Source organism: Rana temporaria, chromosome 6 (genome assembly GCF_905171775.1).
Source record: "Rana temporaria chromosome 6, aRanTem1.1, whole genome shotgun sequence".
Lineage (NCBI taxonomy): Eukaryota > Metazoa > Chordata > Amphibia > Anura > Ranidae > Rana > Rana temporaria.
In genome coordinates, this window is record NC_053494.1 from 79,577,226 (window position 1) to 79,721,404 (window position 144,179).

General features: G+C 45.3%; 2 protein-coding genes across 6 annotated transcripts in view; one reads left to right on the top strand and one right to left on the bottom strand.

The window, feature by feature from the left end:
* The first annotated feature begins 19,154 nt into the window (after positions 1–19,154).
* On the top strand, positions 19,155–96,231 carry RMI2 (RecQ mediated genome instability 2). Its single transcript, XM_040356947.1, has 2 exons — positions 19,155–19,531; positions 95,669–96,231. The coding sequence occupies exons 1-2, from the start codon at positions 19,237–19,239 to the stop codon at positions 95,821–95,823; spliced, it is 450 nt and encodes a 149-aa protein (XP_040212881.1). The 5' UTR covers positions 19,155–19,236; the 3' UTR covers positions 95,824–96,231.
* Positions 96,232–118,862: 22,631 nt separating this feature from the next.
* Positions 118,863–144,179, bottom strand: part of VPS35L (VPS35 endosomal protein sorting factor like) — a 1,107,598-nt gene continuing 1,082,281 nt past the window's right edge. For all 5 annotated transcript variants that reach the window (XM_040358550.1, XM_040358549.1, XM_040358548.1 and 2 more), the window contains one exon: positions 118,863–119,142. In XM_040358550.1, coding sequence (XP_040214484.1) covers positions 119,044–119,142 — 99 coding nt within the window. In that variant the 3' untranslated portion in view covers positions 118,863–119,043. The remainder of the gene's footprint in view (positions 119,143–144,179) is intronic.

Consider the following 144,179-nt stretch of genomic DNA (forward strand, 5'->3'; position numbering starts at 1 on the left):
GTCTGTCCCTGTGTGTCAGTGCAGGTGACGGCTTGGGAGGTAGAGCTGTCCATTCCTCACACTGCTCCGTCCAACTTCACCTCCAGCATGCCTGCAGCCTGTCCCAAACAGCTTCACACACATACCTTCTTTCGCCCCTCCCTCCTGCTCGTGTTTTCCATCTTTGAAGGAGGGGTGGGCGGGAACATTTTAAAAGAAGCAGCCAACAGCCACACTGATATACTGCTGAGTGAGCCAGAGACCCCCAGGGAGCATTCCAAGTGAGTGTGTGCACTTCCACTGACCCCCTCCTCTCTCTTCCTAACCCCAGTTCAGCATACAGAACATCTTCTAGAAATAATCTCTACTTCCTTCTCTTAGCATGTTTCCAACCTTTTCTTCCACTCTTCATCACGGAGGAGGAGTAAAATTCCCTGGTTGCATCCAAGATGATATATACAGGGAGTGCAGAATTATTAGGCAAGTTGTATTTTTGAGGATTAATTTTATTATTGAACAACAACCATGTTCTCAATGAACCCAAAAAACTCATTAATATCAAAGCTGAATATTTTTGGAAGTAGTTTTTAGTTTGTTTTTAGTTTTAGCTATTTTAGGGGGATATCTGTGTGTGCAGGTGACTATTACTGTGCATAATTATTAGGCAACTTAACAAAAAAAAAATATATACCCATTTCAATTATTTATTTTTACCAGTGAAACCAATATAACATCTCAACATTCACAAATATACATTTCTGACATTCAAAAACAAAACAAAAACAAATCAGTGACCAATATAGCCACCTTTCTTTGCAAGGACACTCAAAAGCCTGCCATCCATGGATTCTGTCAGTGTTTTGATCTGTTCACCATCAACATTGCGTGCAGCAGCAACCACAGCCTCCCAGACACTGTTCAGAGAGGTGTTATGTTTTCCCTCCTTGTAAATCTCACATTTGACGATGGACCACAGGTTCTCAATGGGGTTCAGATCAGGTGAACAAGGAGGCCATGTCATTAGTTTTTCTTCTTTTATACCCTTTCTTGCCAGCCACGCTGTGGAGTACTTGGACGCGTGTGATGGAACATTGTCCTGCATGAAAATCATGTTTTTCTTGAAGGATGCAGACTTCTTCCTGTACCACTGCTTGAAGAAGGTGTCTTCCAGAAACTGGCAGTAGGACTGGGAGTTGAGCTTGACTCCATCCTCAACCCGAAAAGGCCCCACAAGCTCATCTTTGATGATACCAGCCCAAACCAGTACTCCACCTCCACCTTGCTGGCGTCTGAGTCCGACTGGAGCTCTCTGCCCTTTACCAATCCAGCCACGGGCCCATCCATCTGGCCCATCAAGACTCACTCTCATTTCATCAGTCCATAAAACCTTAGAAAAATAATTTCTTGGCCCAGTCTTGACGTTTCAGCTTGTGTGTCTTGTTCAGTGGTCGTCGTCTTTCAGCCTTTCTTACCTTGGCCATGTCTCTGAGTATTGCACACCTTGTGCTTTTGGGCACTCCAGTGATGTTGCAGCTCTGAAATATGGCCAAACTGGTCGCAAGTGGCATCTTGGCAGCTGCACGCTTGACTTTTCTCAGTTCATGGGCAGTTATTTTGCGCCTTGGTTTTTCCACTCGCTTCTTGCGACCCTGTTGACTATTTTGAATGAAACGCTTGATTGTTCGATGATCACGCTTCAGAAGCATTGCAATTTTAAGAGTGCTGCATTCCTCTGCAAGAAATCTCACTATTTTTGACTTTTCTGAGCCTGTCAAGTCCTTCTTTTGACCCATTTTGCCAAAGGAAAGGAAGTTGACTAATAATTATGCACACCTGATATATGGTGTTGATGTCATTAGACCACACACCTTCTCATTACAGAGATGCACATCACCTAATATGCTTAATTGGTAGTAGGCTTTCGAGCCTATACAGCTTGGAGTAAGACAACATGCATAAAGAGGATGATGTGGTCAAAATACTCATTTGCCTAATAATTCTGCACTCCCTGTATATATCTCAGGTTAAATTCCCTGGTTGCAGGTTAAATTCCCTGGTTGCATCCAAGATGATATATATATATATCTCCTAGGTTCAGGCTTTATGCCAGTTTGTACCTCTAGGGCAGGGGTGGCAAACACAAGGTCCGCGGGCCGAATCCGGCCCGCCAGACCTTGCCATTTGGCCCACGCAACGGTCCATCCTTTGCCACTAGTGGTGCAATGGATCGTGACCGATCCGTAATCCGCGGAGCGCACCGCTGCCTTAGGAAAGGCCGCGGCTTCGGCCTAGCTCCGGAGCGGTCGGCCATCTTGGTACACCCAGCTCCTATGATGGACGTCCCGGAGATCCAATCCCGGGACCGCGGGACGTGTGACGTCCATCATAGGCGCCGCAGACTCCAGAAGGCGGCAATTACAAGCCTCCTCCACAGCATGCACATTGCACTGTAAAGATCCCGGCTCGGGCGGCTGGCTCTCCTCCCCTCCTTTCTGGCTGGCTGGCGTGACAAATGATGGGTGTATGTCAGGTAGGTCCATGTTACATGTATGTCAGGTAGGTGAAGTCATTGTGTATGTCAGGTAGGTCCATGTATGTCAGGTAGGTCCATGTATGTCAGGTAGGTGAGGTCAGTGTATGTCAGGTAGGTCCATGTATGTCAGGTAGGTCCATGTATGTCAGGTAGGTCCATGTATGTCAGGTAGGTGAAGTCAGTGTATGTCAGGTAGGTCCATGTATGTCAGGTAGGTCCATGTATGTCAGGTAGGTGAGGTCAGTGTATGTCAGGTAAGTGATGTCAGTGTATGTCAGGTAGGTGAAGTCATTGTGTATGTCAGGTAGGTCCATGTATGTCAGGTAGCCCATCCCATCCTATCCCACCCCACCATACCCCATCCCATCTCATTCCATCCCATCCTACCCCATCTCATCCTACCCTATCCCACTCCACCCCCACCCCATGCCATCCTATACCACCCCATCTCATCCCCATCCCATCCTACGCCCCCCCCCACCCCATCCCATCCACCCCCATCCTGACCCCATCCTACCCCACCCCACCCCACCCCATCCCATCTCATCCCATCCTACCCCATCCCATCCCAGAGTGGATGGGAGGATGGAAGGAGAGTGGAGGGTGCAGAGGTCAGATATTGCACACGGTCCATTGCATACTCCTGTATTCTGCATTTCGTACGCAGCAAACTCCTGAACCCTGCGCTCCATAAAACCAGTCTTACAGATACAACCGGCCCTTTGAGGTCAACCATACTGCTAATGCGGCCCCCGATGAATTTGAGTTTGCCACCCCTGGGTTAGTGTGTCACTTACCACATGATGCCATTGTGGGAAGGGATTTTCCAAAGTTCTGGGAACTATGGGATTATCCTGAGCCCCCCACTGGTGCCTCTACATACCAGGGATCTGATAACTAGAATTCCTCTGAGAGTGGTGAGGACTCTCCAGAATTCCCCTTGTCGGTATTGGCAGGGGAGACTCAAGAAACTGGGGAGAAGCCAACATCCTCAGACGAAAACATGCTGTCTGTAGAGTTTTCTGACCTCGAGGTTCACAGGGAAAACTTTGCCACCGAACAGTTAAAGGACCTCACACTAATAAAGGCACGGGAAAACGTAGTGAAAATAGATGGCGAGTTAGTGAACCCAGATACGATCTGCACTTACCCGTACTTCATCATGGAAAGGGACCTACTCTATCGGGTGGCTCAAAGGGCAGAAGAAACCATTGAGCAACTTGTGATGCCCAAACCTTACAGGAAGTTGGTGTTAGAGTTGGCTCATGGGCACATTCTTGGAGGTCATCTGGGGACAGAGAAAACCCAAGAGAGAGTGTTGCAGAGATTTTATTGGCCTGCGGTCAAGGAAACAGAAAATTATTGTTCCTCCTGCCCTGTGTGTCAGAAGTCGGCACCTATGCCACATTTCCGTAACCCGCTAGTACCCCTTCCCATCATTGAGGTTCCCTTTGCGAGGATCGCCATGGATTTGGTAGGTCCAATAGTAAAGTCTGCTAGGGGGCATCAGTACATTTTGGTTATATTGCACTATGCCACCCGTTATCCGGAGGCGATTCCTCTCCGAAATACCTCAGCCAAAACCATAGCCAAAGAGCTATCTCTCGTTTTTAGCGGCGTGGGTATTTGTAAGGAACTGCTTAAGGACCAAGGTACACCCTTTATGTCCCGGGTTATGAAAGAACTGTGCAAGTTGTTCAAAGTGACACAATTGCGTACATCTGTGTATCACCCCCAAACAGATGGGTTGGTTGAAAGATTCAACAAAACCCTTAAACAAATGTTAAAGAGGGTGGTGGATAAATATGGAAAGGATTGGGACTGTCTTATTCCCTATTTAATGTTTGCCATTAGGGAGGTACCCCAATCCTTTACGGGTTTCTCACCCTTCGAGTTGCTCTATGGGAGACACCCAAGAGGGCTGTTGGATATCGCCAGGGAAACTTGGGAAAGTGAGAGTTCTCCCCACAGGAGTGTGATTGAGCATGTCGCCCTGATGCAAGATAGAATTGCACAGGTAATGCCAATTGTAAGGGAACATTTGTCCCAAGCCCAGTTGGCACAACAGAGAGTGTATAACCGTGGGACCAAGACCCGTACCTTCTCCCCAGGGGATAGGGTATTGGTACTTATACCTACAGTTGAAAGCAAGTTCCTCGCCAAATGGGAGATATTGGAAAAACTAAGCAAAGTGAATTACAAGGTCAGACAACCAGGAAGGTGAAAGCCCGAACAGATCTATCACATCAATCTGTTGAAAGCCTGGAGGGATATGGAATCCCTAGCAGAAACTTTGTCACCAGCTCAGTCTGATTGCGTGATTCCTGAGGTTGGAATAGCAGTCACCTTGTCAAAGCCCCAACAACAGGAGGTTAAGGAGTTTGTGCTTCGCAACAAAGAGGTTTTCTCTGAGCTGCCGGGACAAACGTCTGGGATAGAACATGATATTATTACCCCAATAAGTTTTAGGGTGAAGCTAAAACCCTATCTCATCCCAGAGGCCCGACGGGAGGCAATACGGGAAGAAGTACAGAAAATGCTTAAGTTGAGGGTGATAGAGGAATCCCAAAGTGATTGATCCAGTCCTATAGTCTTTGGCCCGGATTCACAAAGCACTTACGCCGACGTATCTCGAGATACGCCGCGTAAGTGTAAATATGCTCCATCGTATCTATGCGCCGTGCCCACAAACTGAGATACGCCTAAAAATAGGCTTCATCCGACCGACGTAACTTGCCTACGCCAGCGTATCATGGGCGCATCATTACGCTGCACGCATCTGGCGCTCCCATTGATTTTGCCCATTTTTTAGAACCCGAAAAATACTCTGAAGCCCACACATGATCGTTTTTAATGACGTTAAAAAAAACGTCATTTTTTAGAACCCGAAAAACGGTCGTGTGTAAGTGGCTTCTGACTAGGTGGCTTACCTGAATCTGACGATCCAGAGACAATGGAGATTTGTTCCATTTGGACAGGATCTCCTCCTGCAATACTCGAGTGTGGAACTGGGCATACAGTACTGCCTCAGGAGGCTACCATCAGACCCAGGACTCGCATTCAAAAAACGGAGAGACGACCATTTGTGGGATGCCAACAGCTTCACCGCAGACTGAAGAGTCTGCAATTTTTCCAGGGGAAGAAAGACTCTCGCCTCCAAGGAGTCCAGAATCAACCCTAGGTACTCCAAATGCTGATTCGGTACCAGGACCCACTTCTGAATGTTTAACACTCACCCAAATTCTTTGAGGGTGTGGCTGGCTATAGACACATCCACTTCTAATTCTGAGCCAGAAGCTGCTCTCAGAAGAAGATAATCTAAGTAGCCCACGATGGCAATGTCTCGCCGATCCTAGCAAAGCTAGGATCGGTGCGAGCACCTTGGTAAAAACTCTTGGTGCTGACACTAGTCCAAAAGAAAGGGCCACAAACTGATAGTGGTCCTCCCCTATCGCAAAGCGCAGAAACCTCTGGTGACTTGCACAAATTGGGACATGCAAGTATGCGTCCTTGATGTCCAAGGACGCCAGAAAGTCCCCCGGATGGAGCGCAGCCACCACTGAGCGAATGGATTCCATGCGGAACTTCCTTACTCTCACAACGGCATTTAGGGCTTTGAGGTCCAAAATTGGACGGACCCCGTCCTTCTTCGGGACCACAAACAGATTCGAATAAAAACCCTGAAACCTCTCGTCCTGCGGAAAGGGTAAAATGACCCCACAACTTCCTCTCCTTCCTCGTTGGTCTGCCCTACTAGTGCAGGACTTGTCCTGCACTAGTAGGGCAGACCAACGAGGAAGGAGAGGAAGACTTGAGGGAAAGAATCTGTTCGGTGGATAGGAAAGAAACTCTATCTTGTACCCCAAAGAGCCCACCTTGCAGAGCCACTGGTTGGAGAGCAGGGATGTCCACCGAGCTGTGAACCTGCGAAGCTACCCCCCCACCCATAAGTCAGGCGGGGGCAAGACTTCATGCAGTGGCGGGTTTGGATGCCAGCTTGTTCGGCTTACGCACCCAGGGACGTTTCTGTCCCCCAGCTGAGCCTTTGTCGGCCTGGGAGGGTTTACCTGCAGGCCCTGACTGACAAAAATACCACTTCTGAGTGGACCCGGCTTACGGCGCGGCTCCTTCCCCTTGGTGGACTGAGGGAGGAGAGTGCTCTTACCCCCAGAGACATCCTTGATAATGTCGTCCACCGAGGTACCAAAAAGCATCCCACCCTTGAAGGGTAAATCTGCCAGGGCTTTTTTGGAAGCTTGGTCAGCAGACCAGCATTTCAGCCAAATCAGGCGGCGCAAAACCACCGCCGAAACAGAAGCTCTGGATATCAAGGGGGCTGCATACAGTGTAGCATCACAGACATATACAAGGCGCTGGACCAACTGGTCAGCCAGTCTAATAAATTTGGGAGTGAGTTGGTGCTCAGACTGTGGAGTTGGTGCTCCTCCACAGTCTGGTGCAAAACCTTTGGCCATTCAGTGAGTGTCTGAGACACAGGGCCGGCCTTACTGTAGGTGTTCAGGCGCCCTGTGCAAGCTAATCATGTGGTGCCCCCCCATCTTCACCCCTCGCCCTCTGGTCACCTAAACTGACTTACCTTTCGGTGGACGGTGCGGCTTTGCATTTAAAAATGGCGCCGCCCGGCGCTTAGACGCCCCTGCGCATGCACCGTCTGCCCGAGAATAGCCAAGCGTTTTCTGGCTTTCCCATGCAGCGGCGGCACATGCGCAGTGTGCCTGTCGGGGCCGGCAGCAGCCATTTTTTTCAGGTGCTGCAACCGATGCGTTGCTTTTCACCCAGTCCCAGGGCAGGGAGACCTGGCAGCGCCTGCTGCTGTGACTCATAGGAGTTAGACTCCTGTGATGATCATGTGAGTAACTGACTGCGACTCACATTCTGCAAGCTGTGATGGCTGTGATGGCTGCATGGCGCCCCTGTTGCCCATGGCGCCCTGTGCGGCCGCACAGCTCGCACACCCCAAAGGCCGGCCCTGCTGAGACACCAAGGTTGCAGCCACAATAGGCCGCAATGCAGACCCCAGCATGGTAAACATGGAGCGAGTCAGCGCCTCGGACCTCCTATCAGTCTGGTCCTTGAAGGCAGGGGTCCCTTCTATAGGAAGAGTGGTCACCTTATTTAACCAGGCAACCGGGGGGTCAATTACCGGAGGAGAAGCCCATTTTTTCAAAAATGCTGTCCTCAAAAGGGTACCGGACCGCCAGGCGCTGAGGAACTACAAAGGACTTCTGTGGCTTTTTCCATTCCTTATCAATGAACTTGTCAAAGAAGGACACATAAGGAAAAACCTTCACAGAGCGTTCTGACTTGTGGAACCCAAAAAACACTGAGCCCTCAGTGGATGCCTCAGCTACACTATCCAGCTTAAGGGAGTCCCTCACAGCACTGATAAGCACACTAACAAGTGCCCTGTCCTCTACTGACCCAAGTGAGGAGTCTTCCTCACAAGGAAGGTCCTGGTCCACATCCTCAGACATTATAGAACCGGGTCCTGTGCCGCAGCCAGGTCCAGGTCTGAGTCAGAGCAATCCCCAGGAGATGGCGGGGAAGGGGGTGCTTTATACCCCCCTTATGCTGCTTCCACCCTGGCAACAAATGATTGCAGGACTGCCGACAAAGTGTCCATGGGAACCGCAGGTGCAGGAGCACCAGCTGCCACCTCTAGCATGTTTGGGGAAGAAGAACCAGATACTGACTCCATAATACAGACAGCTCCCAGGGACCTCAAGACCTGAAAAAAAAGTCCACCCTCCTTACTGCGCTGACCGGTGGGTTACCCAGGGTAAAGCTGTGAGGTAAAAAAACTGTGAGGAGATATGTGCTGCGTGCCGTGTAGAAGCCAGCACTAGAGGCCAAAACCACTCACAAAATGGCTGCCGGACGCCTCAGAGATAACAGGGCCTGGCCACAGTAAAATGGCAGACCGTAATAGCAAGCTGCGCCATAGCGCAACTACAACAAAATGGGAATTTCCAATGTAAATAGACTACAAAAAAATGGCGCCGGCAAAATGCTGCGATTTGGATAAGAAGGCTTAGGCCATTAGTGGGTCCACCCCGGTAGCAGCAGTAGAGCAGCAGAGGGAAACATGAAAGAGAGCAGGGAAAGGGAGGATAGGAGGACCCCCTAACCCCAGGAATGCCCAGCCATACCGACCCGCCGAGGCAGGAAGGACTGTACTTACTCATCCATGCGAGGACCCACTGACGCATTTCTGACAGGCATACAACCGCGTTGGAGTAGAGTGGAGTGAGACAACACCACAGCCCCGTCATGTGTGGGCCAATTATGGTTCTTCGTTTTTTGCGTGCTGTGATTGGCCAAGCATGCAGGGTCATGATGCATGCTTGACCAATCATCAGCGCGCAATGCCGCAGTGAATTATGGGCCGTTGCGCGTCACTCGAATTTGACGCGAACGACCCATTTTGTTCGAAATTCGTCGAACGTACGAACAGACAATGTTCGAGTCGAACACACGTTCGAGTCGAACACCAAGCTCATCCCTAGAGCTGGGGCATGATGACGGATATCACAGGACTGGATTAAGGATAATATAGCCACAGACAGAGCTGTGATGCTGAATACAATTCCAGTCAAATTCTATCACCAGTTCACAGAGATATATTCCACATAGGGATGAAGTAGATTAAACTACAATTCAGTGGTGAACGACAGCAGGTAAATCATTTGAAGGCACTGCTAGTTTGGCAGTGAGATGTTTGATTAACATGTAATAGGATCTCTTTAAGCCAAGCAAAGATTGCTGTAGAGGCTGCAGTCAGCAGAGTGTACCATAGGTCAGTACAGCTAAAAAAAAGATCACAGTATCACAGAAACTGCTTTTTGCTCAGTTATTACCACCCATGGAGGATTTTCGGTTCTGTAGATTACAGAGCTCCCTCTGGTTACAAAGCCGGCGTGTCTGCAAATTCCTCCAGCAGGAGGTGCAGAAGTGAGCATTTAGCAGGAGGAATATGGAGAAATCAATTCCTCTAACTATTAGCAGCCGCCCACCGATCCTTCTAGCTAACTTCTTCTTCTGCACTCCCGTGCTCTCCAGCCCCTCCTTATGCACACTGGCTTTGCCCCTTGCTCTCCGGCCCTTCAGTGTGCATCCTGGTTCCGCCCCCTGCTCTCCGGCCTCTCCTTGTGCTATCCACCCCCCTGCTCCCCACTCCCATTCATTCTGACCCCCCTCCTTCTCTCAAGATCCCCCCAGTGCTTTCCACCTTTCCCAGTGCTATCTGCCCCACCCCCAGTGCTCTCCAGCTCCTCCCTGCTCTTTGCCCCCCCAAGTGCTCTCTGCCCCCACCCCCCAGTGCTCTCCAGCTCCTCCCTTCCCTTTGCCCCCCCAGTGCTCTCTGCCCCTCCCCAGTGCTCTCCAGCTCCTCCCTCCTCTTTGCCCCCAGTGCTCTCTGCCTGTACCCCCCAGTGCTCTCCTGCTCCTCCCTGGTCTTTGCCCCCCTGTGCTATCTTCCCCCACTCCCCAGCTCCTCCCTGCTCTCTGCCCCCACCCCCCAGTGCTTTCTGCCCCCACCCCCCAGTGCACTCTAGCTCCTCCCTGCTCTTTGCCCTCCAGTGCTCTCTGCCCCCACCCGTTCAGTACTCTCTGCCCCCACCCCCAGTGCTCTCCAGCTCCTCCCTGCTCTTTGCCCTTCCTGCCATTTGAGCTGTTAAATCTCCACCTGGACGCTGAGAGGCGCTATGTTGTTATTCATGCCAGATGTGCCAGATGTGAGATGGTTTTTGTGGGTATTTATATACCTCCTCCAGCTACTATGTCATTGCTACATAAACTTGCTCTGATAGTTGCACAATATCCGGCTGCACAGATCCTCTTGGCTGGTGATTTTAATATGGCCCCAGCTTTCTCCTGATCCATCTTTAGACTCTCCTTTGTCTAGATGGGCAGAGGCATGCGGGCTAACTGATGTTTGGAGATGGAGGCACCTGCAGGAGAGACAGTTTACGTGTCACTCAGCCACCTTTGCAACGTTCTCCCGTATTGACCTTATTTATTTGAGTGATCATCTGCTTCCTCGTACTCTGGCTGCTTCCATCCTGCCCTGTTTTTTTTTGACCATGCTCCAGTCTGCTTGCAGCTGGATATTGATCTGGCCTTTGTGGAGGCTGTCCAGTTTCTGGGTGTCTGATAAGCGGGTTTCCCCAGCTGTGGCAACTGAACTGGCTGATTTCTGGCCGCGAAATGTTGATACAGCTGCGCCAGCGGTTGTATGGGATGCTTTTAAAGCCCATATTCGTGGCCAGTATCAGCTACTCATTGGCAAAGCGCGTAGGAGTCGTCTCTGTCCCTTAAAGAGGCGGAGGATAGGGCACAAAGCTTGGAAACGTACTATGTACGCTCAGGAGATAGGGAGGTTTTATGGTCACATGCAAGTGCTCTACAAGGAGATAGCTGTCCTCCGTGCTACTTATTCTCAAAAGATACTTCTCTCTCAGTCACAGAGGATTTTTGAGCAAGGCAGGCGCACTGGTAGATTGCTGGCCTGGCTCTCTAAGGAACGCTCCCTGACAGCCCATATTGCTTGTGTTAGGGATATAGATGATGGCTCCTTGCACATGGATCCACAGGAGATTAACCACTTAAGCCCCAAGCCTGTTTTTCAGATTCTGCGTTTACAAGACTAAAAAAGTGTTCTTTGCTAGAAAATTACTTAAAACCCCCAAACATTATATATATATATATTTTTCTAATACCCTAGAGAATAAAATGACGGTCATTGCAATACTTTTTGTCACACCGTATTTGCGCAGCGGTCTTACAAGCGCACTTTTTTGGAAAAAAATCACTTTTTTGAATTTAAAAATAAGACAACAATAAATTTGGCCCAATTTTTTTATATATTGTGAAAGATAATGTTACAGAGAGTAAAATGATACCCAACATGTCACGCTTAAAAATTGTGCCCGCTCGTGGCATGGTGTCAAACTTTTACCCTTAAAAATCTCGATAGGCAACGTTTAAAAAATTCTATAGGTTGCATTTTTTGAGCAAAAGAGTAGGTCTAGGGCTAGAATTATTGCTCTCGCTCTAACGATCGCAGCGATACCTCACTTGTGTGGTTTGAACACCGTTTTCATATGCGGGCGCGGACGGGGCGCTTTAAAAAAAAATTTTTTGTTTTCTTATTTATTTTTATTGATTTTATAATTTTTTACACTGAAATAAAAAAATAAAAAATTTATCACTTTTATTCCTATTACAAGGAATGTAAACATCCCTTGTAATAGAAAAAAGCATGACAGGTCCTCTTAACTAGTTACTGACCGCCCACCGTCGTTCTACGTCGGCACTTTAAAGATGAATATCTCGGTAACGGCAGCAGCTGCTGCCACAACCGAGATATTCATCTCTTCAGTGGGCGGTCCTGTACACGATAACGGCAGTCTTCGCTGCGCATTCGCCGCGAGATCGCCGTTATTGGTGGCGGGAGAGGGGCCCCCCCCTCCCGCCGCTCTCCCGCGCCCTCCGCCGCTTACCGTAGCCGTTGGTAGCGGCGGAGGAGATCGTGACCGTTCGGTAGGTGTGTGGGGTTGCGAGTGAAGGAAAAATCTCCTTCACCCGTCCCCATAGCTCTGCTGGGCGGAAGTGACGTCAAAACGTCAGTCCCGCCTTAAAGGCACATTTTTTTTTTGTCATTTGAAAAAATTACAGTTTCAAATTTTTTTTTCTTTTTTTTTTTCATTTAAGCCTAAATATGAGATGTGAGGTCTTTTTGACCCCAGATCTCATATTTAAGAGGACCTGTCATGCTTTTTTCTATTACAAGGGATGTTTACATTCCTTGTAATAGGAATAAAAGTGATAATTTTTTTATTTTTTATTTCAGTGTTAAAAATTGTAAAATAAATAAAAATAAATACGAAAACCCCCAAAAAATTTTTTTAAAGCGCCCCGTCCCGACGAGCTCGCACACAGAAGCGAACGCATATGAAAACGGTGTTCAAACCACACAAGTGAGGTATCGCCGCGATCGTTAGAGCGAGATCAATAATTCTAGCCTTAGGCCTACTCTGTAACTCAAAAAATGCAACCTGTAGAATTTTTTAAACGTCGCCTATCGAGATTTTTAAGGGTAAAAGTTTGACGCCATGCCACGAGCGGGCGCAATTTTTAAGCGTGACATGTTGGGTATCATTTTACTCGGCGTAACATTATCTTTCACAATATGTAAAAGAATTGGGCCAAATTTATTGTTGTCTTATTTTTTAATTTAAAAAAGTGATTTTTTTCCAAAAAAAGTGCGCTTGTAAGACCGCTGCGCAAATACGGTGTGACAAAAAGTATTGCAATGACTGCCATTTTATTCTCTAGGGTGTTAGAAAAAAATATATAGTGTTTGGGGGTTTTAAGTAATTTTATAGCAAAAAAAATGTTTTAGTCTCGTAAACACCGAATCTGAAAAACAGGTTTGGGGCTTAAGTGGTTAAATATGAGATCTGGGGTCAAAAAGACCTCAGATCTCATATTTAGACTTAAATGCAAAAAAAAAAAACGGAAATGTTGTCATTTAAAAAAATGACAACAAAAAAAATGTCTCTTTAAGACGCTGGGCGGGACTGACGTTTTGACGTCACTTCCGCCCAGCAATGCTATGAGAACAGGTGGGGGCTATCTTGCCCTCACTCGCATCCTCACACAACAGGAAGCAGCACCCGATCGCCTCCGCCGCTACCGACGGCTCCGGTAAGCGGCGGAGGGCGCGGGAGTGGGGGGCCCCTCTCCCGCCACCGATAACGGCGATCTCGCGGCGAATCCGCCACGGAGACCTCTGTTATCGTTTACAGGACCGCCCACTGAAGAGATGGATATCTCGGTTGTGGCAGCAGCTGCTGCCGTTACCGAGATATCCATCTTTAAATACAGGACGTATATATACAGTGGGCGGGCGTTAACCGGTTAATGCCCAATTCCAGACCTTCTATGCTAGACTATACTCCTCTCGGGTAACGTATGATACGGATGACTTACTGTCCTTCTTGGAGACGATGGACTTTCCGCAGCTTGCCTCTGACGCCCGCAACAGACCCCCTTTACCCTGAAAGAGATACAAACTGCGGTGGCTTCTCTTCAGATGGCAAAGACGCTAGGTCCGGGTGGACTCCCGGCGGAATTGTAGAAGGAGCATGGTGAAGATTTGACATCCCGTTTTCACTTCCTTCTCCTCACTATGTTAGAGACTGGTCATCTCCCGCACTCAATGTCAGAGGTGATCATTGTTGTCGTGCCTAAGCTGGATAAAAACCCAGAGCTTTGTGGGTCTTATAGCCCAATTTCCCTGTTAAACGTGGATGCGAAGATCCTAACTAAGGTTCTCGCTAACCGACTGAACTCAGTTATTTTGTCCCTGGTTTATGAGGATCAATCTGGGTACGGTAAGGGCACGGTAAGGGCACAGACTCAATATCAGGCGCCTTTATACTAATATTGCGCATTCGGAGGACGACACCCCCCCCTGGGGTGGTGGCATCCCTCGATGCGGAAAAGGCCTTCGACTCAGTTGAATGGCCCTTCCTATGGCAAGTTTTGGTCAAGTTTGGCTTTGTTCCGAACTTCATTTCCTGGATACAAATGCTGTATGGGTCCCCTACGGCCAGGGTTAGAACGCATGGGATTCTCTCTTAGTTGGGGCACTAGGCAGGGATGCCCGCTGTCCCCGGGCCTTTTTTTCTTGGCCATGGAGCCTTTGGCTATTCTAGTTAGGACATCCCCTCTAATACCGGGTATCCGCGTAGGGCCTATCTGGGAGACAATCTCCTTGTATGCAGACAACACCCTGTTGTATCTGCCTGATGCCCTGGAGTCCCTCGACGCGGCTCTGACCCTAATAGTTACATAGTTAGTCAGGTTGAAAAAAGACACAAGTCCATCCAGTTCAACCATAAAAAAATAAACAAACAAAATAAAAAACACAATACAATCCCATACACCCAACTCCATACCCACAGTTGATCCAGAGGAAGGCAAAAAAAAACAGCAGAGCATGATCCAATTTGCTACAGCAGGGGAAAAAATTCCCTCCTGATCCCCCGAGAGGCAATCGGATTTACCCTGGATCAACTTTACCTACAAATCTTAGTACTCAGTTATTTTATGTACATTTAGGAAAGAATCCAGGCCTTTCTTAAAGCAATCTACTGAGCTGGCCAGAACCACCTCTGGAGGTAGTCTGTTCCACATTTTCACAGCTCTTACTGTGAAAAAACCTTTCCGTATTTGGAGATGAAATCTCTTTTCCTCTAGACGTAAAGAGTGCCCCCTTGTCCTCAGTGTTGACCGTAAAGTGAATAACTCAACACCAAGTACACTGTATGGACCTCTTATATATTTGTACATGTTGATCATATCCCCCCTAATTCTCCTCTTCTCAAGAGTGAATAGATTTAGTTCTTCTAATCTTTCCTCATAGCTGAGCTCCTCCATGCCTCTTATCAGTTTGGTTGCTCTTCTCTGCACTTTCTCCAGTTCTCCGATATCCTTTTTGAGAACTGGTGCCCAAAACTGAACTGCATATTCCAGATGAGGTCTTACTAATGATTTGTACAGGGGCAAAATTATATCTCTGTCTCTGGAGTCCATACCTCTCTTAATACAAGAAAGGACTTTGCTCACTTTGGAAACCGCAGCTTGGCATTGTATGCCATTATTGAGCTTATGATCAACTAAAACCCCCAGATCCTTCTCCACTACAGATCCCCCCAGTTGTACTCCCCCTAGTATGTATGATGCATGCATATTCTTAGTCCCTAAGTGCATAACTTTACATTTATCAACATTAAACCTCATCTGCCACTCAGTCGCCCAATTAGACAGAGCATTGAGGTTGGCTTGTAAATTGGCGACATCCTGCAAGGACGTTATTCCACTGCATAGCTTGGTGTCATCTGCAAAGACAGAAATGTTACTTTTGACCGCTTTTACTTTTACTAATAGACCGCTTTGGCATGGTCTTGGGCATCAAGATCAACTGGTCAAAGTCAGTCCTCTTTTCTCTATCCCAGACACCACGGCCCCCTCCTCGGACTGGTTGCCAACTGACATGGGTTTCAAAGTTTCGGTACCTGGGCATAGACTTACAGGCCAATCCCTCCCTCTATCTAGAGGATAATGTGTACCCGGTACTACAACACCTGATCCTAAAGTGCCAGCAGTGGAAAACATTTGCCCTCTCCCTGGTGGGCAGAATTAATCTTATAAAGATGACCTCTCTCCCCAAATTTCTCTATGTGTTTGGGAACACCCCAGTCCCTATCCCAAATGCCTTTTTTGTTAGATTGGCTAGAGTAGTTAGTAATTTTATTTGGGCTGGTGGTACACCCAGAATAGCTAAATCCAAACTACAGTGACCATTAATGAGGGAGGTCTCTCCCTTTCGCCAATACTACTGGGCTACGGTCCAGGTGACCGTCCACTGGTGGTTTGCACAGGCTGAGTCCAACCCAGTGGTCATCCTAGAAGTGGCTATTCTGGGATTGTATGCTGCATTGAGTAACCTAGTGTTCAGAGGGCCGAAGGCACATTCTAGTATGACCGTGTCCATGTAATCTATAGTTAGGGTTTGGGAACAGCTGTTGAAATCCATTTGCCCCTCTCAGACGAAATCCATTTCCCCACCTACAGAAGATCCCTGACCCCAGCGTATGGGCTAGGTTTGGAATTACTAAGGTGAAGCATGTGATGCCGGCTGGTACTCTCCTACACTATGATACCCTTAAGGCCAAATTTCGGTTGCCTTCTTGGATGTTTTTTAGATTCTTGCAGTTGCGCCATGCTATCCAGGCGCAATTTCTCCACACTTCAACGGTCGCCTGCCACAGTGTAGAATTATACTTGTCGCTCCAATATGCTGACCGTATCCTTTCCTCCCTGTATCTTAGGATCATGTCCCCGGCCATAAGCCCATCTGTGCATCTTTTCCAAAGCTGGCAGAGCGACATTCTGGGCCTGGACTTGGATGACTGGGATGAGGGGATCCAGCAGTACATTCCGCTGATGATCTCAGCCAGAGACAGATTTATGCAGCTTAAGCTCCTGCATAAGGCTTATGTAGCACTACCCCCGAAGGAGCTGTTGGTTTGTTTTGGGTGGCATGTTACCTCTGTATCTCCGCCGTCTAGGGTACTTGATGAGAGTTGTAGTAATGGAATGTCCACACAACAGGTGTCTTTTCTGTGCTTTTATTACCCAGCCGGGTAAAAACGATTAAACAGTAGAGAGGTGAAGGGACAGCAAATAGAAGACAGTAGATCCAGGCATAACTGAACACGGGGAACAGTCTTCCAACAACACTTTACTTCGCCACTCCAGCCGGAGAGGGTATAGCGCACCTGGACAGGCCTCTCTCACCACCCTGGCAGCCAGAGTGTAACTCGAACTTAGGCCGTTCTCTCTTCTCCCTCTCTCCACCTCTTTATCCCCTCTCTCTCTCCCCCTCTGTTTCTCAACTCCCTCCTCTGTGTCACCCCCAGGTCTCTATAACCACACTCCTCTCTCTCACCCCTTCCCACCACTCCCTCCCTTTCCTCTCCCTCTTTCCTTTCTCCCCTCTCCTATTCTCCTCTCTCTTTCTCCCCCCCTCTCTTTCTTTCCCCCTCTTTCTCTTCTCCCCTCTCTCTTTTTCTCTCCCTCTCTCTTCCCCTCCCCTCTCAATCTCTCTCCCCCTCCCCTCTCTCTTTCTCTCCCCCTCTTTCACCCCTATCTCTCCTCCACTCTCTCTCTCTTTCCCCTCTCCCTTTCTCTTCCCCTCTCTCCCCCTCCCCTCTCTCCCCCTCCCTCACCCCTCTCTCCCCCTCCCTCACCCCTCTCTTTCTCACCTCCCTCCTTTCTCCTACCCATTTTGTTTGAAATTCGTCAAACGTACGAACAGACAATGTTCGAGTCGAACACCAAGCTCATCCCTAGAGCTGGGGCATGATGAGGGATATCACAGGACTGGATTAAGGATAATATAGCCACAGACAGAGCTGTGATGCTGAATACAATTCCAGTCAAATTCTATCACCAGTTCACAGAGATATATTCCACATAGGGATGAAGTAGATTAAAGGCCAAAAGTAGATTAAACCCCTGCCCACCGCTCCCTCCCTTAACTCTACTCCCTCTCCCCATCTTTCTCACCTCTCTTTCTTTCTCCCCCCTCTTTCTCCACCTCTTTCTCCCCTCTGTCTCCACCCTCTCTCTTCTCCACCCCTCCCCCTCTCTCTCTTCTCCCTTGTGGGGGTTGCAGGCTGGCGCTGGTTGACCTTAGGCAGTCTCAGTGTGTTTGGTTCGGGTGGCCACCCATTGAGAGAGATTCCAGGTACGGGAAAATAAGACACACAGCAGTGATGTAGCTGAAATCATCTCTGGCTTTACTGATACTATGAGAATATATGCATTGCAAAAAGGGGAAGGGCCGTATTATGTAAACAATATGTGATTGGTAACTACAGATTTTCTATTCATTAAGTGAAGCTCCTGCATAGATTAATTGGGGAAAAAGGAGTAAAGTATGACATAGTGAAGTTATAGATAAGAGTGTACAACATAGTTAATTTTAGCAATTACTAAGGACACCTGTGAAAATAATAAGGAGGAAGATACATCTTTCCCAATTACTAAAGAATGCTGCATGTGTAATGTTTTGCTCAGAGATAAGAATTAACAAGCAATTATATGTGTGCATATAGTCATTTTAGAATTCTACTAAGAAGAAAGAAAAAATATTCACTCTGAAAACCTCTTAACCCCTTACAACATATGTAACAGTTAAGGAAGGACCCTAACTTCAGAACCTCAACTCCTTACATCCCTCTCTTTCTCTGTCTCCCTCTCTCTCTTCTCCCTCTCATTCTCTCTCCTCCTCTCTTCTTTCTCTCTCTGTCTCCTCCTCTCTTCTAGCTCTTTCTTTTTTCTCTCTCTCTCCTCCCTCTCCCCATATCCCCCTTCTCTCCCCCTCCCCTCTCTCCTCTCACTCTTCTCTCTCTCTCTGTGCTGTGCTGGGGTCCCCCCACTTTATTGGCTGCATATGTCTGATGGGTCAGGAGGGTGCCCTGGAAGTGGTGCTGATGAACTGCTTGCTAGATCCGTGCATCTTTCTGTAGCCATTTTTATTTCTTTATTTTTTTTTTACCATTATGGGCATGAGTGGGGGCTGATGTGTAAGTTTTGCCTAAGCCCTCACAAAGCCTAGACTCCGCCGCCCGGCCGCAGGGGTCTCAAACTGGTGGCCCTCCAGCTGTTGTGAAACTACAAGTCCCATGAGGCTTTGCAAGGCTGACAGTTACAAGCATGACTCCCTCAGGCAGAGGCAGGATGTGACTTGTAGTTTCGCAACACCTGGAGGGCCGCTAGTTTGAGACCCTAGAGCCACCTCTGTCCATGAATAGCGCCTATATGTTCCAACAATGAAACTTCTCTGCATCTGCCGATGACACTTTACAGAACAAGATCACTGCTCTGGGTTAACTGGGGGCAGAGAATTGAGGATTTCCACTCAACAGCCACAGAACACACACTTGCTTGTAAGAACCATCCATGGTGTTGTTAAAAAAAAAATCATTAAATTCAGCTTTATAATTTGCATAAAATGTGGTCTCCAATAAAATGGCCGCCGCAGTAGACAGGCCGAGTTGAGAGGCAGAGTGGGTAGTTTAATTTGTTGACTGTGTTTCATCAGAGCTGCCGCTGCTTTGAATTCCATCATGGACAATATAGACAGTCAGCTCTCCTGCAGTTGGACACAGTTTAGCTGTCCTCCGTTGAAGATGGTGGCAGCTCGGCTCAAGGAGTGTAAGAAACGGCTCGGTGCTTCTCCGTCTTTCTGGTTGGAAATGAGAGGCGGTGTAGAGGCGGAGGTCAGTCTAGTGTGGATGCAGGGTCGAGTGATTGAAGTACGGCAAGAGCGAGACGTCAGCTTGCGCTTAACTGATGACACTCACACCTTCACTGTTTTCGGGGCTGACAGAGCGCCTAAAGGCAAGCCATGCCTGGAGCAAGGTAATGCTATGTGGCGGAAACCGTTACTGGCTTTATCACGTTTAGTGTGCTGGGAGAAGTAATTCGTGTTGCCAGTTGTGGAAATTGTGTAAAGTCCGCTTTAGGCACTTCTTAAAAAAAAACTTCTAGATGTCTTCATGAGCCCATGAAGCAGATGTCGGTGTCCATACTGCCACACTTAGGCTTCATGCATACTCGTGTTTTTTTTAAGCTCCTAAAAGCTATTATGAGCATTTTTTTTTCTTCTCCTGGAAACTGATTGTGTTATCCTATAAGTCCATGCACACTGTTTTATGTTAGAAGCATTTTTCAAGCTTCAGCGCTTAGAAGCAGAATTTTTTTTCCCCTTATAATTGTTTTTACAGCAATGGTGAACCCATGGCACGTGTGTCACAGCTGGCACACAGAGCCCTTTCTGTGGGCACGCAAGCTTATGGAGCCAGTGCTGCCAGGATAGAGGGGGAATCCCCCAGTCATCAGTGGCATCGGTAGGGGGAGTGGGCAGCCAGTCATCTCGTCCCATGTACGACATGGGGGGTGTAAAGTTATTCCTCCACCATCCAGAGGGTCTGTTCTGCAGCTTATTGCCTCCCCATCGTCCCCTACACCTCCTGTGAGGCATTTGGGCATTCCTCTCTGCGACACCCTATTCCGGCTGCCCCAAAGCCCAGCCTGTCCCTCTGCGACCTGTAGAACAGCGGAGGGGGAGGTGCAGTTCTCATAGCAGATCATTCAAAAAAACAATAAAGTCATTAAGCGCTAAAACTGGCAGTCATTGAGCATAGGCATCCGCTCCATAGGGCAAGGGGGGTCGTTTGGGAGAGCCAGGAGCAGGGCTGAATTGGCCCTGGGGCCGCTTTAAGCGGCGATTGCAGCGCTCCCCTCCTTCTGTCCTCCGGCGCTCGTATCGTATGTCATGGAGCTGGGTCTGTGTGCAAGGTCCTGCCCCCCTAGTTCGGCTCGTCTGATAGTCTTCTAGTGTTCCGCCTATCACATAAGCCGAACAAGGGGGGCGGGACCTTGCACACAGACCCAGTTACGTGACATACGATACAAAGGACAGAGGGAGGGGAGCGCTGTTTTATATTGTTTACTAGGCCTGTGCTTTGTTTGTTCCAACATCTGTTGCCACAGGTAACACTAGACTATTTTCTAATATGTTTTTAGCAAGTCTGGAAACACAGAGAAAACCCAACACAGAGTTGTAGCCTACGGCATGGTTTCTAGTTGTCCCTTATTTAGAGTGCCTGTCCCTCTTCTGGAATCAAATCCATTTGTCCCTCATTCCAAAAGGTTCCTCTTTTAGATCTGAAATAAATATACTGTCAATATAGTGTAGTGTTTCAGTCAAGGGAAAGGGGTGCTGTGTAATGTAAAGGGGTCCAGTGATGCAGGGTGCTGTGTAATGTAAAGGGGGCCAGTGATGCAGGGTGCTGTGTAATGTAGAGGGGGCCAGTGATGCAGGGTGCTGTGTAATGTAAAGGGGTCCAGAGGTGCAGGGTGCTGTGTAATGTAAAGGGGTCTAGTGGTGCAGGGTGCTGTGTAATGTAAAGGGGGCCAGTGGTGCAGGGTGCTGTGTAATGTAAAGGGGGCCAGTGGTGCAGGATGCTGTGTAATGTAAAGGGGGCCAGTGGTGCATGATGCTGTGTAATGTAAAGGGGGCCAGTGGTGCATGATGCTGTGTAATGTAAAGGGGGCCAGTGGTGCATGATGCTGTGTAATGTAAAGGGGGCCAGTGGTGCAGGATGCTGTGTAATGTAAAGGGGTCTAGTGGTGCAGGATGCTGTGTAATGTAAAGGGGTCTAGTGGTGCAGGGTGCTGTGTAATGTAAAGGGGTCTAGTGGTGCAGGGTGCTGTGTAATGTAAAGGGGTCTAGTGGTGCAGGGTGCTGTGTAATGTAAAGGGGTCTAGTGGTGCAGGGTGCTGTGTAATGTAAAGGGGTCTAGTGGTGCAGGGTGCTGTGTAATGTAAAGGGGGCCAGTGGTGCAGGGTGCTGTGTAATGTAAAGGGGGCCAGTGGTGCAGGATGCTGTGTAATGTAAAGGGGGCCAGTGGTGCAGGATGCTGTGTAATGTAAAGGGGGCCAGTGGTGCAGGATGCTGTGTAATGTAAAGTGGTCCAGTGGTGCAGGGTGCTGTGTAATGTAAAGGGGGCCAGTGGTGCAGGATGCTGTGTAATGTAAAGGGGGCCAGTGGTGCAGGATGCTGTGTAGCTCGCTACACCAGTCTACTTGACTGTCAACATCCAGCAGCATGGACTACAGTACACCTCCCGCAGCACAGGGAGTTTTACACCTGACACCAACCAGCAGCTGTATCTCAGAGAGCTGTGTCTCTCCGCTCTGGTTTTCTCTGTGTATTGAGCCATCCAGCCATGATCGGGACTATGGAGTATACTCATTGATGTTAACCCCTTGTCATCAGGAAGTGTGGTTTATCGCTTATATTTTATTTCGGAGTACTTCAACCATAAGAATGAGTTTTATTTTGTTTGATTCTAACTACATCATTTTCATCTGACAGTTGTCTTTTAAAGCAAGTGTGCATCCAATAAATGAACATATTAAGCACCACAATTGCCAAAAGTTCTTTTGTTACTGGTCCCATCGAGCACTGCTTTTGTTCAATTTTGTCTACTTTTCTCCAGAAGTTGGCAGATGCACTGGGGTACAGTCATTTTCTTACATCATTTCTGACAAAGACTATACATGTCCCTCAATGACATGGGCGTCCGCTGAAATTTTCTCACCTCGTCTTTCAGGACAGCACCTGGAGAGAGCGCAGCTCCACCCACTTCCCAGGAAACACTGCAGTCAATGCTATAACTTCCGCCCCCTTCCACCATGGCCTCAGTTGTAGTGTTTCCTCCGGCCATGGTGGAAGCGCTGCAGGGAACCAGGGGTGTGCTGTTCTCTCCCCAGGCGGGGAAGGTGTTTTTTTTTTTTTTTTTTGAGCATACCGGTGTTTTAGGTATTAGGAGGTGATCCTCCAGGAGGCGGACTCGACTTCGCCCCTGACGCGTGGGTGAAGGTCGGGTACTTCTCCTCTTCGGTCCGGCGAGGACAGAGGCTGCTGGAGGTCCCGCTCCCTTAGTCCGGGCATCGTAGCTTGCGGGGGGACGGTCAGGTGCCGTTCTTCCGGCATACGAGGCTCCGGAGCGGAGGGCGTAGTGACGTCTTTTCCGGGTGGAGGCGGGACTTCCGGCGGCGCGTGGCGGCTTCCGGTTCCGGCCGCCTGGAACGCAGGAGGAGGAGTGAGCCTCGGCGGTGCTATTTCCGGGTCTCGCAGCGGCGAGAGAAACCCGGGAAATTTAAAAAGCTGTCGCACGCCCGCAGCGTTCTGGGACCATGGAGCCAGAAGACGCAGCGGAGGTGGCGGGAGCAGGAGCCACAAGCACCAGCCCGGCCCAGGTAGGAGACCCAGCGGTGGTCAATGTACCAGGGTATTGTTATGTCCCTCTTTTCTGCCCCTTCGGGGGAGGGGAGCCTGCCTCACTCACCCTAGTCACTTCTGTGGGTGTGTGTAGTTCTCTGGTACAGCGGTGATGGGTTCTGGTTTTATTTGTTCACTAGCTGTGTGCACTTGGTGATTTGCTGGTCTGGCGCACTCAGGTTAAACATAGCGTTGTCCTTTGTGTCGTTTCAGAAAGTTAAAGAAAAACTTAAAGTGGTAGAACCTCCTCCTTCCAAGAAGCGGTGTGCTACTTGTAAAGCTTCCCTTAAAGGGAACTGGACCAAACCTTTATGCAAAACTTGTATTGCGGAGATTGTCAGGGGGGAAGCCTCTACTAGTTCGGCCTCTGAGCAGCCCACCGTCAAGGGAACGGGGGAGTTGCTCTCTTCATTTAGGGAGGAGTTGCACCAGACTTTCCAGTCTTTTCGCTCCTTCCTGGACAAGGGTCCGACTAAGGGATCTAAGGCCAGGGCCAGTACCTCCTCCACATCTAGAAGGTTAGACAGTGAGTCCGAGGAGGAGGGACCTGAAAATGTTGTTTCAGGATCAGAGGCGGAGGATGAAGAAGAAAGGGAGACTTCTTCCTCACGCTATAAACTGTCCTTAGAGGAAGTTGATGACCTATTAAGGACAATTCATTCTACCCTAAACATTAAGGAAGATGCGACTCAGCTGTCCTTGCATGACAGGATGTACCAGGGTTTGGATGAGGTAAAACATCGTACCTTCCCGGTACACAAAGTATTGTCCGAAACAATTAAAAGAGAATGGAAGGACCCGGAGAAGGCACCCTTCTTTTCTAAATCTCTGAAAAGGAGATTTCCTTTCGATGAGGATCCAACGCAGGCCTGGAATAAAAGGCCTAAGCTGGATGCAGCATTCTCAAAAGTTTCTCGCAATACGGACCTAGCTTTTGAGGATACAGGTGCCCTTAAGGATCCCCTGGATAAGAGAGCAGACAGCCTGCTCAAAAAAGCCTGGGATACCTCCTTGATTAATCTCAAGCCAGCTATGGCATCCACTGTGGTGGCCAGAAACCTTGAACATTGGCTGGATCAGCTTAAAGGTCACATCGAGGCTGGTACCTCTCGTAGAGAGCTTTTGGAGTCCTTTCCAGTCCTTATGAAAGCGGTAGGCTATATAGCGGATGCTTCTGCTGAATCCGTGAAGCTCTCCGCCAGATCCTCGGCGTTGATAAATTCAACCAGAAGGGCCTAATGGGTTAAGACCTGGCAGGGGGACACAGCCTCTAAGCTGAAACTGTGTGGTTTACCTTTTGAAGGAGACTTGGTATTTGGCACAGGGCTAGACACCGTCCTGGATAGGACGGCGGATAGAAAGAAGGCTCTTCCTTTAAAAAAGGTAGATTCGGGGCCCAAGAAAAATTTTCGTCCTTTTTTCCAAGCCAAGGGTTCTAAGGAGGCGCAAAGAGGCCAGGGTGGTAGACCTTGGCGGTCCCAGAGGGGCCGCGGGAAGCCTGGGGTGTTATTTCGCTCCCCCAGCCAGCCTGCTAAGCCCCAGTGACGGTCTCCCAGCTGTGGGAGGTCGGCTCCAAGCCTTCCTTCCACAGTGGGCAGAGGCGACGTCCAGTCCGTATGTCCTCAAACTGATTGCAGAGGGATACGCACTGGAGTTCTCGGGAAATCCACCGTCGCGGTTTTATGTGACCCAATTGCCCAGGGAGCAAGAGAAGTCTCTGGCTATGCTGGCATTAGTGGAGGATTTTCTCCAACAGAGGGTGATTACGCCAGTACCCCAGAGAGAACAGGGGGAGGGCTGTTATTCCCATATATTTCTAGTGAGGAAGCCGTCGGGCAAATTCAGGTTAATTTTAAACCTAAAGGTCCTGAATCTAGCTATCCGGTACAAGAGATTCCGCATGGATTCTATATACTCGGTGAGAAAGCTTCTTCCCCTGGGGTGTTTTCTAGCATCAATAGATTTAAGGGATGCATATTTGCACGTCCCGATCAGGACTTCCTCCCAGTGCTATCTGCGCCTGGCCATCAGAACAGAGAGCGGAGTGAGACATTTTCAATTCAGAGCCCTTCCATTCGGCCTTTCCTCCTCTCCCAGAGTCTTTTCAAAGGTGGTGGCAGAGGCCTTGGCACCCCTAAGGCTCAGGGGGATTTCGATAATTCCATACTTGGACGACCTCCTGGTGTTCGCCAAGTCGGAGGAGCAGCTTCTCCTGGACCTGAGGAGGACCCAGGCTCATTTGGAGGGGCTCGGTTGGATCCTGAACAAAGAAAAGTCAAATCTAGTGCCCTCCCAGAGGATAGTCTTTCTAGGATACGCTATAGACTCTGTTCAGGGGAAGATCTTTCTACCAGAAGAAAAGATAGAGAAGGTTCAGGCTGCGGTGAAGACAATTCAGACGAATGTGCCGATTTCTGTGCGCTCAGCCATGTCCACAATGGGCTTACTCACGGCCGCCATTCCGGCGGTGCAGTGGGCTCGTCTTCATTCAAGGGACCTACAACAGGCTATCCTTCAGAATTGGACCCATGGGGAATCCCTAGAGAAAAGATTCAGAGTTCCGTCTTCAGTGAAGAGGAAACTTTGGTGGTGGAGAGGCCAGGCAAATCTGCGCCTAGGCCTGTCTTGGTCCTTCCCCACTACAAGGGTCCTAACTACGGACGCAAGTTCGTGGGGATGGGGTGCTCACCTAGACGGGCAGATGGCACAGGGATCCTGGACGAGGGAAGAGTCCAGAAGGTCCTCCAATTGGAGGGAACTCAGGGCCGTTTGGTTAGGGCTAAGGGCCTTCCAGGAGCTGATTCTGGACCAACATGTCCAGATTCTGTCAGACAACGCCACAGCGGTGGCGTATGTTTCCAGACAGGGGGGCACGAGAAGCAAGGTACTCCTCAATCTGGCCTTACAGACTCTGTCCTGGGCAGAGGTGAACTTGGCTTCCCTATCGGCAGTACACCTAAAAGGCAGCCTAAACCTTCTGGCAGACTTTTTAAGTCGGACGAGGGTTCTGGAATCGGAATGGTGTTTATGCCCGGAGGTCTTCCAAGAGCTAATAAACAGGTGGGGAACCCCTCAGATAGACCTGTTCGCGGCCCAGTCCAATGCCAAGGTTCCGGCTTATTTTTCTCTAAACAGAATGGATCAGGCAGAGGGTCTAGATGCGTTAGTTCAACGCTGGCCCTTCCGCCTGTGCTATGCCTTCCCCCCAGTTCAGATCATTCCCTTAGTGTTACGGAAGCTTCAGGAGGAGAAGACTACTCTGATCCTGATAGCCCCGTACTGGCCCAAGAGGCCTTGGTTTTCGAGTCTGTTGGAACTGGCAGTAGAAGATCCCTGGATACTGCCAGTCAGAAGGGATTTACTTTTCTTTATCGTACATCACGGGACACAGAGCGGCATTCATTACTATATGGGTTATATGGAGTACCTTCAGGTGTAGACACTGGCAATCTCAAACAGGAAATGCCCCTCCCTATATAACCCCCTCCCATAGGAGGAGTACCTCAGTTTTTACGCCAGTGTCTTAGGTGTTAGTCATGGTTTAGCTTGCCTCCGCATCCTTGGGATTAGGTGAGCTACCGGTTCTGTCCAAAAAAGCCTCAGCGCTAAAGTGGTCAGTAACCGGACCCCAAACCCTTGGGGTATAGCCCATAATGCTTTTCTTTTTAGAGAGCTGGACCCTGGGCCCAGAACTTAGAAACCTTTGGGTACCTAAAGTTTTCTGTTGCCAGGGTGCTATATGGGCCCAGGACAGTGGATCCTTCATAGGAACCCAGGGCCTGAAGGTCTAGACATCCCCACGGAGATGGGGGAAGATTGGGCCTCTTGCTTGGCAAAGTCCTGCGGCATGGAGCAGGTAAGTGAGGGGAAAACTTGCGGAACTTGGTTCTTAGCAGGTTTTTTCTGGGGGGTCACAGGGGACATGCCTAAAGTTATGCACTGCATCTGGCAAACTAGTCACATATCATAAAGATAGGATGGCTCTCTATGTATTATTCCCCATAAGATGTGACCTCCCTTGTAGTGTTGGAAAAGCATTGAGTGGGGCCTGTGTTATATAAAAATATATGTGTGTGTCAGAGAGCTTTGCTTACCTGCAGGCCTCCAGGCGATGCTCCATTCAGTCTTCCTCCTCAGAGCCTGCAAGCAGGCAAAACGCTGGCCTCCTCATGGTTCCAGGCTGCAGTTTGCTGGAACAGAGAGGTCCCTTCCTCCCAAAATCCCCCCCCCCCTCCCCCTGTCGGGAGGGGCATTTCCTGTTTGAGGTTGCTGGGGGGGAAGGGCGGGTCAGTGGCTTAAAGGAAGGGGCGGCCCTTCCTTGTTTGTTTGTTCCATTCAATACTTTGGAACTGAGGAGAAAGACCAGAGCGGCAGCACGGGGCGCCGAGGACACACAGTGGCCAGAAAGGATATTGCAGTCTTCAGAGGACTGTTTTGTCAAGCCTAGAAATAGGCTGTTTCTTTTCCATCTCATAGTTTTTCTTTGCAATACTACTCAGGGGGACAGAATGTTTTTTCTTTCCTGGATTTGAAACAAAAACGAAAAAAAAAAAAAAAAAAAAGTCATCTAGGGGAGAGGAAGCATTTTTTTATCCCCCAAACAGGTGTTTGGACAATTAACTTTTATAGTTCCAAATACCAATAGGTAGCAGGTGTACCTCGGTATTGTACCATGGTATGCCGCTGTTTTCCCTACAGGGAGCCTTGGGGCCATCGGGATCTGGGGCTGGAGCTGACGCGGGTCAGTCCAACCCTAAGATGGTCACGGAGGAGGTATTACTCACCTCTTTAAAAGAGATGCAGAAAAGCATGGGAAAAATGATATCCGCAGCTATGCGGGGCAGTAAGCGGAATAGATCTCCGTCGCCCGAGCGCGGACCCTCAGAAGAGGAGGTCCTTTCCTCAGGGGAATTGGACGACCTCTTGGACACGGACCAAGTAGGTTCAGGGATCGAAGACCCGGATACAGAGGAGTCTGGGGCAGTCTCCCTGAGGGAGAGCTGGTGGATTCAAGGATTGTCGGACTTGGTCCATAGGACATTCAACTTGCCAGTACCAGATCTCCAGGTATCGACGGTTTCAGCTTTGGGCTCACTGAGGGCGCCTCAAAGCAATGCTGTGTTTCCGATCCATCCTCTATTAGAGGGAATTTTGTTCCAAGATTGGAACAAGCCAGATAAGATCTTCTTACCACCTAAAAGGTTCTCTGTCCTATATCCTATGGAAGAAAAATTTTCCAAAAGATGGGCTACTCCTGCAGTGGACGCAGCCATCTCATGTGTTAACAGATCGTTAACATGCCCTGTAGAAAACATACAGGTGTTCAAGGATCCAGTTGATAAGCGCTTGGAAGCACTACTTAAGAACTCCTTCACTACTGCAGGGGCAGTAGTACAGCCAGCTGTGGCTGCGATTGGGGTCGCTCAAGCATTATCGGATCAATTTAAGCAGATGCTTAAACTTATTCCGGCCCAGCAGGCAGAAAAATTTTCGGATGTCCCTAAGGCCATATGTTTTACGGTAGACGCAATCAAGGATTCTATCCAGCAAGCGTCACGTTTATCGTTATCCCTTATCCATATGAGAAGACTCTTATGGTTAAAAAGCTGGGAGGCTGAGCCCCCATGCAAGAAGCTCCTGGTAGGGTTCCCCTTCCATGGAGGACGACTCTTCGGAGAAGACCTAGATAAATACATTCAGACCATTTCAAACGGCAAGAGTACTCTCTTGCCAACTAAGAAGAAGGTTCAGGGACCTGCGTTTAAACGACAGTATTCCCCTGGGCAGGGGCCCTCTAATGCCAAGCAGTATCGACGGCCTCCTGCAAAAGCAAACTTCGGCTTCAACAGCAGATCACAAGGACAGGCTGTTAGAGGCAAAAGGCAGTGGTTTCGCAAACCAGCAAGACCAGCCCCCAAGCCAACCTTATGAAGGGGCGCGCCCACCCACGAAGGTGGGGGGAAGGCTGCGACTCTTTTCAGAGATTTGGGAAGCCAGCATTCCCGACGAGTGGGTACGGTCTTCCGTGGCCACAGGCTACAAATTAGATTTCCTAAGGTTTCCTCCTCCTCATTTCCAGAAGTCGAGGATTCCAAACGATCCGGAAAAGGGAGCCGCATTAAGATCGGCATTAGATCATCTACTTTCCCAGGAAGTAATAGTAGAGGTACCAGTCCTGGAACAGGGGCTGGGTTTCTACTCCAACCTATTCATCATCCCAAAATCCAATGGAGATGTCAGGCCAATTTTGGACCTAAAGATGGTAAATGCATATCTAAAGATCCGCTCATTTCGGATGGAATCCGTGCGGTCGGCAGCTGCCACACTCCAGAAGGACGACTTCATGGCGTCCATAGACATAAAGGATGCCTACCTTCATGTTCCAATTTATCAGCCACATCAAAGATATCTACGCTTCATGGTGGCTTCGCGTCACTTCCAATTCGTGGCGCTTCCCTTCGGGTTGGCTACGGCCCCCCGGGTGTTCACGAAGGTCCTAGCTCCAATCCTAGCCAAACTAAGGATCCAAGGGGTCACGATCCTAGCATACCTGGACGACCTCCTAGTCATAGATCACTCGTCTCCCGGCTTGGAGCGAGCAGTGGCCCTCACGGTCCAATACCTCGAGAGGTTCGGCTGGGTCCTAAATCGAGAAAAGTCAGCTTTCCAGCCCACAAAGCAGTTGGAATATCTCGGCATGAGATTAGACACAGAACAACAAGGAGTGTTCCTACCTCTGAGGAAGGTAAAAGCCATCAAGGAATTAATCCTACTGGTTCTAAGCAAGAAAGAACCGACTATTCGCCTATGTATGAGGTTACTAGGCAAGATGGTGGCCACATTCGAGGCGGTACCATACGCCCAGAGCCACACTCGCATCCTACAGGCAGCCATCCTGTCAGCATGGAGCAGAAGGCCACAGGCCTTGGATATCCCGTTGCCGCTCTCATCAAGAGTCCGACAAAGTCTGTGTTGGTGGTTAGACCCTCAGAATCTACTGAAGGGGAGGTCTTTCAGCCCAGTGGCTTGGAAGATAGTGACCACAGACGCCAGCCTGACGGGCTGGGGAGCAATTTTGGATGGTTGCACTCGCCAAGGTACTTGGGCAAAGCCAGAGAAGCAGTTGCCCATCAACATCTTGGAGCTCAGAGCTGCTCGACTAGCCCTCAGGGCTTGGACGTCAAAATTGCAGGGGTTCCCGGTGAGAATTCAATCAGACAATGCCACGGCCGTGGCACACATAAATCACCAAGGGGGAACCAGGAGTCAAGCCGCTCAGAGAGAGGTGAGCTTGATTCTTCTATGGGCAGAGGCTCATGTGCCCTGCATATCGGCAATATTCATTCCAGGAGTGGACAACTTTCAGGCGGACTTCTTAAGCCGCCAGACTCTATGGCCGGGGGAATGGTCTCTGCATCCACTAGTCTTTCAAGCACTCTGCCAAAGATGGGGAGTGCCGGACGTGGATATCATGGCATCGAGACTCAACAAGAAACTAGACAGGTTCATGTCCCGCTCAAGGGATCCGATGGCCTGCGGAACCGATGCGTTGGTTTGCCCTTGGCATCAGTTCAAACTTCTTTATGCGTTTCCCCCGCTCCAGTTACTACCCCGCCTGCTGCGCAGGATCCGGGTGGAGCACATACCAGTCATCCTGGTAGCTCCAGCATGGCCCAGAAGGGCATGGTACTCACTAATCTTAAGGATGGTAGTGGGAGACCCTTGGACTCTTCCTCTACGGCCAGACCTGCTATCGCAAGGTCCGATCCTCCACCCTGCCTTACGGCATCTAAATTTGACGGCCTGGAAGCTGAATCCCTGATTCTCAGGGGTAGAGGTCTGTCTCAGAAAGTAATCTCTACCCTAATCAGAGCCAGGAAACCGGTCTCTAGGGTGATTTATTACAGGGTCTGGAAGGCCTATGTAGGCTGGTGTGAGTCCAAGCGATGGCTTTCTCGCAAATTTACCATCGATAGAGTATTAAGTTTTCTCCAGCTAGGAGTGGATAAAGGATTGGCATTAAGCACAATCAAAGGACAGATTTCTGCTCTGTCAGTGTGGTTTCAGCGGCCGCTGGCCACCCACTCGCTGGTTAAGACCTTCCTTCAAGGGGTCTTACGTATTAGACCTCCAGTTAAATCCCCGCTTTGTCCGTGGGATTTAAATCTTGTTCTGTCAAGTTTACAGAAACAACCGTTTGAGCCGTTGGCTGATATTCCTTTGGTTCTACTGACAAGGAAGTTAGTATTTTTGGTTGCCATAGTTTCCGCAAGAGGAGTTTCGGAGCTGGCAGCCTTATCCTGTAAGGAACCATATCTTGTTTTTCATAAGGACAGGGTCGTTCTCCGCCCTCATCCTTCCTTCCTTCCGAAGGTCATATCCAGTTTTCATTTGAACCAGGATTTGGTATTACCATCCTTCTTCCCTAAACCTACTTCCAGAAAGGAAGGGTTGCTGCATACCTTGGATATTGTCAGGGCCATGAAGGCCTATCTTAAAGCTACAAAGAAGATCCGGAAGACAGATGTGCTGTTCATTCTACCGGATGGGCCCAAGAAGGGGCAGGCAGCTGCAAAGTCCACCATTTCTAGGTGGATTAAGCAATTAATCACTCAGGCCTACGGCTTGAAAGGGTTGCCTCCTCCAGTATCATTAAAGGCTCATTCTACTAGAGCCATGGGCGCCTCCTGGGCAGCACACCACCAGATCTCTATGGCTCAAGTTTGCAAGGCGGCAACCTGGTCTTCTGTCCACACGTTTACAAAATTCTACAAGTTGGACGTAAGAAGGAATACTGATACTGCCTTCGGGCAGGCAGTGCTGCAGGCTGCAGTTTGAGACCCTCGGATTCCGGGGGCTCCTCTTGTTCGAGTTAAATTTAAAAATTTTATTTTTCTCAACTAAGTTGGATTTATTATGATTTGAGTATATCTCTAAATTAAATCCTTTTGTCTTGGAGATGTTCTCCCTCCCCTCATTGTAAGCATTGCTTTGGGACATCCCATATAGTAATGAATGCCGCTCTGTGTCCCGTGATGTACGATAAAGAAAAAGAGATTTTTAATACAGCTTACCTGTAAAATCTTTTTCTTGGAGTACATCACGGGACACAGAGCTCCCACCCCTCTTTTTTGAGGACCATTTTGGGAGGCATACTGCTTGCTACAAAACTGAGGTACTCCTCCTATGGGAGGGGGTTATATAGGGAGGGGCATTTCCTGTTTGAGATTGCCAGTGTCTACACCTGAAGGTACTCCATATAACCCATATAGTAATGAATGCCGCTCTGTGTCCCGTGATGTACTCCAAGAAAAAGATTTTACAGGTAAGCTGTATTAAAAATCTCTTTTTTCAGGGCCCTCTACTTCATCCAGACGTGAGTCGGTTAAGACTCACGGCCTGGTTACTGAAGAGCTAATTCTTAGCAGAAAGGGTGTGTCCAAACGTTTGGTAGATACGCTACTTAGTAGCAGGAAAGAGGTCACGAGGGCCATCTATTTCAAGACTTGGAAGGTTTTCAATTCTTGGTGTGAAGGTAAAAATTATTCTCCTTTGAATACTTGTTCCGTCTTGGAGTTTTTACAAGACGGTATGGATAAGGGTCTGGCAGCCAGCACCTTGAAGGCGCAGGTGGCGGCTTTGTCAGTGTTTCTAGAGAGACGTTTATCTCTAGAGCCCTACGTCATCAGATTTTTTAAGGCCTTAGCCAGGGCTAGGCCTTCCCCGTTTAAAATTTTCCCCAAGTGGGATTTATCAGTGGTCCTGGGGGGTTTGACTAAAAAACCCTTCGAACCACTGGTAGACGCCTCTATAAAGTTTCTGACTTTAAAATTGGTGCTTTTGGTAGCGGTCACCTCAGCGAGGAGGGTTAGCGAGCTTCAGGCGCTTTCCATTTTGGAGCCTTTTTTGTCAATCTTCCCTGATAGGGTAGTATTAAGAACTGATCCGAGTTTTCTTCCGAAGGTAGTGTCAGTATTTCATAGGACGCAGGAAATAGTGTTACCTACCTTTTGTCCAACTCCTTCTTGTCAGAAGGAGAGGGAATTCCATTCCTTAGATGTCAGGAGATGCATTAGACGCTATCTAGAGGTCTCTAGCGAGTTCAGAAAGGCGAATTCGCTTTTCGTTCTGTTTTCAGGATCCCGCAAGGGGCATGGGGCTTCCAAAATTACTCTGGCTAGATGGTTACGCATGGCTATCCATGAGGCATACAAAGCTAAAGGTTTGGATCCCCCTCCGGGAGTAATGGCCCATTCTACTAGGGCGGTGGCAACTTCCTGGGCAGAACGGGCTGGAGCTTCACCAGAACACATCTGTAAAGCGGCAACGTGGACAAGCTTTTCCACCTTCGCTCGTCATTATAGGATGGATTTGCGCTCTGTGTCAGAGCAGTCTTTTGGCAGGAAAGGTGGTCCCACCCTAGAGTAAGTACTCGGTTATCATCTCCAGGTGCTGTCCTGAAAGACGAGGTGAGAAAACCTTAGTTAGACTTACCGGTAAGGGTATTTCTATGAGTCTTTCAGGACAGCACCGATAACCCGCCCTTTTATTATTAAAGATAATATATATATATATATATATATATATATATGCTAATGTGTGTAGTTTCTATGTTCTGCTTATCTAATTTCAGCATGGCCGGAGGTACTCGTGAACAACTGAGGCCATGGTGGAAGGGGGCGGAAGTTATAGCATTGACTGCAGTGTTTCCTGGGAAGTGGGTGGAGCTGCGCTCTCTCCAGGTGCTGTCCTGAAAGACTCATAGAAATACCGTTACCGGTAAGTCTAACTAAGGTTTTTTCAGGGGGGGTGCGCTTCGGCAGCAGCGATACACAGTCACATATTACCCTTTCTTTGGTTAAAATCGCCCCCAACGTTAAAATGTAAAAACACCCCACTATGCCCCCTGCATCTTTTAATATATCTTTGTCACTTCTGTGTACCCCCTCTCCACAATGGCACCTCTAGACCCCTTTACATTACACAGCACCTCACAGCTCTGGACCCCTTTACATTACACAGCACCCCTTTACATTACACAGCACCTTGCATCACTGGACCCCTTTACATTACACAGCACCCTGCACCACTGGACCCCTTTACATTACACAGCACCCTGCACCACTAGACCCCTTTACATTACCCAGCACCCTGCACCACTAGACCCCTTTACATTACACTGCACCCCTTTACATTACACAGCATCCTGCACCACTGGACCCCTTTACATTACACAGCATCCTGCACCACTGGGCCCCCTTTACATTACACAGCACCCTGCACCACTAGACCCCTTTACATTACACAGCACCCTGCACCACTGTCCCCCTTTACATCCCCACCATCCCTGTGCTGTGCTCATTATGAGGGGCTCCCACCATCCCTGTGCTGTGCTCATTATGAGGGGCTCCCACCATCCCTGTGCTGTGCTCATTATGAGGGGCTCCCACCATCCCTGTGCTGTGCTGAGTTCCTGGGTTTGTACTCCTGCTGTGCTCATTATGAAGGGTTTCCACCATCCCTACAGCTCCAGGAAGTCAGCACAGCACAGGGATGGTGAGAACCCCTCATAATGAGCACAGCAGGGGTACAGCTACAGGAAGTCAGCTGAAGTCAGCACAGCACAGGGATGGTGGGAACTCCGCATAATGAGCACAGCAGTACTCTTTAAGCGTCCAGATTTTTAATTTCATCATAACAAATGTTGGTAATTGTAATGAAAAGAGAACAAATCTAACGAAAATTCGAATTGAGTTTCGGGCACAAAATACGAAATAACGGCTAATGCGAAACTGAACTAAACAAAATGAATTTATTGACAGTGCACATGTCAAGTATATGTATACACCCTACATATATAACAAGATTATATATATATATATATCTTGCTATGTAGATATATCTGCACAGGAACAAATAATTTAGTATATTTACTGGTTCCTGGGAGGGGAGGAGAGGTTTGCATAGATAAGGGGCAGCAACTTCCTCTGACACTCCCGTTGCTATTGAAACCTATTACACTGCTTGTGCAGCACTGAGCATGTGCGAGATCTGCAAGGCTGAAATCCAAGAAGTCATACAGTCTGGCTTCATGATGCCCACACTTAAGATGGTCCCAGTTTCTATTTTATAAAGTATCTAAATGCTGTAACAACCTAACAAAACGGACCTTAGTTTACAGACTAACTTTACTAGAATACATTAAGCTTGTGTATTACGGGGGAATTTATATTTAAAAAGTGAAATTGTGGCCGGAACTCCACTTTAACATCTCAGGCCTGGTTTCACACCTTTGTTTTTTGGTGCTTTTTGCAGAAACACACTACAGTTCATTTACATGTTTTCCTATGGGACACATCCACATCCATGATTTTTTTTTTTCAGCTGCTGCGTATTTGGAAAGGGCAAGAACTTTTTAACGCAAAACGGTGCAATTTTTTTTGGTTCAATATACTTCAATGGAGAAGCTGCAGAAAAGCATGTAATCTGCCCAACAACAAATTGGCCCAATTTTTTTTTTTTAAATGCAAATTTTTTTTTTTTTTTTTTTTTTTAGGCTATTATGCGATTAATCGAAACAATCAGCCAACTAATCGATTATGAAAATAATCGTTAGTTTGCAGCCCTAAATTTGATTTGAATTGGAATGGATTGCTTGCAAATTGCAATTGCATGCAATTTCATTTTTGTGAGCTATTCTGTAGTATACTACTTCATGCGCCTTTTTATTGAATTTGTCACTTTGTCTCAGCGTAGTATTATCAGTTATACGACACTGACATGACACCAAGCGCATTTTTTTTTTTTTCTTTTTATACCTCAAAAGCCAGAATGAGCTAGTATTCACCGCATACTAGCTCATTATGAAATGCTTACCTTGGAACAAGGTGTGGGGAACATGCCTGGTCCACGCCGAGGGAGATGTCATCTTGCCTCGGCGTGTCTTCCGGGTATCGCCACTCCAGCGCCGTGATTGGCTGGAGCGGCGATGTCGTCACGCCTGCGCATGCGGGAGATTTTTTTTCCGGCAAGGTCCGGCGGCTGCCGGGCCTTTAGCCGAGGATCCCCGCTGCAGATGCGCCGCATTGCGAGGGGAATATCTCCTAAACCGTACAGGCTTAGGAGATATTCTTTATACCTACAGGCAGGGCTTTTTTTCAGGGGGAACTTGGGGGAACTCAGTTCCACCACCTTTGGCTCAGACCTCTTAGTTGCCTGCTCACCACAATCACTTGTAAACACAGAAGTCTGGTTTCTGTGTTTACAAGTGACAGCTCTGCACTCTGTGTGTAACCCCCCCTGAACTCTGCACTCTGTATGTAATGCAATCCTGGTATTTAATGCCCCTTTAAGACCCTCCTACTGTTTGTGAAATCTGAACGGGTCGTGGTTGAGTTCCTGCACCTATTTTCTGAGAAAAAAAACTCTGCCTACAGGTAAGCCTATAGGCTTACCTGTAGGTAAAAGTGGTAGTACAGAGTTTACTACCACTTTAAACATGACCGTACACAATAAATATAATATAATATATGAAATATATATTATATATTTATTGCATACTGTCATGTTTAAAAAAAAATTGCGTACTTGCGGTCATGTCGGTACTGTATAACTTATACTACGCTGACAAAGTGACAAATAATTCAATGACAGCAAGCGCATGAATTTTATACTGTATACTACAGAATAGCTTAAAAAATAGCTTGCAATTGCAATCCATTCCATTTCAAATCCTATTTAATCAGTTCAATTATATAATTTTTTTTATTTTTTTTTATTTTTTTTTTGCCAAGTCAGATGTACTGCAGTGCAGACAGTCATTTTAAATAGTCAGTAGTACTATAATAAAATAATCAATAAATTACTAGTTTGTTTCTATCAGTTTAAGAAAGGCAAAAGCAGCAATGCTCACCAGCGAATAGTAATGGTAGCCATCCTGGAGTGACGGTGCCCACTCTTGTAATTGAGTATGATATGTGCAGCCCTCTATGAAGCCGTCTCTCGGGTCCCGGTACCATCTCTTACTTTTAGAGCTGGGCGATTCCTCTTTTTCTTCTAAAAAAAAAAAAAAAAAAAATTACGATTCAAAGAGTTTATTTTTATTATTGACAGTCCTGTGGAGCTGAGGGCAGGAGTTCTTAGGCGAGGCCGCGGACTAGGCCGATGCCGCGGCTTCGCCTAAAAACTCCTGCTCACAGCTTCTCAGGACCGGCACGGTGTCAGCGCGCCAGCCCTGGGGGGAAAAAAAAATCTAACTTCTTTTTTTTTTTTTTTTTTATTTGGAACCCCCAAACACATACATTTTAGCAGAGACCTTAGGGAATAAAATGTCATACTGTATTTGCCCAGTGGTCTTTCAAATGCAATTTTTTATTGGGAAAAAATACACTTCAAAGAATAAATAACAGTAAAGTTAGCCCAATTCTTTTTTTGTTTTTTTTTTTGTTTTAATGTGAAAGATGATGTTACGCCACGAGTAACATCTTCTAAGCAATCGTGATTCTGATTTTAGCCAGAACCGTGCAGCTCTACAATATAGTGTAACTGTGAAACTGACCTATGTAACTAAATGCGGAGAGAGACCAGCTTTCAAAATTCAGCGGTGATGTTTGGGGTGGGCGTCTATCAAACACCAGCCAATGATTGGGCTTCTTAAGAAAGGGGGCAAGGCCATATACACGTAGAGGCCCACCCAGATGCCATCCCATTGGCTTGTGTTTGATAGCTGCTGGGTCCCGCCCACCCCGACATCAACGCTGAATTATGACAGCTCTCTCTGCATTCAGCTACAAATGTCAGTTTCACACTTTGAGGCTCTGTCAAGTGCCACTCTGCTCTGTGTGGGGAAGGGAGGAGGAACAGTTGTGTGTCGATGGGCATGGTTAAATCGGCTGAATTTTCATAATCGGCCGATGCCAATTTCTGACCCACTTCAGCCCCGTAAGATTTGGCTGCTCACTGACCAGAGCACTTTTTACAATTTGGCACTGCGCTGCTTTTACTGGTAATTGCACAGTAATGTAATGTTGTACCCAAACAAAATTTGCGTCCTATTTTCCCCACAAATAGAGCTTCCTTTTAATGGTATTTGCCTCTGCGATTATTATTATTTTTTTTATTATTTTTGCAACATAAATGGAAAAAGACAGACATTTTGGAATATAATTATATTTTCTACTTTTTGTTATAAAACAAATCCAATAAACTCAATTTTAGTCATACATATAGGCCAAAATGTATTCAGCCACATGTTTGGTAAAAGAAAATGTCAAGCGTATATTCATTGGTTTGTGCAAGTTATAACGTCTACAAACTAGGGTACATTTTCGTTTATGACTGCCTATCTAATTTCTTGAGGTGCTAAAATGACAGGGCAGTACAAAAAAATGACCCAATTTTGGAAAGTAGACACCCCAAGGAAATTGCTGAGAGAGGCAGGTTCAGCCCATTGAATATGTTTATTTATTTATTTTTTTTGATTGAAATTAAACAAAAAAAATAAATAACAATTGCACAAAGTTGTCACTAAATGATATATTGCTCATACATGCCATGGTTATATGTGGAATTACACCCCAAAATACTTTCTCCAGTCATCTTCCAGGACGACACACCTGAGATGACGGGTCTCACCTGACAGGAAACGCAATCAACAACAGAGTTTAAAAGGCCCCACCCTTTCCTCTGTCCCTCAGTCATTGATGGTTTCCCACAGGATGGCAGCGAACGTTTATTATTTTTATTTTATAGACCAAAGTCTGGGACTAAGGTCGGCCCCCCCCCCCCAAGGATGCCAGATCTAAAGCAGCCAGTGGTGGATGCAGGGTCTGGCAGAACTTTTTGTCATGTCCCGTGGGGGTCCCCTTCTATTTAAACTCAGGGGGAGGTACACCTGAATAGTGGATCGGGATTCCCCCCTGAGTTTCTGGCTGGTATGGGACATGGTGAAAATGTCCTTTCCTCCAGGGACCTTATATCCCACTCTCTTGACATACCTGATGGTAGCAGATGGTGCTGTGAAGCCGCTCGCATAACCCCCATGGGGGGAGGATGTATCCGTTCATAGGCAAGAAGCGTGGTCTGGATGGCCGGCGAAGCCGAGGAATCCCCTCTTGTTTGCCGTTCGACTGTCGGCGTTCCACGGAGGCCAGTGCGCATGTCCGCTTGCTGGACGGCGCGCTCGAGTGAGGTCACTTCCGGATGCTGCAAATTCAAACAAGGAGAGGTAAAAGGAGCGGGGGTCCACGATCCTGTGTCCTCTATCCTACCCAGGCAAAACCTTCCAGTGGAGCTGCAGCAGGGGATGGAAAAAGAGGATGGATCAAACCTGGCAGCGTCAGAAGTCGTTACAGGGGGTGAGTGACTCAGCTGGTGGGGGGAAGAGCGTTTGGGGTGGTCCTATTCCCTTTCCCCCCACAATATATCCTAAGGGGCAATGGCTTCAAGGGCATTATCTTTTGTGTCTTACAGAAACTGAATGCTCTGCCCAGGGGACGACCAGTAGGTATAAAGGCAAAGCCACCAGTAAATCTTAAGCGCTGTGGCAATAAGCTCCCACAGGCACACACAAAACCCTTCTGCTTTAAATGCCTATACAAATTAGCGCAGGCTATGAAGGAGTGCCGGGCATTAGTCTGAAAGCTCACCACTCTTCACTCCTTTAAAGCCACGGTAGAAAAGAGGGAGGAAGCCCCAGTAGGTAGGGAAAGTTCTCCCTTTCTGGCAGGAACCCCGGCAAGTATTACGGAATCCCAGGGACCGACTCTAGGCGACTCTGATGAAGAGCTAGAAGCCTCGGACCAGAGTTCTCCAGAGGAAGGGGAGGATTCTGACCAGGATAGTCTCTGTGAGGCCAGACCTGGGGGACACCTCTTTGCAACGGAAGACATGGAGGATCTCCTTAAAGCCATCTATACCTCTGAGGATATTCAGCTACCACCCACTCAAGTCTCAGCACAGGATAGACTGTACAGGGGACTTGCAAATGCGCAGGCTAAATCTTTTCCAGTACACCAATCTCTTAAGGATATCATTTTGAGAGAATGGAAAAAGCCTGAGCGCAAGGTTTTAAAACTTAAAACCTGGAAGCGTAGTTGCCCCTTTTTAAAACTGAGGAAGAAGACAGATTCTTTAAAGTTCTGGATGCTTCCTTAGCTCAAGTATCCAAACATTCGGATCTGTCCTTCGAAGATTCCGGGATCCGATGGACAAGAAATCTGAAACCCCTTACTTTGCAGAGCTTGGGACGCCAATGCTGCTGCTATGGGCCCATTTTTGGCCCTCGCCTGTGTCGCCATGTAGCACAGGAGAGTAAATCTAAGGAGGTGTTAGACTCTCTGGAAGTGGCTGGGAAGGCAGTAGCTTATTTGGCAGATGCCGCGGTAGAGACAGTGAGAACAACTGCCAAATCGGCAGCCCTACTAAATTCTGCTAGAAGAGCCTTTTGGGTAAAGACGTGGGATGGAGATTTCACATCCAAGTCTCATCTTTGCGGGATACCCTTTGAAGGGTCCCTACTCACTGGTTCAGATCTAGTACAAGTATTGTCTCGTTCCACAGAGAGAGGCAAAAAATTCCCTGCTAAATCCAAAAAAAGATAAAGGGAAGACATTTTCCCTGTTCGTCTTTCAGGACAGCCACCTTAGAGAGACACAGGCTCCTCCCCTCTCAGGAAACACTGCCTTCCAATTTCAGATTTAAACCTCATCCTCCATCCAGCTTCTCAGTTATGGTGTTTCCTCCGGTGGGGAGACACCGCTGTGGAACCAGGCAGCTGGGGAGGCTGAAGCTATGCAACCTGAGTGGGAGCCGGTCTCTCTATCTCTCGCTTACAGCAGTCCGGTCAGCAAGGGAGCTTGACACCGAACACGACTGCCGATTCGCGTTCCTCGGCGTCTCTTGGGGAGAGAGTATAGCCGAGGAGGTCCACTTCTCTTTAGCCCAGGGGTGGCGCTGCAGGTGGCGTGCCAAGTTCCCCCTGTATAGACAGTCGGCTGGAAGCTATGTAGGGCAGCCTGGATGACTAAGTGTCGTCAGTTTCCGGTGGAGGCAGGCACTTCCGCTGGATACGCGGCTTTCGGTTACAGACGTGGCAGTAGAAAGCGGACCGAACGCCGGGCTGGTGCGGCCCTCCTGAGTAGCTGTACAGGCAGCATTTCGCGCCGTTGTGACCACGAATCCTCAGGGAGATGTCGAAGTAGAGGCTTCGCGCACACCTCCGAGAGACAACAGCACCAGCCACTCTAAGGCAGGGTTTGACAAATTTGCTTGGAATCTAGGAGCCGGCTAAAAAAGTTAGGAGCCAGAAAACGCGCCCCGTCCCGACGAGCTTGTGCGCAGAAGCGAACACATACGTGAGCAGCGCCCGCATATGTAAACGGTGTTCAAACCACACATGTGAGGTATAGCCGCGATTGATAGAGCGAGAGCAATAATTCTAGCCCTAGACCTCCTCTGTAACTCAAAACGTGCAACCTGTAGATTTTTTTAAACGTCGCCTATGAAGATTTTAAAGGGTAAAAGTTTGTCGGCATTCCACGAGCGGACGCAATTTTGAAGCATGACATGTTGGGTATGAATTTACTCGGCGTAACATTATCTTTCATAATATTAAAACAAATGGGGATAACTTTACTGTTGTCTTATTTTTTTATAAAAAAAAAGTGTAATTTTTTCCCAAAAAAGTGCGCTTGTAAGACCGCTGCGCAAATACGGCGTGACAAAGTATTGCAACGATCGCCATTTTATTCTCTAGGGTGTTGGGATAAAAAATATATATAATGTTTGGGGGTTCTAATTAGAGGGAAGAAGATGGCAGTGAAAATAGTGAAAAATTACATTAGAATTGCTGTTTAACGTGTAATACCAACGGCCACCACCAGATGGCGCCAGCTTACACATCTGGTGGTAATAACTTGTAATACCAACGGCTCACCACCAGATGGCGCCAGGACCCTATTTCTAGTCGCCATGGCGACCGGGATTTGTCGAGCCCTGCTCTAAGGTAAGGGGAACCCTAGGGTGGTGTTTCCTTACTGGTTTCTGTTAGCTTCACGGGTGTGTTTCCCCCTCCTAGTGGTCGGTGGGGATAGGGAGTGTCTGGGACCCTGGTGGTGGTTGGTCCTGGGGGGGCACTTCCAGTGGTCCTCTGATTTCGGCGCTGGTGGGCTCTAGCTTATGGTTTCCCTTTGCTCTTGTCTGTGTTCCAGAAAGCCACCGAGAAATCGTCCCACAGTTCCAAGAAGAAACGCCCTTCCTGTAGAAATGCCATGGGGGAAGCCTGGAACAAAGCACTCTGCAAAGGGTGCATAGAGGGGCTAATTAGAGAGCGGGAAGCAGAGTAGGGTACAGACCTAGCAGCTTCTATGAAAGATCTTTCTAGCACCTTTTTAATCATTTAAAGAGCTTTTTTTCAGTTTTCAGTTGCCCCAGAGCAATCCTTCACCAGCGCAACAGAGTGTTCCGCCTAGTCCTGTGGTTGTTCCTTCCGTGAGTGGAGAGAACCCTGGGGACTCCAGGGCGGAGGAGCCCAGACAGTGGGGGAGTCAGATGGAGAGGGAGTGGATGGGGAGTACACCAGAACTTCTCGCTATAAACTTTCCCTCGAAGAGGTGGAGGATCTCCTAGGAGCCATCCATACCACTTTGGGTATACAGGAAGAGAAGAAGTCACTGTCGCTCCATGATCAGATGTACAAGGGCCTGGGGGAACAAAAGAAAAAGGTGTTCCTGAAACAAAGGTTTTCCTTTGCAGAAGAAAAAGCTCTGGTTTGGAATAAGACTCCTAAACTTTTTACAGGTTTTTAGGCACACTGACCTCGTGTTTGAGGATATGGGGGTACTTTCAGACCCCATGGATGGAAGGATGGATTCTCTTGTGAGACTTCTGTCTTGGGATTCTTCACAGGGGAACCTGAAGCCTGCCATGGCGGCCACAGTGGTGGCCCGCAATATGGAGTACTGGCTCACACAGATTAAAGCACACATTGAGGCAGGAACACCAAAATAATCCATATTGTCTTCCTTTCCAATGCTACTCAAAGGGGTAGCATACCTGGCGGACGCATCGGCAGAATCGGTACGCATGTCTGCAAGATCCGCAGCTTTGACCAATTCGGCAAGGAGGGCCTTATGGCTTAAGATATGGCAGGGGGATAGCGCATCTAAGATTAAATTGTGTGGAATTCCCTTCACAGGAGATCTGCTGTTTGGGCCAGGTTTGAAGGCCGTCTTAGACCGAACGGAAGACAAGAAAAAGGCCTTGCCCATTAAAAAGAAATATGGGTAGCAGGCTAAAAGAAAGTTTCTCCCTCAGAAGAAGGAGAAACCACAAAGGTTGAGGGGAAAAATAAATTTTGGGGACAGAAGGGCAAAGGTCATGGAGGAGCGATTTTTTTTTTTTTTTTTTTTTTTTTTTTTCCCCCCCTCCTGAACAGCCCCAAAAGCCACAGTGACAAGGTTGGGGGCCTTTCTCCCACAGTGAGAAATGATCACTTGCAATCAGTTTGTGCTAGGGATCATAAGAAGAAGATACAAGTTGGAATTCTCAAATCACCCGCTCAGACTTCTAGTCACCGAACTGCCAAAATGTACAGAAAAAGCGTTGGCTCTTGTTTCCTCCCTTCAGTATATGGAGGATCAAGAGGTGGTGGTACAGGTCCCAACAGAGGAGACAGGCAGGGGCTTCTATACCCACATCTTTGTGGTCTGCAAACCTTCGGGAAAGTTCAGACTCATATTGAACCTGAAGTCCCTGAATGTCTCGGTCACATACAAGAGATTCCGGATGGACTCAATCTACTCTGTAAAGGCGCTTCTCCCTCAACTGTTTCATGGCATCGATAGATCTGAAAGATGACTATTTACACATCCCCATCGCGGAGGGCTAACAAAAGTTCCTCAGATTGGCAGTGAAAACTAAGGAAGGGATATTTCACCTACAGTTCAAGGCCCTTCCCTTCGGGCTCTCCTCTTTGCCCTCCGCATCTTCACCAAGGTAATGGTGGAAGTTCTGGCGTTCCTTCGTCTCAGGGGCATCTCAGTAGTTGCGTACTTAGATGATCTTCTACTGTTTTGCCTCTTCCCCGAAGCAGCTGTCCCAAGACCTTCAGGTAACGGGACATCCTAGAGAACCTGGGATGGCTCTTGAATCTGGAAAAATCCAGTCTGACTCCCTCACAAAAGGTCACCTTCCTGGACTATGTGTTGGATTCAACAAAGCAGATGGTTTTCCTTCCAGTGGAAAAGATCCAGAAGGTGGACAGTGCAATGTTGCTCCTTCAGGGCAGCTCTCAGGTTTCAGTAAGAAAAGCCATGTCAGCCTTCGTGCTTACTGACGTCTATGCTTACGGCCGTGCAGTGGGCAGGGCTACATTTTCGTCTCCTGCAGCTGTTAATCCTGAGTATCTGGGACCACAATCCATGATCTCTGCACTCTGATAACGGTACCGGTTCAGGTCAAGAGGGCCCTCTGGTGTTGGAGGAAGGGGGCAAATCTGTCACAAGGTCTGAAATGGGTCTTGCCAGTATCCAGGACAGCAACGACGGACACCAGCGGCACAGGGTGGGAAGCACGGCTCTTTTTTTTTTTTTTTTTTCCTGAACAGTCGGGACGGAGCTTTAGGAGTGGATGCTCTGGCCCAGACCTGTCCATTCTCCATGTGCTATGCTTTCCCCCCTCCGGTTCTAATTCCGGCAGTTTTGAGGAAATTACAGGTAGAGAGCACAACTCTCATCCTGATTGCACCACATTGGCCCAGAAGACCATGGTTCTCCATCCTGAAAGGTCTGTCGGTGGAGCCTCCCTGGATTCTGACAATCCGGGAAGATCTTCTTTCTCAAGGTTCAATCTGTTGTCCCCAGGTGGGGAGGTGGAACCTAGCAGCTTGGCTTCTGAAGAGGAATTGCTAAGGGGCAAAGGTTTCTCAGAGCGTCTAATAGTGACTCTTCTAAGCTGCAGAAAGAGAGAGAGAGACGCAAGCTATCTACCTGAAGGTTTGGAAGCGTTTTTAAAAACTGGTGCTTGGAAATCTTTCAATATCCACAGTTCTGTAGCAGTGTTGGAATTTCTGCAGTCTGGGGCAGATAAGGGTCTGGCCATCAGCACTCTGAAAGGACAAGTTTCAGCTCTAAGCATATTCCTGGAAAAACAGCTAGCAACAGACCCATGAATAGTGAGGTTCTTTAAAGCCTTAAACAGACAGAGACCAGTCGGAGCCCCCTCCTTCCTAGTGTGGGATCTCTCCTTGGTTCTACAAGCTTTCATAGGGGAACCGTTTGAGCCATTGGAAAGCTGCACGTTAAAAGTGATCACACTCAAAACAGTATTTCTAGTGGCGATCACTACAGCTAGAAGAGTGAGTGAACTCGAAGCCCTTTCTATTAGGGCACCATTTTTTCAAGTTTTTTTCGGATCGTGTGGTTTTCAAAACGGATCCGGCTTTTTTGCCTAAGGTATCTTCTAATTTTCATAGAGGCCAAGAAATGATTCTGCCTACATTTTGCTTGAATCCTGTGAGGGAACAGAACGCAGTTTTCATAATTTGGATGTTAGGAGGTGTGTCCTTCAGTACTTAGTACAAGTCAGTTCAGGAAATCTGACTCCATTTTTGTATTATTTTCAGGGCCCTAGAAGGGTTCTATAATCTCTAGACGCACAATAGCTAGATGGTGAAGGTCAGCCACTCTTCAGGCCTATGTAACAAGGGGGTGGAGCCTCCAGATGTTATCAGGGCACACTCCACTGGGGCAGTGGCAACTTCTCAGGCAGAGTGGGCTGGTGCTTCCCCAGAGCAGATTTGTAAGGCTGCAACGTGGTCCAGTTTTTCCACGTTTGTGAAGCACTACAGACTGGACTTGCTATCAGCCAAAGACCAGGCTTTTGGAGCGTAAAGTGCTGCAGGCAGTAGTCCCACCCTAAGGTAAGGTGCTCGCTTATCCTCTCTAAGGTGGCTGTCCTGAAAGACGAACAGGTAAAAACGGGGTTACTTACCGGTAACATCCTTTTTCCAGGAGTCTTTCAAGACCCTTTTTTCATGGATATCTCTGAAAACTCATCATACGTGGCCGTCGGGTAAGATAAAACGTTTTTTGGTATGCCGTGTTCTTGTGTCTCCCCAGCTGGCTGGAGGTATTCTGAGGAAAATCTGAGGAGCTGGAGGGAGGATGAGGTTTAAATCTGAAATTGGAAGGCGGTGTTTCCTGAAAGGGGAGGAGCCTGTGTCTCGCTAAGGTGGCTGTCCTGAAAGACTCCTGGAAAAGGGATGTTACCAGTAAGTAACCCCTTTTTCTTTTTTTTTTCCAAGTCCCCCCTTCAAAAAAAAGTTTTAAGGGGAAGAAGAAGCCGAGAAAAAAAGTGGGTTCGGTAAAGGCAAGGAAAAAGGTGGGATCCTGTTTTCCGGGGCTACTGCTTCCAACAAAGAATCTAAATGATGCCAGCATAAATGTTGGCCGAAGGCTCTCGTGGTTCCTCCGTTGGTGGGAAAATATCACTCAGAATCCTTACATTCTAAATTTAATAAGGGAAGGATCATCAAACTGTATTCTGACCCATCTCCCCAAAGACCCATTGAAAGCAAGGGGTCTCTTGTGTCCAAGAACTAGCAGAACAGCAGGTCATCATTCCTGTTCCAGTAGATCAGATTGGCCAGGGGTTTTATTCCCACATATTTGTGGTGCCAAAACCATCCGGAAAATTCCAGCTGATCATAAATCTCTGCAAGCTAAACCAGTACCTGGTTTACAAAAATTTCAGGATGGAGAGCATCTACACAGTCAGAAGACGCCTCCAGGAGGGAGTCTTTATGATAACTTTGGACCTAAAGGATACTTACTTGCATGTCCCTATTTCTCTGAAGCATCAGAAGTTCCTGAGGTTTCAGTGCAGACGAGGCAGGGCTTCCGACACTGGCAGTTCAAGGCTCTCCCCTTTGGCCTAGCGGCCAGTCCAAGAATTTTCACCAAAGTTCTAGCCGAGGTGGTGTCGTTCCTACACCTCCAGGGGATAGCCTTGATCCCATACTTGGATGACATGCTGATTTTCAGTCCGACTTGGAACAGCTCCAGGCAGACCGAGACAAAGTGCTGTCCACGCTAGAATATCTGGGGTGGCTAATCAGCAAAGAGAAATCCTCCCTATATCCCGCACAATCCAAGGTGTTTCTAGGGTACCGGGTAGACTCGGTAAACCAAAAGATCTTTCTACCTCAAAAGATCATCAAAGTGCAAAGACCAGTCGTTGCTCTGCTTGGTACCAGAAAGACCTCTCTAAGGACCATGATGAGAGTGCTGGGGCTCATGTCATCCTGCATCCCAACAGTTCACTGGGCACAGTTCCATTCCCGGAAACTCCAGGGATTCCTTCTCTCCTCCTGGGATGGGAGAAGAGAATCTCTGGACATAAGTGTTCCTTTCAGAAGAGGCAAAGAAAATCCCTAGACTGGTGGCTCAACGCAGACAACCTGTCGGGAGGTCGGTCCTGGACCCAACAGAATCCATTGATTCTGACTACAGACGCAAGCGCCTGGGGCAGGGGAGCTCATATGGGAGATCTCTTCGCCCAGGGCCCTTGGGACTGGGAGCAGAGCAAAGCTTCCTCCAATTTCAGGGAACTGTTAGCCGTTGGAAAAGCACTAAACTTTTTCAGAGACCAGGTCCAAGGAAGGGAAGTACAGATCTTCTCGAACAATGCAGTAGCTGTATCCTACCTAAATCATCAGGGGGGGAACAAGGTCCAGCAGGCTGATGAAACTGACCCAGGAGATCCTGGGGGACGTGGAGAAAAACATTCTCTCAGTTTCGGCGGTAAATGTAAGAGGGTCCCTTAACATTCAGGCAGACTTCCTCAGCAGACAGCCCATTCATCAGGGAGAGTGGGAGCTAAACAACACGGTTTTCTCTCTGCTAAGCCAACACTTTGGCAGACCAGAAATGGATTTATTTGCCTGCAAGAAAAACAGGAAACAGGAAAGTTCACAATTACTTTTCACTCACCAGAGATCAGGACACCTATGGGATGGATGGCCCTAGCACAGAAATGGGAGTTCACCTAGCGTATGCATTCTCTCCCCTGGCACTCATCCCCCGGGTGCTGCAGAAGCTATCCAGGTCAAAAAGGATGCTTTATTCTGATCGCACCCTGGTGGCCGAAGCGAGCATGGTTCCCCACACTGAGAAGGTGGTCGATGGCTCCTCCGTTACATCTCCCGTCCAGACGCGATCTCCTCTCCCAGGGACCAGTGTTGCATCCCGATCCAGGTTTTCTTTCCCTGACGGCATGGTGTTTGAGAGGGAGATCCTCAAACGTAGGGATGTTTGGAAAGGTGATTGACACACTCTTGCAGAGTAGGAAGCCAGTCACCAGAAAAATATATGCAAAAGTTTGGAAGCCTTCTCTCGCTGGGCCCAGCCTAGAGAAGGTTCTCTCCAAATAATCCCCATGGTCCTGGATTCCTCCAAAAGGGAGTTGACTAGGGCTTAGCAGTTAGTACGCTCAGGGTCCAGGTTGCAGCCTTGTCTGTGTTTTTGACTAGATGCTGGCCCTGAACCCACTAGTAAAGAGATTTTTGACAACCAGGGAAAATGTAACCCCGGTAAGGACAATCAGGTTCCCACCTTGGGATTTATCCCTGGTATTAGATGCTCTAACCAAAGAGCCTGTTGAGCCTGTGGCTCAGATTTCTGTTAAGTTTCTTTCACTTAAAATGGCCTTCCTTCTGGCAATCAAGACAGCCAGAAGGGTTAGTGACCTACAAGCTCTGACAATAAAAGAGCCTTTTTTGTTGCTCCTAGAGGATAGGGTAATCTAAGACGGGTTTCTTTATATTTGCCAAAAGTGACCTCCTTTTGTCAGAACCTTAAAAATGACAGAGGCAAGGTTTAATTTCATAGACTTTAGAAGATGTCTTCCAGCTTATTTAGAGCGAGGGAATTCAGGAGATCAAATCAATGTTAATTTCTCCAGCCAAAAGAAAGGACTTCAGGCCTCTAAGCCTACGATAGCCAGGTGGATAAAACAGACTATCGCAGTAGTAACTTATGAACAGTCAGGTAAACCTGTTCCAGCTCACATTAAAGCTCACTCGACTAGATTTCTGGCGACCTCCTGGGCAAAGAGAGCAGGCGCTTCGATTGATCAAATCTGCAGAGCAACAACTTGGACGAGCCAAAATACTTTCCTGAGGCACTACAGAGTGGAGCTGTTGTCCCCTCAGGACTTGGCGTTTGGCAGGAAGGTCCTACAGGCGGTGATCCCACCCTAAGGTAGGCCTGAACTTCTTGCTCATCGTCTCAGGTGTGCCGTCCTGGACGATGACTGTAGAAAAGTAAAAGTTACACTTACCGGTAACAGATTTTCTAGGAAGTCTTCCAGGACGGCAGGCCTACTTCCCTACCCTTAATTGTTGGTGATGTTTGGTTCTCACAGAAGGTACCCTCTGACACCGGTGTGGGTCTATACTTTGTCATAACTGAGGGACAGAGGCAAGGGTGGGGCCTTTTAAACTCTGTTGTTTGCGTTTCCTGTCAGATGGGACCCGTCATCTCAGGTGTGCCCTCCTGGAAGACTTCCTAGAAAATCCGTTACCGTTAAGTGTAACTGGTACTTTTCTTTATTTTTTTTATTCTTATACTCCTTTATTGGAAAATTATTCATTTACATAATACACCCGCACTGGTGTACCAAAAGATTTATAAAAAAAATACAGCATTCATATTTCCTAAAACCTATGTCCCCTATCCTCTACCCCCCCTACCCATCCCCCGATCTGCCATCTTCTCTTCATTTCCTACTTTAACATCTGTCTGTTTCAGTCATTCCTTGCGCAAATTTATCTGACAATTTAAATACTCTCCATTTCTCCCATGTTGCTCTATATCTTTCTTCCCTTCCCTGCTCTCCGCGGCCAAGGTACTCCATTTTGGCTATATAGTCTACTCTTTTGTATCCACTCTTTTATGGCCGGTTTTGCCGCTTTGTAACTATTTTTGGGGGATTAATCCCTTTGCCGCGTTAAGCAGTGTAGGGACCAAAGTTTTTTTCATATTGTTTTTTAGTTTTACTTGTACCGTGGAACAAACATGTCCAGGGATTAAATGGGATCTTCTTACTGGTTATTTCTTCTATATACTCTAGGACAGTGGTTCTCAACCTTCTAGTGCAGTGACCTCTTGATACAATTTCCCAAGTTGTGGGGACCCCTAACAGTAAAATTATTTTCGTAGCGTGGGTTGTCAGCACCAAAGGCAAGACAAGTAATTTGCACCCCCTAACCCACAGGCATTTGGCGCTACCTGAGTCCTTTTAGTGGCAACTATATTCACAGGTAGTGTTACTCACACTGTCTCCGGCTTCTCTGTGTCTCGACTTTGTGGTGTCTCCTAGCAGTGACACCTATGCCGAAACCAGGAGATAGGGTCTCATCCAACCTCTCCCACTTCACATTCCTCACCAGGCAGCTGACCTCTAGTCTTTGCCCCCCAGCCATGCCGTGAACTGAATGTGTGCCTGCGAAGAGGCTGAGTGGGCGGCCGCGGGCTCCAGGAACAGCCCAGCTGGGCGGCCACAGACTCCAGGGATAGCCCTGCTGGGTGGCCGCAAAAAGGCTGGGAGAGTGGTGTGGGCTTCAGGAACAGCCCAGAATTCGGTGACCCCTGGCGAATCATCATTCGACCCCCGAGGGGGTCCCGCCCCCAGGTTAAGAACCACTGTTCTACGCTAATGCTAATGCTGCGTTTCTAATTATGTTAATATTTCATAGGTCTGTGATATACCATGTTTCAAGGGCTTTTCCTTACTACAAAGCTTTTCCATGGGATTTAGTGCTTTTCCATCTCTAATTGGTTGAGGGTATAGTGCTTTACTAGATGAGTTAACTGAATTAACCCATTCGCTAATCTGGTGTCCTCGTGTATTGTGTTTTAACTTTGTCTTGTCCTCATTTTACCCAATGTGGTTATATCCTTAAGTAATGTGGTTCCCAAGTTCTTCCCTAATCGTGTTCCGTTCCCTGGAATGAAGAAGTTTGTGCCGGACAGTGGAATTAACTGAGACATTATATTTCCATTTTCACACCGATAAATTGTGTCCCATATTTTAAATACATTTTTAGTTATAATATGTGTATCTGTGCCCAGTGCTCTTAATTTTGGTGGTATCCAGATATTTTTATGTAGCTGTGTTTGTGCTTAAAGGGTCACTAAAGGGATTTTTTTTTTTTTTAGCTAAATAGCTTCCCTTTACTTACTGCAGTCCTGGTTTCATGTCCTCATTGTTCATTTTTTCTTTGATGTTGCTGTAATTCCTCTCTGTTCTGGATACTTCCTGTTGGTCTGTTTCCTGATCACCACAGTACTGGGAGATTTCTCACTGTGGTGACTAATCAAGGAGGTGTGATTACTGTTTGTAAAACGAAACTGGATTGGTGCTGAGGGGTTTTAGACAAAGCATCACTGCCCTCTATTGGCTCTATTGGCTTTGTACATCAGAGAACCAGGAAACAACAGCAAAAACAAAACGAAACTGTAGGTACATTATATGATTGGTTTTTATCCTATTTTTATTCATTTTTAAAAGGAATCAGTTAACTATTATGTCTCTATACCCTGTAAACCAGGGGTCTCAAACTCAAATTACCTGAGGGCCACAAGACAAGTTTTCATATGCCATGGGGGGCCGCATGCAAACTTTCAAACTTCAAAAACAACAGTACTGGTGTCAGCGAACACATTATTAACCCCATCACTGGTATCAGCGAGCGCATTATTACCACCAGCACTGGTGTCAGCGAGCGCATTATTACCACCAGCAACTGGTGTGTAAGTCAGGGTTTACAAAATTTGCTTGGAATCTAGGAGCCAGCTAAAAAAGTTAGGAGCACGAAAAACGCACCCCGTCCCGACAAAGCTTGCGCGCAGGAAGCGAACACATACGTGAGCAGCGCCCGCATATGTAAACGGTGTTCCAAACCACACATGTGAGGTATCGCCGCGATTGGTAGAGTGAGAGCAATAATTCTAGCTCCTCTGTAACTTAAACATGCAACCTGTAGATTATTTTAAAAACGTCGCCTATGAAGATTTTAAAGGGTAAAAAAAGTTTGTCGGCATTCCACAAGCGGACACAATTTTGAAGCGTGACATGTTGGTATGATTTACTCGGCGTACATTATCTTTCATAATATTAAAAAAAATGGGGATAACTTTACTGTTGTCTTATTTTTTAATTTAAAAAAGTGTAATTTTTTCCCAAAAAAGTGCGCTTGTAAGACCGCTGCGCAAATACGGCCGTACAGAAAGTATTGAACGATCGCTATTTTATTCTCTAGGGTGTTAGGATAAAAAATATATATAATGTTTGGGGGTTCTAATTAGAGGGAAGAATATTGGCAGTGAAAATAGTGTAAAATGGACATTAGAATTGCTGTTTAACTTGTAATGCTTAACTTGTAATACCAACGGCCACCACCAGATGGCGCCAGCTCACATCTGGTGGTAATTACTTGTAATACCAACGGCTCACCACCAGATGGCTCCAGCTCAAAAAAAAAAAAAATTTTTTTTTTTTTTTTTTTTTTTGCCTCCCCTCACTTCCACCCTGCCTGCGGGCCATTTATAACTGGGCGCAAATGGGCCCGCGGGCGGATACTTTGAGACCACTGCTGTAAACAGTCATTTCAGCAAAACATTTTTTTTCCTTTAGTGACCCTTTATGTGCCTTCCATTTTGTAGCCCATTTCTTTTTAGTATATGATTTTGCCCATTCTTCTAGTCTTGCTAGTATGTCCGCTTTATAATATCTCTGCACGTCTGGAAGTGCCCTTCATTTTTTTTTTCCGACTTAAGAGTGCACGGTTTACTCTGGCCTTTTTACCCTGCCAGATATATTTTGAAATGATAGTTTTGATCACGCTGAAAAAGCCTTGTGGTATTTCTATTGGGAGCATTTGGAATTTATAGGTTATCTTTAGCAAGATCATCATTACATTAACCCTTCCTATCCAGGAGATAGGTCTCCTCACCATATTTTTAATTTCTAGTTTAATTTCGTTACACTAGAAAAACTATGTGGCCAACTAGTTTAAGTGTTCTTTTAATTCCTAGGTATGTTAATGCTGTTTCTCCCAGGTGAATGAAAATTCCTTCTGTAGTGCTTTTTTTTCTTCATTTTTATCTATTCCTAAATGTAAAATTACAGATTTTATGGGGTTGATTTTGAAATTCAAGAGTTCTCAATATTTTTTTTTTTTATTACGTTAGGAAATGATATCCTTGGTTTAGGTATAGGAGTATGTCGTCTGCATACGAAGCCACCTTATGCTTCTCCTCCCCCACTCTCACCCCTCCTATATTCGTATTTTTCCGTATTTTTGCCAGTAATGGTTCCAATGCTTTTACATATAGGAGGGGTGAGAGCGGGCATCCCTGTCTTTTTCCATAGAACATCTCAAACACAGACAACACACTCCCATTGACCTTAACCCTGGCCATTGGATGATTATATAAGTTATTGAACCATTTCATAAATCTAGATCCCAGTCCTATATTCCGGAGTGTGTCCATCATAAACCCTCAGTCGACTCGGTCAAATGCCTTATCGGCATCAATTGCACATTTAGTAGTATGGTTCTTATGCTGTGATCTCTACCCTCCCTGCCTGTTACAAAGCCCGCCTGGTCCTTGTTTATTAGTTACGGCATTAAGGTTTTTATTCTCATTGCCAGTATTCTTGCATATAATTTTATGTCTGCGTTTAGCAACGCTATAGGCCGGTAATTAGAACAGATAGTTCCGTCCTTTCCTGCTTTTGGTATAATTGAACTATTAGCAAGGAGTGATTATTTTCTTATTTCTTCCTCTTCTCCTAATTTGTTAAAATAATTGCATAGTTCCGGTACTAGTAGTTCTCTAAATCTTTTGTAGTACTTGATCGGGAATCCGTCTGGACCTGAAATTTTTTCCCCCTGGTGTTTCTCAGAGAGCTTCATTTATTTCCTCCTGTGTGATTGGGTCTTCTAGGGGCTCAGCTCTTTCTCAGGCTATCCCAAAATACTTTTCTATTGCTTCTCCTGAGTATGGGGATACCACATGTGAGACTTTTTGGGAGCCTAGCCTCGTACAGGACTGCGAAAACCAAGCACTGCCTTCAGGATTTCTAAGGGCGTACATTTTTGATTTCACGCTTAACTACCTATCACAGTTTCGAAGGCCATAAAATGCCAAGATGGCACAAAACCCCTCCCAAATGACCCTATTTTGGAAAGAGAACTCTTCAAGCTAGAAAGTTACTTTGAACCCCCAAACATTATATATTTTTTTTAAAGCAAAGGCCATAAAGATTATAATTGTGGGTGTTGCAAATTTTTTTTACACACACACAGTATTTGCACAGCTATTTTTCACACTATCTTTTTTATTTTTTTTTTTTATTTTTTTTTTATTCTTTCACTTGTCTACATTCGTCAATATTATTATATTTCTTCATTAAATCTTTTCCCATTTCATAAAAAACAGCCATATCAACAGAAAGTGTCATTATACATTACATTCCACCTTGAAAAAGAAAAAACAGATAACAAAAAGGAAACAAAACAATAAAGACAAACTACCCCGTTACCCTGGTTACAGCGCTCCCCTCTCCCCTCTTTACTGACTTCCAATAATCAGAATTTCCTTCTATTAGTGCCCCTCTTCTACTTATTCACTGCTAAAACCCCGTACACGCGGTCGGACAAAACCGATGAAAATATACAAAAACAATTAAGTGGCGCTGGAAAATGATAATGTTGAACGTGTTATGACAAAAGTGAATCGACAACACATAGCAATGTGAACAAATGAAAAGTCCATGTATAATAAATCAAAAAAGCAGTGAGTCACTGAAAGATGCACCGCCGGTGAATGATCTCCTATGATGGACGATTCTATACACCACGGTGAAATTAAATGGATGAATATGTGAAAAATGACCACCACCGGGAGCGGAGGCTTACCGGAAATATTGAACCCTAATAAGCATACGCTTAAAGGGTCAATACAGACTGTATGTGAGTTGATGGAACCACATCAATCGGATCTAGATATACAGATGAAACGATGGCTTGAAAGCATCACTTTAAACCAGAGCAGGGGGAGTGACAGCGTCTTGATGGTAACTCCCAAGAGATCAGATCGTATCCAAGGTACATAAAAGAAAACAAGGTCGCATAGTGTAATACCGTAATATTAATGAAATTTATTAACGGTTAAAAACACTTACTGTTCCGATGAAAACAAAGGGCATCTTGGGAGTTACCATCAAGACGCTGTCACTCCCCCTGCTCTGGTTTAAAGTGATGCTTTCAAGCCATCTTTTCATCTGTATATCTAGATCCGATTGATGTGGTTCCATCAACTCGCATACAGTCTGTATTGACCCTTTAAGCGTATGCTTATTAGGGTTCAATACTTCCGGTAAGCCTCCCCTCCCGGTGGTGGTCATTTTTCACATATTCATCCATTTCATTTCACCGTGGTGTATAGAATCGTCCATCATAGGAGATCATTCACCGGCGGTGCATCTTTCAGTGACTCACTGCTTTTTTTAATTTATTATACATGGACTTTTCATTTGTTCACATTGCTATGTGTTGTCGATTCACTTTTGTCATAACACGTTCAACATTATCATTTTCCAGCGGCACTTAATTGTTTTTGTATATTTTCATCACTTTCTTGTTTCACTAGATTGTTTGTTTGTGGCTGCTTATCACACAGCGCAGATTTTTTCTTGTTTTTTGGACAAAACCGATGAGAATGGACCAAGGTTCAGTTTCATCGGTCCAAACCGACCGTGTGTATAGCCCATCGCTCTGTTTTCCTTCAGTCCAAAATTTTAAAACATGCTTCAAAACTAAACCGATGGACCGCTGCCCGATCGATCCAAACCAATGGTTAGTACAGAAAGCATCGGTTCAAAACCCGCACATGCTCAGAATCAAGTCGACGCATGCTTGGAAGCATTGAACTTCGTTTTATTCAGCACATCGTGTGTTTGACGTCACCACGTTCTGACCCGATCGGTTTTTGGAACAATGGTGTGTACACACATAAGACCATCAGGCCACTTCAGCGGTGAACCTATGAAAACGGTCCGTCGGACCATTCTCATCGATTTGGTCCGACCGTGTGTACAAGGCCTAAGAGTTGACCCCGAGTTCAACCACTCATCCCAAATTCTATAATATTTCTGGGGTGTTCCTCTGCTCATACAATAGTTTCTCATATGGAAGGATTTGATTTACCGCCCCAAGCCATTGTCCCTTCGAAGGAGGCGTAGGTTGCATCCATCCAAGTACAATTTGTTTGCGGGCCATGAATAAAGTTTCTTGTAAACAAGTCTTGGCATATACATTCCACCTCTGACTCTCGATTAACCCCAATAGACATACTTCTGGAGTAAATGGGACACATCCTCCCACCACTTCTGGAAGTATATCCAAAACCTGTCTCCAATATCTACTGATGCCCGGACAAGATCACAGCATGTGCTCGAAGTCAGCCCGTGGTAGGTGACATCTTGCACACTATGCGTTTACTACTCTCCCCATCTGGCTTAGTTTATACGGTGTAATATAAACCTGGTGTATTATGTAAAACTGTATCAATCTATTATTGCTTGCAGGTGATACTGTCAAATCTGATTTGCAGGCTTCCCTCCAAATCTCATTCTTCATAGATGGACATATCGTTTGCCACTCCCTCTTAATCTGAAGCGGAGAGTCCCGTATCTTGGCCTGCATAAAATATGTGTACAGCTTGGATACTAATCCCTTTGGTCCTTGAGTTCCCATAATTCCTATAAGGGGGAATCTAGATATATCTATACTTTTACTACCAAATTGGGCACTTAACGCATGTGCATAGAATTTGAGTATAGCCTCAGATTGGGTTAATTAGAAAAAATAAAATGTACCATCATCCGAAATTAGTTAGGAAAAAGGGGTACCAGGAATAGAGGGTAGCGGCTGCTAGTACCGCAGACTCACACAAACTATTACCCAGTAAAATTGTGTATCAATGGACTTTCTCGGTACTGATAACATGAGTCGATATATAGTAAAAAAATTCATTTATTATACATAAAAACATACAGTTGTCTATATATAAAACAAAGCTAGGACTAACGGCCTCACTTAAGATACAGAATTGTTATTACAGATGGAAATAACCATAGGGTATCTGAGGTTGTGAGGAGGAATCCTAGGGGAACCTCTACCGGTTTCCCGGGTGATCGCTTCTTCAGGAGGTATAGTCTGTACAATAGATGATATATTGTCAAAACTAGCAAACATAAAACATCAGAACAACAAATAAAACATTTAGAGAGATCAAACATTGCTAAATAAACCACAAGGCTGCTTACCAGGAGTCAAGGACCGTAGTGCAAGCTTCGCTGACCAAGGTCCACCGTAGCGAACAAGGGGAACAAAAGTAGGTAAAACTCTAATGGGGTAATAATGATAATATTAAAGCGGAGGTTCACACCATACCCTACACATTTTCCCTTCGCTTTATGCTCGTTTTGTGGGAGGGAATCGCTATTTGTATTAAAATATGATCCGTACTTACCCGTTTTCGAGATGCATCTTCTTCCGCCACTTCCGGGTATGGGCTGCGGGAATGGGTTCCTTCTTGATTGACAGTCTTCCGAGAGGCTTCCGACGGTCGCATCCATCGCGTCACGATTTTCCGAAAGAAGCCGAACGTCGGTGCGCAGGCGCAGTATAGAGCCGCACCGACGTTCGGCTTCTTTCGGCTAACGAGTGACGCGATGGATGCGACCGTCGGAAGCCTCTCGGAAGACGGTCAATCAAGAAGGAACGCCCGCTCCGAAGACCCATACCCGGAAGCGACGGAAGAAGATGCATCTCTAAAACGGGTAAGTACGGATCATATTTTAATACAAATAGCCGATTTCCCCTAGACCGAACGAGCAGGAAGCTAAGGGAAAAAAAAAAAGAAATGGTTGAACTCCCGCTTTAATTTTATTTAAAGAATTAGATCCAATTATACTAATGGGACACCGTGTGCACCTAAGAGTGGGATGTGCGGGGCCAACACAAGGAAGAAAAGGGCAGAAAAAAACCAAATGGGGGAGAGGGGGGAAGAGGAAGGGGGGTTTGTGAGGGGGGAAGGGAAAGAAGGAAGGGGGGGTTTGTGGGGGGGAAAGGGAACGGGGGGGAAAGAAGGGGGAAGGGGGGGGGGGGGGGGGGGGGGGGGGGGGGGGTTGTGGGGGTGGGGGGGGGTTTGTGGGGGGGGAAGGGGGGGGGGGGGGGGAAGAAGGAAGGGGGGGTTTGTGGGGGTGGAAAGAAGGAAGGGGGGGTTTGTGGGGGGGGAAGGGAACGGGGGGGGGGGGAAGAAGGAAGGGGGGGGTTGGGGGGGGGGGAAGAAGAAGGGGGGGTTTGTGGGGGAAAGAGCAGAGGGGGGAGGAACAAGCAAGAGAAAAAGGGGGGAGCGAAAGAAGGGGGAGCAAAAGAAGGGGAGAGGGAGGAAGGAAAGAAATGTGAGAAAAAGCATGAAAGGGGACTGGAAACCCAGGGGAGGAGGGGGGAAACGGGAGGGGTTTGGGGGAAAAAAACGGGAGGGGAAAGGGGGGGAAAAGAAAAGGGGGGTAAAAATGGGGAAAAGGAGGAAGCAAGAAGGGGGTGACAATATGGAAACAGAGGCCAGACATAGTAGCACCATCAAGAACCTAGTAGTACATCACACCAGGCAGTGAAGGGTGAATGGATTTTTAACCATTAGAGAGTCTTACCTAGGGGTGCAACGGATCAAAAAAATCGCGGATCGGATCGATCCTCGGATCAGGAGTCTCGGATCGATCCTCGGATCAGCAAAAAAGACTAATCTTGTGGTGCTCCACTCTGGTGTCCCCCCCCCTCCTCGGGTGACTCTGGTGTCCCCCCCCCCTCCTCGGGTGACTGATGCCCCCCCCCTCCTCCGCTCAGTACAAACAGTCTTTTTCCTACCAGGTGCAGATCTCAAAGACAGGTCCACGTGCAGATCTCAAAGACAGGTTCACATGCCTGCATACGGTGGTCCCGGGTCTGTAGTCAGCGCAGTGATGCGGGGAGGAGTGTAACGCTGTGCACTGGCAAGCACATGGGGTGGAGCAAGATGGCCGCCGGTCCGGAGCTAGGCCGAAGCCGGGGACTTTCCTACGGCCGAGGCTCCGGAGCGCTCCGAGGATCGGGGGTGTGCCGATCCGAACGGGGTGACCCGTTCGGATCACGGATCGGTGACGATCCGTTGCACCCCTAGTCTTACCTAGGCTGGTAAAAGCATTAGATTTAGGGTGGCTGGGGAGCAGGCATCAAGGCAGGTAATTGGTATTGGCAGCCGCTACCCCTCTATTCCTGGTCCCCCTCTTTTTCCCACTTAACGCATGTCTTAACTGTAAAAATCTATAAAAGAATGTATCGACTAGTTTATAGTGTGTTTTCAATTAATCAAATGAGCATATATTCCCACTTTGGTATACCTGTTTCAGAGCTACTATTCCTTTTTGCTTCCAAAATATACTATCATCGAATGTATATAGTTCTCCAAACAAGGGATTATCCCACATAGATAGCTCAGCAGGGATATCCCTGATGCCCATACATTTTTTGACCTCCCGCCATACTGATCGTACCAATGAGAGCATCGGGATCTTGACCCCTGGTGTATGTATACATTTTGTCTCTAATACTACCAAAAAGTTCTCAGCTTGTAATATATTTAACAAATACTTCTCTACTCCCGAGCTTTGTTCCTGTGTAAACCAATTACGCAAATGTCTCATTTGTCCTGCCAAGTAATACAAATAGACATCTGTCAGCGCCAACCCTGCCTCTGATTTTGGGCGCTGTAATGTTGTCAGCTTTACTTAACATCTAGCTTTTGCCCATATAAATTTAATAAATTGTGAATTCAACTTTTTAAAGAACTTTTTAGGCACTACTACTGGGGAGTGTGAGAAGATGTACAAACCCTTTTGTAGTATGATCATTTTAATTAAAGTGGAGGTTCACCCAAAAAATCTATTTTAACATTAGATTGGGCCTAATTACGGGAAGCAGAATCGAGTAATTTGTTTAAAATCAATGCAGTACTTACCGTTTTAGAGATAGATGTTCTCCGTGGCTTCCGGGTATGGGCTGCGGGACTGGGCGTTCCTATTTGATTGAAAAAAATAAAGAAAAAATTGCGCTAATCATGTAAAAAATAATAAGTAAAATATAGCAGCCAGCACCAACAATGGAACAATGTTGTATGCGAAAATGAAAAAGAAAAAGTGCAGCACTAAATTATATATGGTATGAAACCATATATATATACAGTGTTGTGCTGTAGCAAAGTGCTCACAATCAAGCGAGAATAGATAAACCTGTTCAAGTAAAAAAAGAGTTATAACTACCTGAAGGTATATAAAGAATAATAAATTCCATGTGATACCAACACATACCACAAGAGTGCTCACAATCAAGTGAGAGTAATAAAACCCATTAGGTGAACAGGTGTATAGACCTGAAGGTAAGTGACAAAAATAATATGTGCAAAGTCAATGTCAATGAATGCCACCATAAAAGTATATATAGAAATGAGTCCACTATTAATAAGGGGAGCCAATACTGTTCTAAAAGGTCCACATAGAAAACAAAAAACAGAAGGAACAGCATTGGGGTAGACCAAATTATAGGAACATATGGGGTGAGTCTTCTCAAGGCAGGAATCAATTAAAAGATCTGTGATGTAATCCAATATTGATTAAAGCGGATGGGGGAGGCCTCATCGGGAAATCGATTTCACACGATCATCCAAAACATCCGAATAGTAAATATAAAAGATGGATACCCTTACCGGATAAGGTGGACACACTCGTCAGCGACGGTGTGTCAATCAAGCATGCACGAGGTCCTCAAAGTGATGATAGCAGTGGAACAACCGATGAGACCGCAAACAGTCACCTTTAGAAGCCAAATATATCCAATCTGGGCTAAATCCCTGAAGGAATCCTCATGGATAGTAAAAATTGTGCAGATTCGATCATGGAATCATGGAAGGGAAAGGAAAACAGCTCCACATGGTGTGGTTATTCCCAATAAAAAAGGCCTTTATTAGGCATAAATAAATGCAATAAAATCAGCCAAAAAAGAAAATTGATAAAAAGGTACAAGTCTTGGTAAAGACAAATACAGGTGATCACATATAAAAGAATAATAATGCAGTGTGGTTGGCAGGTACCGTATAGGCTATGTACCCGACATGTTTCGAGCTATAGGCTCTTCAACTGGGGCAGTTCCTATTTGATTGACAGCCTTCCGAGCGTCGCATACAGCGCGTCACCAGTTTCCGAAAGTAGCCGAACGTCGGTGCGCAGGCGCCGTATAGAGCCGCACCAACGTTCGGCAACTTGTGACGTGCTGTATGCGACCATCGGAAGGCTGTCCATCAAATAGGAACGCCCAGTCCCGAAGACCATACCCGGAAGCGGCGGAGAACATCTATCTCTAAAACGGCAAGTACTGCATTGATTTAAAAAAAAACACCCGATTCTGCTTCCCCTAATTAGCCTCAATCTAATGTTACATTTTTTTTTTGGGTGAACCCCCGCTTTAAATGTATTTTTCCCAACACTGACAAAGGAAGTTTACGCCAAATCCTCAACTTAACTTTTAATATACTCCATCAATGGATAAACATTGGCCTCCAATGCCGCCAGGGGTTGTCTTGTTATATGGATCCCTAAATATTTAAGGGAGTCCACTATCTTAAGTGGTCCTGAGTACCTACCAAATGTATCTATTATACTCATAGCATTCCTCAGGGTATCCTTTGTATCTCGCATATACAATGATGTCATCTGCATACAGTCCAATCTGTTCTGTACCGTCGCCCATTTCTATCCCCTTATATTCTTCAGACTGATGGAATCGTAAAGCTAATGACTCATTTGTAATAGCAAATAGAAGAGGAGACAGCGGACACCCCTGCCTCATACCCCTAAAAAGGTTAATTGATGGGGTCAATATCCCATTAATCAATAGCTTAGATCGCGGGGCTGCATATAGTATCCTTACCCATTGCTTAAATCTGTTCCCGAATCCAAACTTCCCCAGTGTTGCCTGCAAGAATCTCCACTCTACGAAGTCAAAGCCTTTGGCTGTATCAAGAGATGCCACAGCCCCTGTCTCTGGAATATACTCCTTCATCTGTACTACCAATTGTGTTCTACGAATGTTTATCGATGTTGATTTGCCAATTGTAAAACCTGTCTGGTCGGCATGCACTATAGATGTTATTACAGTATTTAATCTTTTGGCCAATATCTTGGCCAAAATTTTATAATCGCAGTTCAACAAAGATGTTGGCCTATATGAGGTACATTCACTTGGGTCCTTATCTGTTTTTAATAGTAAAACTACTGTTGCTTCATACATGGAGTGTGGGAGTTCTCCTCTAACAAAGGCCTCTCTATATACCTTAGTTAGTATTGGAGCTATCAGATCTACATATCGACTATACACCTCCAGGGGTAAACCATCCGGGCCTGGGGATTTACCCGTTGCCAACGAGCCAATAGCTTCCCTTACTTCTGCCTCTCTAATCTCCTCGTCCATTAATTTCACATTTTCTCTTGTTAGTTTTGGGAACTCTACTTCCTCCAGGTACCCCACTATATCCTCCTCTGCACATGTTAATGAGGTGGCATACATTTTAACATAATATTCATGGAAGCATTTCAGTATTTCTTCTATTGTACAAACTAATATCCCCTGTTCATTTTGTATCTTGGAAATAGCTGAAGATGTCTTGTTTTGCTATAAATGCCAATAGTCTACTAGCTTGGTTCCCCTGTTCAAAAAATTTCTACCGTAAAAAGATTTGTTTCCGTTTGGCTTTTATTTCTATCGGACCTTTATATAGCCTACGCAGGTTTTCCCACCTTGCCTGATTTTCACTCGAGGGGTTGGATATAAACTCATCCTCCGCTTTTGTACACTGTTTAGCCAGTTCCTCCTCTCCTTGCCTACTAACACATTTAACGTGTGTTATAGTTGACTTTAAGACCCCCCGCAGGTATGCCTTAAATGCATCCCATACACTACCGTCCATTGCATAGGCCCCATGTGCCTCAATAAAGCTATCTAGATGTCCTGGTATACGGTCATCAGGCCCAATTTGTGCTAGCCAGTATGGATGCATTTGCCAGGTTGGCCGGTTACCCCTAGGACCAATATTTAATCCGAACAATAGTGGGGAATGATCGTATACCCCCCCGAGGTAGGTAGCAAACTGATTGTACCAATGGTTGAACTTTATTATTCCCACAAACCATATCTATCCGCGACAAAAAAGGCTTCCTCCTGGGGCTGACCACGAATACGCCCTGGTCTGTGGATTCCTAATTCTCCACAGGTCAGTCCAACCTAACTCAACCAAAAACCTTTTTAGCGTATTTCCTCTACTGACCCCTTTAGGGGTCGCCCCTCCATGTCTGTCTAAGGTTGGATCCAATAACATATTGTAATCCCCCATGCACATCACATAGGCATCAGGATATTGAGCTAGAAACAGCACTGCCTCCTTCAAAACCTGTATACCCCCATGAGGTGGATTATAAATTCCCATCAACACAAGTTGCAACGAATATAAAACTCCATAAATAAATACATATCTACCCTTACATTTATACTTAATACATTCCCATGGCACTGAGCGGTGTATCAACATGGACACTCCCCTTGAGTATGATGTATGATATGAGTAGGGTTGTCCCGATACCACTTTTTTAAGACCGAGTACAAGTACCCACAAACCTTTACTTTTTTTCAAGTACTCGCCAATACTGATACTTTTTCTTAATCTCATGTGACAGTGGCACATGTGTCAGTATGTTTTTTTTTTTTTATCTTTAACAATTTGTTTTTATTTATTTTTTACAATATTTTTATTTATAATGCTTTCTTTTTTTTTAAGGGGGGGAGGACCGTGTCAGTGTGTTTTTTTCTTTAATTTTTTTGTTTTTTTATTCTTTATTTTTTCTGCCCTGTTGGGGGGGCTTTGGTGAGATATCAGGGGTCTTAACAGACCTCTGACATCTTCCCTTTGAGACAGGGACTAGGGACACATGTTCCCCTGTCCCTTTCTCAGCAGCATCAGCTGCGCTGAAAATGAATGGAGTGAAGACAGCGTCTTCTCTTCATTAATAAACTGAAACATTTTGTAAACACAGGGGTAGATTTAGATAGAATTTATGCGGGCGTATCCATAGATACGCCACGTAAATTAAAATCTGCGCTGGCGTATCTACTTTCTGTATTCAGAAAGCTAGATACGCCGACATTAGCCTAAGATACGACTGGCATAAGTCTCTTACGCCATCGTATCTTAGAGTGCATTCTCACGCTGGCCGCTAGGTGGCGCTCCCGTAGTTTTCAGCGTAGAGTATGCAAATTACCTACTTTCACAAACGTACGTGCCCCCGGCGGTAGTTTTTTACGTCGTTTGCGTAAGTTGTTTTCGTCGTAACGTTGCTCCTGCTATTAGGAGGCGCAGCCAATGTTAAGTATGGACGTCGTTCCCGCGTCAAAATTTGAAAATTTTACGTCGTTTGCGTAACTCGTCCGTGAATGGGGCTGGACGCCATTTACGTTCACGTCGAAACCAATGACGTCCTTGCGATGTCATTTAGCACAATGCACGTCGGGAAATTTTAGGGACGGCGCATGCGCAGTACGTTCGGCGCGGGAACACGCCTAATTTAAATGATCCACGCCCCCTACCCGGATCATTTGAATTAGGCGGGCTTGCACCGGGGGATTTACGCTACGCCGCCGCAACTTTACAGGCAAGTGCTTTGTGAATCAAGCACTTGCCCGTAAAACTTGCGGCGTAACGTAAATGTCATACGTTACGTCACCGCAGATTTGCCCGATTCTACGTGAATCTGGGCCACAGTTTACAATGTTTCAGTTATGTGAATGGACAGAGTCCATTCAGAGCAGTAAGGAGCCGGATTTACCGGCTCCTACCCCGCTCTCCATCCTGACATTTCCAGGGGGTGGAGGAGGAGCACGGAAGGGGAGAGAAACACAGCGGCTTTCAGCTGCTTTTAAAATCAGCGGTGATCGGTGCTTGTAACTTCCCCACGCACTGATCACCGCCGACAGTACAAGTATCGGGTGAAGCATCGGGAGCATTTGCCCGAGTACAAGTACTCGGGCAAATGCTTGGTATCGGTCCCGATACTGATACTAGTATCGGTATCGGGACAACCCTAGATATGAGTGGTATATATGATTCACCCATGGTTTCTTTAAATATTTTAAATTATCCTTTGTTATATGCGTTTCCTGCAGACATACTATTTTTGCCTTGGTCTGTCCGATGATTTGTAAATATCTGACTTCTCTTAGTGGTTGACCCCATTCCTCTTGCGTTCCAGGATATAAAAACACATTGTTTACTCATGTTTTCCTAACTTTAATAATCTCCAGGGGCAATACTCTATCAGCTTCCTACCTCCCTAAAGGTTATCTGTATCAAGTAGGGTGGTAGCGCTGCTTCCCGTGGCAACAAGTTTGTCTCCATTCTAAACCTTCCATTTCTAATACCCTCGTTATACCTATACCTTAGTAACTCAAAGTTTTAAAAGAAAAAAAATGAGACATTGCCTGCGACTGGCATTTACCCAAGTCGCTTGCAATTCGTAAAGTGTCCAGCCTATGTAATTAAAGTACTGCAGCTTCTTCCACTTTGTTTCCCTCCCCTACCCCCATCCCCCATCAAGGGGCAAGGGGATAGCAGAAAAAAAAAAAGGGGGGGGTACGTAGGAGTACAAGCAGCCAAAGAACTCCTTAGGGACACAAGGGATTACACAATGAAACCCCTACTTCCCCAGGATATATAAATCTTTCCTGACCCACCTCGACCCCCCTCTCCTCCCCCTCTCCCCCCCCCCATTAGGACTAAGTCCATGAAAATGTTTCCCCATTATATAAAAAAAAGTGGGTGCAACCTGTGTGCAAAACTCAATAAGGTGCAAAAATTGTGCAAGGTATAAATAGGTACCCAACCTACCTTAAAGCGGTAGTTCACCCCCCCCGACACATTTTACCATCGAGACAGGCATTGTAGCGCGAGCTACAGTATGCCTGTCCCGATTTTTTTAACCCCGGACTCACCTTGCAATCGGAGATCGTATTTTTCGGCTCCCGCGGGGAATGGGCGTGCCTATGGAGAGGGAGGATGATTGACGGCCGGCCCTGGCACGTCACTCTCCCCGAAGACAGCCGGAGTAGGTCTCGGCTCTTCACGGCGCCTGCGCACAGGCTATGCGCACGCGTCGTGAAGACCAAGCCTATTTCGGCTATTTCCGGAGAAGCGTGACGCGCCAGAGCCGGCCGTCAATCATCCTCCGTCTCCATAGGCACGCCCATTCCCCGGTATCTTCAATCTACGAGAACAAGGTGAGTACGGGGGTAAAAAATTCGGGACAGGCATACTGTAGCTCGCGCTACAATGCCTGATTTTATGGTAAATAAAAATTTTTTATTTTTTTTTCGTCGATAGGGTGAACCCCCGCTTAATCCTAACCAAGCCATACCTTTATATAGATACCAATATATACCTCCATACATTTAAATACCTCTACACATACAATATTCATAACATTTACCAATCTGGAGTACCCAAAAGTAATTAAAAACAAAGATAAACAATCCATAATGTAAAAAAAATTTAGTTTACAGTGCCAAAAAAGAAAAACCAAGTGTAAAAGAAAAAAAAAGTGGGAGGATTGCATAGCCAAGCAATTGGCCATGCAAATTGAAATATTATTACTGTGCAAAAAAAAAAAAGGGAGGATTGCATAGCTACAAAATTGGCCATGCAAATTAAAATATTATTGCTGTGCAGAAAAAAAAGGGGGGGGGGATCTCGGCCCTAAAGAAGAAGGAAAAAAAAAACTAGAAGAAACAAACATTCAGGATTCAAAAAAAAATGTTCAAACTTCAGGGTGTCCCCTTATTAATTTTCAACCATTCATTGGCTTGTTCTGCTGTAGTAAAAAACACCTTCCCATTGTCCTCCACTCTTAACCGGGCTGGATATGCCATTGAGTATACAGTCCCATTCTCTCGCAGCTTCCGCTTTATCTCATTAAAGCCAGCGCGCTGTTTTTGTAACTCCAGGGAAAAGTCCGGAAATATTGAAATTTTTACATTTTCATATTCTATCAATCCCTTTTGTCAAGCTTTTCGCAGAATTAAATCACGGTCTTTACAATTCAATAGACGTGCTAAAAATGGCCTTGGGGGGGGGGGAGCGCCTGGTTGCGGTGTCTTTGCATGTATCCTATGCGCTCTCTCAATAATAAACGCACATGAGAATTCAGCATCTGGGAATGTAGCTTTCAACCATCTTTCCACAAAACTCTTCTGCATTTGGACCTTCTGCTCTCTCTGGTAAGCCTATGATTCTAATATTTTGTCGGCGCATGCGATTCTCAATTTGATCTAATTTCTGCTGCCACGTTGCTACCTGTTTCTCAGTAATCTGCAACTTACTAATCATAGGTAACAGTGTCCTCCAGAGCTGACATTCTATTCTCAGTTTCAGTGATTCGCTCCCGCATACATTGCATGTCCTGTCTCAGATATCCAATATCAATCTTAATTTCTTCCATTTTACCTGAAAGAGCCATGTTGGAGGTTTGAATTGCTGCTAGCAGCTGTGCATTCACCTGTTCCAATGTTAATTTACTCTTCTTTTCCACCTTCTCTGCCTTTTCTATAGCTCCTTGTTTAACTGAGTCAGGAATCACAGATGCTCCACCACAGTGTGTTTGGAGGGCTCCTTCCAACCCCCTGTCCTTCAGAGCGAGCATACTCTTTCAGCTTTTCAGCTGCCGATTGTTGTCTGTTCATCTTGACTCAAAATCAGGATCACCATAGGTGAAGAGAAAAAAAAAAGGAGGGGCAGAAGCACCACTGCACTTGTGTCGGTCAAAAAAAATTAAACAAAGTTCATAACCCAGCACACAATTCGCACTCGGGTACACAGGTATTACCCAAATAGAAAGTACACCTGAGTTGGAGCCTATCGGTGTAATTAACAAAGTCCAGAGGAGTATTTAATACTGCCAAAGTAATTATAAAGGCTCACAGGTAATGCAGAGTTACTTACAAAAGTCCATAGGATTCAAGGCCCACGGGGGAGAACACTGCTCACACCAGTTATTGGAGGGGAGTAACTTGAATTCTCAAAAGGCTGCGAAAGGTTGCCAAGTTATTTATAAGTGTCCATAGAGTTCAGGGCTGGGAGGAGGAGAGCACTGCTTATACTCACTCACACAGGCTGTTTTAGAGAAGAATAGCTGCTGTCTGGCTTTAGTTTCCACAGGGCTGCCAAATTGATTAGAGGAGTCCAAAAGGTTCAGGGCTCAGTGATGTGAGAACACCACTCACTCACACAGACAATTGGAGACCCATCCAAAGGGATGCAGAGGCTGCCAAATTAATTACAGGACTCCGTAGGTTTCAGAGCTTAGGGGGAGGAGAGCACTATTTACATTCAGTTTTGCTGGCTGTTAGAGGAAGACATTCATCTGACTCGAGTTCTCAAAGGGCTGCTGGGGATGCCTAAACTCCAGTTTTAGTTCAGGGATTCAATGCAGAGCAGCACCACTCATCTTCCTACCAATGCCAGCCATTTGGGGGATTAGGAAGCCGCCATTCACAAGTAAGCACAGGGGACTCGGGCTCGAACACACAGCTCCCTCACTCACGTCCGGCCAGCCGTGACTGCGGAAGCCACGCCTCTTCCCTCTTGCACAGCTATATTTTTTTTTTCTCACCTCATCTTTCAGGACAGCACCTGGAGAGAGCGCAGCTCCACCCACTTCCCAGAAAAGGCTGCAGTCATTCCTTTAAAGCCTGGACACTTTCACCATGGCCTCAATTGAAGTGTTTCCTCCAGCCATGGTGGAAGCGCTGAAGAGGGACCAGGGGTGTGCTGCACTCTCTCCAGGTGGAGTAGGGTAGGAGCATACCTGTTTGTGTTTTTTATTTTTCTCTTACAGCCAGCTCAACACCCCAACCCCTGCCCCCTCCCGACGGGTGGTGTTCCGGTGTCTTCCTACTTCTCGAGCCCGGTGAGCGCAAAGGCTGACGGGGGTCCCGCTCCGATAGACTGGAGGGCGCGTGCTGAGGGAATCTGCATGCCGAGTCTCTGGAGTCTGCGCTTGTCCGTTCCTTGTGGCGTCACTGCCGGACGGGGCGGGACTTCCGGTGATGCGCGGCGGCTTCCAGTTTTTGGCCGCTGGAACACAGGAGGGGGAGGCGGCCTCCGTGGTGCAATTTCCGGTCCTCGCAGCGGCGAATGGCCCGGGAAAATTTTAAATAAAAGCTGCCGGGCACTGGGAGAATGGAGCCAGAGGAACCAGCAGCGGTAGTGGGAGCAGGAGCCACAAGAGCACCAGCCGAGCCCAGTTAGGAGAGGCAGTTGTCTGTTACATTATCCGGGCTATGTATTCTTTCTGTCCCTCCCTTCCTCTCCTGTAGTGGGGGGGGGGCGGGGGGGGAAGGGAGCCTGCCTCACACTACATAGGTGACTTCTCTGGGGAGTGTGTATTTTTTTGCAGCAGTGGTTTTGTGGAGTATATTTGTTCCACTGAATGTTTGGGGATCTGCTGGGGAGGAGATCCAATGCACAGTATATTGACAATGGCCCGGATTCACGTAGCACTTACGCCGACGTATCTCGAGATACGCCGCGTAAGTGTTAATATGCGCCGTCGTATCTATGCGCCTGACTCTGAAAGCAAGACGCGCCTGAAAATAGGCTTCATCCGACCGACGTAAGTTTCCTACGACATCGTATAGTGGGCGCATATTTACGCTAGCCGCAAGGGGCGCTCCCGTTGATTTACGATTCGAATATGCAAATGAGTGAGATACGCCGATTCACGAACGTACTTGCGCCCGGCGCATTAATATACGCGGTTTACGTAAGTCGTACGTCTGGCGTAAAGTTAAGCCTCATAAAGCAGGTGTAAGTCGGCAGCATCAATGCAAATGGCTGCACCAGGGAACACAGCCGTCGTTTTTTACGTCGTACGTGAATTGGGCTGGGCGTAGGTTACGTTCACGTCGTAGGCAGTGATTCGACGTATCTTAGACATTTGTTTCGACGTGATTCTGAGCATGCACACTGGGATACGTCCATGAGCCGTTCGTTATTCGGCCCATCATTTACATGGGGTCACGCCTCATTAGCATGGCTCATGCCCACTGCCACTTACGACAAGTTATGCCGAGGGAACCCAGCGTAGATTTTGGAGCAAGTGCTTTGTGAATACTGTGCTCGCCGCTCTGCGCTACATCGGTGTAGCGTATATTCGATACGCTACGCCGGCATAACTATGCGCCGCTGTATGTGAATCCGGGCCAATGTGTTTTTGTTGGCTTGGTGTATTTCAGACTAAATCTAAAGAGAAAACCTAAGCATGTTTCCCCCTCCCCCTAAGAAACGGTGTGCTTCATGTAAAGCTTCCCTTAGGGCAGGGCTTGACAGATTTTGCTTAGAATCTAGGAGCCAACTGAAAAAGTTAGGAGCCAGTTTTTTAAATCGGCTGCCCAGCACCAAGAACTGCATGTCTGGGCCGTTGGGCAATAAGAATTGCTCATGCCTGATCCTAAGCGAAAAAAAGACAGAATATTTAAAAAGACCATTCTTATTTTATAGATTTTGCAAATAATTATTTCTCTTATCGTCCATGGACGGACACAGCTCCTTAAATCTTGACAAGTGAGTTATGTTCCCTGTTTACAGGAGAGGACTAGGCAGAAACATGTTAAATGGTTAAATACATGTTACATTAACAGAGTTGAACAGCCCCGCCCAGGGGGCGATCCCTCCAGACATAACCCTCCTCACTGTAGCATGCAGCCTCTGTTTCATTCTGCCTAGCAAGGAGAAGGACGTATGGCTCCCTTTGGGCCCAGCACCCTGAGGAGAAATTTAATTGAATTTTACTTTTTCTTGAAGAATCTTCTTTCAACTGTCGGCTGAGAGACAGGCTGGATAATATAGATCCTTGTAGTCTACTCAGTCCGACCAGCAAGCGTGGACACACCTTTGCAAAGAGGCTGGGTCTGCCACGCCATACCCTATGACTCCTGGGGTGGCCGGTGAGCTTTGCTCCGAGGTCCACATATGACTGGGCTGTGGTGTTGTCTCGCTCACAGTGGCCCGAGCAGACAGCGGTTGTAGTTCTGTCAGGAATGCGTCAGCGAGTCCTCGCTTGGACGGGTAAGTACAGTCCCTCCTGCTTCGGTGGGTTGGTACGGCTGGGCATTCCTGGGGTTCGGGTGTCCTCTTCTCCCTTCCCTGCTCCTTTTCCCTTGCTGCATTGCTAACATTGCCGCTGTCAGGGGGGCCTTCCTGAGGGGACTGTTATCTGGCCTGTGTTTATTTCTTTTTTTGTATTGGGTTTTCCTGTGAGGGTTTTTCACTGTTAAAAAGCCCTGTGATAAGCACAGATGTTTATGATTATACTTCAGCAAATAGTTAGACGCTGACTGATTGGTGACACCTGTAACGGTTTTGCTTTTTATGCGGTATCTGTGTCTTATCCTTAAAGGAACACTAAAGGTTCGTTTTTTATTAGATCAATTGATTGCTGTAAGCTAGAGCATTTAAATATCACTTACCTCGTTTTTCCTTTTGACCTCCAAAAGACAGTAATCCAGGTTTGAAAATGCCATTTCCTGTCACTCCTCTTCTTGCTTTCCACCAGCATCTGAGCCGTTTTGCATGGTGGAAAGCATAATGTGCTCACCCCCTCCCTATGACTACAGCCCTGCGTGAAGATGCTCTCTTATCCCTCACAGGCATGGAGGCTAAGCCTAATGAGAACTGTAGTTCCCATTAGGCCGTGATGTAGCAAGAATGAATGCGCACCGCAAACCAGGAAGTCAGTGAGAATGATTCAGGAGTGACGGAGGTGAATAAAACAGCTCGATTTCAACAGGTATCAAACTAGTTATAATGCAAAACATTACTTTTTACTTTATCAGCTACTATCAGACTTTAATTTAAGAGGAAAATATTTTTGTCTTTACAACCCCTTTAAATAAAAAAGCCCTAGGAGGCCTTTCCTGTTTAAACCAGGGCTGTGGAGTCGGTAGATAAATGTTCCGACTCCTCAGTTTTATGTACTTCCGACTCCGACTCCTCTGTATTAATATGCAAATGTACTTTATACATTCCTTGAGGGAAAGAAACGCAACCTACCACAGGACTACTGGGTGGGAAGCCAACAGTCTACTGTATTGCACAGTTTAAGCAAAAGACAAACAATGAAAACAATCAAGTGGCTGGATAGTAGCAGCAAGCATAAACATCAGGAACAGGATCTTTACCAGTTCAAAAATATAAACCACATTATTTGGTTGTTTTAGAACAAAAACAAAGCTTATCTATAATGAACCAAAAACAAAATATGTAAAACCTAGAAATGGTTTATATTAATCGTGAAATGTAGTTATAGGCTTAGCAAATGCAAATCAATTCAATGTAGAGTTCTAAGGAAGAGAATTGCCTCTGCCAGATCCTCTTTCATAGAGGCTCTTAAGTCAGACTTTATTATTTTTAGGGCTGAAACTAATCTTAGAGAGGTAGTTGGGCTGCTGCTTTCTCCTTTGTGTGCTTATCTGCTGCTGAAGATAGGGCAGTGGGAGGATCCAGGAAGGGGCATTTATTCTAAAACATGATTTTCCTAGGAGAATCCCATAGTCATGTTTAAAGTTTAAGCTAACAATCGGAGTTTACAAGTTTTTATAGCCTTAGCTACTAAATGACAGCAGTTTTTCCAATGGTTTACAGCTTCAGTCTTGAACTATTGGCCCTCCATTCCCTTCACGTATACAAGTGTCTCATTCTCTAGTCCTGCAAAAGACATATTTATTTAATCCCTTATCAGTGAGAGGCTAGGTTACACATGGACGCTGCGTTCCCTGTAAAAGCAGAACACAAAACTATGGAAAGTATAAGTATTGCAGCTCCTAATTGTGCGTTGCGTGCCATATAGTGAAGCACGTGAAAAGCCTGCTTCTTCACGGTCACTTAACGTGTTCGTTTTGCGGTTACGTGAGGCACTGCATGCATTGGTCTTTATTCTTACAGTAGAGAAGTCATTAATTATAACTTTTTGTGAATTGGGACATTTTAAACTTGCTTTTTTTAATTCCAATCTAAATTTAGTAGGAGTCGGTGCATTGTTTGCCGACTCCGACTCCAGGTACCCAAAATATCCCTCGACTCCGACTCCACAGCCCTGGTTTAAACACAGGTCCCTGCAGATGCCGCACAGTTACCTCACGGTTCTTTTCCTCTCACACGCTGTGTGCTGAGAGCAAACGGCAGCGCTGGGCAGTCTCCTCAGGTGAATCCCCTGTTTACCCATGGTCAGCGCAGCAAGTGGGTGAGAGGCCCTGAATAGGGCTCTAGGAGCTTTTGTCTATTTGTAAGGACAGGTGTGCATATTATAATACACACTATATGTAAATATTAATTAATATTGAGTCGGTACCTGGGTCCTTCCCCACATGCTGGTGGTGGCAGCAGGTGTTAGCACCTGGGATTCCCACAGAGTTTTTATTGTTAGTCCTGGACACGTTTGTGCCAGGGTGGGGGTGGACTGCGGGCGGGCGGTAAGAGTGCCCCCTTCCCCCGTTATCCCCTGGGGAATGCTCTGTTATGAAGCCATGGACCAGGTACCTAGTTAGCTTTTTACTGCTGCAAGGGACTCTCTTAAGCTGGATAGTGCAGCTGGGTTTCCGCCGAGGGCTTGGTCTTTTTTGCATCACACAAATCAGAACGCTGTGTAGGTTTTTTCCTTCTGTGCCCTTCTTTGATAATTTCTGAGATGTGGAATGAGAAAAGCCGCTGGGGGCTTTTGTAGTCTGATAGAAGACCCAAAGTACTGACCCGTTCCATGTTTACCATGCTCGGGTCTGGCTTGCGGCCTATTGTGGCCACTACTCTGGGGTCTCAGTCGGCGCTGGCGCCATTTTTTGGGAGGTTTTTCATTTACATTGAAAACTCCCATTGGCGACCATTTTGTCGTAGCCGCGCTATGGCCCACCAGACAGTGGAGGAGCACCGACTCTCTCCTGAAGTTATTAGGCTAGCGGACCAGCTGGTCCAGGGCCTCATATAGATCTGTGATGCTTCATTGAATGCTGCGCTCTTGTTATCCAGGGCTTCTGTTTCAGAAATGGTTTTATGCACACAGTGGTGTAGTGCTTAACTCCATTACTTGGCAGCAAGAGTCATTGGTTCGAATCCTGACACTGACACCAATCTGCCTGGAGCTTGCATTGTCGCTCCCTGTGTCTGCATGGGTTTCCTCCGGGTACTCCGGTCTCCTCCAAAGGCATGTGTGCATACAACCTACATAATATACATACACACTATGTGTGTGTATTATTTAGGGGCAACCCTCCAAGGCCGTCAAAGGCCCAGCTGGGGGACTAATCCGTCCCTGGGTGCGTAAGTCGATCACGCCGGCACCCAAATCCTGCCAATGTATGTAGCCTTCCCTCCCTGTCTCTAGGTGGGAGGGGCGGTTTGCAGGTTCACAATTCGGTGAAACCCCCCTGCTCTCTGACCAGTGGGTCTGCAAGGTGGTCTCTTTGGAGTACTAGAACAAAGTTCTTTCCTTGTGTCTTCCTCTCCCGGCCCGTCGGTCTGCCTTGGGCAGTGTGAGATTGGCTAAGTTGCGGGGTAATTTTACCTTTTCTGCAGGACGAGAGTTTTGGGGTTTTCTATGGGCCTCAGGCCCTAAATACCTTTGTGAACGTTGGGTAGTTCAGCATGGAATACATTTGTTCGGTGGTAGCTGCGCTCCATCCGGGGGATGCCCTGACGTCCTCGGACATCAGGGACGCATACATGCATGTCCTGTTTTGCGCATGTCAGTGTTTTTTTCTGTGCTTCGTGATGAGAGAGGGTCTCTGTCAACCTGTGGCCCTCCTTTTGATCGGCGTCAGCACCATGGGTTTTCAGCTAGGAGCTCGCACTTATCCTAACTTTGTTGGGACAGCGAGGCTTTGCCTCATTGGCTACTTGGACGACTTTCTTCTGAGAGCAGCTTCTGTCTCCGACCTAGTGGATGGGTTATTCCCATTCAGACCCTCCGAAGATTCGGGTGGGTGTTAAACGTTTAGGCCAGAAGGTGTAGCTCGGTGGCAGCAAGCCTGCCCTCCATGTGTGCGACCCAGGGTTCAAAACCTGGGCATGCTAGGTTTCCGACTCAGCATTGGAGTATCTAGTGTTGATCTAAACTCCTCGTTGGCAAAGGTCCTTCTTCCCCTGGAGAAGTTGCAGACTCTTCAGTCTGCGGTGAAGGTATTGGCATCACGCAATCTGTCTTCCCTCTGGGCGCCTGCTGGTTCGGGGCCTATGGGTAGCCTCCTTCAAGGCGGTACTGTATGCCAGTTCCACACCCTGGTTTTCCAGGGGAAATACTGTCCAGGTGGCAAAAAACTCTTGTCTCTGAAATCATCAGATTCCGGTGCGCCACCTAGTCAGAGTCTCTCTGAGTTGGTGACAGAGATCCCTGACTCTTCGGTCCGGGAAGTTGTTTCTTCCTTCCAGCTGGTCAGTGTTTACGACGGATGCTAGCTCACGGGTTGTGAACCTGGGGGGTTTACAAACCTAGGGGGTCCAGTCGGCCCTGACTTGCTGGACTTCGCTGGACTTGCGTGGACCTATGTCCACACCTCCCTGAATGTGTCCCTGTCCTCGGTAGCTACCCAGGGTCGGGCCTGGCTAGTGCCTGGTGGGGAGACCGCCTGGGAATACCAGGTGCTGTCTACTGTTCATTGTCTTACTGTTTTAGGAGATCAGGCTATGCTTCTCCTCGTGGTCGACCGATCTGGTTTCAGCCCGGCCGTGGCTTCGGTCTATACCGGCAGGCGGGACTACTGGAGTCGCCAGATGCTGGACCAGGGCGACTGGTCTTTGGCTTGGGTGTTTTCGGCTCCCTTGCAGGAGGTGAGCCTCACAGGGGCATGGATCTCCTGGCCGCTCGTCTCCGCCGCAAGGGTGTCGAAGTTAGTGGCCAGGTCTAGTGATCTGGTACAGACGCATCAGTCGCGCTGGTGCCCTCTGGCGTCCGTACCGGCGCCTTTTTGCCGTTCCTCCATGGTATATGAGAAGAAAAAAGGGCCTATGTTTAATGTACATCCAAAGCAGGGTGATACTGCCTGGTGTACCATTAATCCTGTGTGCCACCGCCCCCTATATTAATGGAATTGGCTAGAAACTAGTGAATTGGACTTTGAAGGCACACGGTACATATAGTAGAAAACTAGATACATTTATTATTAAAAACAGTTACAAACATAAAATCAAAAGAAATCAAGTAAATAACTGGTCCACATAGGTTGTCACAATAATGATACAGTTCTACCATGGAAAGCTAGATATAAAGCATAATTATAAAGTTGACTGTATGGTGTGTAACCGAGTGGTAGTCCAGAGGAACAGGAGGGACTTGCTCTACATGTTGCGCACTATAAATAGCGCTTCCTCAGGAGCACAGACATTTCAATCTATTAAAACTAGGGCTGTTACTGATCAAACTTTTTCTGTCTCGATTAATCGTTTTGTTTTTAATCGATTAATCGACTCATTTCGATTAATTATAACGCACTTACAGATCCAACTACTTTTAGCTGATCTCCTTGCGGGCTGATTCCCAACCACTGGAAAAATGGATAGCAGGATACAAAAACCACACAAAGGCAGCGCTCGATGGGAATAGCATTAAAACTTTTATAGTCTTCAAGTAGGTAACCAAATAAATATTGCACTGCAGATAAAATCGATGTAGCTACATTAACTGTAAAAAATGGAGCACATAATACAAAACGGTACCAAAAGCAGTCATAAAAACATGTAGCTAAGTATGATACTGGTATAAAAATGTGGACAACGATACCACTGCTGAATCCAGATGAGGAGAGGTTAACATCAGTCCGTCAGCATGTAGATGTCCCATGAAGGGAACTATCACAACTCCCAGTGGATGGCTGTAGAATCCCAGGTTGATAGAGGAAGTGTCCTTGAAGTGAAGTGTCCTTGAAGTGCCCTGAAGGCACAGCAAAGGAGCCCTTTTAGATGGACACGGCAAGCCCCACCGGTGTCCGTGACGTTACTGGATCTCCGACGGAACTCCCTGAAGGCCCAGAAGCCGGCGGAGAGGTGAGTACCAATCAAAAGAATTTTAATGATCAAAAAGATTTTGATCGATCAAAAAAATGTAAGGTTAATTAAAAGTTAATTTGCACATCCCTAATTAAAACATACAAGAAACACAATAAGTTAAATGTATAAGTACATCAAAAAATGAAAATAAGAATATAAAAGGATTACATAATACATACAAGATTAAGATATATATATATATATATATATATATATAATATATAATAATATATATATATAAACATTCCGATAATAAATGTATCTAGTTTTCTTACTATATGTACCGTGTGCCTTCAAAGTCCAATCACTAGTTTCTAGCCAGTTCCTCCATGGTAGTTGCTTCCTCGGGCCGCTCCAGAGAGTGGAGGCTGAGGAGATCCCGATGATTCTAATCGCTCCGGATTGACCTCTGCGTCCTTGGTACGCCGATATCGGGCGCCTGGGTAGCGGAGGTACCCTGGCGGCTGCCAGGGCAGGAGGTTCCTCTGTCTCGAGGTCCCATACTTCCTCCTGTTGTACAAGTCACTGACTTGCTCAACATGGTTATTGGAAGCCAGACTTTAGGTAACCAGGGTCTGTCTGACTCGGTCATTCAAACAATGCTTAGGGCACCGTAGTCTTCTTCCGGAGGATCTACCGTCGCACCTCTCTTGGTGCCAAGGGATGGAGTGACGTCCACGGACCGTACTCAGTGTCCAGGGTCCTGCTGTTTTGAAAGCTTGGTGTGGATCTAAAAAGAATGCTTAAAGCACAGTCTTGGGGGCAGATTTCAGCCTTGGCTGTGTTCTTTCAGTGGCCTTTTTACGGCCCGTTCCCTGGTGGGTCGCCTTTTTTGTGTGCAGGGGGTTTATCATATACTTTCCCCTCTTGGCCCATCTCTTCCCCCATGAGTTTTGACTCTGGTGCTCTCGGTTCTTCAGGAACCTTCCTTTTGGAAACATCAGAGAGATTTTCTCTTGACACTATCTCAGAAGGTGGCCCCTTTAGTGGCCTTTACCTCTGTTAGAGGGGTTTCTGAGTTGGCGGTCTTGTCTTGCAAGCCGCCATGCTTGATCGCCCATAAGGATTCGGTGATGGTGTGCCCGCGACCTTCCCTTCTTCCGAAGGAGGTTTAGGCCTTTCATACTTTAGGCGTGGTACGCGCTTTGCGGGTATACCAGCCTACTACGGCTTCGTTTCGGAGCTTCTGACTCTCTTTTGTGTCAGTGTCTGGTCCGCAAAGGACCTGGCAGTCTCGTCGACCACCATTTCTCAGTGGATCAGGCAGGCCGTCATACAGGCCTATGCTCCTAAGGGGCGGGCCCCCCCTTTCTGGTCATGGCACTTTCGACCAGGGCAATTGGTGCTTCCTGGGATTTTTTCCGACATCATGCATCGGTCTCACAGGTGTGCGAGGCGGCGACTTGCTCGTCCGTTCAAGCTTTTTCCAGAATTTACATGGTTGCTGTAAGTGCATCTTATGTTTTTTTCAGCTGCTAGTTTTTGCCGGCGGCTGTTTAAAGTTACAGGAGCTCTGCTTGTTTTGGGGTGAAGTTAAAATTGGTTTTACTGATATATTTCCCACCCCTCGTTTTTTTTACACTGCTTGGGACGTCCCACTTGTCAAGATTTAAGGAGCTGTGTCCGTCCATGGACGATAAGAGAAAATAGGATTTTTATACTGACCGTAAAATCCTTTTCTCTGAAGTCCATGGACGGACACAGCTCCCACCCCTCCTTTTTAGGTTTGTACTGCTTGTTACGAACTGAGGCTGCATGCTACAGTGAGGAGGGTTATGTCTGGAGGGACCGCCCCCTGGGCGGGGCTGTTCAACTCTGTTAATATAACATGTATTTAACTATTTAACATGTTTCTGCCTAGTCCTCTCCTGTAAACAGGGAACATAACCCACTTGTCAAGATTTAAGGAGCTGTGTCCGTCCATGGACTTCAGAGGAAAGGATTTTAGCCCATGTCCAGGATCCGTCTGTGTGTGGTGCCTCTTGATGCACTGACTCCAGCCTCAGTCCACAGTCCCCAACACTTTTGAATGTCCTTTTCCTGACGATCCTCTCCAGGCGGCAGTCATCCCTGCTGCTTGTGCACCTTTTTCTTCCACACTTTTCCCTTCCAAATAACTTTCTATTAATGTGTTTTGATACAGCACTTTGGGAACATCCAACTTCTTTTGCAATTACCCTTTGAGGCTTTCCCTCCTTATGGAGGGTGTCAATGATGGTTTTCTGCACAACTGTCAGGTCAGAAGTCCCATGATTGTGATTCCTACTGAACCAGACTGAGAGACCATTTAAAGGCTCATGGACACTTTGCATGTGCTATGGCTTAATTAGCTGATTAGAGTGTGACTTTTTGAGCCTAGAATATTGCACCTTTTCACAATATTCTAATTTTCTGAGATTGTTGATTTGGGGTTTTCATGAGCTGTAAGCCATAATCATCACAATTAGTTCAAGCCTTGATTTGTCATATCTCATCTCATATATTAGTTTCACCTTTTTTAAGTTGCATTAGTGAAATAAATGAACTTTTGCACGATATTCAAATTTTTTCGAGTATCACCCTGTATAAGGGCAGCTGATGAGTAAGGATGCAGAGGCCATGTCTACATTGAAGGTTCTTAAGATGCTCCTATGCACAAGTAAATACTTTCTTCATAAGGTGGTATCCGTCTTCCATCCTCATTCCATCTCATTGGAGACACGGGTCAATTCAAGAGTTAAAATAATGGCAAATAAAATGCCAAATTAGATAAAAATAATGCATGTGGTAACAATTGTGCAAGTGTTCCATTCATTAACCACTTAAGCCCCGGACCAATATGCAGCCTAAAGACCCAAGGTGTTTTTTACAGTTCGGGACTGCGTCGCTTTAACAGACAATTGCGCGGTCGTGCGACGTGGCTCCCAAACAAAATTGGCGTCCTTTTTTCCCCACAAATAGAGCTTTCTTTGGTGGTATTTGATCACATCTGCGGTTTTTAGTTTTTGCGCTATAAACAAAAATAGAGCGACAATTTTGAAAAAAAAGCAATATTTTTTACTTTTTGCTGTAATAAATATCCCCCAAAAACTATATAAAAACATTTTTTTTTTCCTCAGTTTAGGCCGATACGTATTCTTCTACCTATTTTTAGTAAAAAAAAATCGCAATAAGCGTTTATCGATTGGTTTGCGCAAAATTTATAGTGTTTACAAAATAGGGGATAGTTTTATTGCATTTTTATTTTTTATTTTTTTTTTTACTACTAATGGCGGCGATCAGCAATTTTTTTTCGTGACTGCGACATTATGGCGGACACTTCGGACAATTTTGACACATTTTTGGGACCATTGTCATTTTCACAGCAAAAAATGCATTTAAATTGCATTCTTTATGTGAAAATGACAGTTGCAGTTTGGGAGTTAACCACAGGTGGCGCTGTAGGAGTTAGGTGCACCTAGTATGTGTTTACAACTGTTTGGGGGTGTGGCTGTAGGAATGACGTCATCGAGTCGTGTCTTCCCTATAAAGGGAATGACGCGATCGATGCGCCGCCATAGTGCGAGGACGGGGAAGCCGTGTTTACACACGGCTCTCCTCGTTCTTCAGCTCCGGGGACGCGATCGCGACGGAGCGGCTATAAACAATAGCCGCGCCGTGGTCCCGGATCGCTCCCCGAGCGGACCCGACCACCGCATGTAGCGGGGGGGGTCCCGATCGGACCCCCACCCGCTAATAGGCGAGGACGTACTATACGCCCATGTGCCTGTACGTGCCATATTGTGGACGTATATGTACATGCGGTGGTCCTTAAGTGGTTAAGAATTTTTAAATAAATCCAGCCCACTCCTTAGCAACCAGCTCAATGCAGTGAATTACTGCCATTAAATAATGCGGTAATTACCGCTAAATCAAACAAATACTGCATTCTGTATTTATTTCAAAATTCTTAACCACTTAACGACCGCCCATTGTAAATTTACGTCCTGTTTTTAAAGATGGATATCAGCTGCTGCCACAACCAAGATATCCATCCCTTCAGTAAGCGGTACCTGTCGACGATAAAGGCGGTCTCGCGGCGCAAGATCGCTGTTATTCAGTGGGGCCTCCCGTCACTCTACCTGCCGCCTTACCGGAGCCGTCGGTATAGCGGCGGAGGCGATCGGTCCTGCTGCCTGCTGTGTGGGGATGCCGAGTAAGGGCAAGATGGCCCCCACCCGTCCCCCATAGCCTTGCTGGGTGGAAAGTGACGTCAAAACGTCAGTCCCCGCCCATGCGTCTTAAAGAGACTTTTTTTGTTGTCATTTTATTCAAATGACAAAATTTCAATTTTTTTGACCCCAGATCTCGTATTTAAGAGGACCTTGTCATGCTTTTTTCTATTACAAGGGATGTTTACATTCCTTGTAATAGGAATAAAAAGTGATAATAAATTTTTTATTTCCGTTGTAAAAAAAAATAAAATAAATGAGAAAACGAAAAAAAAAATTATTTAAAGCACCCGTCCCGAAGAGCTTGCGCGCAGAAGCGAACGCATTCGCGAGTAGGCCCCACATATGGTGAAAATGGTGTTCAAACCACACAAGTGAGGTATCGCCGCGATCGTTAAAGCGAGAGCAATAATTATAGCCCCAGACCTCCTCTGTAGCTCAAAAAATGCAACCTATATAATTTTTTTTAACATCGCCTATCGAGATTTTTAAGGGTAAAAGTTTGACGCAATGCCATGAGCGGGCGCAATTTTTAAGCGTGACATGTTGGGTATCATTTTACTCGGCGTAACATTATCTTTCACAATATATAAAAAAATTGGGCAAAATTTGTTTTATTTTTTAATTAAAAAAAGTGATTTTTTTCCAAAAAAAAGTGCGCTTGTAAGACCGCTGCGCAAATATGGTGTGACAAAAGTATTGCAATGACCGCCATTTTATTCTCTAGGTGTTAGAAAAAATATATATAATGTTTGGGGGTTTTAAGTAATTTTTTCTAGCAAAAAAAACTGTTTAAGTCTTGTAAACACCAAATCTGAAAAACATCTTCTGTCCTTAAGTGGTTAATGAATCGAACACTTGCACAATTGCTACTGCATGCATTATTTTATCTAATTTGACATTTTTCCGCGTTTTATTAGCCATTATTTAACTCTTGAATTGACCCCAGTGTCTCCTAATGAGGTGGGAGACTGATACCACCTTATGAAAAAAGGATGTACTTGGGGCATAGGAGCATCTTAAGAGCCTTCAACGTAGACATGTCTGACAGGTGATGGCAACCAAAAAGGCCCCTTTCCGGAGAGGATATATAGTTAAATGGAGTAAAACAGAATAAAGACCTCAGTCCATCCAGTTCAAACTGAGTATGTGTGTTTGTCATTACCATTAGACCCCAGATCTTTTCTTTGGCCTCTAATGCAGCCTATCAGACACAGATCGGTCTGATTGGCTGCTTTCCTTTCCACAAACAGCCAGGTAAAGTAGAGCTGAAATTGTAAGTGACAAAATCCTCATCGTTTCTGGGGTCACAGGGAGGAACAACATTGCTTCCGCTCTGTGTAGTGCCGCCAATTGCATCACCCCTGGGCTCTGGGCATCGCGGACCCCCTTCCAACATCGCGGACCCCCTTTCCAACACCCGCAGAAGTGGCTGAACAGGAAATTACTTCTGCTAACAAGATATCGCCGAATGCAAATTTTGATACCAAGATGATGCCTGATGCATAAAAAGATACCGTCACCGACTTCCAAGATACGATCCCGACTTCCATTGTCACGATGATGCAGTGCCTGCATTGATTTCTGTGACATCAGTCCGCTTTCTGCTGGAAATGGGTCACAGGAGTGCAAAGCAAATTGCACTCCTGTGACCGATAGAAGAAACCCAACCAAATGAGCTTAGGCTGGACTTTTCCTTTTAATAATAGTGACGGTATCTTTTTTCTTTTTCTAAACACTGAATCCTTTTTATGGTGTTGCTTAATGGTTTGTGTTTCACAGCATTGCATCAGTGTGCTAACATAGTACCTTGATCTGTGGGTTTTCTCTAACCGCTGCCATACTTGTCATAATTGTAATGATTATGGCTTACAGCTCATGAAAACCCCAAATCCACAATCTCAGAAATATTTTGAAAAGGTGCAATATTCTAGGCTCAGTGTCCCGCTCATTAGACAGCTAAATAATCCATAACACCTGCAAAGGGTTCCTGAGCCTTTAAATGGTCTCTGTCTGGTTCAGTAGGAATCGCAATCATGGGAAAGACTGCTGGCCTGACAGTTGTGCGGAAAACCATCATTGACACCCTCCATAAGCGGGGAAAGCCGCAAAAGGAGTTGGATGTTCCCAAAGTGCTGTATCAAAGCACATTAATAGAAAGTTATGTGGAAGGGAAATGGTGCACAAGCCGCAGGGATGACCGCTGCCTGGAGAGGATTGTCGGGAAAAGGCCATTCAAAAGTGTTGGTGACTTTCACAGGGAGTGGACTGAGGCTAGCTAAAGTCAGTGCATCAAGAGCCACCACACACAGACGGATCCTGGACATGGGCTTCAAATGTTGTATTCCTCTTGTCAAGCCACTCCTGAACTCCTGAAGCATCTTACCTGGGCTAAAGAAAAACAGACCTGGTCTGTTGCTCAAGTGGTCCAAAGTCCTCTTTTCTGATGAGAGCAAATTTTGCATCTCATTTGGAAACCAAGGACCCAGAGTATAGAGGAAAAATGGAGAGGCACACACCGCAAGATGCTTGAAGTCCAGTGTGAAGTTTCCACAGTCTGTTGATTTGGTGTTTCTCCACTGTGCTTCATTAAAGGAACACTAAAGGTTCGTTTTTTATTAGATCAATTGATTGCTGTAAGGTAGAGCATTTAAATATCACTTACCTCGTTTTTCCTTTTGACCTCCAAAAGACAGTAATCCAGGTTTGAAAATGCCATTTCCTGTCACTCCTCTTCTTGCTTTCCACCAGCACCTGAGCCGTTTTGCATGGTGGAAAGCAGAATGTGCTCACCCCCTCCCTATGACTACAGCCCTGCGTGAAGATGCTCTCTTATCCCTCTCAGGCATGGAGGCTAAGCCTAATGGGAACTGTAGTTCCCATTAGGCCGCGATGTAGCAAGAATGAATGCGCACCGCAAACCAGGAAGTCAGTGAGAATAACGATTCAGGAGTGACAGAAGTGAATAAAACAGCTCTATTTCAACAGGTATCAAACTAGTTATAATGCAAAACATTACTTTTTACTTTATCAGCTACTGGCAGACTTTAATTTAAGAGGAAAATATTTTTGTCTTTACAACCCTTTTAAGTCCAGGGTCAACGCAGCCATCTACCAGGAGATTTTGGAGCACTTCATGCTTCTTTCTGCAGACCAGCTCTATAGGGATGCTGACTTTATTTTCCAGCAGGACTTGGCACCTGCCCACACGGCAAAAAGCACCAAAACCTGGTTCAATGACTGTGGGATTACTTTGCTTGGCCAGCAAACTCGCCTGACCTGAACCCCATAGAGAATCTATGGGGCATTGCCAAGAGAAAGATGAGACATGAGACCGAACAATGCAGAAGAGCTGAAGGCAGCTATTGACATTCAATAACACCTAACACCTCAGAAGTGCCCACAGGCCGATAGCTTCCATGCCACGCTGCATTGAGGCAGTAATTGCTGCAAAAGGGTCCCAAACCATGCCACGTCACATTGAGGCAGTAATTGCTGCAAAAGGGGCCCAAACCAAGTACTGAGTACATATGCATGCTTATACTTTTCAGAGGCCTGATATTGTTCTATGTAGAATACTTGTTTTATTGATTGCATGTAATATTCAAATTTTAGGAGATATTGGATTTGTGGTTTTCATGAGCTGTAAGCCATAATCATCACAATTATAACAAGTCACGGCTTGAACTATCTCATATATTAGTTTCACCTTTTAAGTTGCATTAGTGAAATAAATGAAAAAGGGTGGTACTACTGCGCTACCAAATAAACTAATATAAAGGAAAAATAATCAACAAAAATAATTAAATAATAAAAGCTGCGTATCAAAAAGGTGAACAAAACCAATTAATGAATATGTAAAAAGTGAAGATAGCGCTAATATCAACTAGTGCTGATTTAGTACAATATAGTGAGTGATAATCATATTCAATTCAGTGAATAGTGTAAACATAAATTAGAAAACAACAACACTTATGAATGAATAATGATGAAAAAGCAGTGAGTTCATAATGGGTTAACCGACTAATCCCATATGCAGCACTCAGGCCACTCAGCTGATGTCTCCTTCAGACTGCTTTTCATTAGACAAACGACCCTATGCAGCAATTCAGTCAGAAACACTCCGATCGGAATATGAAAAAGAAAAAAGAGAGAGGACAAGCCTCATAGCACAATACTGTGATGACTAGAGGGATGTACAAGATAATACATCGACGGTGTACCAACTCACACATCCGCCGATACACACAGGCTCAGAGTTAGGAAAAAAGCTGCCGCTCAGTGCGATGGTCTCCTCACAAGGATGTATTCCCGTCACATAGGCTCCTCCCCCACGCGTTACGCCACTCGTCACGTGGCTTAGTCATGGGTCTCCATGTGACTGTGAGAACAGCTGAGCTTTTAACAGAGCCGCTGCGTGTCAATTTCACAGGAAGTGAAACCAAGAAGGGAGCTGACATCAACATCATTGCTGGCAAACAACTCAGGCACTGTGCAAAACACAACTTTAACATGCCCATTTCATATACAATCATATACAGAACCATAGTTTAATATAAAAAGATTAAAAGGTATATGATACGGTTGCCCATATTAGCTGTATGCCTAATTTGATTAGATCATATGGGCGAACATATACATCTAAAAACATGTTTAAAAACCATATTTTTACAAACATTTCATTTTAAAACCGAGAAAGAACCTATTAACAATATAGCCATTACTTTTTAATTTACATCGCCCTCTTCATGTAGCTCAAAGTACTGCATTAACATATAATGTATTGTTCAGATACATCTTGAAGGGGCAATGGCTATATGGTAACAATGGACCAATGTGGAATATAAAATATATATATATATACACACCGCTGAAAACTAAAATATGTAAATATAGCAAATATAATAATGATAAAACCATTCATATGATTGTATATATACAAAATCTACATGCTCATATATGGGCATAGAAAATATGTATTAAATATATAACCCATTCAAGATGTGATAGAAAAAAAACCATAAATAAAGAAAGGGGACTGGATCCATCATTTCATCTTTAGAATTTGATTTAAAAATTAAAAATCTGAAATAAAACAATTCAAATCAAATTCTACATTAAGCCCGTTGGGCACTAAGGAACCCATTTCAAATATCCACCTGGATTCACTTTTACTAAGTTCACGAACTTTGTGGCTACCTCTCCAATGAGGATTATACTTCTCAATAGCCCAGAATTTTCAATGAGAAAGGTCTGGAAGTTTTGCAGTTTCTAATAAAAAGAAAACAACGTAAAATCACGCATATCACCAAATTAATAGCAGATTGCAAAACTTCCTTAGAAGGATACAAAGATACTCCTTCATTTACCACTCTAACCAATCAACTTAATAAAGTCTTGGAACAGAAGGATGCTGAAATCAAACAACGCAAAAAGAGGAAATATATGAGGGACACGAATGATTACCGATCCCATCAGATATTCAAGTGGCAACTTAATCTCAAAGATGGGAAAATGGGGTCTGTCTCTTCCTCACCAGATAGAGAGGTTCGGGTTATATCTCCTCCAAGGGAATACAGATATAGAACACCTGAACGACCGAGACATGGGGGTGATGAATATGCAAGATCTCAACGAGAATATGCTAATGATCCACCCAGACCTTTTAGGGAGGAACCAAATGGCCCTAGAACACCAAAACCCTGGTGGAGGAATAATAAAAATAACCAAAAACCTCGTACTAAATCCCCTAAAAAACCCGGCTGGAAAAATAAATCTAATCAGAAACCATCAAACCCACCACAAAATCAATCCAGTAATCAGGGGAATTACACATATGGATACCATCAGGACTATAATTACCATAATCAGGATCGAAGGGATCCAAGAGACCATCATCCACCGCAGCATTATCAATACCAAGGAGGACAATATCAAGCCTATCCATCGGGCGGTCCTCCCCATCGGGACTATTATCAACAAGATTCCAGAAGAAGTCCGATACCGACGCATAACTATTATGAGCCATTGGCAAATTATAGAGAGGAACAGGATAGTCGCTCTTTTTTAGATCAACGCAGGAACGAGAGGACACCCCCTCGGTACGAGCAAGGAGCCCACTCCAGAAGCCCAAACGAAAGAGGGGATGCAGAGGGGGACACAAGGCCAAAACGAAGGAAGGTTCAATAGGTCAAGGAATATATAACATCAGTGGGGTTGAACTAACGCAAACAGAGATCATGACTCTTGATAAAGGTCTCAAGTTCGCCCCCAAAAGAAACCTCAGTAAATTTGATGCCTACGTAGATATTAAAAAATTCACTAGGAGGTTGAATATTAAAAAATATATGTTAAACCAACCCCAAAAAATTGCAACTGATGGAAGAAATATGTTGGGAAGAGTGACACACAGTCAATTAAGAAATAAATCTCTATTCAATCCCCAAGTAAAGAATAACCAGCATATAGAGGTTTTTAATAAAATGGTCCTTAGAGATTTGGATAAATTGAAAATTAAAAAAATGCCGGATCCGAAAGCAATTCATAAGGGGATAAAAGAACTTGAAGAGAACAAACAAATTATTATCAGGCCGGCAGACAAAGGGGGAGCCATAGTAGTACTATCAAGGAAATACTATTATGAAGAACTGGAGAATCAGCTCAGTGACGTGAATACATACATCAAGCTCAGGGGAAACCCTACAAGGGAATATAAGGAAGAACTCTGGGAACTTATTTATCGAGGAAGAGAAAGAGGTATTCTAAATAAAAAAGAAGAAAAATACCTCATTCCAGAAATTTGTAGGGTCCCGATCATATACACGATACCAAAGATCCACAAGGATCCCACCAGACCACCGGGTAGACCCATTATAAATGGGATACAGTCTATAAATTCCCGACTGGGAGAGTATGTGGACAAGTTCATCCAGCCTTTAGTTCCTCAAACAAGGGCTTATTTAAGAGACACGAAGCACCTTATTCAAATTCTTGATAATATAGTGATAAATGAAGAAGAGAAGTATTTGTTAGCCACAGCTGACGTGGCATCACTCTACACTATAATTAATCATGAAGAAGCAATTGGGGCAACCAAATGGGCACTAAATAAGTATGGTACTTTAATTTCGAAACAGAAACGGTTTGTTTTGAGATGCTTGGCCTATGGCCTCCAGCACAATTATTTCTGGTATAAGTCAGACTATTACCGACAATTAAATGGAATAGGGATGGGCGCCAAGTACGCACCAAGTGTCGCAAATGTATATATGTCCGAATGGGAAGAGACGGCTATCTATGCAAATATGCCGCATCACCTAGTTTTGTACAGAAGGTACATTGATGATTGTATCATCATCTGGAAAGGCGATGAGTCCACCCTTACACAATTCCTGGATAAATTGAACGTGAACCAGAAGAATATCAAACTCACGTATGAAATTAGCGACAAATCGATCAAATTTCTGGATTTGGAAATTAATGTGGAACTTCAAAAAATAACTACTAAAACATACTTCAAACCGGTAGAAAGAAACAGCTATATACCTACAGACAGCTGTCATTATGACCCTTGGTTGATTAATATCCCCAAAGGGCAAATGATAAGAATCCGGAGAAATTGCTCTGATGTGAATGTCTTTGTAGAACAAGCCAACATGCTGGGTAAGCGATTTGTGAATAAGGGGTATGATGAAGACTTTATACAAACCCAAATCACAAAAGTATATGATACACCGAGGGAATCCTTGATACAAGATAAGATCAAAAATAAAGGGGTAGGAATGGAGCTACCCATTATCTTAAATTATAGTGTCCAGCACAAAAAGTTGGAAAAGATATTTAGAACGCACTGGCCGATACTACAAGCCGATAGGCAACTACAAGGGATCCTGCCGAGCATCCCGAAGATAGTATATAGGAGAGCTCCTACTTTAAGGGACCTAATAGCAAAAAATGTTCCGGACCCCCCAACAAAACAAAACCAATTAACCTTTTATCAGGCAAAAGGATTTTTTCCATGCAAGCATTGCTACGCTTGCAAGAATACGAACCTCAATGGCCAAAAGTGTTCCAAGTTTGTGTCGAATGTAACTCAAAAAGAATACGAGATCAAGGATCTCATTACATGTCGCACAGAGGGTGTGGTCTATGTATTGCAGTGTTCTTGTTTACTGCAGTATATAGGACGCACTAAAAGACCAATGTGGAAACGCATAAGAGAACACGTTCAAAACATTCAAAAGGGGTATCCTGACCACAATGTTTCACGTCATTTTGCATTGTGTCACAATCAAAACCCTAAGGATTTAAAATTCTGGGCTATTGAGAAGTATAATCCTCATTGGAGAGGTAGCCACAAAGTTCGTGAACTTAGTAAAAGTGAATCCAGGTGGATATTTGAAATGGGTTCCTTAGTGCCCAACGGGCTTAATGTAGAATTTTGATTTGAATTGTTTTATTTCAGATTTTTAATTTTTAAATCAAATTCTAAAGATGAAATGATGGATCCAGTCCCCTTTCTTTATTTATGGTTTTTTTTTCTATCACATCTTGAATGGGTTATATATTTAATACATATTTTCTATGCCCATATATGAGCATGTAGATTTTGTATATATACAATCATATGAATGGTTTTATCATTATTATATTTGCTATATTTACATATTTTAGTTTTCAGCGGTGTGTGTATATATATATATATATTTTATATTCCACATTGGTCCATTGTTACCATATAGCTATTGCCCCTTCAAGATGTATCTGAACAATACATTATATGTTAATGCAGTACTTTGAGCTACATGAAGAGGGCGATGTAAATTAAAAAGTAATGGCTATATTGTTAATAGGTTCTTTCTCGGTTTTAAAATGAAATGTTTGTAAAAATATGGTTTTTAAACATGTTTTTAGATGTATATGTTCGCCCATATGATCTAATCAAATTAGGCATACAGCTAATATGGGCAACCGTATCATATACCTTTTTAATCTTTTTATATTAAACTATGGTTCTGTATATGATTGTATATGAAATGGGCATGTTAAAGTTGTGTTTTGCACAGTGCCTGAGTTGTTTGCCAGCAATGATGTTGATGTCAGCTCCCTTCTTGGTTTCACTTCCTGTGAAATTGACACGCAGCGGCTCTGTTAAAAGCTCAGCTGTTCTCACAGTCACATGGAGACCCATGACTAAGCCACGTGACGAGTGGCGTAACGCGTGGGGGAGGAGCCTATGTGACGGGAATACATCCTTGTGAGGAGACCATCGCACTGAGCGGCAGCTTTTTTCCTAACTCTGAGCCTGTGTGTATCGGCGGATGTGTGAGTTGGTACACCGTCGATGTATTATCTTGTACATCCCTCTAGTCATCACAGTATTGTGCTATGAGGCTTGTCCTCTCTCTTTTTTCTTTTTCATATTCCGATCGGAGTGTTTCTGACTGAATTGCTGCATAGGGTCGTTTGTCTAATGAAAAGCAGTCTGAAGGAGACATCAGCTGAGTGGCCTGAGTGCTGCATATGGGATTAGTCGGTTAACCCATTATGAACTCACTGCTTTTTCATCATTATTCATTCATAAGTGTTGTTGTTTTCTAATTTATGTTTACACTATTCACTGAATTGAATATGATTATCACTCACTATATTGTACTAAATCAGCACTAGTTGATATTAGCGCTATCTTCACTTTTTACAGTGAAATAAATGAACTTTTGCACGATATTCTAATTTTTCGATTATCACTTGTATAAGGGAACCCACTGACAGCTGATGAGTCATCTGTTAAGAATGCAGAGGCCATGTCTACGTTGAAGGCTCTTAAGATGCTCTCATGCCCAAGTACATCCTTTCTTCATAAGGTGGTATCCGTCTTCCACCTCATTGGAGACACTGAGGTCAATTCAAGAGTTAAATAATGGCTAATAAGATGCCAAATTAGATAAAATAATGCATGCGGTAACAATTGTGCAAGTGTTCGATTTATTTTTTGAGTAGCACCTGTGTGTGTCTGTATTTTGTACAGGACGCCAGGGTTGGGTCCTGGACGGATGCTATGTTGCACCAATATTTGGAGTGTGGTCCCTTTAAGGCAATGGTATAGTGTTCAGGAGGTCACCCAGAGGGGGTGAGAAATTCCGGGCAATAAAAGTTAATCCAGAGAGAACGGGCCTACAGTCCTCTCTGTCCTTGTTAGAGTGTTGTTTGGGGCCCGGAATTTCGGAGGCTCTAAAGTGACTTTCAGGCGGGAAAGAGCTGCTGACCACTGGCAGTCAAGCACACAGGGGGTTAAGAAGTTCCAGAAGAACAGCTTAAAATACAGGAAGTGCTGATAGAGGGTGTGTGGAGGAGTATGGGAGTGCATACTGTCTGTATCTCTGAGAAGCTGATAAAGGGTCAGCAAGAACTGGGAGTTCTGGGGGTGAAGATCTGCCTAAAAAAAACGTATGTGCCTTTGCTTTGATTTATTGCTGTGCTGAAGACAAGCAAACTTTTTTGTTTATGCTGGAGACAAGCGGACTTTTACTTTATATTTTTCCTGTGTGCTGAGTAAAGCATTTTTTTGGGTTTGGTTACAAATAAAACCCTTTTTGGTTCAACATTAACGATTTACGCACTTAAATCCACACATGGCGTTTGGGGCGGAGCCTCTCGGGCTCTTCCAGGGGTATTTATTGAGGGTGTGGCACAGCATGGATTTCACTTTTTGCTTTCTCTCACTGAGGTCAGACACACCAATGCAGGTCTCCTATTGGAACCCATTCCCTCCAGAATTTCTTCACTTAGGTACACATATGTCATTCACCTGTAGCTTGTTTTTTTACTACAGTCTCACCATACATTCGCACCCTATTTTATTCTTACTCTTGTCTCTCCTGCTTTTTCACCTGATGTTTCCTCCATCATACTAGCCAGTTTCTGGAATTTTTTCACTACTTTCCCCTTCAGATTCTATGTTGGCTACCCTTGGCTCAGGTCTTTCATCCATATATAGATATACATGCGTTTTTTGTACGCTTACCTACCTTACTATTTCAAATATCTATGTACACATTACATGTTTGCATATGACTTACTTGGAGCATTTACCTGGAGCCTGTTCCTTTATTACCATCTTCACCACACACCTGCACTCTATTTCACCTTCACTCTCCCGCTCTTTCTGCTTTCTTACCTGATTTTATTTATATTTTTTTCTATTTCATCACACCAGCTAGTTCTTGGCATCTCTCACCTTATTCCCCTTCAGTCTCTATGCTTTCACCACTCTTTGCTCAGGTCCTTCATCTACATGTAGATATACATGCGTTTTTATACGCCTACCTACCTCATTACTAACTATCCAACATACATATTTGTTTAGAGCCAATACTCCTTTTGGACCTATTGAGACTGTTGGGGATAGACAAATTCCATCCATGCTGTGCCTTCCTTCTGTTTGGTCCCGGTTGGGACTTTGTTTGGCCCCACCTCCTCGGCTCCCTGGCAGGACACTCACTGCCGCCGCACTGGGAGCCTCACATGCGCTGGTCTTTGGCTATGTCCATTGGTGAGTATGGGGTTTTCCATATCAAGGGCCCCCCTTACCCTGTGACCTTCATATCATACTACATACTTTATCTTTTCATTCTAGGTATACCACGAGCATCTACCCCTGAAGAGCGAGCTAAGCCTCGCGAAACTCGTCGGGTATACACATGATGCTTGTGCGTTTTCTAATATGGACAGTTACTTACAATATTATTTTACCCATTTTTTGTATTCTGTATGAATTGGCTCATGTTCATGACATTAATGTATGTACTGCTTTTTACCTGAATTAAATATATACTGGAATTACTCCTGTTATTTTATTGGCTCCATAGTGCTCACCTCACTCAAAGTCCCAAGGGCAATTTTTTTTTTTTTACGCTAAATGCTGGGATGGAGGTGTGTCTCTGGTGACACCAGACCTTTATCTATTTTTCCTAATTCCGCAGAGGTAAACAACCCCCAAAGTTCACTATATATATATATATATATATATATCTATATATCGTATTTATTCAAGTATAACATGCAAAATTTTATACCCCAAAAAAAAAAAAAAAAGTTTGGGTGCGCGTTATACACGAGGGGTGGGGTGGCAGTGGCGTTCCACTTTAAACCTAGCCTCTTGTATCACCTTGCCCCCCCCCCCCGCAGCTACCACAACGTTAATCAGCTTTCGTTTGAATAGCTGTTGTCCCTGCCGCGCGTAGACACTCCCCCTTGGACGGATCTGTCCAATCGCGAGCAAGGGGGAGTGTCTATGCGTGGCAGGGAAAACAGCTGTTCAAACGCTGTCTGTAATGTTCCCGCGCCGCGGTGATTAACAGTAGGTGGCTGGACATACGGGGGACATGGCTGGACATACGGGGGACATGGCTGGACATACGGGGGACATGGCTGGATATACAGGGGACAATACATTGTCAATAAATGATTTTTGGCAATTACAATGATTTTATACCGATTTTTAATAGAAAATTAGGGGTGCGTGTTATACTCGAATAAATACGATATATATATATATATATATATAATTCCCTCTCAAAAGTGAGTACACCACTCACATTTTTGTAAATGTGCGAACACTGAAGAAATTACACTTTGCTACCAGTGTTAATTCCGTCAATGAAAAGTTTTTTTTTGTCCGTAGCATATTTACAGTGACAAAACGAAAAGTATAGCACATTTTTGTCCACTGATGAAAACTATAACAAATCTAATCCGCTTTCGTCAAGGAACGAAAACGGGGCGAAAATGGCAAGCAGGGTCATTTACCAACGGGGGTGAGGATTCCAGTGGGCTGCCCCCAGGTGCCACACTTCGGGGGCTGTCAGGCTGGCCGCCCCAACTCTCCTTGCCCTTGGACAGCACTGCCAGCATAGTCTAAAGTTAGGAAAAAATCACTGCCAGCCCCTTCTACACTGCTCCTCCTGTTTCACACTCGTTAAAAAAAAAAAGCTTCTAAATACCTCAATAGCTCCATTCTTGTCAGCCGCTCCTGCTTCTCTGAGTGTTGCTTTAGATTGGAGGAGGAGAGCGGTCACATGACCATCCATGAAACGTCAGAGGAGAGCAGTTGTGACTGGGTCAATGAAAGAACAGAGCTAATGAGGTAGAGACTTTGATTTACAATGAGAGTGACAGAAGGAGTGGTGTATGAGAAAGGGATGGCAGTGATTTATTCCTAATTTTAGAGTATGCTTGTAGTGCTGTCCCAGGAGACTGGGAGTCTCCTGGGAGTGCAGGGGAGCTGCGTAGTGTGCAGAGGATGGGGGGCTGTGCAGAGTTTTTTTCTTTTTTTTCTTGAAACTTCCCTCATAAAATTAGTTTGTGTGTGGTATATGCTGATAAATACGGTAACTTCCAGTTTTAACTGAATCTGAGATTGTTTTGGCAAGAGTGGTATTAAGGTTTGAACAATCTATTAACCTTCTATTAGGATGTGATGTGCCATCTAGATAAAAGAAAGGCCCCATAGACGTGGTGTATCTGGATTTTGCAAAAGCATTTGTCACAGTTTAAGCATAAACGTTTCCTGTACAAAATAAGGTCCTTTGGCATTGACCATAGGGTGGATTAAATGGATTGAAAACTGGCTACAAGGGCGAGTTCAAGGTGATACTTGGGGAGCACTCTGGTCACGGGTGAGTTTTGGGGTCCCCCAGGGTTCTGTGCTGGAACCAATCCTATATAATTTGTTCATAAACGACCTGGAGGATGGGGTAAACCGTGCAATCTCTGTATTTGCGGACGATGCAAAGCTAAGCAGGGCAATAACTTCTGCGCAGAATGTGGAAACCTTGCAAGAAGATCTGAACAAATTAATGGGGTGGGCAACTACATGGCAGACTAGGTTTAATGTAGAAAAATGTAAAATACTGCATTTGGATGGCACAAATATGAATGCAATCTATACACTGGGGGAGAACCTCTGGGGGAATCTAGGATGGAAAAGGACCTGGGGGTTCTATTAGATGATAGGCTCCCGCTTTACAAGACTCTGGTCTGGCCGCACCTAGAGGATGCTGTCCAGTTCTGGGCACCAGTCCTCAGGAAGGATGTCCTGGAAATGGAGCATTATGTAAGTGCTGTGTAAATTGGTGGCGCTATATAAGTACATAAAGTAATAAAATAATAAATTCTTGCTGGATGAAAACTTGCTGTGATTGACCTGAAATGTTTTTCCATGTAGGAAAATATGTAATGACGATGGGCATTGTTTTATCTTGTAATCCTGAGCCTGTATTGCGTGCAGTGAAGATCACGGATCTCTCGGACAATCCTGTGCACCAGGATATGTGGAAGTTTGAAGTGGACGATCTACACAAGAATATTAGATGTACCTAGCAGCTGGAAAATAAAAAAAAACTGAGTCTCCACCCAACTGGACTGTGGATATTTAAAAATTATAGCGATTTGCAAAGGGTCTGTAATATAGTATCAGGTGTTTTTTTTCCCATATTAAATATTTGTATGATGGAAACCAGAACATTTTGTAATTTTTGTCCTGTTTTTGTGCTTCGTTATCTATTAAATAGTCGAATTGCCAGTGCGTAATTATATACTGTATAACCAATTTGATCTTCTGAATAAAACTGTATCTGCCATCCCCCCAAATTGCACAATAAAAGTTTACCAGGTAATTGGTCAGTCAATCAAGATGATATTTATTTTTAAGATGTGAAATGTAACCTGGATAGAATTTTATTATGGCGGTAACAGGTTGAATGCCCGAATAAACCAAATTTCTCTTCAGTTATTGAGGGACTCTACAAACAAATGGGTTATACTGCTAGCTACAGGAGGACTGGAATTGATCGCCACTAGGGGTATTGTTTTAATAGTGTCCTTAGGAACATGAATGCCTTGACTGCAACTGGTACAATTTTGGGGTCCAGGAGCAGACTCTTCTTGGGCACCAGGGTCATGTTTTACAGCGGCGAGTGCAATCTTTGAGCATGATTTACCATGTAATGTTGCCAATGTCAATGGTGGGATATAGATGAAAGTTCAAATCTCTGCCTCACATAGGATTCCTTATGCAAAGGGAGTTGGAGCATCTAGGATTGGTTTAAGTACCAGATAATTAAAGGATCCACATTTATTACAAGAGAACTTGGAGATACTGTTGCAGGATTGATGGTACCAAATGGTAGAAATCTCTTAACGGCATGCATTAACACCCTGTAGAAATCCTCAATGGTGTGATTACAAAGTCTAAAATGAAAAATGGCAGTGCTTCTAAAGCCAGCCATACATAAATCGAAATCCGAATGTTTCATCAGGGACCTGATGAATTTCAATTCGTGTATGAGCACTCTTTACAACCATCCTGTTGGATTTTTGCTTCTTGATCCTTGGCTACAGCAAAGATCATTGATGTCTCCCCCCTGTCGGACGATAACGAAATGGGGAGAATTTCCCCATCCACATAGAATTTTTGGATGGGGGAATTTAAGTTCTTTGTCTTTCTGGTTGAGCGAAACAAACTGTATCATCTATGGGCTAAGTAGCTGTTATCGAGTAATGCAGGGTATACACAGTGTCAGAACCATTGACATATCTCGGCATAGAGCCTACATATACCGTCAGAATGTTTATACTGAACTATAAAATATTATTGTATTTATGCAAATATGTAAATCTGTGCTTTGGGAGATATACAATTTTCCTACAATACAAGATATCAAAATTATTTTATCCGTGCTATTTTGAGGACAAGCAACACAACTGTATATTCAAAATATATATATTTATTAACTAAAGATATAGTGCAACATTTTAAATCGGGTACAATTCGTGATCAAATAAATAATTGATATGCTTCTACAATCAGAGATAAGCCATGGTTGAATGTTCAGATAATATCGTTGGCACTTAGCTTTTCAAAGACAAACGTAATGTGTATGTCTTTTAATATTTGGAATACAATTATCTCATACTGCAGTTAGAAATAACCAACTCCCAAATTATATTTGCCAAGTATATTTAAATGGTTTCAGTTGTGTATGTGAAAACCTTCAAATTACCAAAAGGTAAATAATCAAAATTATACATTACCAGTATGTAAGAATTCTTTCTGTTTTGAGAAGTGAGAGTCCTAATGAAGGATTCTCTTTGAACCAATTGCTACATGTTTGCGGTCAATCTCTGCCTTCCAACTTCCTTCAGAGATGAGCTCCCATCAGCCTAGCCATCCCATCAGCTTCCATCTCAGATCACAGATCTCACAGCTCTCACCCATCGCAGCCTCTTCCTCGTTTCCTTCCTGTCCTGTGTAATCACTTTTTATCTCCCCAAAGAAGTGGGTGTGTATTTCACTATCGCGTGACTGGCGATGTCACATGATACTATGTTAGGTCAGCTGCCCTTAGCAACCAAGGATATGGCTATCTTGAACCATGCCAATATTAACCTGTAGGGAGCAGTGGTGTATAAGGAATTATTCCTCATGATAGGGTCAATCAGAGTTGATCATGATTTATGTCCCCCTGTGACCTGAATCTTGGTATAGCATCATAAATTGTTTTATATGTCAAAAAATTGTCAGACATCCTGGCACTTCGATCACATCTGTTGGATCGGAATGTTTACATATCTTTGGCTCATACATCTGTTTAATTCTTAAGACAAGTAAAAACCTTTTGAAGTACCTTTCACAGGAAAGCCCTTGCTTCCCCAGCATATAGGTTTTCAATGCCAAGTGATCTCACATTTGTAGGAATAATAATATATACAGTACAGACCAAAAGTTTGGACACACCTTCTCATTCAAAGAGTTTTCTTTATTTTCATGACTATGAAAATTGTAGATTCACACTGAAGGCATCAAAACTATGAATTAACACATGTGGAAATTATACATAACAAAAAAAATTCATATTCTAGGTTCTTCAAAGTAACCACCTTTTGCTTTGATTACTGCTTTGCACACTCTTGGAATTCTCTTGATGAGCTTCAAGAGGTAGTCACCTGGCGCAGCACCCCATCCCTCTCCTTCTTGGTCAAATAGCCCTTACACAGCCTGGAGGTGTGTTTGGGGTCATTGTCCTGTTGAAAAATAAATGATGGTCCAACTAAACGCAACCCGGATGGAATCGCATGCCGCTGCAAGATGCTGTGGTAGCCATGCTGGTTCAGTATGCCTCAATTTTGAATAAATACCCAACAGTGTCACCAGCAAAGCACCCCCACACCATCACACCTCCTCCTCCATGCTTCACGGTGGAAACCAGGCATGTAGAGTCCATCCGTTCACCTTTTCTGCGTCGCACAAAGACACGGGGGTTGGAACCAAAGATCTCAAGTTTGGACTCATCAGACCAAAGCACAGATTTCCACTGGTCAAATGTCCATTGCTTGTGTTCTTTCGCCCAAACAAGTCTCTTCTGCTTGTTGCCTTTCTTTAGCAGTGGTTTCCTGGCAGATATTCTACCATGAAGGCCTGATTCACACAGTCTCCTCTTAACAGTTCTAGAGATGTGTCTGCTGCAAAAGGTGGCTACTTTGAAGAACCTAGAATATGAAATGTATTTTCAGTTGTTTCACACTTTTTTGTTGGGTATAATTTCCACATGTGCTAATTCATAGTTGTGATGCCTTCAGTGTGAATCCACAATTTTCATAGTCATGAAAATAAACAAAACTCTTTGAATGAGAAGGTGTGTCCAAACTTTTGGTCTGTACTGTATGTGCTTAACGAGTTATAATATATGAATTACTAATACACGTATATTGTTAAGGCATTACAAAGAAACAATACTATATGAGATATATTATTCCACCGGGATTGTGAATGAGCCCCCTTGGTCTCATAATACAAAGACCATACCAGTTGTTTTTGTGTCATGCTGTGTAAGGCCTTTCATCTTGTTTATCTTTCTGGGAGTCCTAAACCTGTGATTTACAACCTGGGAGATGGCACAGATAGGCATCCAGTCTCTTGTAAAGACATAAGTCATTCTGGTAAAAGGGCCTTATTCCCAGGTTTTGAACTGTGACTCAACTTAAGACACAAAATGGTGTTTCTTCTGCCAAATATATATGAATATGGGAAACATGAAAAATATGTAATATGCGTAATATAAAAAAGCCTGTACGTATATTCTTTTAACCCCAAATGTCCTGACAACAGATTGCTAGCTAGTCTTACAGCCAGCTTCTGTTGAACAGTCATGATGGGAACCAGCATTCGATCAGCCATGGCAGCCAATAGATATCTGATCAGTGTATTTTGTGTGGGGGGAGTCAACCAATCGGAATACAAAGACGCAGCATGAGAAATCACTCTACCTTGTTTGGGGCTGCTTAAGCTTTAAACAAGGCCAAAGCACCCACCATGTTGAGGACATGTAGCCTGGTATGGTTCAGTGGGCGCTAGCTCGTCTCTCCCCCCCTTTTCTGGCCTGCCAGGATGCATGCTAGGATAAGGGGTTTGGTATGGATTTTGGGGGGGACTCCACGCTGTGTGTTTTTTTTTTTTTTCTTTTTTCGTGGAGGTTTTACCTCCAAAATCCATACCAGATTGAAGGGTCTGGCGGATTGTTTTGGTCAAAGGACAAGGTGTAATCTCAAAATTGGATCCCATTCATTGAAGTCGAATAAATGTCAGACCTGAAGTTGCAGGGCAAAGTCGGAAAGGAAAGTCGTGTGACTTTTGTGTCGGATCAGTGTGAGCCTAAGGAAAATTAGATCTCACCTTTTACAACACATTGGGATTGATTTTACTAAAACTGGAGATTGCAAAATCTGGTACAGCTGTAGGTCAGGCACTGATGTTGGATGAGAAGGCCTGGCTAGCAGTCGCCACTCTAATTCATCCCAAAGCGTCAGAAACCATGAATCAGACCGAGACAGAAGTACAGTTAAATCACACTTTTTTCCAAATACGAAATGGTACGATACAGGGGCTGCCCATTATCTCCACTGTTTGCCATAATATTGGAACCCTTTTTGTGGAAAATCAGGAGAAATACAGGGATATGTGTAGGATCAGTGGAACATAAGGTTTCAGCATATGCTGACATTTATTATTTTATTTAGATACACCACAGAATTCAATCTTGGCTTTGGTGGCTGAGTATGTAAGGTTATCAAACTTCAAAATTAGTTTTGAGAAATCAGTGCTTTTACCTAGTCATGTTCCTCCGGTAATGGCAGCAACCTTGCAGATTATGTACCCCTTTGTCTGGAATAAAAAAAATACCTGGTCTACCTGGGGACGCATATCACGCCTGATCCCGGGCTACTGTATGATCTTTGGCTCTCTATTGAAGGGGATAGTAAGAGATATGCAGAAATGGAAGGGTTTGGTTCTAACATGGGTTGGAAGGGTGAGTGCTATTTAAGATGAGTATACTGCCCAGAATAATCTATTTTCTACATACGATCCCCATATCACTCCCACAAACCTTTTTAAAAGAATTGAGAAAGGCGTTTGTGGCATTTGCATGGAACGATAGACAGCCAAGACTTTCCAATGATATATTACAATAGGGGGAAAAAAGGAGGACTCAGACTCTGCCTGCTCTGGAATTGACCCTGGCCTGTTATACGACCACGCTTCTGCCTAACGCTTAACTGTACCTACCTCTGCCTGCTCTGGAACTAACCCTGGACTATTTGACCGTTTTTTGCCTGCCTCTTGGATTGATCTTTTACTGCTATGCTAGTGGGAACACAGGGGTCTCACATAGGTGAGGGGCTCCAGAATTGTTTTTCTGGATGAAAAAAATAATTTTTTAGTTTTCTCATTCCCGGATTAGGGTCTGGTTGCCCGGAGGCTTCAAAGAGATTTGGGTGGGAGAAGCCTCCCATGTCCCCATTCTTTCCTGGCCTGCTACCTGGACCATGTTCCTGCTTACTACCAGAACCAATATTTTGGCACTGCTGGCAATGTTTCTACTTGCACTGGCCCTGGACTGTATATGGACAGTATCCCTGTACTGACTATGGACAATATTCCTGCCTGCTGCCTGGACAATTCCATTCACTGTCTCTGACTAGTGACCACGTCTCTGCCTGCTGCCTGGTTCAGGGTTCTCCTGTGGACAATTGCACTACTAAAAACACAGGTAATCTTTTTTTTTTTTTTTTTTTTTCGTTGTACGTACAAGAGGTTGCAAAAAGAAATCCACATATCTGCCCACCCGAGACATGATTGAATCAATCCCACTCACAATGGGATGTCCCGGGGGGCAGACTGGGTCTTTATGCAATTTTGGTAGATATTAAATGGTAGGCGTACAGGGAGCTTTAGGTATCAAGTACAGCCTCTCCTTAGGGGTAAGGATTCCCTGATAGAAACCCTTAGTCACAAGAGCCTCAAGTTGTCTAGTAAACTTAGTTTTGGGATCAGATGGTAATATTGTATAGGTGCTAGTATCCCCTAAAATCTTAGGCATCTCTTTGAGGTAGTCAGGCCTATCCAGAACCACAATTCCTCCCGTTTAATGGCTGGTCTAACTACCAGCTCCTTATTGTTGCAAAAAAGTCCAAACCCTCTTGCAAACTTTTATTCAAACAAGCTTTTTTAACCTCCATTTGATCTAGATCCCTCAACAACACATCCCGGAACACCCTAAGAGTGGGTGCCATGGCGCCAGGAGTGTTAAAGAGGGAAGCAATAGACAATCCAGAGTGAGTAAACCCACTAAGATTGGCTTGATTTGTAGAAGAAATCCCAGTCATATATCGTTTAATGTTTAATTTCCTAATGAACTTATGAATGTCCATATATGTGTGGGATTTATCCAAACATTTAGGAGGCGCAAATTTAAGACCTTGGTCTAGAATTTGTTGTTCGGATTTACTCAAAACTTGTGAACTTAGATTAATTAAATACCCTGTTCAACTACTACATTTTTGGTCGCTTTAGCTGTTCTGGCACTCCTCCCCCCTCTATCATAGCCTGGATGTGAATTATAAGCACCAGCTCCCCCCTGTTGTTGGGGGTGAGAATATTGAATACTCTCATCACCACTAAACCAATCTCTATCTCTCAGGGGAAAAAAGGAGTTATGTGTCGGGATATTGTAATCCCAACCAGGCAACAATAGGGGTGGCCCTGTACGGGGCAACCAAGGCCGCCCTCCTATGGCAAGAAACTTTGACCAGGGTCAGCAACCTGGAGCCCAGTTCCAGTGCCCTCCATTGAGACCTAGGGGCCAACCCCATCGTGGAAGGGGAAGGAGGGGCTCCCATGTGGATTATGGGGATACTTGGAGACAGGGTCACAACTCGGATTGGGGCTCTGTCTCCTTCCTATCATCAATATGGCATCTGGTTGGGATTACAATATCCCGACACATAACTCCTTTTTTCCCCTGAAAGATAGAGATTGATTTAGTGGTGATGAGAGTATTCAATATTCTCACCCCCAACAGGGGGGAGCTGGTGCTTATAATTCACAACCAGGCTATGATAGACCATTGAGCAACCAGTTTCCTTCTGTACCCAATGTACATACTAGTTGGGGTTTTCACAAATCCACACAAGGCCAAAAAAGACAGGGAGAAAGAAGAGGAACCAGAGGGGGGAGGAGGGCCAGAACAGCTAAAGCGACCAAAAATTTAGTAGTTGGACAGGGTATTTTTAATCTAAGTTCACAAGTTTTGAGTAAATCCGAACAACAAATTCTAGACCAAGGTCTTAAATTTGCGCCTCCTAAATGTTTGGATAAATTCCACACATTTATCCAATGGACATTCATAAATTCATTAGGAAACTAAACATTAAAAGATATATGGCTGGGATTTCTTCTACGAATCAAGAAAATGTTAGTGGGTTTACTCACTCTGGATTGTCTAACACTTCCCTCTTCAACCCTCCCGGCGCTCCTCTCTTAGGGTTTTTTCCCAGGATGTGTTGTTGAGGGATCTAGACCAAATGGAGGTTAAAAAAGCTTGTTTGAATAAAAGTTTGCAAGAGGGTTTGGACTCCCCTTGCAACAATAAGGAGCTGGTAGTTAGACCAGCCGATAAAGGGGGAGGTATTGTGGTTCTGGATAGGGCTGACTACCTCAAAGAGATGCATAAGATTGTTGGGGATACTAGCACATATACCATATTACCATCTGATCCCAAAACTAAGTTTACTAGACAACTTGAGGCTCTTGTGACTAAGAGTTTCTATGAGGGGATCCTTACGCCTAAGGAGAGGCTGTACTTGATACCTAAAGCTCCCCGTACCATTTACTATCTACCAAAATTGCATAAAGACCCAGTCTGCCCCCCCCCCCCCCCGTCCCATTGTGAGTGGGATTGATTCAATCACGTCCCAGGTGGGCAGATATGTGGATTTCTTTTTGCAACCTCTTGTACGCAAGATGCCATTCTTTGTTAAGGACTCCAGACATATTATCAATTTATTGTCAGGGATCTCCCCAAAAGAGAGTATATGGATGGTGACTATCGATGTCACATCCCTATATACTATCATTCACCATTCCCTCGGCTTAGAGGCTGTTCGATACTACTTGGTGCAAGATTCAGGTCTCCATGCCAAACAGGTTGAATTTATTATGGTTTTGCAGCGGCCTCTAATTATTTTTGGTTCGAAAGCTGTTTCTACAAACAAGAAACAGGCGTGGCTATGGGAGCTAAATACGCCCCTAGCCTAGCCAATCTCTTTATGGCCAAATGGGATGAGGATGTAATTTATTCGAAAAATATACTGGAAGTAGCCCTTTGGGCAAGATATACTGATGACATCCTCTTCCTATGGGATGGCCCTCTGGTGGATCTGGAGGAATTCATTAGTGGTTTAAATTCCAACCAGAGAGGTATACAACTTAAGTTTGAGGCCAGCCAGTCTGAGATTCATTATTTGGATCTCAAAATCCAGATAAAAAACGATCATTTTTCTACCTCCACCTTTTTTAAGGTTACGGACAGGAACTCTTTTGTCCCAGTGAGCAGTTGTCATCACAGCTCCTGGCTTAAGGCGGTTCCTAAAAGCCAATATTTGAGACTCCGGAGGAACTGTTCCGATCCTCGTGAATTCTTGGAGCAATCCGAGGTATTGACAAATCGTTTTCTGGAAAAAGGCTATGAGAGTGAATTCCTTAGGGATACGTTGGAGTCTGTTAAAACCACTGTGAGGGAGGACCTACTGATTGAAAGACTAGAGGATCGTAATCAATTCCCTTTAGGCGTTCCATTTATTACGTCCTACTCCATTCAACATAAGGGTATCAAACAGCTGATTAACAAGCATTGGCATATTGCAACAAATGATACCGTTTTGAAAAACATCTTACCTGAAAAGCCAAGGGTCATATTCAAGGGGGTAACGTCCTTATAGAACAGTATATCACCTAATGTTGAACCCTCCGGTGACCACCAGGTTTTTTTTCGATCAACTGACTGGTTACTATCAGTGCGGACGTTGTAGGGTATGTTCCCTTAATTCCTGCACTGGACTACGGTGTTTAGATCTATGGCTACTCAAAAACAACATAGTATTAAACCCTTTATCACTTGTGCTACCGAGGGGGTGGTCTACATGCTACAGTGCCCTTGTGGCCTGCAGTATGTGGGCCGGACTAAATGCCCGCTCCAGGTTCGTTTAAATGAGCACATCACGAACATCATCACAGGGTTTAAAAACCACTCAGTATCTAAACATTATCTTACAGTACATAACCAAGATCCGTCTAACACTCTGTTTCTTGGAATAGATAAGTTTAGGCCTCATTGGAGGGGGAGCTCTTTGGTTAGGGAGAACTGGTGCCCAAAACTGAACTACATATTTCAGATGAGATCTTACTAATGATTTGAACAGGGGCAAAATGATCTCTCTCTCTCTGGAGTCCATACCTCTCTTAATACAAGAAAGTACTTTGCTCGCTTTGGAAACCGCAGCATTATTAAGCTTATGATCTACCAAAACCCCCAGATCCTTCTCAACTATGGATGATGCATGCATTCTTAGCCCCCAAGTGCATAACTTTACATTTATCAACATTAAACCTCATCTGCAAAATAGTTGCCCAATTAGACAGTGCATTGAAGTCGGCTTGTAAATTGGAGACTTCCTGTAAGGACGTTATTCCACTGCAAAGCTTGGTGTTATCTGCAAAGACAGAAATGTTACTTTTGATCTCAGACCCAATATCATTTATAAAGATATTAAAAAGGGTTCCAGCACTGAACCCTGGGGTTCACCACTGATAACATTAGACCATTCAGAGTAAGAGTCATTAAACACTACTCTCTGAATTATGTCTTTTAGACAGTTTTCTATCCATTTACAAACTGATATTTCCAATCCTGTAGACTTTACTGTTGTAATATGTTGGCCGATTTGTGTGGGATATTATATATGTATACATATACAAGCTGTTTTAATACTATTAAATTGCTCCTACGTTATTACGCTATTGGTGCTTTCCTTTATCTTTCCGTGTGAGGACCATTGCCACCTCCAACGGCCTGAAATTTCGTTGCTGCACTTATCCATATAGAGTTGTTTTATGCTGTTACCTTACAGCAGTAAGGTAAGGGGACATCTGCACTACTTTTAAGGAAATTGGAACCCTTCCCCGGCAAGCACTATATGTTTGGACACTTGGCACCAGCACTTTATTACATGCGTTCCAGTAGCGTTCAGCCTGCTGCTCCTGCATGAACACTTATGCTGTTTTCACTGTTTATATGTTTGCTATCACCTATGTGTATAGTTTTGTAGCCTTCTGGCTTTAGCAGCGCCTGCTGTCTTATTCACCTAGCACTATTGTGTTCACCTTGGATTTGTTACTATGCATCACTGAAGTCGTGTACTGCTACACTGTTTAGATGCACTTATTTCATTTTTGGATCTAGCACTGTATTTATGAGATTCCACAATTCCTTTGGTAGCGCGGTAATACCCCTTCTTACATTTCATATCTTGTACTGCCCCCTTTGGCAAGTATCACAGCTTGTAAACGCTTTTTGTAGCCAGCCAAGAGTCTTTCAATTCTTGTTTGAGGTATCTTTGACCATTCTTCCTTACAAAAGTCTTCCAGTTCTTTGATATTACTGGGCTGTCTGTCACGCACTGCTCTTTTAAGGTCTATCCATAAATTTTCAATTATGTTGAGGTCAGGAGATTGTGAAGGCCATGGAAAAACCTTCAGTTTACGCCTCTTGATATAATCCCCCCTGGATTTTGAAGTGTGTTTAGAATCATTATCCATTTGTAGAAGCCATCCTCTCTTTAACTTCAGCTTTTTCACAGATGGCATCAAGTTACCATTCAAAATTTGCTGAAATTGTATTGAATCCATTTCTCTATCGTACATCACGGGAAACAGAGCGGTATAGTAATTACTATGTGGGTTATAGAGTTTACCTTCAGGTGATAGACACTGGCACTCTCAGACAGGAAGTTCCTCCCTATATAACCCCCTCCCCTAAGGGAGTACCTTAGTTTTTTCACCAAGTTTCTTAGGTGTTGGTCACATTGTGAAGTTATGCTAGGTCCTTTGTGGCTGGGCTAAAGCTGTCTAAACCGGATCCGTCCAAGGTGCTTCATAGCCAAAGTGGACGGTACCCGGGCCCCGGTGGAAGACGGGGTTTTGCCTATAATGCTTCTCACCGAGAGCTGGATCCTGGGTTCCAGAGCATTGGTCAATGTTAAGGGCCAAATGTTTTATCTGCTGCCAGGATGCTATATAGGTCCAGGGGAGAGGTGACCTGCTATGGACCCCAGTCCACCTGGCATCCAGGTTAAACACGAAGTTGCCCAGGTTCGTCTCCCGGACAAGGGACCCATGGGCTTGCGGGACGGATGCCCTGGTATGTCCTTGGCACTGTTTTCCCTGATTTATGCCTTCCCACCGTTGCAACTGTTGCCCCGGCTCCTGCGCCGGATCAGGATAGAGGGCAAGCCCATAATCTTAATAGCCCCAGCGGTCATGGTACTCTCTGATCATCAAGATGTCAATCGGAGACCCATGGCCTCTACCTATGCGGCCAGATCTACTGTCCCAGGGGCCGATATTCCACCCTGCCTTACGGTCGCTAAGTTTGAAGGCTTGGCGGCTGAATCCTTTGTCCTCAGAAAAAGAGGATTGTTGAGGTCAGTACTTTCTACCCTAATCAGTGCCAGAAAACCAGTTTCTAGGCAGATATACTACAGGGTGTGGAAGACCTATGTTGTTTGGTGTGAGGCCAAGAAATGGCATCCCCGTAAGTTTGTCATTGGTAGAATCCTGGAATTCTTGCAACATGGACTAGACATGAAACTAGCTGTCCGCACCCTCAGGGGTCAGGTCTCTGCCTTATCGCTGCTCTTTCAGAGACCTTTAGCCACGCATTCTCTGGTAAAAACCTTTTTACAGGGAGCTCTACGGATTAATGCTCCGGTTAGACTCCCCTTATGTCCTTGGGACCTGAATTTGGTCCTATCAGCCCTTCAGAAGCAGCCCTTTGAACCCTTGGGTCAAATACCTTTGATCCTGCTGTCCAGGAAATTAATTTTCCTGGTGGCCATGGCGTCGGCCAGGAGGGTATCAGAGTTGGCAGCTCTGTCTTGTAAGGAACCCTACTTGATAGTACATAATGACAAGGTCATGCTCCGACCTCTATCTATTTTTTTTGCCCAAAGTGGTCTCAAGTTTTCATTTGAACCAGGATCTGGTTCTCCCGTCTTTCTTTCCCAAACCAAGTTCAGGGAAAGAGAAGTTACTACATACCTTGGAGGTAGTAGGAGCTATAAAGGTCTATTTAAAGGCTACGGCCCAAATTAGAAAGACAGATACTTTGTTCATTCTGCCAGATGGGCCCAAGAAGGGGCAGGGGGCATCGAAAGCCACTTTAGCCAGATGGATTCGGCAAGTGATCGCTCAGGCCTTTGGCCTGAAGGGTAAGGAGCCTCCGGCTTCCATTAAGGCTCATTCTACGAGAGCTTTGGGGACTTCTTGGGCAGTACAGCACCAGGTTTCCATGGCCCAAGTGTGTAAGGCGGCTACCTGGTCATCAGTCCACACGTTCACAAAGTTTTATCAGCTGGACGTGAGGAGGCGCAGGGACCTGGCCTTTGGGCAGGCTGTCTTACAGGCTGCTCTTTAAAAAAGATCCCTGCGCTCGGTGGTACCTCTGATCCTTCTTCTAACTCTCCCTCCCCTCATTTGGCATTGCTTTTGGACATCCCACATCTTAGCTTACCTGTAAAATCCTTACACAGAGCACCCACCCCTCTTGGGGAAAATTGGGAGTATTATTGCTTGCTACAAAACTAAGGTACTCCCTTAGGGGAGGGGGTTATATAGGGAGGAATTTCCTGTCTGAGAGTGCCAGTGTCCATCACCTGAAGGTAGACTCTATAACCCACATAGTAATTACTATGCCGCTCTGTGTCCCGTGATGTACTACGAGAAAAGGATTTTACAGGTAAGACGTTTATAAAAATCCCTTTTTTTCCTTCTACTCGTGAAATGTTCCCTGTGCCACTGGCTGCAATACAACCCCAAAGCATTATTGATCCACCCCCATGCTTAACAGTTGGACAGAGGTTCTTTTCATTAAATTCTGTGCCCTTTCTTCTCCAAACGTACCTTTGGTCATTCCGGCCAAAAAGTTCTATTTTAACCTCATCGGTCCACAGAACTTGTTTCCAAAATGCATCAGGCTTGTCTATATGTGCATTTGCAAAGTTCAAATGCTGATTTTTGTGGTGGGGACGTAGAAGAGGTTTTCTTCTGATGACTCTTCCATGAAGACCATATTTGTACAAGTATCTCTTTATAGTAGAATAGTGTACCACAACTCCAGTGTCTGCCAAATCTTTCTGGAGGGATCGTGCAGTCAAACGTGGGTTTTGAATTGCTTTTCTCACAATCCTGCGAGCTGTTCTGTCTGATATTTTTCTTGGTCTTCCAGATCTGTTCCTGATGACTGCCATTTCTTAATTACATTCTGAACCAGTGGCGGCTGGTGATAAAAAAAAATTGGGGGGGGGCGCATCCTCTGCTGTCACAGCTCCCAATACCCGAACACACTATACACAGAGCACACACAATACATACAGAGCATACACAGAACATACCGTGCATACACAGAACATACCGTGCATACACAGAACACACTGTACATACACAGAACACACAACGCACCGTACACACACAGAACACACCGTACATACACAGAACACACTGTACATACAATACATACAGAGAACACACAGTACATACAAAGAACGCACCGTACATACACAGAACATACAGAGAACACAACACACTATATACAGAGGTGGAGGGGATCCAGCAGCACTCACATTAGTTATATTGGAACCTGAGTCAGTGAGGATGCATTATCCTGTAATCTGATGGAGTTCTCACCTTCCCCCACAGATCGATCGATCGATCTCTCGATCGATCTCTCGATCGATCTCTCGATCGATCTCTCGATCGATCTCTCTCTCTCTCTCAAAAAAAATAAAGTTTTGTAACTTCTTCCCTGCCTGAATGCCCATTTTTGACATATTTTAAAAAAACCTGTTGCTGTGAAACATACCCACACAGTAGCTGCCATACCATGAGTTACTGCATGTGCAGAAGAGACACCCGAAGCAGACTGCCTAAAGGGGAGGGAAGCAGCAGCGTGAGATACAGACTCAATAATCTGTGACTGTCAGACATGCTATCTCCTTACTGAAGATTGTTCCTGTAACTGGGAAATAACGGCAGTGAGGGTATAGTGGAATCCCTGTAAAATTCACTTACCTTTCTGCTTCCATGTCCTCCCCTTGATGTCTTCCTTGGTGACGCTTCACCCAATCAGGTTCCTGATAACCAGAATCCAGGAACCTGATTGGCTGAAACGGCCGTCAGTCTTATCCAAGGGACGTAGCCCTCTTACGTTCCTTAGATAGACCTTCCGGGAGACTAGGGCTGTACTTAGGAAGCTGGCTCTGATAGGCACTTCCGCTCAGCCAACCAGCTGTTATTCAGGTAACCGGCGCCCTTATGTCCGGTTATATGAATAGACTTGCGGCAGCTGGCAACCAACAATAACATACATTTGTGAAATACAATGCATGAATGTATGTTATTTGCGAGAGGGGGTGGCACTGCAGCGCCCTCTATAGATGGCCGCAATCACTGCAGTTAAAATGTAAAAATGACATTTTAAGCCAATTAAAAATTCTTAAGGGCCCGTTTTTTTTTGTGACTACAGGAGGGAGGGGGGGGGGGGCGGGCTGATCCGCACTGTTCTGAACAGAGGATATTGACATCTGAAAACGCTTTGCTATCTTCTTATAGCCTTCTCCAGCTTTGTGAGCATCAACTATTTTCAGTTTCAGTTTTCTAGACAACTGCTTAGAAGAACCCATGGTGCTGATTGTTGGGGCAAGGTCAGATGAGTCTGGGCATTTAAAACCTTTCAGATTGACATCACCTGGTCTTCCCAGACGATGATTGAGAACAATCCATGACACTGGCAGGTCTCAGCTTTGCAAAGGGGGCAGTGCATGCTATAAATTCTGCAGGGTGCCCAAACTTTTGCAGACGCCATTTTTTTGTTTTCTGTAATTTTGAAAGTTTAAATGATGGAAATAAAATCTAACTTTTTTTGACATATTATAAGAATGTCTAATCTGTAATTTGATGCCTTTTGGAGATTTTTTCCATCTTTCCTTGGCTTGGTTATGCACATTAATATAAATTTTTACCTGGGGTGCCCAAACTTTCGATCCACACTGTGTGTGTATATATATATATATATATATATATATATATATATATATATATATATATATATATATATATATATGGGGAATGGCAGATAATGGGGGGTATAGTGGACAGAAAAAGAGATAGAACAACAACAGTTTCTTAAACTGGCAGCCCTCCAGCTGTTGCAAAACTATAAGTCCCGTCATGCCTTTGCCTGTGGGAGTCGTGCTTTGCAATGACTCATGGGACTTGTAGTTTTGCAATAGCTGGCAGGCCACCAGTTTGAGACCTCTGCCTTATATATGAAAAGCGGTGCGGAGACAAATCAGGGCATACTGCACACTCTGCTGTCATCCCATATCAACCCCCACACTCTGCTGTCAATTTCATACTCAACGTCACATAACACACTCTGCTGTCACATCCCACATCATTATCCTCCCCCACACACTCTGCTGTCACGAATTGGTAAGAAAAGTCAGTACAAAAACAGCCAGTTGGTAGATCGATTGGCAGAGGTACCGATGTGGTTATACACAAGATAGGCATGATTCATCTGCTTTAGTAGAGCCCTGTGTATAATGTACAGCCTGGTATATGATGTGCAGAACCCTGTGTATAATGTGCAGCCTGGTATATGATGTGCAGAGCCCTGTGTATAATGTGCAGAGCCCTGTGTATAATGTGCAGCCTGGTATATGATGTGCAGAGCCCTGTGTGTATAATGGTCAGCTCCGGGGGGCGTTCTGTCGGGGCCCCCGCTTTCTTCTTTTAAGCTTTTATGAGCGGGGGCCCCCCCCGGGCTTCTTCTACGTCTTTTGTCGGGGGGTGTCCCGGTCTTCACTGCCGTCTGGTTCTCTTCTGCCAGGGGGCCCCCGCTTTCTTCTTTAGCTCTTTTACGAGCGGGGGCCCCCCGGGCTTCTGTCGCCTTCTGCCTTCTTCTCTTCTTCGATGTTGGCACGTCGCTTCCTCCCGCTCTAACACTGTGTGCTCGCACCGATTTATATAAGCCTTTTATGAGGTCACAGTCCCATCATGCTTCGGGTGGTGAAGACATAAGGGGACGGGGGCATCTGGTGATATCCGCCCCCTTATGTCATCACCACCCAGAGCATGATGGGACTGTGACGTCATAAGAGGCCTATATAAATCGGTGTGAGCCGAGAAAATGGCATTACAGCGGGAGGAAGCGACTTGTCAACATCTAAGAAGAGAAGAAGGCAGAAGGCGACAGAAGCCCGGGGGGCCCTCCGGTCGTAAACGAGCTAAAGAAGAAAGCGCCCCCCCCCCCCCCCCCGGCAGGAGAGAACCAGACAGCGGTGAAGACCGGGAAACCCTCGGCAGAAGACGTCGAAGAAGCCCGGGGGGCCCCCGCTCGTAAAAGAGCTAAAGAAAAAAACGCGCACCCCGGCAGAAGACAACAGAGAAGACGCCGAAGAAGCCCGGGGCCCCCGCTCGTAAGAGAGCTTAAAAGAAGAAAGTAGGGGCCCCGGCAGAACGCCCCCCGGAGCTGACTAATACATTTCTTTAAAAACCTGTGTAGTATGTTTTTTTTACTTTTTTTCTGTCAGGTGAATGGGTAGTGGTACGATGTCCCCCATACTCATTCACCTAGGGTGGGGGCCAGGATCTGGGGGCCCCCTTATTAAAGGGGGCTCCCAAATTCCGATAAGCTCCCCGCCCGCAGATCCCGACAACCAACGGCCAGGGTTGTCGGGAAAAGGCCCTGTCCTCATCAACATGGGGACAGGGTGCTTTGGGGTGGGGGGGCCACAGGGTGCCCTGTCCCAAAGCACCTACCTCCCCATGTTGAGGGCAAGCGGCCTGGTACGGTTAAGGAGGAGGGGCGCTCGCTCGTCCCCACCCACTTTCCTGATCGGCCGGGCTTCGTGCTCGGATTATGGGTCTGGTATGGATGTTGGGGGGACCCCCACCTAGTTTTTTCGGCATACGGGGGTTCCCCTTAAAATCCATAGCAGACCCAAAGGCCTGGTATGCTCTTGGAGGGGGAACCCATGCTGTTTTTTTTATTTGAAATTTGGCGTGGAGTTCCCCCTCAAGATTCATACCAAACGCAGCTCACACAGTGCACTGCGGTTATGTGCCGATAGCTGCGGTACATTGCAGCTGGACGCATTCAATTCTATTTTTTCTATTCACACAAAACCGCAGGTAACCGTAGTGTGTAAAGGGTGTCATAGGAAAGCATTGTGTGCTTCTAGCTGCGGTAAGATCCGCAGCTGAAAGCACCATTCTATCCGTCCGTGTGAAAGGGGCCTAAGAGTAAGTTAAAGACAGCGCTTAGTTTCATCTACCGCAAAGAAGAGTTCAGAAAGTGTAATGGTGCTGTGGACCTATTCCAGCTGTTTATGGAGAACAATCTTAAAAACGTATTTAGAGAGACTGTCGCTCTTCTGAAGATTCTCATCACCACACCCATGACCACAGCAGAAGCCGAGAGGTGCTTCTGCAGGATTAAGACTTTGAGAAATAGCATGACCCAGGAAAGGCTGAATGCATTGGCCAAGCTGTCCATGGAAAAGAGTGGTGACAAAGATGACCGATTTCAACCAGAAGGTCATTGAGAAATTTGCAAGCCAGAAAGAAAGGAGAGCAAATTTTTTTTTTTAAATAATTCGACTGGCGCTAATGTGAATGTAGCGTTCATTTGTATTCAGTCACCTTTACTCTGAATCAGAGTTTTTTTGTTGCCGTTTGTTGTGCAATAAAGTTTGTTTACTGTTCACTGATTCGTGGTACATTTATTGCATTCTTTAACAGTTGACTTAAAGTGGAGGTTCACCCTATAAAAAATTTCTAACATTATATCCAGCCCAGTTCAGCAAACATGACACTGACCTTTTTTTTTCCCCCTGTAGATATCGTTTAGCCATAGAATTCACCGCGGCTTCCGGGTAGGGAATCCCGCGGGAGTGGGCGTTCCTATTGACATGCCAATCAATTTGCATGCTAAAGGACGGCGCACACAGCGCGTCACGACTTCCTGAAGGAAGCTCGGGTCGGCTCGGCTTTAGTCGGCGCCGGTGCGTAGGCGGCGAATAGCGCCGAGCCGACCCGAGCTTCCTTCGGGAAAAAAAAAAGGTCAGTGTCATGTTATTTGCAGAACTGGGCTGGATATAATGTTAGAAATTTTTATTAATATTTTCTATATTTTATCTAGCAGTGGTTCTCAACCTGGGGGTCGAATGACGATTTTCCAGGGGTCACCAAATCCTGGGCTGTTTCTGAAGCCCGCACTGCTCTCCCAGCCTTTTTGCATCCGCCAAGCAGCGTTGTCCCTGGAGCCTTTGGCCGTCCAGCTGGGCTGTTCCTGGAGCCCGCGGCCACCCACTTAGCCTCCTAGCAGTCGCCCATTCAGTTCATGGCATGGATGGGGGCAGAGACTAGAGGTCAAATGACTGGTGAGGAATGTAAAGTGGGAGGGGCTGGAGGAGACCCTATCTCCTGATTTTGGCATATGTGTCACTGCTACGAGACACCACAAAAGCATGAGACACAGTGAGTAACACTACATGTGATCGTAGTTGCCATTAAAATTCCCCACTACAGTTCTCAGATCAGGAGATGACCTTGATCAGGAGCACCTAAGTTGGCTGATCAGAACTCCCCCCCAACACTGCCACTGATCCCACCTCCCACCAGCAATGCCATTGATCCCATTCCCCCCCACCAAGGAGTAAGAGAAGGAATAACAATAAAGAATACATGGAAAGGAAAGGAAAAGAGGGGGAGGAACAAAGAAAAAGAATAAGAGAAATAACAAGAAAGACGGCTAGAGAGAGGGATGGGGGAAAAAACAAGAAATTAGGATAGAGAGAGATAAAAGGGAAAGAAAGGAGACCAAAGAGAGAATGCTACATCCTACAATGTACCATAAGGGGTATTAATACTGTACGAGTGGAAGGGACTCAGGGAGCGCTAAATGTCTGTGGGTTAGGGGCGCAAATTACTTGGATGCTGACAACCCACGCTACGAAAATAATTTTACTGTTAGGGGTCCCCACAACTTGGGAAATTTTATCAAGGGGTCACGGCACTAGAAAGGTTGAGAACCACTGATCTAGCAGGAATGACACAATCACGTGATAAATGCCTATTTAGAGTCCTTCATTACTAACAGTGTAATTTTTCAGTTTGTTTGCGCCGATCTACAGATCTGCTATATGCCATGATTTGTGATGCTGGGGCTGTATACTCTGTCCTGTGATGCTGAGCTGTATACTCCTGACACTATGAGTGGAAGCAAGTGGAATACAGGGAACAGAGTAGGTGGATTCTATAAGGGGTGAAGTGGCTTATAAGTGGGAGGGGCCACACATGGAGGGGTGGGGTCTTGTGCCCTCCCATCCTAAAACTTCACCAGCCGCCACTGCTAAAGGGGCTAGTACAGCGAGCAGACCACTCTCCACCGCCTTGCTCTGTTCCACGCTGTCTCCCGGTGTTTCTAACACTTCCGGGTTGTGCTGTACCCCCGCCGCTGTCCACTTCCTGTGATGCGGTCCTATCCAGAACGAGGCTTGGAGTGCAGTGCTTCCTGCAATAGGAAACCAGGAAGTGAAGAGAGTGGCCAACGGCGGTGGTTTTACGCAATACAGCGATGGTGCGCACTCCCTGCGGCCAGAGCGCTGGTGCACACTTGGGGCGACCTGTGAGAAGGACCAAGCCTACAGGTTAGTTCAGCCCTCCTCGGCCTCCCTAGAACCTGTGTCAACAGGGGTACCATCAGACCCTCCCCGGTCATTTGGGCTTTAAACAAAACAAACACGTCGCTGTGTTCGGGAGAAACACAATCAATACTGGGTGTCAAGGAGAAGAGTGGGGACTTATAACAAGCTGTCAATTGATTGTGTTTCCTGTGGGGAGGAGCTCTCATCTTACAGGTGTGCCGTCCTGGAAGGTGATAGGAGAAACACAATTTAATTTAATGTTAGCTGTAAACAAGGCTAAAAATAAAACGTATGTGGCTCACAGCCAAAGTAAAAATAAAAATCTATTTATATTGTAGCAGGGCGGGACCCTGTCAGGGTCCAGGTCTAATAAACAGCTAATCTCGTTTGAAATTTCTGGGATATCTTGCCATCATAGCACAGAGACCCGGGGCTGGGGAATAAGCCACATGCGCATATGATCTCTGTAACAAGAGATCTGGCAAGCTGGTAAGCGGCAGTGATTTCATTAGTGGAGGACTTTTCCTTTTTTGCACCCTTTCACATCTTCTTGGGTGCTGTGGTTTTCATGACACTGCGGATTATTGGGCTGAGGAAACCACGTGTGAAATTCATTTTGAACTTTAATATCATTTTTTTGGAACACTTTTTTCAGCAATTCAATAGACTATTTGGACATTTAGAAGGTTCATGCAGCCTTCCTATCAGTAGTAATATTGCGTTTTTAGTTTTTCATTTTTTATATCACGTATGAAATTCACGTTTCACACTAGGTTTCATTGAGTGTTCATCATTATGTTTGGTCTTGATACATTGTCATTTTATTGTCTTTATTCAGCGCAGCTTATTTGTTTTACTTTTAATGTAAAAGGAAATCAAGGCCACAATAAAATAAAATAACGCAATTGCGATTGCAAAAAAAGAGTCGGACAAACCCCCAAAAATTCTAGCAAGTTGTCTTTTCCTCCTGCTGTGTATCTCCTAAACTTGCACGGTTTAGGAGATATTTACCATATACGCCTGCACCAACATCATTAGCGCATGTGCTGTGAAGAAACGGCCCTCCTTGCCATTTCTTCATAGCAAGTGTCATGACTGATGTCACGTGACTCCGGGCAGTCACAGAGCCGGAGTCCTCGGCCCCGGAAGGAAGAAGGGCAAAGATGGATGCGGCCATCAGCTGGGACAACGTGGGCTTTGTTTGCAGGCAAGTGCCACATAATGAGCTAATATGCCATGCATACTAGCCCATTATGCTTTTTTTTTTTTACAGAAAAGTTCATTAGACAAATCAGCATTACAATACAATTACAGCATGTTCATTAGAACATAGATCAAAACAACAGGAGAATGCGTTACATCTGGGGATCACACCCCTTCTAAATAGGCACTTGGCCATCCAAGCTCTTAGCAGGACGCTGCCTTAATCCCAGGCTGCGGTCCATGGTCAAGGAGTAGGGATAGGCTCCTTGTGTCCTGCCCTCCCCTCCCCCTTTAATATTTCTGTTTACTTCTTGCTTGTTCACCCCTTTCACTTAGATGTCCTAGTCTCTTCTCTTAGCTCCTGGGAATTGGATACCCCCAGCTTGTTGGTAAGCGCTTAGACGCGAGTTTCACAACTCGCATTCGGCGCTCTATAAGCATTTATTCCAATCCAATCCAACTGCTGACAATTGCAAAAATGGCCTAAAACCGGTCTTGCACCATGAAAAGTTCCTGCCCACATTGCCATGGTTACCCAACCCTTAAAGGAGTTGTAAAGGAAAAAAATGTTTTGCCTAAAATTAATGTCTGCAAGGTAGACAGACAGAATAGTGTAATGATTCTGTTAAAAAACGAACAAATACCTATTAAATTCCTTCATCTATATCACCTCCGGCGTTCTAGTTTCTGTTCTCTCATTAACCTCTTGGTTTGCGGCGCTCGTTCATGTAAGAACTACATTTCCCAGTATGCATTGCGGCACGCCCAGTAATTTACACCTCCTTGAAGTCTCTAACACGTAGAGAGCGTCCTGCCGCACAGATGTAGTTCCCAGGAGGGGGCGAGCACGTCACTGACCAACGCAGTAAAGCCTCCATTCACGGTGGTGAGTAACAATCAGACAAGCAGGAAGTGAACAGAGAAGAAATAGAGCAACTTCTGAGCAAAAACGAACAATGAGGAAGTGAAAAGAGGAATGTCTGTAGGTAAAGGATGCTTATTATGAAAAAAAAAATCCTTTCCAACCCCTTTAATTGTACTATAGTCGTAGGACTGGGGGGGAGAGAGAAACCACACCTAGCGGCCAAGAGGCACAGGTAGGGGGATCCTCTTCAGCAGAATTTCTCACCTAGCATACAATAGTGAGAAAGTCGGGCATAATTTACAATACCCAACGTCTTCCATGTGGCTCAACAGCAGGATTTTCGGGTCAGCCCGTATGTTTGCACCAGTTACATCAGTCAGTCTAAAGCTACATCCTCCAAGTAGGGCCGGAGTTTCGGACAGCCCATTATGCTTTTACTTTGCAGGGGAAAAAAGGGAAGTAAAACCCATCAGGGTTCACTTCCTCTTTAATAACTATTACCTAGCTATATGTGCACAATTCCACCAGGACTCATGTTGGGCCCTCTGCTGATATTGCCTGTTGGTACAGTGGATGCATTACTAATGATTCATTATATTAATCTCATATTGTTTCAATAATGGTGTGCATCTATATACTTATGGTTAATGTTATATGCTGGTTGAGGTAGTTTCTCTGCTTCCAATTATCCTGAATAGATTTTTGGTTAATATCCCACCTGTTCAGAGGCCCTGTCCCGAGCAGGGGCACTTCGGACTTTTTTATCATACCAATCTTCCACTTAGCAAATGTTATTACCTACAGGTTTCGGGAGGGCATTCTGTTTGTGGAGGGCCAAATCTCAACCCCTCCCCCCCTCCCACACACATACCCAAAGAGGGCTACAGCAGTTTAAATTGTAACATTGCTGTTTAATATACTGGAAGTAAAAAATAAATGGAAAATTAGGATTTCAAACACTTTCATATAGGAGGCAAGTTATTTAATGAATGCAAACATGTTTTAGAATTACAAATGTAAAGTGTAAGAACTACTAGATTGAAATGTTAGGCTTTGTCGATTAGGCCAACTTTTGTTCCATGTATGGTCCAGTAGGTTGCTGCATAATACATTGCAAGCACTGCTTGTTAGTAAGTTTGCATAATTTTTCATTAGGTTCTAGACTGGAGAGTTAGTCTGATTGCTAGTTCGCTCAGATGACTTGACTCAAATTGTTTGCTTCTTCTGTTGATGTATTCCAAAGTTTTAATCTATGAAAAATAAATTCAGGCATACAGTCATTTATTATATAAAGCAATACATTTAAATACCAGTTTACTATAAGGCTTTAGGACTAACTATAGCCAAAACTTTAGTAAAATTCTGGTTAGGTTTATATTTCTAACTATGACTTCACTGGATAGATTTTTTGTGGAATGTTCCTATTACTTCCTGTCCCACTTTGTCAGGTATTGCATAGAAAATAGCATTACAAATGTTGAAATGGTTGTAACCCCTAACCACGCTATTAAAAATATGTTTGGAATTAATTAACAACTGATTAATAATACTCATATAAAAAGGTATCAGAATTCAATAACCAATAGAAAATATACATCGTACAGATTTTAATATAAAGATAAGATAAACTATTCTTGGTTTATTAAAGGAACACTAAAGGCAAAGTCTTTTTTTTTTTTTTTAAATAACCAACATGTTATACTTACCTCCACTGTGCAGCTTGTTTTGCACAGTGTGTCCCCTAACCCTGTCTTCTGAGGTCCCTCGGCGGCTGTCTCGGCTCCTCCTCGCAAAAGCTTTCCACCTTCATGCGAGCGAGCTCGCATGGTGGAAAGCTTTTGTGAGCGCACTCCCGTGATACAGCGTGCCCGCGCATAGCCGCCGACTGTATCACTCGGCGCCGCCTTCCCCTGTGATTGACAGCAGCGCCAGACAATGGCTGTGCTGCTGTCAATCCGTCCAGCTTAGCCAATCAACGGCCAGGCTGGGAACCGAAGAGGATCACGTGGACGCGCGTGGGACTTTCGAGGGGTCAGGTAAGTAAAACGGGGGTTCGGGGTGGGCCGGTACCATCGGAAGTTTTTTCACCTTAATGCATAGGATGCATTAAGGTGAAAAAACATCTACCTTTACAACCCCTTTAAATCTATATATATAAAACTCAAGTGTGTGTATGTATGTTCCAGCATCAAGTCCAAACGGCTAAAGATATTAACATGAAACTTGGCACACATGTTACTTATATGTCAGCAACAAAAATAGGATAGGTGGTTTAACCCTTACCCACCCCCATTTGCCATGGTCGGGGTTTTTCTTTAAAGTCCCATTCAACTCTATGAGAAATACATGTTCCAGCATCACGTCCAAACGGCTAAAGATATTAACATGAAACTTGGCACATTTGGCCCCGCCTCCCGCTGTGATTGACAGCAGCGCCAGACAATGGCTGTGCTGCTGTCAATCCGTCCAGCTTAGCCAATCAACGGCCAGGCTGGGAACTGAAGAGGATCACGTGGACGCGCGTGGGACTTTCGAGGGGTCAGGTAAGTAAAACGGGGGTTCGGGGTGGGCCGGTACCATCGGAAGTTTTTTCACCTTAATGCATAGGATGCATTAAGGTGAAAAAACATCTACCTTTACAACCCCTTTAAATCTATATATATAAAACTCAAGTGTGTGTATGTATGTTCCAGCATCACGTCCAAACGGCTAAAGATATTAACATGAAACTTGGCACACATGTTACTTATATGTCAGCAACAAACATAGGATAGGTGGTTTAACCCTTACCCACCCCCATTTGCCATGGTCGGGGTTTTCCTTTAAAGTCCCATTCAACTCTATGGGAAATACATGTTACTTCATAACTTCCAAACGGCTGTAGATATTTCGATAACACTTGGTCACATGTTACTTATATGTCCACTTAAACAATAGGATAGTTCATTTATCCCTTAACTACCCCCATTTGTGAGGGTCTGGGTTTTTGTTTAAAGTCCCATGCAAATCAATGGGAAATGTATGTTCCCACATAACTTCTGTACGCCTGGAGATATTTCAATAATACCTGGTACACATATTACTTATATGCCAAATAAAAATATATGACAGTTAAATTAACCCTTACCTACACCCTTATATAAAAGATGGGTATATTTATATTGCTATGATTTTCCTCCCCAAAAGGTTAAGATAGGAAGACCGGGCAACCCCGGGTATTCAGCTAGTCTATATATATATAAAACTCAGTGTGTGTATGTATGTATGTTCCAGCATCACGTCCAAACGGCTAAAGATATTAACATGAAACTTGGCACACATGTTACTTATATGTCAGCAACAAACATAGGATAGGTGGTTTAACCCTTACCCACCCCCATTTGCCATGGTCGGGGTTTTTCTTTAAAGTCCCATTCAACTCTATGGGAAATACATGTTCCAGCATCACGTCCAAACGGCTAAAGATATTAACATGAAACTTGGCACACATGTTACTTATATGTCAGCAACAAACATAGGATAGGTGGTTTAACCCTTACCCACCCCCATTTGCCATGGTCGGGGTTTTCCTTTAAAGACCCATTGAACTCTATGGGAAATACATGTTACTTCATAACTTCCAAACGGCTGTAGATATTTCGATAACACTTGGTCACATGTTACTTATATGTCCACTTAAACAATAGGATAGTTAATTTATCCCTTAACTACCCCCATTTGCGAGGGTCTGGGTTTTTGTTACATTTCCCATTGATTTGCATGGGACTTTAATGTTCCCACACAACTTCTGTACGCCTGGAGATATTTCAATAATACCTGGTACACATATTACTTATATGCCAAATAAAAATATATGACAGTTAAATTAACCCTTACCTACACCCTTATATAAAAGATGGGTATATTTATATTACTATGATTTTCCTCCCCAAAAGGTTAAGATAGGAAGACCGGGCAACGCCGGGTATTCAGCTAGTATGAGATAAAGCACAATTATCCAATCTGTAATGTGATCAATTGGGGCACGATGCCATGACTTGCCCCTGGTTCAAAAAAAAGAGCGCTAACTGGAGATAATCCTACTGGGTGAGAATTTTTATCTGCAAGCCCAGTTTCCTATTAAAAAGTGTTTGCAGTAAATTCTATAGTATATTACTGTAAACTCCTCCACAGTCACAAATACAGTCACAAATACTGTTCCAAAAACACTGGCTTTTCTAAACTGCATAGAGTTTCCTCAGTTGACCATGGAACAGGTATTACTCCCCGATGCCCCCACTCTTTCCACTGACGAAAAACCACTGCCATAGCACAGTTTAAAACAGTGAAAAATATGGATTGCGCTACCGTGAATATTTATTCCTGTGTGATATACTCACAATTAATTAACACCTCTCTAACACGTTAACTTGTGTGTTTCCACCGCAAAAAAATATAACAATCACTGTAACAGGAGTGACTTTTGGGCACAGATTGAGCCAGGAGATGGGGTGGCAAGTGAATCATAATTCATGTATTACATGAGATGGATATAGATAGAGGGGTCTCAAGGATTCCCCACAAACCCCAATGAAACTTATGGGCGGGGAGGACTATACCGGTACTGTTATGTATAGGTTTAAAAACCTTGGTGATTCACATTAGATAAGTTTAAGAAAAGTTTATTTACATATAGACATCATGGACAAAAATAAAAACCACATCACATTAAAACATGTTACAAAAATACAAACTTGACCACAGTCTGGTCACCGGTTGTGCAATCCCATTTCTTAACAAGAGAGGTGGGGTATCGGTGAGAAAATTGCAATCATGAGACCAACAGTCTCTAGTCTCGACTAGTTTCGCTTTCGCTTCGTCAGGAGACGGTCTAAAATATAACATAGAACATATATAAGACATTAAAAACAACAACACATCGATGTTTATCTATATCAGGGGTTTGTGTGGGAAACACCCCGAAGAGTTATAAGATGCATAATGGGGGAATTTTTGTCACATCATGTCTCCTACCTAGTAGCACAGCGTCCCTTAGCCCCAGAGAGGGGGTCCCAGGCAAACAGTGGATAAGTATCTCACACGTGGACCGAGACCAAGTCTTTGAGGCAGACCTGGATAATAAGGATATGTGTCAATGGTGATGATAAGTTGATTACATATTGAATCAAGGGGTGTGATAAGTGTGAAGAAAAACTGCTGGAACGTGCAGTAGTGTGAACCACTCAGAAAGGTACTCCAATAGGGAGAAGTAGATATCGTAAAAATGTTCCTCATAAGAGGGACTAAGATAAACAGGTGAAAAAACTACAAAAAAGAATTAAATGAAAACATGGAAAAGGCAGGAGGGGAGGGGGAGGGAGGGGGGATCTGGGAAGGGAAAGAAGGAGCAAAAAGGAAGATGGACGGAGGGAAAAAGTATGGGAACAAGGAGGAGAAAATTATACACAAGGAGAAACCCAAGCAAAATACAGAGCAACGGGGAGGGGCTGAGAGGATCAAGGTGAAGAAGGGGAGGGGGGGGGATCTATCACATCCCCAGGTACTGAGTTATCCCAGAAGACAGGGAGGGGAAAAAGAGGGGGGGGGGGGGAGAAAAAAAGGGGGGGGGTTTTGGATGGGGGGGAGGTGAAAAAACAGGGAGGAAGGGAGAGGGTAAGTCCCCAAAAGTGCAACACAATACCGTCACCCGGAAAAAAGTCAAATGTGAATAAAGCAGAAAACGAAAGTTTAGGGAGGATATCAGGTCCCATGTACCAATAAATAACTACAAAGCGTCTATGATTAAAGGTAATGTTAAAGGTAAAGGTAATGTTAATACCTGTGTGCCCTCACGGGCATAAAATATTAAGAAAAGGTTTGGGTCCCAGGACATAGGAATCCCAAATGAAGATTGTACAAAAGCTCACAGTAGTGGCCTGGCTAGAACAACCAGCCACAAACACAAGGCTGGTAATGTGTCAGTCACCAGTCCTTATGGACTGGTGACTGACACATTACCAGCCTTGTGTTTGTGGCTGGTTGTTCTAACCAGGCCACTACTGTGAGCTTTTGTACAATCTTCATTTGGGATTCCTATGTCCTGGGACCCAAACCTTTTGTTAATATTTTATGCCCGTGAGGGCACACAGGTATTAACATTACCTTAATCATAGACGCTTTGTAGTTATTTATTGGTACTTGGGACCTGATATCCTCCCTAAACTTTCGTTTTCTGCTTTATTCACATTTGACTTTTTTCCGGGTGACGGTATTGTGTTGCACTTTTGGGGACTTACCCTCTCCCTTCCTCCCTGTTTTTTCACCTCCCCCCATCCAAACCCCCCCCCCTTTTTCCCCTCCCTGTCTTCTGGGATAACTCAGTACCTGGGGATGTGATAGATCCCCCCCCCCTCCTTCACCTTGATCCTCTCAGCCCCTCCCCGTTGCTCTGTATTTTGCTTGGGTTTCTCCTTGTGTATAATTTTCTCCTCCTTGTTCCCATACTTTTTCCCTCCGTCCATCTTCCTTTTCCCTTTTTGCTCCTTCTTTCCCTTCCCAGATCCCCCGCCCCCCCTCTCCTTCCCCTCCCCTCCTGCCTTTTTCATGTTTTCATTTAATTCTTTTTTGTAGTTTTTTCACCTGTTTATCTTAGTCCCTCTTATGAGGAACATTTTTACGATATCTACTTCTCCCTATTGGAGTACCTTTCTGAGTGGTTCACACTACTGCACTTTCCAGCAGTTTTTCTTCACACTTATCACACCCCTTGATTCAATATGTAATCAACTTATCATCACCATTGACACATATCCTTATTATCCAGGTCTGCCTCAAAGACTTGGTCTCGGTCCACGTGTGAGATACTTATCCACTGTTTGCCTGGGACCCCCTCTCTAAGGGACGCTGTGCTACTAGGTAGGAGACATGATGTGACAAAAATTCCCCCATTACGCATCTTATAACTCTTCGGGGTGTTTCCCACACAAACCCCCGATATAGATAAACATCGATGTGTTGTTGTTTTTAATGTCTTATTATATGTTCTATGTTATATTTTAGACTGTCTCCTGACGAAGCGAAAGCGAAACTAGTCGAGACTAGAGACTGTTGGTCTCATGATTGCAATTTTCTCACCGATACCCCACCTCTCGTTAAGAAATGGGATTGCACAACCGGTGACCAGACTGTGGTCAAGTTCGTATTTTTGTAACATGTTTTAATGTGATGTGGTTTTTATTTTTGTCCATGATGTCTATATGTAAATAAACTTTTCTTAAACTTATCTAATGTGAATCACCAAGGTTTTTGAACCTATACATAACAGTACCGGTATAGTCCTCCCTGCCCATAAGTTTCATTGGAGTTTTGGGGTTTGTGGGGAATCCTTGAGACCCCTCTATCTATATTCAAATAATAGGACGATGGTACATCCCCTACGAAATTTTATGGTTTCAATGATAAAAGGTTTAATCATATTCTCATTACATGAGATGGGACATTAATAATAATTCATGTTTGCAGGATGTCTTGAGATATCACAAGTTGTTGGCTTATTCAATGTGGGGACACATTCTGTTGAAAGGTGTTAATTGCATCTACTCCTAGACATTTCATTGTCCATTGTGTAAAGGTGTGACTACTTGTCTGTCGGAGACAGAACGTCTGTCTAACGATGTGGATTGAAGAGATCATTGTGTGATGGTGTTTTGTTTGAGTTCTGTTAATGAAGGAATGTGCAGTGATTAGGTCAGGATAATTATAGCCCGGCTCCGAGATGTCTAGAATGTTTAGTACTTAGCTCAAAGAATGTGATTGAAGCCCCCCACAGTGTGATGTGTGGGTGGGGAGTTGATTGTTCCTTTCATGCCTTGTACTGTATATAAGACTGAAAGTTACCATTAAAGTTGTCTTATATTTGAAACCAGAACACAGAGCTGTGTGTCTCGTGTCTGGGGGGAATTCTTATGGGCCGTGTTCGTTTGCCTGATTGTGGAGTGTTGATAAGCTGTCTTGGGTGGAATGGAATGTCGTAAACGGTGGTGACCGTTACAATCACCTAAGGAAAATATATATGTGTTCTAAAAAAACTACATATGTGCATATAAAACGCACATCAATAAGTGCGTATAATAATATATCCAAAAAACATGCTCTTACCCCCTATCAAGTGTTAAAAGTTTCAATAGTTTAAAACAAAAAACGTAAAAGACAAACAGGTGTATATTATAGTATCACCAGACCAAAAATTGGTGTGGTGAGGAAAATATAAATATATACTGTATGTGCAAAGAGAGTTCCTGCATGGAACCTCTTCCTTTGCTGAAAAAAGAAAAAAGTTCCAATATGGAAACCAGGTGCTCTTAATCAATATTCCTTCTGTGAAATATTCAAATGCCACGTGATTTCACCACTTCCGTGATCTTCCCATCACCGTAAAAAAATGGCCACTCTCCAGATCCCATTCAATGAATGCCTTTGGTTCATTCCCAGGATAACCAATCCTATTTCGTATCACCACAGTTGTTAATTATCTTAGATGTTTGGGTGCTGTGTCTCTTTCTCTATAAAAGCTCACAGAGAAGGGGTGCCCAACATAGTGTGTAGGTAAAAAATTGTATTCAATTTAAAATACAAGACAAGTATTGCACTCACATTTTGGTGTGCCTATTTGCCGGCACCAAGCTTCTCCAGCCGTGTATGCAAGAAAAAAATCACTCCTCGTTCCCCCTGATCCTTTCTTCCGACCGGTATGGTACCCTATAGGTCTCAGCAGCCTCTATGCGTCTATTTTATTGCGTCGTCAGGAAGCTGGTGCCAAGAAAGGTGGCTTCCATTAGAATTCTATACACATTATGATGAAACTGATTCTCAGAGTCTTTTCAAGACTACCAGCCTCCATGTGAGAAACACATTATATATTAATTCCCAAGCCTGGTACAGTCCCAGGGTTCTAGAGACCAATTTCTTCTTTATTTGGAGGATCCTGGTTGCTCACTGCAGGCAACCTTACAAACTATTGAGCAATTTGGGGAATACTCCGGTCATTTTTCCATCCATGGTAGAACAAGTTTCTCTTTCTCTGGTCAGAGTTAGATTGTTGATGTATTTACCAGATTACCCTTGGGCTATCCCTAAATATTGAACCGCTATAAGTTCTGTTAAAAGTTAAGACCCAGGTGTGGACCAAAGTTCCGCTGGGTGTAGAATTCACCTAGCAAAATTGGTTCTTTTGCCCAAGATCCTATATCTCCTGTGGCACACCCTAGTCTACTTACTACTGAAGCACTTTAAACTCCAGACTCCATCTTTAAATCATGTATTGGGAAATGATATACACAAAGTTCATTGTTGGCCTTTAGAGAACCCATTTAACCTGGGCGATGCTTATCGAATAGTTTTTTTAAATCATCAATACTCCCTGCTGAAACCACTGCTTGTGGAATTCCAATTCCACATCCTTACCACTCTAACAGTAAACAACCCTCTACGCCACAGTTGTCAAACACAAGGCCTGCGGGCCGAATTCGGCCCTCCTGCCCATTTCATGTGGCCCTCACACCTCTCTTGTAGCTGCAGGAGCTCCAGCCCTCCTCTGGTCCTCCTCCAGACCCTTACTTTCTGCTTTCAAGCAATGCATCCAGCTTCTTCCCAGCAGCAGCATAAGGAAAGGGGGGGGTGCACTGTAATGTAGGGGAGGGTGGGGGGACTCAACTTCTGATGGTGGGGTGGCTCTTGACATCTAATGTAAAGAGAGGGGATGCGCTGGGCATCTAATCTTAGAGATACAACCGGCCCTTTTGAGGACAATCATAATGCTGATGCGGCCCACGATGAAATTGAGTTCGACACCCCTGCTCTACGCCTGGGGTTTTTCGCCTTCCTCTGGACCAATCGGGGAGAGAAGACTCAACGAGTGACGGCTCACTTGGACAGTCTTCCGCCCATCACCATATAAGACCCCCCCCAATCAACATTACTTCCCTGCATTTTTTTCTGCGACCATGGGTTACCTGAAATACTCTGCAGAAACCATCCGGCAACTAAAACCATTTGCCTCTATACTCCCAATTGTCACCAAAAAAGCTCTAAGGAATGAGCGACTGTTGAGAATCAATCAACGATCAACAGTCAAAAACTACGCGCAGGTACCCCAGCCCATGCGCATAATATGCGCTTTGGTCAACACAAGATCGGCAGTAAAACACTGACAAGAAATCTATGATTTCATCCTTCAACACGATCTAGACTGCCTCTTCATCACAGAAAGCTGGCTGACATCCGACTGCAACACCATTCTAACAGAACTGGTGCCAGCAAATTATCGCATTCAAATGCAAAACAGAGTGGGGCAAAGAGGGGGGGCCTGGCGGTGATCCACAAGACTCACCTCTCGATCACCAAACCAGTCCTTCAAAACTCGCTTCCATTCATGGAAACCCTCACTCTGCAGCTGCAAACAAATCCCCAAGATACGGTCCATATGCTACTTTGCTATAGACCACCAGGCCCAAAGACGCACCTTCTCACGTCATTGACGGAATTCATCTCCACATATACCCTAAACATCAAACACCTTTTGGTGCTTGGGGAGTTCAACCTCTGGGCCAACTCCCCGCTGGACCCCGTAGCCTGCATCGACCATCTGGAAGGATTAGGTCTGCAGCAACTAATACAAGGCCCCACTCATTTTCAAACAAGATTTGGAAATTGACGTCCTGGGAAATGAGCCGCAACCATGGACCGATTACCATGCCATCAAATTCACAATCACCAAAAATGCCAGCCCAAAAAAAACGACAAAACCGGTGACAACTCACTGGACTAGATCTCAGAAGAAGCTCCACTCGGAACTCTTCAAAACAACACTAGGGAACAAAATAAAAATAACCCAACAAAAACCAACAGCCACAGAAACACTTGACGCCATCAACAAGGCGCTACTACAGTCAGCTGACTTAGTAGCACCAAAACGCAAAACTTGCATCCGGAAAAACAATTCCAGCTGGTTTAATGACCAGCTGACGTTGCTAAAGCAAGAGCGTAGAAGAGCAGAAGCTGCGTGGAAAAGGTGCTTTTCAGATAAAAACCACACCATTTACAAGATAATAACAAAGAAATATCACAAAGAAATCTTCACGGCCAAAAAAAATAATTTCTCCAACATCATCGCAAATGCCCTTAACCGCCCCCGAGAAATCTTCAAGCTGGTCACTCAGACTTTGAATCCAGCTTGTTTAGAGGCCCACAATTCTGATTCACAAGAATTTTGCAACGAATTATCGGATTATTTCATTAATAAAATTTAAAAAATCCATGGAAGTATTCAGCAAAATGGAACCGTCACCAACTCCCCCCCCAAATCACAAACCTAATACCCACATAAATCCGCCGCAATCACCAAAATTCACTCTAAAACCCATTTCCATCAATGCCACTAAAAACATCATCGGGACTCTGCGTAATAGCACAGCACCCAATGATATCATCCCCACTAAACTGCTGAAAGAAAGTGCCGATATTAGAGGTCGACCGATATATCGGCCGGCCGATATATCGGGCCGATATTCAGTCATTTTGGAGAAATCGGCATCGGCCGATTATTATCCAAATGTGGCCGATATTTAGCAGATCTGCATCAGCAGAGTGTGGAGAAGGAAGGAGGAACATGGGGTTCCCCCTCCCTTCTCCACACTGTCTGCAGAGCAGTGCCGTGTGTGTGAAGGAGAATGGAGCTGTCGGGCTGATGTCGGGGTGGGCGGGACCCGGGGTGGGCGGGACTCAGCTGTCCAACACCAGCCAATGGGATGAGATCATTGGCTGGATAGCTGCTGGGTCCCGCCCACCTCCAACATCACGATGAATCTGAGCTCCTCTCTCTCTCTGCTCTCACAGTTTCACAGCACATAATGTAGCTGAATGTGTGAAACTCTCTCTTCATACAGTTTCACAATTGCTGCAGAGAGAGAGAGGAGCTCAGATTCGTTGCGATGTTGAAGGTGGGCGGGACCCGGGGTGGGCGGGACTCAGCAGCTATCCAGCCAATGATCTCATCCCATTGGCTGGTGGACAGCTGAGCCCTGCCCAACCCGGGTCCCGCCCACCTTCAACATCGCAATGAATCTGAGCTCCTTTCTCTCTGCAGCAGTTGTGAAACTGTATAGAGAGTTTCACACATTATCCGCTACATTATGTGCTGTGAAACCTGCCAGTGCCATCTGCTAATGCCAAGCCGGCCAGTGCCACCTGCCAATGCCATGCCAACTAGTGCCACCTGCCAATGCCAACTAGTGCCATCTGTTAATGCCATCCAGTGCCACCTGTCAATGCCATCCAGTGCCACCTGCCAGTGGCAACGCCATCCAGTGCCACCTGCCAATACCATCCAGTGCCACCTGCTAATGCCATCTAGTGCCATCCAGTGCCACCTGGCATTGCCAATGCCATCCAGTGCCACCTGCCAATGCCATCCAGTGCCATCTGCCAGTGCCATCCAGTGCCACCTGCTAGTGCCAACTAGTGCCACCTGCCAAGGCCATCCAGTGCCACCTGCCAATTAGTGCCACCTGCCAGTGCCAACCAGTGCCATCTGCCAGTGCTAACTATTGCCAATTAGTGCCACCTGCCAGTACCATCCAGTGCCACATGCCAATTAGTGCCACCTGCCAGTGCCAATTAGTGCCACCTGCCAGTGCCAATTAGTGCCACCTGCCAGTGCCAATTAGCGCCACCTGCCACTGCCACCTTAGTGCCACGTGCCAACCAGTGCCACCTGCCAGTGCCATTCAGTGCCACCTGCCAATCAGTGCCATCTGCTTTTGCCAATTGGTTCCATCCAGTGCAATCTGCCAGTGCCAATTAGCGCCACCTGCCAAAAAATAAAAAATCGGCCTAAAATATCGGCCACAAAAATCGGCATCATATATCGGCCATCGGCCGCCCCAAATTCTAAATATCGGCATCGGTATCGGCCAGAGAAAAACCCATATCGGTCGACCTCTAGCCGATATACTGGCACCAGCTATCACGCAGCTCATTAACCAATCATTCAAGGAGGGCATGGTGCCCACCTTGCTAAAACAAGGTACAATAAAACCAATTCTAAAAAAAACTACCCTCGACCCCAAAGACCCAAACAACAGGAGGCCCATAACAGCTCCAAATGTCTTCTCCAAGGTAATGGAGAAAGTAGTTGTACAACAGCTGCAACTGCATTTAGACACCCATAAATTACTCGATCCGTTTCAATCAGGCTTCCGTCCGGGTCACGGAACAGAAACGGCGCTGCTCAAAATATGGGATGACGCTCTACAGGCCGCAGACGAAGGAGAATCTTGTCTCCTGATACTGCTGGACCTAAGCGCGGCTTTTGACACTGTAGACCACGGACTACTACTGGCTAGGCTAGCTGAAGTAGCTGGAGTCGCTGAATGTGTTTTACCCTGGTTCTCCTCCTCCTTGGAAAACCGATCACAAATAGTGAAACTGGGGTCTTTCACTTCTGAAAAACGTACGGTGTCATGCGGAGTCCCTCAGGGATCTCCCTTATCGCCCGTATTGTTTAATATCTATCTTCGCCCTCTCTTTGAAATCATCAGTAACCAGAAGTTACTTTACCACTCCTATGCAGACGACACACAACTGTATTTCCGCATCTGCAACAATAAGGATCATTCTCTTGGACTAGTGAAATGCCTCACTCTAATAGATAACTGGATGACAAACAGTTATCTTAAACTCAATGGTTCGAAAACGCTAACCGGAAAAATCACCCCGCGTCAACATGGACTCCCCCACCCCTAGCACCAAAGTCAAAAGTCTCTGAGTCATTTTCGATACCTACATGACGATGGATGCACAAATAGGGTCAGTAGTCAGCGGATCCCACCATCTGCTGCGCCTACTACGCAGACTCACCCCCTTTATCCCGAAAGAGGACATTGCAGTCGTGGTGGGAACAATCATCAATTCCAGACTCGACTACGCAAATGCCCTCTATCTAGGACTCCCCAAATACCAAATCACTCGTCTGCAAGTCGTTCAAAATACAGCCGCTCGACTAGTGACTGGGAAAAAACCATGGGAATCAATCTCACCTTCACTGAGATCCCTTCATTGGTTGCCAGTAAAAGACAGAATCACTTTCAAGGCACTCTGCCTAATACATAAGTGTATTCAAGGCAACGCCCCCCAATATCTATGGAGATCGAAGATTTGCAGTCCAGGGACCTCGCCTGTGGAATGTACTACCAACCACCATCCGACTGGAGTCGGACCACTTGGCCTTCAGGAGAAAGATTAAAACCCATCTCTTCTGAGGTCAAGGGGTTCCTTACCCATGAAATGGATACAGCGCCCAGAGGTGATTCAGTTCGCATGTGTTGCGCTTTACAAGTCTCTCTCTCTCTCTACGCAGTTTAAACCACTTCTCTTAATTTTAGTGAATTAAGCGTCTTTATAAATTCCCTTTTCATGGAAGGGTTTTATCCCTATTGTGGGGTCACTAGTACGGTATTTGTACATTGAAATCATATCCCCTCTCAAGCTTCTCTTCTCCAGAGAGAAAAAGTTCAGTGCTTGCAGTCTTTAGCCGAGGTCCCTTTTTTAGCTTTGTTGCCCTTCTCTGGGCCCTCTTCAGTTCCAGCACATCCCTTCTGAGGACTGGTACCCAGAACTGGATGGCATACTCCAGGTGTGGCCGGACCAGAGTCTTTTGGAGTGGGAGAATTATAATTTTATCTCTGGAGTTAGACCCCTTTTTAATGCATGCCAATAATCTGTTGGTTTTGCTTGCAGCAGCCTGGCATTGCATGCCAATGCTGAGCCTGTCATCTACAAAGACCCCCGCGTACTTTTCCATCCTAGATTCTCCCAGAGGTTCTCCACCTAGCAAGTAGATTGCATTCATATTTTTGGCACCCAAATGCATTATTTAAAAAATTTCAACATTAAGTTACCCATGTAGTTGCCCACCCCATTAATTTGTTTAGATCTTCTTGCAAGGTTTCCGCATTCTGCAGAGAAGTTATTGCCCTGCTTAGCTTAGTATCGTCCATAAATACTGAGATTGTGCCCTTTATCCTATCCTCAGATTGTTTATGAATAAATTAAATAGTATTGGTCCCAGGACAGAACCCTGGGGGACCTCACTTTCTACACCAGCCATTACGAGTACTCCCCATTTATCACCACCCTCTGGACTCGCCCCCGTAGCCAGTTTTCAATCCATGTACTTACCCTTTGGTCCATGCCGACAGAGCTTAGTTTGTACAGTAAATGTTTATTGTTAACTGTATCAAATGCCTTTGCAAAATCCAGATCCACCACATTTACAGGTCTTCCTGAATCTATATGGCAGCTCACCTCCTCGTAGAAGGTTAATAGGTTGGTTTGGCAAGAATGATTCTTGCCAAGTAGGTAGAGAACCAGTGAAGAGTACAGTCACGGAGACCAAAGGCGTGGAGTTTTTTGAGGGGAAGGGGGTGGTCAACCGTATCAAAGGCAGCAGAGAGGTCCAGGAGTAGGAGTACAGAATAGTGTTCCTTAATTGTGTCCGTTAGTATATCATTTGTTAGTTTTAGGAGAGCAGTTTCTGTGGAATGTTGAGGACGAAATCCAGACTGAGGAGGATCAAGAAGGCTATTATCAGCAAGGTGGATGCTCAGTCAGTTGTATACTAGACATTCAAGGAGTTTGGATAAAAAGGGGAGCAAGGAGATGGGGCATAGGTTGTTAAAATGGGATGGGTCCAGCAAGGGCTTTTTAAGTATGGGGCTGTCGGGTGCATTTTTCAAAGAGTTGCCCTCTGGATCCTGTTCTGCGAGGGAACAGGATCCAGAGGGCAGGTGGTAAGATGGACATTAGCAAGTAATTTAGCAACCTCGTCTATAGTGGTGGGGTTAAAAGAGGGAAGTAATGATTGTACCTGTGGGCATGAGGTGTAAAGCATGGAGGGTATCTGAACAGTAGAGATTTCCTCGCAAATTGTATCAATCTTCTGAGTGAAGTGATTGGCGATCTCCTGGGCAGTGATTGAGTTAGTGGGTGGAGGCAGTGGAGAACAAACGAGAAGAGTTGACGGGGACGGGATGATAAGTTTTTAATGAGAGTGATGAAATAGGTCTGCTTGGCAGTGAGGAGGGTGGAATTGTATATTTGGAGGACAGATTTATACTGTCCGGAATCTTTCTGGGACTTCGTCTTACGCCACAGGCGCTCAAGAGCACGACTGTGTTGGTTCAGACTTCTAGTATCATCTGTTTGCCAGTATTGAAGGGGACAGGGCCTTATTCTGTGTTTAGTGAGGGGAGCTAGTGTGTCCAGTGATGCTAGAAGTGAAGTGTTGTAGACAGAATCAGCTAGGTCGGTGCAGGACAGGGGTGCGATTATGTCATAGAGGTGGTCAGTCGCAGAGTAGAGAAAAGAAGGGTTAATATGGCGAAGGTTTCTACAAATAACCATTAGGCGTTTGGAGGGAGAGGAGGCGGGGTAGAGGAAGAGAGTGAAATTAATAAAGTAGTGATCAGAGAGAGGGTAAAGATAGTTGGAGAGGTTGCATGGAGTGGGTATTGTCTTCGGAGTGAGTAGGAGCATGTATCCATTGCTTTTGGTCAAAAGCGGAGGTTAGACCGAGAAGTTTGGAAGTTTGAGGAGTGTTAGTATTAGTAGGGATGTTGAAGTCCCCAAGAATGATTGTGGGGATTTCAGAAGAGAGAAAGCAGGGTAGCCTGGCAGAGAAGTCATGGCGAAAGGATGATACTAGACCGGGGGGCCCACTAGATCACAGCTATCAGAGAAACTGGGGAGAAGAGACGAATGCAGTGCGCCTCAAATGAGGAGTGTGCCAGAGAAGGAGGTGGGTGAAGTACTTGAAAGGTGCTATGTGGGGCTAAAAGGATTCCAAACACCTTTGTATTACCCTTGTGTTTCCCATTTGTGTGATTTATGCTGAAACTAATTGACCTGTGATCGCTGTTTCCTAAATTGCCCCCTATTTCCACATCATCGATCAGGTCTGTATTGTTAATAATTAGTAAGTCTAGTAACGCTTTGTTTCTTGTTAGTGCATTAACCATCTGGCCCATGAAATTGTCCTGCAAGACATTTAGGAAATGGCGAGCCTTATAAGAATGCGGGGTTCCTTCCGCCCAGTCTATGTCTGGATAAATAAAATCCCCCCATTATAATGACACTTCCCATCCTTGCCGCCTTTCCAAACTGTGCTAGGAGGTCCACCTCCCCCTCCTCCCTCTGTTTAGGGGTCCTATAGCATACTCCCAATATTACTTTCCCCTTGGTTTCCTCCCTTTGGAGCTCTTCCCATAAGGATTCCACCTCCTCCCTTGCTCCATAGTGATTTCCTCCCTCACATTCACTTGTACATAATTCTTGATATACAGGCATACCCCTTCCCCTTTTTTTACCCTCCCTATCTCTGCGACATAGGGAATACCCTTGAATGGTTGCCAGCCAATCATGGGAGCTCTCTGAAATTCCCACAAAATCCTCCTCATACAACAGCAGCTCTAGTTCTCCCATCTTGTTAGCCAGACTCCTCGCATTAGTGAACAAGCCCCGTAGTTTTGTCCAGTTGCATACCAACTCATTGTTGGTTCTCTGAGGTTGCAATTTGGACATGTTAATTTACTTACCTCGGATTTAGGTGCTTTAGTCAACCTACTACTAATGCCACCAAATACTACCCTCTGAAATTTGTTTCACCCTGGCTATCTGTACGTCAGGACTAGGGCCGAAACAACTAATCGATTAATCGACAACTAATTGATTATGAAATTAATCGTTTACAATTTTCATAATCGATTAATCGGCCAGTAACATAATGGGGTTAAAAAAACTAAAATTAGCCCATTATAGTACGAAAAAGCAAATCGCTACTGTTAATATTACTTTCACTGTCCCACAGTAAAAAAAATGAACCCCTTAGGCCTTGTACACACGGGCAAACATGTCCGCTGGAAACGGTCCGCCGTACCGTTTTCAGCGGACATGCCCGCCCGGAGATTTCTGTATGATGGCTGTACACACCATCATACAGAAATGAGAGACAATCCGCGCGGACAGACAGCGCGGTGACGTGTTCGCGCCGTCGCCGCGGCGACGTGCGCGACGCTGAAAGGTCAATGCTTCCACGCATGCGCCAAAGTCATTCGACGCATGCGAGGGATGGCGGCCGCTCGGACATGTACGGTAAGTCTGTACAGACGACCCAACATGTCCGATGGACAGGAGATTCCAGCGGGCATGTTTCTAAGCAAGTTTAGAAACATTTGTCCGCTCGAAAACGGTCTGCAAATGTACGCTGGAATCCTGTCCGATCGGCCGTACACACGACCGAACATGTCTGCTGAAACTGGTCCGCGGACCAGTTTCAGCAGACATGTTCGGTCGTGTGTACGGGGCCTTACAGTAGCGATTTTTTGCTCTTTTTGTACTTTTTTGTTTTTTTAACACCATTATGTTACTAATGGCCTGGGTTCACCACCTCCGTTCATTTACATGTTTTCCTATGGGACATGTTCACATCCATAATTTTTTTTCAGCTGCTGCGTATTTGGAAAGGGCAAGGACTTTTTAACGCAAAACGGTGCTATTTTAATTTTTTTTGTTCAATATACTTCAATGGAGAAGCTGCAGAAAAGCATGTAATGTGTTTTTGTGCATAGAAAAAAGCAGTGCAGCGCAAAAAAAATAAAAAAATAATCAAGTCCAAACAATGATCAATCAGGGTGATAAAAGGGTTAAGCTGACTCTTGGAACCTCACTGAGGTGTTCAGATGTAAACTCCTTAAAACAGCAAACAGGTATCCTTAAATGGAAGTACAAGCCGCTCACCTGAACAAATGGACCTGTGTGTGAGCAGCAGGTCAAATGCGCTGTTCCCTCACAACCTGTTTGCTGTTTTAAGGAGTTTACATCTGAACACCTCAGTGAGGTTCCAAGAGTCAGCTTAACCCTTTTATCACCCTGATTGATCATTGTTTGGGCTTGATTCATTATTTTTATTATTTTTGTTTTTTAGCGCTGCACTGCTTTTTTCTATGTACTTCATTTAAGGATTCTATTGACCTTCAGTGTTCAGCTGCTTTGTCAATTGTATGTTCCTTTGCGCAGTCTGTTTTCTCTTTATATCAATGTGTTTTTGTGGCAATTTGTGTTTTGTAATCTGCCCAACAACAAATTGGCCCAAAAAATGTAATTTTTTTTTTTTACCCTCCCCATTTAGGTGCATTCTGTCCCTGCTAAAGAGTCGGTAACCGACTGAGAAGTCGGCCCAGTTCTCCAGGAACCCAAACCCCTTTCTACACCAGCTCCTCAGCCACTTGTTTACTTCCATAATCTCCCGCTGCCTTTCTGGTGTGGCTCGAGCTACAGGTAGTATTTCTGAGATTGTTACAGGTTGGGTACTGGATAATTAATCACATTAATAAGCTTTGATGGTGGGGATTCTTAGCTGGCTGCTTGGGGATGTGGCCCCAGAAGACCTTGAGGTCATTTTCTTTGAGACCATCCATCGTATACACTTCTATACACAGAAGGAAGGGATATTACCCAAGGCATGGGGGAACAACAGATAGACTTTGATGGTACCTCCCTGCAGATTCTTCTAGATAGATCAAGAAATACATGATGACAGAGGGCAATTATGTGGCCCTTACTGGATAAGCTGAGGGAGGCCAGGGCCACTTATCACTGGGGGTATCCCCTACACCAGTGATGGCGAACCTTGGCACCCCAGATGTTTTGGAACTACATTTCCCATGATGCTCAGCTACTCTGAAGAGTGCATGAGCATCATGGGAAATGTAGTTCCAAAACATCTGGGGTGCCAAGGTTCGCCATCACTGCTCTACACCTTCTTGCATTAAAGATAGAGAACCGTTAGTGATCCACATACCGACAGGTGTTCCTGTTATGCTAGACCAGTTGGGGATTCTGCAGTACACTGATGAGTATTCTGCAAGGCTTTGAGCCTCCATATCTATAGAGACCACACCATCAGCGATCCCACCAGCAACAGCAGACAGCGGGGACCGGTGGAAAAATGGATGACAGCCCAATGAGGACTGAGCTTATGGGTATGGAGGTATTGGTCGCTCAATGTCTCCCATCTTGGGTGCGGTATCCCATGGACTTGTATCAGGCCCCCGGGGTGCCATTTATGAGGTTGTGGTGAAAAAGCCTGTAGAGCTTGTATATTTGAAAACCAAATGGTTCCACGCTACCATATAGCAAACGTTTATTACTATTTAGTAATGTTGCTGTCCCTTTAAATCATTGAGCAATGATAATATCGTATGAAAAAAGTACACAAATAAAAAAAATTAAAACATGTGACAAAATAATAATACATCTTAATGTGAATCTTGAAAACCCCAAAACCAAAAAAAACGAACGTGCAATAAAGCCCCTTATGTTCCTAAAGGAAAGAAACTTCCTTATAAGTGTTCACCACTGTGCATCAAATATCTTCATACAATAGTGACTATCCCTTCAGCAGATGTGCCCTCTGGGGGATATGACCACATGGATGTCTATATGCACCTTTTTCCCACCACAGGGGATCTTAAGTGATGTTCCAATATTATGGATAACATGTGGGGTTTCCTCCACTCCTTGACAGAGTTGGGCCGAGCAACTCCCGATTTGGTTCGTGACAGAACTCTCAAGCATTGCAAAAGTTCAGACCCGGACCCTATTGAAGTCTATAGGACCCGGATTTGAAAAATCAAAAGCCTTCATTTTAAAAGACTTATATGCACGTTATTGGTCATAAAAAGGGTATTGGGGGCCAAGGTACTGCCCAAGGGGACATGTATCAATGCAAATATTTTTTTTCAAAAATATATTTTTTTTTTACAGAAGCAGTGATATCGCAATAAGCGTTTATAATCCATAAAGCGTTTATAATCCATAAAATCTTGTGCAAAATTTATAGCGTTTACAAAATAGGGGATAGTTTTATTGCATTTTTAATAATTATTATTTTTTTACTACTAATGGTGGCGATCGTGACTGCGACATTATAGCGGACACATCGGACAATTTTGACACATTTTTGGGACCATTGTCATTTTCACAGCAAAAAAATGCTATAAAAATGCATTTTTTACTGTGAAAATGACAATTGCAGTTTGGAAATTAACCACTGGGGGCGCTGAAGGGGTTAAGTGTGACCTCTCATGTGTTTCTAACTGTAGGGGGGCGGGGCTGGATGTGTGACGTCATTGATCGTGTTTCCCTATATCAGGGAACACACGATCAATGACAGCGCCACTGTGAAGAACAGGGAAGGTGTGTTTACACACACACACACACACACACACACCTCTCCCCGTTCTTCAGCTCCGGGGACCGATCGCGGGACTGTGGCGGTGATGGGGTCCGCGGGTCCCGCGGTCACGGAGCTTCGAACCGGGTCACGGGCGTGACCCACAGCTGGGCATTTAACAATCACGTACAGGTACGTGATTGTGCCATTCTGCCGACTTATATCGGCGTTAGGCGGTCCTTAAGTGGTTAATGATTCTTATAAGTACCGCACGCTAACCGATTGCGCCACTGGAGCAACTGTGGTTAATGATTCTTAAAGTGAAACAATAAAAATCGTAATGATTCTTAAAGTGGTACAGATGTGCCCTGTAGTCCTAAAGTGGCACATCTGTACCACATATAGAACCTGCTGCAGCAAAGCTGACATTTATAAAGAAAAGAAACATGACATTTAAATTGCCGGCAATAGAATACCATTTACTGCAATAGAAAAATGTTTAAAAAAACGGTGTGAGGATCCTCCCCCAATCCATACCAGGCTCTTCAAGCCTGGTATGGTTTTTATGGGAAAGCTCACATCCAGGGCCTGGTGCAACGATTTTTGTCTGCTTAGGCGAAGTTGCATTTTGGTGCCACCCCCTCCCCTATGCAAGCCCCCACCCCCATATGGCATACAGCAGGGGTGTCCAAACTTTTTTCAAAGAGGGACAGATTTGATGCAGTGAACATGTGTGAGGGCCGACTATTTTGCCTGACATTCTTTGAACCATTAAAATTCGGTCTAAGTGTGTTCGTCTGAGCACTAACAAAAATTCTCTTGCCTTTGTGGCTGTGTATGGTGAAGAGATGAGCTTGGGTGTGTTATTTGGATATACTGTATATATTTCTTTTGTGGCCCCAACAAATCCCAGAGCGCTGCTCAGGACTAAGGATGAGCTTGGGCGTGTTATTTGGATATACCGTATTTATCGGCGTATAACACGCACAGGCTTAGCATTGACCTGAATGCAGCCTCACCATTTCCATGAATGCAGGCTCACCATTGCCCTGAATGCAGCCTCACCATTGCCCTGAATGCAGCCTCACCATTGCCCTGAATGCAGCCTCACCATTGCTCTGAATGCAGCCTCACCATTGCCCTGAATTCAGCCTCACCATTGCCCTGAATTCAGCCTCACCATTGCCATGAATGCAGCCATACCATTGAAACCAATGCAGCCTTACCATAGCAACCAATGCAGCCTCACATGTGCCATGAATGACGCCTTACCATTTCAATCAATGCAGCCTTACCATTACAACAATGCAGCCTCACATGTGCCATAAATGACGCCTTACCATTGCCATCATTGCAGCCTGATCAATGCCCATCTGCAGCCTCAGAGGGGAGAGGGAGGGGGCGGGACAAGTGCCGACAGATTACAAACAGGAGAAACTCTTGTTTACTCTGTAGCCTCTTTAATACAAAGTCCCGTCTCCTATGATAGACAGAACAGCCGTCCAATGGCATCCCAGGAGACAGGACTTCCAATACAGACGCTGCTGAGTAAACAGGAGATTCTCTTCATGTAATCTGATGGCGCTCGTCCTGTCCCCTCCAAGGCAGCGCCGATAAATACGGTATATATCTTTTGTTGCCCTGGGGGCCACAAACAATATATATATCCAAATCCCCAGGGGGTCCATATTAAATCAACAGGGGGGCCACATTTGGCCAGTGGGCCAGACTTTGGACATGCCTGGCATACAGTTTATTTTCCTGCTGATGTTACATCATTAATGTTACCCTGCATTCAGTCGTGAATGTAATGCATACATGGCCCAAAAAATTGTCAGACTGTATAAGTGGCACAAGAGATGGTGAGAGACTGTATACACAGGGCCACTGTTAGAAATCATGGGACTCCGTACAGCCTACCTGATGGTGCCCCGGCACCAGCTCCACCCACCTCATCCCACCTACCCACCTAAAAAAAAATATGCAGTTTTGTTTGTGAAAGCAGAGTTCTTCTACAAGCACTCACATGGAATGCTGTGTAGCCCAATTAGAAGCCCTAAAAATGTTTGTTTTAGTTTCTGGACTTAGTGCTAGACACAATCACCAGTTGTGTGTGAAAACCAGGATCTAGCGTTAAGCACAGAAGCTGAAACAACCATTTTCAGGGCTCCTGATTGGGCTACACAGCATTCCATATGGGCACCTGCAGATGAACTCTGGTGAATTGAGTGCTAAATCCAGCAGGATTTCAACTTTATTGCGATCACAAAGGGAAAAATAACATCCCTTGTGATAGCTGGGGCAGTGGCAGGTGCTTTTTATGGAAAGATCAGGGATCTTTTAGACCACTGATCTCTCCCTTGCGCTCCAAGGCAACTGTTCAAACACAGATCAGTTTGATTGGCTATTTTCCTGGCTCGACCAGCCAGGTAACCACAGAGTTGAAACCGGAAGTTGTGTAAACCTAGTAGATTACAGCTTCATTCATCAGGGAGGAGATGGTGAAATAGATATTTCTTCCTCTACTCTTTATTTCATAAACCTGAGCACTTACAATGAAAGAGCCCAGGAAAACAGGGGCGGGCTGTGGGTGAACAGAACAGCGTGATCATTTTAGCTGCATAAAAATCAACAGGGCTACAGTATATCTACAGACTTCACTGCAATTGGGGGTGGTAAAAACATGCAGTAGAGCTGCACATTTTTACTATACCCCCCCCAAACGTAAGTGCAAATGAAGCCTAAGGCCCCTTTCACATGATTGTTCTAATCAGGTCTGCCTGTCAGTTTTTCAGGCAGACCCAGTCAGCCCCTCCATTCTCCATTATGGAGCGATGTCTGTAAATTGACTTGTGTCTGTTTACACCTGCCTATCTTCAAACTGATCTGCTAGAAAGAAATGGAAGGGGATCCGTTCTCCTCAGTCTAGGCGGATCCGATTAGAAGGCATACAATGGTAAACAGACAGTGTCCATTTACACCTGACTCCCCATAGAGCAGAGTGGGCTTAGTTTATATCCGTTCTGCATAAATGGAGCCTACACGGACCTATCATCCGCCCACTCTGCTCAGCAGGGAATCAGCAGACAGATTCTCTGCTAAGCAAAGTGGAGTCCCCCCTGTGTGATAGGAGCCCAAGGATGCATTTCATTGTCCTTTAATGATCATCATCATTATAATCACACAATAAAGGTGCTGTTGCTCAAAGCACATGTACTTTGTGACTATCATGATGATGATCACATTTGGCTGCTGCATAATTCAACTTACTAAACAGCCAGGGCATGACATGGGGGAAAGGTGTGTGTGTATGTCTGTACCTTTTCTGAGACTTCTCTGCTGACCATCTCTCTGTGTGCTGCCTGCTGAGTTTGTGTGTCACATGAAGAGGTGGATGGACATGGACTGCTGCCTCTTCTCTTCTTCGCTGCCTCTGCCACCCTACCCTGAGCCTTCCATCGTTCTTCGGAATCCCTCAGCTGGAGCCCAATCTCTCATCAGCACTTACTTGCTGAAGGGGGCAGACAATGAGCAAGCTAAAATCACTCCACCATAAGCAGCAGCGACTGTCAGCCAGGACTTCATCATCTGCAAATGTGGCACTTTCTATTGTATACATCCACCTACAGTCTTTGGGTACCCCCCCCCCTATCAGCTGCCCTGTCGCCTCGGGCAGCGGGGGTGTCATCTGGCAGAGGAGAAGTGCATTAGCAGGGCCAGGACTTGAGTCAGGAGAGGCGAGCAGGTGAAGTTAAGGGTGCCCGACCGGGGCTGTGCTGTGCTGCCTGTCAGTGTGCTAAACTGGGTACAGGTGCAAGCAGGGGCTGCCCATGCCAAAAAAATAAAATAATGGAGTGGGGTCCCCCTATAATCTATACACCCTTAGGCCCCTTTCAGACGGATGGCTGTTTTGCCGCAGCAGCAAAGGTGATGGCGGGATATCAACTTCTTATCAGCCCCTGAGAAAGTCATTCAGACGGCACGCTTGGACAGGTATAGAAGTGCCTGATTTGTGGCACCGGAGTGTGAGTCTATACTAATTTGTGGGATTTGCGACATGCTGACACTTTTTCCGCCTATGTGAATGTAACCTTTTATTTATTTTTTATTAGTTTTTAAGCGGTATTTCACTATTGTTAGCCTCTTTTTCCATGCATATGGGATTTCCGTCTTGATGTAGCGATCTGTGATCCAGGGTAATAATTGAGAACAGCAGTCTGGAGAGGAATATGCAAAAGTGCTTTCAGACCTTCCAGTAATCTTGGAGGTCAATTGTGACAGTAAACTAATTTTGAATTCCGCTTTATCAGCACAGTGGTGGCAGAAAGATCTTCATCTGCATTTTAGGTATTTAATCATGAACTTATGGACTATACTTTATGTATAAAGGATGTTTTGTATATTTTCTGTATGCTATTTGTATGTTTATATCTGCACGGGTTTAAGTAGTTGCTCCTTCGCTATTGATTTGACATTGCAAGTCCTGTGCCCTGTACTGTATAATTAAGACAATTATTCTTTTAGGCTTTCTAAAAAAAAACTTAGGGGAAAAAGGAGAGATCGGTATATCAGTGGCGGCCCGTCCATAGGGGGCGCAGGGGCGCCGCCCCCCCAAAGCTACTCATCAACCCAAAAAAAAAAAAAAAATTACATTTTTTTTTATAACATGTCCCTTTAAGTGTGTGTGTGTGTGTGGGGGGGGGGGGGGGAGCGCGGCCACAGAGGTGCTGTGGGAAGCATGATGTCATCGAAATCATGAGATTGGGAAAGCAAATCTATCGGCTGGCTTTTATACTGCCCATGGAGCGCAAAGCTCCGCGCTCTCACAACCACTCTGTGTGTCCTGTTGGTGGTTAGTGATTGGCTGGTCCATAGGACTTAGGGCGGTGCTTTTATCGGACCAGCCAATCACTTCCGGTTTTCTCAGTGACTCATCCTGGCTAAGTCTGAACATGAGAGGATTTCGGCCGGTGATCGGGACATCTCACTGAGCTGCTAGCAGGTAATTAAGCAGAGAACTCT

Bases quoted from the DNA above. Each gene is read 5' to 3' on its own strand.
- RMI2 (XM_040356947.1), top strand. From the start codon at position 19,237: ATGGACAATATAGACAGTCAGCTCTCCTGCAGTTGGACACAGTTTAGC. The intron at 19,532-95,668 runs GTAATGCTATGT...TTTTCCATGTAG, and splicing joins CAAGCCATGCCTGGAGCAAG to GAAAATATGTAATGACGATG.